The sequence below is a fragment of the Gorilla gorilla genome, chromosome 5 (genome assembly GCF_029281585.2).
Source record: "Gorilla gorilla gorilla isolate KB3781 chromosome 5, NHGRI_mGorGor1-v2.1_pri, whole genome shotgun sequence".
Taxonomy (NCBI): Eukaryota; Metazoa; Chordata; class Mammalia; order Primates; family Hominidae; genus Gorilla; species Gorilla gorilla.
Window position 1 is genome coordinate 3,185,720 of NC_073229.2, and position 144,179 is coordinate 3,329,898.

Sequence of the window (144,179 nt, forward strand, 5' to 3'; positions counted from 1 at the left end):
TGAACATGGAAATACATACACCGCTATCTGTATGAACATGGCAATATCTACACCGCTATCTGTATGAACATGGAAATATCTACACCGCTATCTGTATGAACATGGAAATATCTACACCGCCATCTGTATGAACATGGAAATATCTGCTCCGCCATCTGTATGAACATATAAATATCTACACCGCCATCCGTATTAAGATGGAGATATCTACACCGCTATCTGTATAAACATGGAAATAACTACACCGCAATCTCTATAAACATGTAAATATTTACAACGCTATCTGGGTAAACATGGAAATGTCTATAGTGCTATCTCTATAAACTTGGAAATATCTACACCACCGTCTGTAGAAACATGGAAATAGCTATACCGCTGTCAGTATAAACATGGAAATATCTACAACGCTATCTCTATATACATGGAAATATCTACAACGCCATCTGTACGAACAAGGAAATATCTACACCGCCAGCCGTATGAACTTGGAAATATCGACACCGCTATCTGTCTGAACATGGAAATATGTACAAAGCTATCTGTATATACATGGAAATATCTACACCGCTATCTTCAGGAACATGGAAATAACCACACCGCTATCTCTATAAATATGGAAATATCTACACCGCCATCCCTATGAACATGGAAAAACTACACCGCCATCTGTATGAACATGGAAATATCTACACCGCTATCTGTATGAACATGGAAATACATACACCGCTATCTGTATGAACTTGGAAATAACTACACCGCTATCTGTATGAACGTGGAAATATCTACACCGCTATCTGTATGAACATGGAAATATCTTCACCGCCATCTGTATGAACATGGATATATCTACAGAGCCATATGGATGAACATGGAAATATCTGCACCGCTATCTGTATGAACATGGAAATATCTACACCGCTATCTGTATGAACATGGATATATCTACAGAGCCATCTGGATGAACATGGAAATATCTGCACCGCCATCTGTATGAACATATAAATTTCTACACCGCCATCTGTATTAAGATGGAGATATCTACACGCTATCTGTATAAACATGGAAATATCTACACTGCTATGTGTATAAACATGGAAATATCAGCACCGCTATCTGTATGAACATGGAAATATCTACACCGCTTCTGTATGAACATGGAAAAATCTTCACCGCCATCTCTATGAACCTGGATATATCTACACAGCCATCTGTATGAACATGGAATTATCTTCACCGCCATCTGTATGAACATGGATATGTCTACACAGCCGTCTGGATGAACATGGAAATATCTACACCGCTATCTGTGTAAACAGGCATACATCTTCACCGCTATCTGTATAAACATGGAAATACCCACTCCGCTATCTGTTTGAACATGGAAATATCTACACCGCTATCTGCATGAAAATGGAAATATCTACACAGCTATCTGCATATACATGGAAATATCTACACAGCTATCTCTTTGCACATGGAAATAACTACACCGCTATCTCTATAAACATGGAAATATCTACACCATCATCTGTATGAACATGGAAATATCTGCACCACCATCTGAATGAACACATAAATATCTACACCGCCATCTGTATTAAGAAGGAGATATCTACACCGGTATCTGTATAAACATGGAAATAGCTACACCGCTATCTGTATGAACATGGAAATATCTACACCGCTACCTGTATAAACACGGAAATATGTACACCGCTACCTGTATAAACATGGAAGTATCAGCACCGCTATCGGTATGAACATGGCAATATCTACACGGCTATCTGTATGAACATGGAAATATCTACACCGCTATCTGTATGAACATGGAAATATCTACACCACTATCTGTATGAACATGGAAATAGCTAAACAGCCTTCTGGATGAACATGGAAGTATCTTCAGCGCTATCTGTATGAACATGGATATATCTACACAGCCATCTGGATGAACATGGAAATATCTACACCGCTATCTGTATGAACATGGAAATACATACACCGCTATCTGTATGAACATGGAAATATCTACACCGCTATCTGTATGAACATGGAAATATCTACACCGCTATCTGTATGAACATGGAAATATCTTCAGCGCCATCTGTATGAACATGCATATATCTACACAGCCATCTGGATGAACATGGAAATATCTGCACCGCTATCTGTATGAACATGGAAATATCTACACCGCTATCTGTATGAACATGGATATATCTACACAGCCATCTGGATGAACATGGAAATATCTACACCGCTATCTGTGTATACATGCATACATCTTCACCGCTATCTGTATAAACAAAGAAATATCTACACTGCTATCTTTATGAACATGGAAATATCTACACCGCTAACTGTTTGAACAGGGAAATATATACACCGCTATCTGCATGAAAATGGAAATGTCTACACAGCGATCTGCATGTACATGGAAATATCTACACAGCTATCTCTTTACACATGGAAATAACTACACCGCTATCTGTATGAACATGGAAATATCTACACCGCCATCTGTATAAACATGGAAATATCGACACCGCTACCTGTATAAACATGGAAATATCAGCACCGCTATCAGTATGAACTTGGAAGTATGTACACCGCAATCTGTATGAACATGGAAATATCTTCACCGCCATCTGTATGAACATGGAAATATCTGCACCGCCATCTGTATGAACATATAAATATCTACACCGCCATCTGTATTAAGATGGAGATATCTACACCGCTATGTGTATAAACATGGAAATATCTACACCGCTATCTGTATAAACATGGAAATATCTACAATGCTACCTGTATAAACATGGAAATATCAGCACCGCTATCTGTATGAACATGGAAAAACCTTCACCGCCATCTGCATGAACATGGATATATCTAGACAGCCATCTGTATGAACATGGAAATATCTTCAGCGCCATCTGTATGAACATGGATATGTCTACACAGCCGTCTGGATGAACATATAAATATCTACACGGCCATCTGTATTAAGAATGAGATATCTACACCGCTATCTGTATCAACATGGAAATATCTACACCGCTATCTGTATGAACATGGAAATATCTGCACCGCCATCTGTATGAACATATAAATATCTACACCGCCATCTGTATTAAGAAGGAGATATCTACACCGCTATCTGTATAAACATGGAAATATCTAGACCGCTATCTGTATGAACATGGAAATATCTACACCGCTACCTGTATAAACACGGAAATATGTACACCGCTACCTGTATAAACATGGAAGTATCAGCACCGCTATCGGTATGAACATGGCAATATCTACACGGCTATCTGTATGAACATAAAAATATCTACACCGCTATCTGTATGAAATGGAAATATCTACACCACTATCTGGATGAACATGGAAATAGCTACACAGCCATCTGGATGAACATGGAAATATCTACACCGCTATCTGTATGAACATGGATATATCTACACAGCCATCTGGATGAACATGGAAATATCTACACCGCTATCTGTATGAACATAGAAATACATACACCGCTATCTGTATGAACATGGCAACATCTACACCGCTATCTGTATGAACATGGAAATATCTACACCGCTATCTGTATGAACATGGAAATATCTACACCGCCATCTGTATGAACATGGAAATATCTGCACCGCCATCTGTATGAACATATAAATATCTACACCGCCATCCATATTAAGATGGAGATATCTACACCGCTATCTGTATAAACATGGAAATAACTACACCGCAATCTCTATAAACATGTAAATATTTACAACGCTATCTGGGTAAACATGGAAATGTCTATAGTGCTATCTCTATAAACTTGGAAATATCTACACCACCGTCTGTAGAAACATGGAAATAGCTATACCGCTGTCAGTATAAACATGGAAATATCTACAACGCTATCTCTATAAACATGGAAATATCTTCAACGCCATCTGTACGAACAAGGAAATATCTACACCGCCATCCGTATGAACTTGGAAATATCGACACCGCTATCTGTCTGAACATGGAAATATGTACAAAGCTATCTGTATATACATGGAAATATCTACACCGCTATCTTCAGGAACATGGAAATAACCACACCGCTATCTCTATAAATATGGAAATATCTACACCGCCATCCCTATGAACATGGAAAAACTACACCGCCATCTGTATGAACATGGAAATATCTACACCGCTATCTGTATGAACATGGAAATACATACACCGCTATCTGTATGAACTTGGAAATAACTACACCGCTATCTGTATGAACGTGGAAATATCTACACCGCTATCTGTATGAACATGGAAATATCTTCACCGCCATCTGTATGAACATGGATATATCTACACAGCCATCTGGATGAACATGGAAATATCTGCACCACTATCTGTATGAACATGGAAATATCTACACCGCTATCTGTATGAACATGGATATATCTACAGAGCCATCTGGATGAACATGGAAATATCTGCATCGCCATCTGTATGAACATATAAATTTCTACACCGCCATCTGTATTAAGATGGAGATATCTACACGCTATCTGTATACACATGGAAATATCTACACCGCTATGTGTATAAACATGGAAATATCTACACCGCTATCTGTATAAACATGGAAATATCTACACTGCTACCTGTATAAACATGGAAATATCAGCACCGCTATCTGTATGAACATGGAAATATCTACACCGCTTATGTATGAACATGGAAAAATCTTCACCGCCATCTCTATGAACCTGGATATATCTACACAGCCATCTGTATGAACATGGAAATATCCTCACCGCCATCTGTATGAACATGGATATGTCTACACAGCCGTCTGGATGAACATGGAAATATCTACACCGCTATCTGTATGAACATGGAAATATCTACACCGCTATCTGTGTAAACATGCATACATCTTCACCGCCATCTGTATAAACATGGAAATACCCACTCCGCTATCTGTTTGAACATGGAAATATCTACACCGCTATCTGCATGAAAATGGAAATATCTACACAGCTATCTGCATATACATGGAAATATCTACACAGCTATCTCTTTGCACATGGAAATAACTACACCGCTACCTCTATAAACATGGAAATATCTACACCACCATCTGTATGAACATGGAAATATCTGCACTGCCATCTGTATGAACATATAAATATCTACACCGCCATCTGTATTAAGAAGGAGATATCTACACCGCTATCTGTATAAACATGGAAATATCTACACAGCTATCTGTATGAACATGGAAATATCTACACCGCTACCTGTATAAACACAGAAATATGTACACCGCTAACTGTATAAACATGGAAGTATCAGCACCGCTATCGGTATGAACATGGCAATATCTACACGGCTATCTGTATGAACATGGAAATATCTACACTGCTATCTGTATAAACATGGAAATATCTACACCGCTACCTGTATAAACATGGAAATATCAGCACCGCTATCAGTATGAACATGGAAGTTTCTACACCGCCATCTGTATGAACATGGAAATATCTTCACTGCCATCCGTATGAACATGGAAATATCTGCACCGCCATCTGTATGAACATATAAATATCTACACCGCCATCTGTATTAAGATGGAGATATCTACACCGCTATCTGTACAAACATGGAAATATCTACACCGCTATGTGTATAATCATGGAAATATCTACACCGCTACCTGAATCAACATGGAAGTATCAGCACCGCTATTGGTATGAACATGTCAATATCTACACGGCTATCTCTATGAACATGGAAATATCTACACCGCTATCTGTATGAACATGGAAATGTCTTCACCGCCATCTGTATGAACATGGATATATCTACACAGCCATCTGGATGAACATGGAAATATCTACACCGCTATCTGTATGAACATGGAAATATCTACACCGCTATCTGTATGTACATGGAAATATCTACACAGCCATCTGGATGAACATGGAAATATCTACACCGCTATCTGTATGAACATGGAAATACATACACCGATATCTGTATGAACATGGAAATATCTACTCCGCTATCTGTATGAACATGGAAATATCTACACCGCTATCTGTATGAACATGGAAATATCTACACCGCTATCTGTATGAACATGGATATATCTACACAGCCATCTGGATGAACGTGGAAATATCTACACCGCTATCTGTGTAAACATGCATACAACTTCACCACTATCTGTATAAACATGGAATCTACACCGCTATCTTTATGAACATGGAAATATCTACACCGCTTACTGTTTGAACAGGGAAATATATACACCGCTATCTGCATGAAAATGGAAATATCTACACCGCTATTTGTATGAACATGGAAATACATACACCGCTATCTGTATGAACATGGAAATATCTACACCGCTATGTGTATAAACATGGAAATATCAGCCCCGCTATCTGTATGAACATGGAAATATCTACACCGCCATCTGCATGAACATGGAAATATCTTCACCGCTATCTGTAGGAACATGGATATATCTACACAGCCATCTGTATGAACATGGAAATACCTACACCGCTATCTGTATGAACATGGAAATAACTACACCGCTATCTGTATGAACATGGAAATATCTTCACCGCCATCTGTATGAACATGGATATGTCTACACAGCCATCTGTATGAACATTTAAATTTCTACACCGCCATCTGTATTAAGATGGAGATATCTACACAACTATCTGCATAAACATGGAAATATCTACACCGCTATCTGTATAAACATGGAAATATCTACACCGCTATGTGTATAAACATGGAAATATGTACACCGCTATCTGTATAAACATGGAAATATCTACACCGCTACCTGTATAAACATGGAAATATCAGCACCGCTATCAGTATGAACATGGAAGTTTCTACACCGCCATCTGTATGAACATGGAAATATCTTCACCGCCATGCGTATGAACATGGAAATATCTGCACCGCCATCTGTATGAACATATAAATATCTACACCGCCATCTGTATTAAGATGGAGATATCTACACCGCTATCTGTATAAACATGGAAATATCTACACAGCTATCTGTATAAACATGGATATTTCTACACCGCTATCTGTATAAACTTGGAAATATCTACACCACTACCTGTATAAACATGGAAATATCAGCACCGCTATCTGTATGAACATGAAAATATCTACACCGCCGTCTGTATGAACATGGAAATATCGTCACCGCCATCTGTATGAACATGGATATATCTACACAGCCATCTGTATGAACATGGAAATATCTTCACCGCCATCTGTATGAACATGGATATGTCTACACAGCCGTCTGGATGAACATGGAAATATCTACACCGCTATCTGTGTAAACATGCATACATCTTCACCGCTATCTGTATAAACATGGAAATATCCACACCGCTATCTGTTTGAATATGGAAATATCTACACCGCTATCTGTTTGAACATGGAAATATCTACACCGCTATCTGCATGAAAATGGAAATATCTACACAGCTATCTGCATATACATGGAAATATCTACACAGCTATCTCTTTGCACATGGATATAACTACACCGCTACCTCTATAAACATGGAAATATCTACACCACCATCTGTATGAACATGGAAATATCTGCACCGCCATCTGTATGAACATATAAATATCTACACCGCCATCTGTATTAAGAAGGAGATATCTACACCGCTATCTGTATAAACATGGAAATATCTACACCGCTATCTGTATGAACATGGAAATATCTACACCGCTATCTGTATAAACACGGAAATATGTACACCGCTACCAGTATAAACATGGAAGTATCAGCACCGCTATCGGTATGAACATGGCAATATCTACACGGCTATCTGTATGAACATGGAAATATCTACAACGCCATCTGTATGAACATGGAAATAACTTCACCGCCATCTGTATGAACATGGATATATCTACACAGCCATCTGGATGAACATGGAAATATCTACACCGCTATCTGTATGAACATGGAAATATCTACACCGCTATCTGTATGAACATGGAAATATCTACACAGCCATCAGGATGAACATGGAAATATCTACACCGCTATCTGTATGAACATGGAAATACATACACCGCTATCTGTATGAACATGGAAATATCTACACAGCTATTTGTATGAAAATGGAAATATCTACACCGCTATCTGTATGAACATGGAAATATCTTCACCGCCATCTGTATGAACATGGATATATCTACACAGCCATGTGGATGAACATGTTAATATCTACACCGCTATCTTTATGTACATGGAAATATCTACACCGCTAACTGTTTGAACAGGGAAATACATACACCACTATCTGCATGAAAACGGAAATATCTACACAGCTATCTGCTTATACATGGAAATATCTACACAGCTATCTCTTTACACATGGAAATAACTACACCACTATCTGTATGAACATGGAAATATCTACACCTCCATCTGTATGAACATGGAAATATCTGCACCGCCATCTGTATGAACATTTAAATATCTACACCGCCATCAGCATTATAATGGAGATATCTACACCACTATCTGCATGAACATGGAAATATCTACACCGCTATCTGTATAAACATGGATATATCTACACCGCTATGTGTATAAACATGGAAATATATACACTGCTATCTGTATAAACATGGAAATATCTACACCGCTACCTGTTTAAACATGGAAATATCAGCACCGCTATCAGTATGAACATGGAAGTTTCTACACCGCCATCTGTATGAACATGGAAATATCTTCACCGCCATCTGTATGAACATGGATATGCCTACACAGCCGTCTGGATGAACATATAAATATCTACACCGCCATCTGTATTAAGAATGAGATATCTACACCGCTATCTGTATAAAAATGGAAATATCTACACCGCTATCTGTATGAACATGGAAATATCTGCACCGCCATCTGTATGAACATATAAATATCTACACCGCCATCTGTATTAAGAATGAGGTATCTAAACCGCTATCTGTATAAACATGGAAATATCTACACCGCTATCTGTATGAACATGGAAATATCTACACCGCTACCTGTATAAACACGGAAATATGTACACCCCTACCTGTATAAACATGGAAGTATCAGCACCGCTATCGGTATGAACATGGCAATATCTACACGGCTATCTGCATGAACATGGAAATATCTACACCGCTATCTGTATGAACATGGAAATATCTACACCACTATCTGTATGAACATGGAAATAGCTACACAGCCATCTGGATGAACATGGAAATATCTACACCGCTATCTGTATGAACATGGATATATCTACACAGCCATCTGGATGAACATGGAAATATCTACACCGCTACCTGTATGAACATGGAAATACATACACCGCTATCTGTATGAACATGGAAATATCTACACCGCTATCTGTATGAACATGGAAATATCTACACCGCTATCTGTATGAACATGGATATATCTTCACCGCCATCTGTATGAACATGGATATATCTACACAGCCATGTGGATGAACATGGAAATATCTACACCGCTATCTGTGTAAACATGCATACATCTTCACCGCTTTCTGTATAAACATGGAAATATCTACACTGCTATCTTTATGACCTTGGAAATATCTACACCACTAACTGTTTGAACAGGGAAATATATACACTGCTATCTGCATGAAAATGGAAATGTCTACACAGCTATCTGCATATACATGGAAATATCTACACAGCTATCTCTCTACACATGGAAATAACTACACCGCTATCTGTATGAACATGGAAATATCTACACCGCCATCTGTATGAACATGGAAATATCTCCACCGCCATCTGAATGAACATATAAATATCTACACCGCCATCTGTATTAAGATGGAGATATCTACACCGCTATGTGTATAAACATGGAAATATCTACACCGCTATGTGTATAAACATGGAAATATATACAACGCTATCTGTATAAACATGGAAATATCTACACCGCTACCAGTATAAACATGGAAATATCAGCACCGCTATCAGTATGAACATGGAAGTTTCTACACCGCCATCTGTATGAACATGGAAATATCTTCACCGCCATCTGTATGAACATGGAAATATCTGCACCGCCATCTGTATGAACATATAAATATCTACACCGCCATTTGTATTAAAATGGAGATATCTAAACGCTATCTGTATAAACATGGAAATATCTACACCGCTATGTGTATAAACATGGAAATATCTACACTGCTATCTGTATAAACATGGAAATATCTACACTGCTACCTGTATAAACATGGAAATATCAGCACCGCTATCTGTATGAACATGGAAGTACCTACACCGCTATGTGTATAAACATGGAAATATCTACACCGCTATCTGTATAAACATGGAAATATCTACACTGCTACCTGTATAAACATGGATATATCAGCACCGCTATCTGTATGAACATGGAAATATCTACACCGCTTCTGTATGAACATGGAAAAATCTTCACCGCCATCTCTATGAACCTGGATATATCTACACTGCCATCTGTATGAACAAGGAAATATCTTCACCGCCATCTGTATGAACATGGATATATCTACACAGCCGTCTGGATGAACATGGAAATATCTACACCGCTATCTGTATGAACATGGAAATATCTACACTGCTATCTGTGTAAACATGCATACATCTTCACCGCTATCTGTATAAACATGGAAATATGCACAACGCTATCTGTATGAACATGGAAATATCTACACCGCTATCTGTTTGAACATGGAAATATCTACACCGCTATCTGCATGAAAATGGAAATATCTACTCAGCTATCTGCATATACATGGAAATATCTACACAGCTATCTCTTTGCACATGGAAATAACTACACCGCTATCTCTATAAACATGGAAATATCTACACCACCATCTGTATGAACATGGAAATATCTGCACCACGATCTGTATGAACATATAAATATCTACACCGCCATCTGTATTAAGAAGGAGATATCTACACCGCTATCTGTATAAACATGGAAATATCTACACCGCTATCTGTATGAACATGGAAATATCTACACCACTACCTGTATAAACACGGAAATATGTACACCGCTACCTGTATAAACATGGAAGTATCAGCACCGCTATCGCTATGAACATGGCAATATCTACACGGCTATCTGTATGAACATGGAAATATCTACACCGCTATCTGTATGAACATGAAATATTTAAACCACTATCTGTATGAACATGGAAATAGCTACACAGCCATCTGGATGAACATGGAAATATCTACACCGCAATCTGTATGAACATGGATATATCTAAACAGCCATCTGGATGAACATGGAAATATCAACACCGCTATCTGTATGAACATGGAAAAACATACACCGATATCTGTATGAACATGGAAATATCTACACCGCTATCTGTATGAACATGGAAATATCTACACCGCTATCTGTATGAACATGGAAATATCTTAACCGCCATCTGTATGAACATGGATATATCTACACAGCCATCTGGATGAACATGGAAATATCTGCACCGCAATCTGTATGAACATGGAAATATCTACACCGCTATCTGTATGAACATGTATATATCTACACAGCCACCTGGATGAACATGGAAATATCTACACCGCTATCTGTGTAAACATGCATACATCTTCACCGCTATCTGTATAAACATGGAAATATCTACACTGCTATCTTTATGAACATGGAAATATCTACACCGCTAACTGTTTGAACAGGGAAATATATACACCGCTATCTGCATGAAAATGGAAATGTCTACACGGCTATCTGCATATACATGGAAATATCTACACAGCTATCTCTTTACACATGGAAATAACTACACCGCTATCTGTATGAACATGGAAATATCTACACCGCCATCTGTATGAACATAGAAATATCTGCACCGCCATCTGAATGAACATATAAATATCTACACCGCCATCTGTATTAAGATGGAGATATCTACACCGCTATGTGTATAAACATGGAAATATCTACACTGCTATGTGTATAAACATGGAAATATCTACACCGCTATCTGTATAAACATGGAAATATCTACACCGCTACCTGTATAAACATGGAAATATCAGCACCGCTATCAGTATGAACATGGAAGTATCTACACCGCCATCTGTATGAACATGGAAATATCTTCACCGCCATCTGAATGAACATGGAAATATCTGCACCGCCATCTGTATGAACATATAAATATCTACACCGCCATTTGTATTAAGATGGAGATATCTACACGCTACCAGTATAAACATGGAAATATCTACACCGCTATGTGTATAAACATGGAAATATCTACACTGCTATCTGTATAAACATGGAAATATCTACACTGCTACCTGTATAAACATGGAAATATCAGCACCGCTATCGGTATGAACATGGAAATACCTGCACAGCTATGTGTATAAACATGCAAATATCTACACCGCTATCTGTATAAACATGGAAATATCTACACTGCTACCTGTATAAACATGGATATATCCGCACCGCTGTCTGTATGAACATGGAAATATCTACACCGCTTCTGTATGAACATGGAAAAAACTTCACCGCCATCTCTATGAACCTGGATATATCTACACAGCCATCTGTATGAACAAGGAAATATCTTCACCGCCATCTGTATGAACATGGATATGTCTACACAGCCGTCTGGATGAACATGGAAATATCTACACCGCTATCTGTATGAACATGGAAATATCTACACCGCTATCTGTGTAAACATGCATACATCTTCACCGCTATCTGTAAAAACATGGAAATATCCACACCGCTATCTGTATGAACATGGAAATATCTACACCGCTATCTGTTTGAACATGGAAATATCTACACCGCTTTCTGCATGAAAATGGAAATATCTACACAGCTATCTGCATATATATGGAAATATCTACACAGCTATCTCTTTGCACATGGAAATAACTACACCGCTATCTCTATAAACATGGAAATATCTACACCACCATCTGTATGAACATGGAAATATCTGCACCGCGATCTCTATGAACATATAAATATCTACACCGCCATCTGTATTAAGAAGGAGATATCTACACCGCTATCTGTATAAACATGGAAATATCTACACCGCTATCTGTATGAACATGGAAATATCTACACCGCTACCTGTATAAACACGGAAATATGTACACCGCTACCTGTATAAATATGGAAGTATCAGCACCGCTATCGGTATGGACATGGCAATATCTACACGGCTATCTGTATGAACATGGAAATATCTACACCGCTATCTGTATGAATATGGAAATATCTACACCACTATCTGTATGAACATGGAAATAGCTACAGAGCCATCTGGATGAACATGGAAATATCTGCACCGCCATCTGAATGAACATGGAAATATCTACACCGCTATCTGTATGAACATGTATATATCTACACAGCCATCTGGATGAACATGGAAATATCTGCAAAGCGATCTTTATGAACATGGAAATATCTACACCGCTATCTGTATGAACATGGATATATCTACACAGCCATCTGGATGAACATGGAAATATCTACACCGCTATCTGTGTAAACACGTATACATCTTCACCGCTATCTCTATAAACATGGAAATATCTACACTGCTATCTTTATAAACATGGAAATATCTACACCGCTAACTGTTTGAACAGGGAAATATATACACCGCTATCTGCATGAAAATGGAAATGTCTACACAGCTATCTGCATATACATGGAAATATCTACACAGCTATCTCTTTACACATGGAAATAACTACACCGCTATCTGTATGAACATGGAAATATCTACACCGCCATCTGTATGAACATGGAAATATCTGCACCGCCATCTGAAAAACATATAAATATCTACACCGCCATCTGTATTAAGATGGAGATATCTACACCGCTATGTGTATAAACATGGAAATATCTACACCGCTATGTGTATAAACATGGAAATATCTACACCGCTAACTGTTTGAACAGGGAAATATATACACCGCTATCTGCATGAAAATGGAAATGTCTACACAGCTATCTGCATATACATGGAAATATCTACACAGCTATCTCTTTACACATGGAAATAACTACACCGCCATCTGTATGAACATGGAAAAATCTTCACCGCCATCTGTATCAACATGGATATATCTACACAGCTTCTGTATAAGCATGGAAATATCTTCACCGCCATCTGTATGAACATGGATATGTCTACACAGCCGTCTGGATGAACATGGAAATATCTACACCGCTATCTGTGTAAACATGCATACATCTTCACCGCTATCTGTATAAACATTGAAATATCTACACCGCTATCTGTATGAACATGGAAATATCTACACCGCTATCTGTTTGAACATGGAAATATCTACACCGCTATCTGTATGAACATGGAAATATCTACACCGCTACCTGTATAAACACGGAAATATGTACACCGCTAACTGTATAAACATGGAAGTATCAGCACCGCTATCGGTATGAACATGGCAATATCTACACGGCTATCTGTATGAACATGGAAATATCTACAACGCCATCTGTATGAACATGGAAATATCTTCACCGCCATCTGTATGAACATGTATATATCTACACAGCCATCTGGATGAACATGGAAATATCTACACCGCTATCTGTAGGAACATGGAAATATCTACACAGCCATTAGGATGAACATGGAAATATCTACACCGCTATCTGTATGAACATGGAAATATCTACACCGCTATCTGTATGAACATGGAAATATCTACACCGCTATCTGTATGAACATGGAAATATTTGCACCTCTATCTGTATGAACATGGAAATATCTTCACCGCCATCTGTATGAACATGGATATATCTACACAGCCATGTGGATAAACATGGAAATATCTACACCGCTATCTGTATAAACATGCATACATCTTCACCGCTATCTGTATAAACATGGAAATATCTACACCGCTATCTTTATGTACATGGAAATATCTACACCGCTAACTGTTTGAACAGGCAAATACATACCCCGCTATCTGCATGAAAACGGAAATATCTACACAGCTATCTGCTTATACATGGAAATATCTACACTGCTATCTCTTTACACATGGAAATAACTACACCGCTATCTGTGTGAACATGGAAATATCTACACCTCTATCTGTGTAAACATGCATACATCTTCACCGCTATCTGTATAAACATGGAAATATCCACACCGCTATCTGTATGAATATGGAAATATCTACACCGCTATCTGTTAGAACATGGAAATATCTACACCGCTATCTGCATGAAAATGGAAATATCTACACCGCTATCTGCATATACGTGGAAATATCTACACAGCTATCTCTTTGCACATGGAAATAACTACACCGCTATCTCTATAAACATGGAAATATCTACAGCACCATCTGTATGAACATGGAAATATCTGCACCGCCGTTTGTATGAACTTATAAATATCTACACCGTCATCTGTATTAAGAAGGAGATATCTACACCACTATCTGTATAAACATGGAAATATCTACACCGCTATCTGTATGAACATGGAAATATCTACACCGTTACCTGTATAAACACGGAAATATGTACACCGCTACCTGTATAAACATGGAAGTATCAGCACCGATATCGGTATGAACATGGCAATATCTACACGGCTATCTGTATGAACATGGAAATATCTACAACGCCATCTGTATGAACATGGAAATATCTTCACCGCCATCTGTATGAACATGGATATATCTACACAGCCATCTGGATGAACATGGAAATATCTGCACCGCTATCTGTATGAACATGGAAATATCTACACCGCTATCTGTATGAACATGGATATATCTACACAGCCATCTGGATGAACATGGAAATATCTACACCGCTATTTGTGTAAACATGCATACATCTTCACCGCTATCTGTATAAACATGGAAATATCTACACTGCTATCTTTATGAACATGGAAATATCTACACCGCTAACTGTTTGAACAGGGAAATATATACACCGCTATCTGCATGAAAATGGAAATGTCTACACAGCTATCTGCATATACATGGAAATATCTACACAGCTATCTCTTTACACATGGAAATAACTACACCGCTATCCGTATGAACATTGAAATATCTACACCGCCATCTGTATGAACATGGAAATATCTGCACCACCATCTGAATGAACATATAAATATCTACACCGCCATATGTATTAAGATGGAGATATCTACACCGCTATGTGTATAAACATGGAAATATCTACACCGCTTTGTGTATAAACATGGAAATATCTACACCGCTATCTGTATAAACATGGAAATACCTACACCGCTACCTGTATAAACATGGAAATATCAGCACCGCTATCAGTATGAACATGGAAGTATCTACACCGCCATCTGTATGAACATGGAAATATCTTCACCGCCATCTGTATGAACATGGAAATATCTGCACCGCCATCTGTATGAACATATAAATTTCTACACCGCCATTTGTATTAAGATGGAGATATCTACACGCTACCAGTATAAACATGGAAATATCTACACCGCTATGTGTATAAACATGGAAATATCTACACTGCTATCTGTATAAACATGGAAATATCTACACTGCTGCCTGTATAAACATGGAAATATCAGCACCGCTATCGGTATGAACATGGAAATACCTACACAGCTATGTGTATAAACATGGAAATATCTACACCGCTATCTCTATAAACATGGAAATATCTACACTGCTACCTGTATAAACATGGATATATCCGCACCGCTGTCTGTATGAACATGGAAATATCTACACCGCTTCTGTATGAACATGGAAAAAACTTCACCGCCATCTCTATGAACCTGGATATATCTACACAGCCATCTGTATGAACAAGGAAATATCTTCACCGCCATCTGTATGAACATGGATATGTCTACACAGCCGTCTGGATGAACATGCAAATATCTACACCGCTATCTGTATGAACATGGAAATATCCACACCGCTATCTGTATGAACATGGAAATATCTACACCGCTATCTGTTTGAACATGGAAATATCTACACCGCTTTCTGCATGAAAATGGAAATATCTACACTGCTATCTGCATATACATGGAAATACCTACACAGCTATCTCTTTGCACATGGAAATAACTACACCGCTATCTCTATAAACATGGAAATATCTACACCACCATCTGTATGAACATGGAAATATCTGCACCGCGATCTGTATGAACATATAAATATCTACACCGCCATCTGTATTAAGAAGGAGATATCTACACCGCTATCTGTATAAACATGGAAATATCTACACCGCTATCTGTATGAACATGGAAATATCTACACCGCTACCTGTATAAACACGGAAATATGTACACCGCTACCTGTATAAACATGGAAGTATCAGCACCGCTATCGGTATGGACATGGCAATATCTACACGGCTATCTGTATGAACATGGAAATATCTACACCGCTATCTGTATGAACATGTAAATATCTACACCACTATCTGTATGAACATGGAAATAGCTACAGAGCCATCTGGATGAACATGGAAATATCTACACCGCTATCTGTATGAACATGGATATATCTACACAGCCATCTGGATGAACATGGAAATATCAACACCGCTATCCGTATGAACATGGAAATACATACACCGCTATCTGTATGAACATGGAAATATCTACACCGCTATCTGTATGAACATGGAAATATCTACACTGCTATCTGTATGAACATGGAAATATCTTCACCGCCATCTATATAAACATGGATATATCTACACAGCCATCTGGATGAACATGGAAATATCTGCACCGCGATCTGTATGAACATGGAAATATCTACACCGCTATCTGTATGAACATGGATATATCTATACAGCCATCTGGATGATCATGGAAATATCTACACCGCTATCTGTGTAAACATGTATACTTCTTCACCGCTATCTGTATAAACATGGAAATATCTACACTGCTATCTTTATGAACATGGAAATATCTACACCGCTAACTGTTTGAACAGGGAAATATATACACCGCTATCTGCATGAAAATGGAAATGTCTACACAGCTATCTGCATATACATGGAAATATCTACACAGCTATCTCTTTACACATGGAAATAACTACACCGCTATCTGTATGAACATGGAAATATCTACACCGCCATCTGTATGAATATGGAAATATCTGCACCGCCATCTGAAAAACATATAAATATCTACACCGCCATCTGTATTAAGATGGAGATATCTACACCGCTATGTGTATAAACATGGAAATATCTACACCGCTATGTGTATAAACATGGAAATATCTACACCGCTATCTGTATAAACATGGAAATATCTACACCACTACCTGTATAAACATGGAAATATCAGCACCGCTATCAGTATGAACATGGAGATATCTACACCGCCATCTGTATGAACATGGAAATATCTTCACCGCCATCTGTATGAACATGGAAATATCTGCATCGCCATCTGTATGAACATATAAATATCTACACCGCCATCTGTATTAAGATGGAGATATCTACACCGCTATCTGTATAAACATGGAAATATCTACACCGCTATGTGTATAAACATGGAAATATCTACACCACTATCTGTATAAACATGGAAATATCGACACTGCTACCTGTATAAACATGGAAATATCAGCACCGCTATCTGTATGAACATGGAAATATCTACACCGCCATCTGTATGAACATGGAAAAATCTTCACCGCCATCTGTATCAACATGGATATATCTACACAGCTTCTGTATAAGCATGGAAATATCTTCACCGCCATCTGTATGAACATGGATATGTCTACACAGCCGTCTGGATGAACATGGAAATATCTACACCGCTATCTGTGTAAACATGCATACATCTTCACCGCTATCCGTATAAACATGGAAATATCTACACCGCTATCTGTATGAACATGGAAATATCTACACCGCTATCTGTTTGAACATGGAAATGTCTACACCGCTATCTGTATGAACATGGAAATATCTACACCGCTACCTGTATAAACACGGAAATATGTACACCGCTAACTGTATAAACATGGAAGTATCAGCACCGCTATCGGTATGAACATGGCAATATCTACACGGCTATCTGTATGAACATGGAAATATCTACAACGCCATGTGTATGAACATGGAAAAATCTTCACCGCCATCTGTATCAACATGGATATATCTACACAGCTTCTGTATAAGCATGGAAATATCTTCACCGCCATCTGTATGAACATGGATATGTCTACACAGCCGTCTGGATGAACATGGAAATATCTACACCGCTATCTGTGTAAACATGCATACATCTTCACCGCTATCTGTATAATCATGGAAATATCTACACCGCTATCTGTATGAACATGGAAATATCTACACCGCTATCTGTTTGAACATGGAAATATCTACACCGCTATCTGTATGAACATGGAAATATCTACACCGCTACCTGTATAAACACGGAAATATGTACACCGCTAACTGTATAAACATGGAAGTATCAGCACCGCTATCGGTATGAACATGGCAATATCTACACGGCTATCTGTATGAACATGGAAATATCTACAACGCCATCTGTATGAACATGGAAATATCTTCACCGCCATCTGTATGAACATGTATATATCTACACAGCCATGTGGATGAACATGGAAATATCTACACCGCTATCTGTATGAACATGGAAATATCTACACCGCTATCTGTATGAACATGGAAATATCTACACCGCTATCTGTATGAACATGGAAATATTTGCACCTCTATCTGTATGAACATGGAAATATCTTCACCGCCATCTGTATGAACATGGATATATGTACACAGCCATGTGGATAAACATGGAAATATCTACACCGCTATCTGTATAAACATGCATACATCTTCACCGCTATCTGTATAAACATGGAAATATCTACACCGCTATCTTTATGTACATGGAAATATCTACACCGCTAACTGTTTGAACAGGCAGATACATACCCCGCTATCTGCATGAAAACGGAAATATCTACACAGCTATCTGCTTATACATGGAAATATCTACACTGCTATCTCTTTACGCATGGAAATAACTACACCGCTATCTGTATGAACATGGAAATATCTTCACCGCCATCTGTATGAACATGGATATATGTACACAGCCATGTGGATAAACATGGAAATATCTACACCGCTATCTGTATAAACATGCATACATCTTCACCGCTATCTGTATAAACATGGAAATATCCACACCGCTATCTGTATGAATATGGAAATATCTACACCGCTATCTGTTTGAACATGGAAATATCTACACCGCTATCTGCATGAAAATGGAAATATCTACACCGCTATCTGCATATACGTGGAAATATCTACACAGCTATCTCTTTGCACATGGAAATAACTACACCGCTATCTCTATAAACATGGAAATATCTACAGCACCATCTGTATGAACATGGAAATATCTGCACCGCCGTTTGAACATATAAATATCTACACCGCCATCTGTATTAAGAAGGAGATATCTACACCACTATCTGTATAAACATGGAAATATCTACACCGCTATCTGTATGAACATGGAAATATCTACACCACTACCTGTATAAACACGGAAAAATGTACACCGCTACCTGTATAAACATGGAAGTATCAGCACCGATATCGGTATGAACATGGCAATATCTACACGGCTATCTGTATGAACATGGAAATATCTACAACGCCATCTGTATGAACATGGAAATATCTTCACCGCCATCTGTATGAACATGGAAATATCAACACAGCCATCAGGATGAACATGGAAATATCTACACCGCTATCTGTATGAACATGGAAATACATACACCGCTATCTGTATGAACATGGAAATATCTACACCGCTATCTGTATGAACATGGAAATATCTAAACCGCTATCTGTATGAACATGGAAATATCTACACCGCTATCTGTATGAACATGGAAATATCTTCACTGCCATCTGTATGAACATGGACATATCTACACAGCCATCTGGATGAACATGGAAATATCTGCACCGCAATCTGTATGAACATGGAAATATCTACACCGCTATCTGTATGAACATGGATATATCTACACAGCCATCTGGATGAACATGGAAATATCTACACCGCTATTTGTGTAAACATGCATACATCTTCACCACTATCTGTATAAACATGGAAATATCTACACTGCTATCTTTATGAACATGGAAATATCTACACCGCTAACTGTTTGAACAGGGAAATATATACACCGCTATCTGCATGAAAATGGAAATGTCTACACAGCTATCTGCATATACATGGAAATATCTACACAGCTATCTCTTTACACATGGAAATAACTACACCGCTATCTGTATGAACATTGAAATATCTACACCGCCATCTGTATGAACATGGAAATATCTGCACCACCATCTGAATGAACATATAAATATCTACACCGCCATCTGTATTAAGATGGAGATATCTACACCGCTATGTGTATAAACATGGAAATATCTACACCGCTTTGTGTATAAACATGGAAATATCTACACCGCTATCTGTATGAACATGGAAATATCCACACCGCTATCTGTATGAACATGGAAATATCTACACCGCTATCTGTTTGAACATGGAAATATCTACACCGCTTTCTGCATGAAAATGGAAATATCTACACTGCTATCTGCATATACATGGAAATACCTACACAGCTATCTCTTTGCACATGGAAATAACTACACCGCTATCTCTATAAACATGGAAATATCTACACCACCATCTGTATGAACATGGAAATATCTTCACCGCGATCTGTATGAACATATAAATATCTACACCGCCATCTGTATTAAGAAGGAGATATCTACACCGCTATCTGTATAAACATGGAAATATCTACACCGCTATCTGTATGAACATGGAAATATCTACACCGCTACCTGTATAAACACGGAAATATGTACACCGCTACCTGTATAAACATGGAAGTATCAGCACCGCTATCGGTATGGACATGGCAATATCTACACGGCTATCTGTATGAACATGGAAATATCTACACCGCTATCTGTATGAACATGGAAATATCTACACCACTATCTGTATGAACATGGAAATAGCTACAGAGCCATCTGGATGAACATGGAAATATCTACACCGCTATCTGTATGAACATGGATATATCTACACAGCCATCTGGATGAACATGGAAATATCAACACCGCTATCCGTATGAACATGGAAATACATACACCGCTATCTGTATGAACATGGAAATATCTACACCGCTATCTGTATGAACATGGAAATATCTACACTGCTATCTGTATGAACATGGAAATATCTTCACCGCCATCTATATAAACATGGATATATCTACACAGCCATCTGGATGAACATGGAAATATCTGCACCGCGATCTGTATGAACATGGAAATATCTACACCGCTATCTGTATGAACATGGATATATCTATACAGCCATCTGGATGATCATGGAAATATCTACACCGCTATCTGTGTAAACATGTATACTTCTTCACCGCTATCTGTATAAACATGGAAATATCTACACTGCTATCTTTATGAACATGGAAATATCTACACCGCTAACTGTTTGAACAGGGAAATATATACACCGCTATCTGAATGAAAATGGAAATGTCTACACAGCTATCTGCATATACATGGAAATATCTACACAGCTATCTCTTTACACATGGAAATAACTACACCGCTATCTGTATCAACATGGAAATATCTACACCGCCATCTGTATGAATATGGAAATATCTGCACCGCCATCTGAAAAACATATAAATATCTACACCGCCATCTGTATTAAGATGGAGATATCTACACCGCTATGTGTATAAACATGGAAATATCTACACCGCTATGTGTATAAACATGGAAATATCTACACCGCTATCTGTATAAACATGGAAATATCTACACCACTACCTGTATAAACATGGAAATATCAGCACCGCTATCAGTATGAACATGGAGATATCTACACCGCCATCTGTATGAACATGGAAATATCTTCACCGCCATCTGTATGAACATGGAAATATCTGCATCGCCATCTGTATGAACATATAAATATCTACACCGCCATCTGTATTAAGATGGAGATATCTACACCGCTATCTGTATAAACATGGAAATATCTACACCGCTATGTGTATAAACATGGAAATATCTACACCACTATCTGTATAAACATGGAAATATCGACACTGCTACCTGTATAAACATGGAAATATCAGCACCGCTATCTGTATGAACATGGAAATATCTACACCGCCATCTGTATGAACATGGAAAAATCTTCACCGCCATCTGTATCAACATGGATATATCTACACAGCTTCTGTATAAGCATGGAAATATCTTCACCGCCATCTGTATGAACATGGATATGTCTACACAGCCGTCTGGATGAACATGGAAATATCTACACCGCTATCTGTGTAAACATGCATACATCTTCACCGCTATCCGTATAAACATGGAAATATCTACACCGCTATCTGTATGAACATGGAAATATCTACACCGCTATCTGTTTGAACATGGAAATGTCTACACCGCTATCTGTATGAACATGGAAATATCTACACCGCTACCTGTATAAACACGGAAATATGTACACCGCTAACTGTATAAACATGGAAGTATCAGCACCGCTATCGGTATGAACATGGCAATATCTACACGGCTATCTGTATGAACATGGAAATATCTACAACGCCATGTGTATGAACATGGAAAAATCTTCACCGCCATCTGTATCAACATGGATATATCTACACAGCTTCTGTATAAGCATGGAAATATCTTCACCGCCATCTGTATGAACATGGATATGTCTACACAGCCGTCTGGATGAACATGGAAATATCTACACCGCTATCTGTGTAAACATGCATACATCTTCACCGCTATCTGTATAATCATGGAAATATCTACACCGCTATCTGTATGAACATGGAAATATCTACACCGCTATCTGTTTGAACATGGAAATATCTACACCGCTATCTGTATGAACATGGAAATATCTACACCGCTACCTGTATAAACACGGAAATATGTACACCGCTAACTGTATAAACATGGAAGTATCAGCACCGCTATCGGTATGAACATGGCAATATCTACACGGCTATCTGTATGAACATGGAAATATCTACAACGCCATCTGTATGAACATGGAAATATCTTCACCGCCATCTGTATGAACATATATATATCTACACAGCCATGTGGATGAACATGGAAATATCTACACCGCTATCTGTATGAACATGGAAATATCTACACCGCTATCTGTATGAACATGGAAATATCTACACCGCTATCTGTATGAACATGGAAATATTTGCACCTCTATCTGTATGAACATGGAAATATCTTCACCGCCATCTGTATGAACATGGATATATGTACACAGCCATGTGGATAAACATGGAAATATCTACACCGCTATCTGTATAAACATGCATACATCTTCACCGCTATCTGTATAAACATGGAAATATCTACACCGCTATCTTTATGTACATGGAAATATCTACACCGCTAATTGTTTGAACAGGCAGATACATAACCCGCTATCTGCATGAAAACGGAAATATCTACACAGCTATCTGCTTATACATGGAAATATCTACACTGCTATCTCTTTACGCATGGAAATAACTACACCGCTATCTGTATGAACATGGAAATATCTACACCTCTATCTGTGTAAACATGCATACATCTTCACCGCTATCTGTATAAACATGGAAATATCCACACCGCTATCTGTATGAATATGGAAATATCTACACCGCTATCTGTTTGAACATGGAAATATCTACACCGCTATCTGCATGAAAATGGAAATATCTACACCGCTATCTGCATATACGTGGAAATATCTACACAGCTATCTCTTTGCACATGGAAATAACTACACCGCTATCTCTATAAACATGGAAATATCTACAGCACCATCTGTATGAACATGGAAATATCTGCACCGCCGTTTGTATGAACATATAAATATCTACACCGCCATCTGTATTAAGAAGGAGATATCTACACCACTATCTGTATAAACATGGAAATATCTACACCGCTATCTGTATGAACATGGAAATATCTACACCACTACCTGTATAAACACGGAAATATGTACACCGCTACCTGTATAAACATGGAAGTATCAGCACCGATATCGGTATGAACATGGCAATATCTACACGGCTATCTGTATGAACATGGAAATATCTACAACGCCATCTGTATGAACATGGAAATATCTTCACCGCCATCTGTATGAACATGGATATATCTACACAGCCATCTGGATGAACATGGAAATATCTACACCGCTATCTGTATGAACATGGAAATATTTACACCGCTATCTGTATGAACATGGAAATATCAACACAGCCATCAGGATGAACATGGAAATATCTACACCGCTATCTGTATGAACATGGAAATACATACACCGCTATCTGTATGAACATGGAAATATCTACACCGCTATCTGTATGAACATGGAAATATCTAAACCGCTATCTGTATGAACATGGAAATATCTACACCGCTATCTGTATGAACATGGAAATATCTTCACTGCCATCTGTATGAACATGGACATATCTACACAGCCATCTGGATGAACATGGAAATATCTGCACCGCAATCTGTATGAACATGGAAATATCTACACCGCTATCTGTATGAACATGGATATATCTACACAGCCATCTGGATGAACATGGAAATATCTACACCGCTATTTGTGTAAACATGCATACATCTTCACCGCTATCTGTATAAACATGGAAATATCTACACTGCTATCTTTATGAACATGGAAATATCTACACCGCTAACTGTTTGAACAGGGAAATATATACACCGCTATCTGCATGAAAATGGAAATGTCTACACAGCTATCTGCATATACATGGAAATATCTACACAGCTATCTCTTTACACATGGAAATAACTACACCGCTATCTGTATGAACATTGAAATATCTACACCGCCATCTGTATGAACATGGAAATATCTGCACCACCATCTGAATGAACATATAAATATCTACACCGCCATCTGTATTAAGATGGAGATATCTACACCGCTATGTGTATAAACATGGAAATATCTACACCGCTTTGTGTATAAACATGGAAATATCTACACCGCTATCTGTATAAACATGGAAATATCTACACCGCTACCTGTATAAACATGGAAATATCAGCACCGCTATCAGTATGAACATGGAAGTATCTACACCGCCATCTGTATGAACATGGAAATATCTTCACCGCCATCTGTATGAACATGGAAATATCTGCACAGCCATCTGTATGAACATATAAATTTCTACACCGCCATTTGTATTAAGATGGAGATATCTACACGCTACCAGTATAAACATGGAAATATCTACACCGCTATGTGTATAAACATGGAAATATCTACACTGCTATCTGTATAAACATGGAAATATCTACACTGCTACCTGTATAAACATGGAAATATCAGCACCGCTATCGGTATGAAGATGGAAATACCTACACAGCTATGTGTATAAACATGGAAATATCTACACCGCTATCTCTATAAACATGGAAATATCTACACTGCTACCTGTATAAACATGGATATATCCGCACCGCTGTCTGTATGAACATGGAAATATCTACACCGCTTCTGTATGAACATGGAAAAAACTTCACCGCCATCTCTATGAACCTGGATATATCTACACAGCCATCTGTATGAACAAGGAAATATCTTCACCGCCATCTGTATGAACATGGATATGTCTACACAGCCGTCTGGATGAACATGCAAATATCTACACCGCTATCTGTATGAACATGGAAATATCCACACCGCTATCTGTATGAACATGGAAATATCTACACCGCTATCTGTTTGAACATGGAAATATCTACACCGCTTTCTGCATGAAAATGGAAATATCTACACTGCTATCTGCATATACATGGAAATATCTACACAGCTATCTCTTTGCACATGGAAATAACTACACCGCTATCTCTATGAACATGGAAATATCTACACCACCATCTGTATGAACATGGAAATATCTGCACCGCGATCTGTATAAACATATAAATATCTACACCGCCATCTGTATTAAGAAGGAGATATCTACACCGCTATCTGTATAAACATGGAAATATCTACACCGCTATCTGTATGAACATGGAAATATCTACACCGCTACCTGTATAAACACGGAAATATGTACACCGCTACCTGTATAAACATGGAAGTATCAGCACCGCTATCGGTATGGACATGGCAATATCTACACGGCTATCTGTATGAACATGGAAATATCTACACCGCTATCTGTATGAACATGGAAATATCTACACCACTATCTGTATGAACATGGAAATAGCTACAGAGCCATCTGGATGAACATGGAAATATCTACACCGCTATCTGTATGAACATGGATATATCTACACAGCCATCTGGATGAACATGGAAATATCAACACCGCTATCCGTATGAACATGGAAATACATACACCGCTATCTGTATGAACATGGAAATATCTACACCGCTATCTGTATGAACATGGAAATATCTACACTGCTATCTGTATGAACATGGAAATATCTTCACCGCCATCTGTATAAACATGGATATATCTACACAGCCATCTGGATGAACATGGAAATATCTGCACCGCTATCTGTATGAACATGGAAATATCTACACCGCTATCTGTATGAACATGGATATATCTATACAGCCATCTGGATGATCATGGAAATATCTACACCGCTATCTGTGTAAACATGTATACATCTTCACCGCTATCTGTATAAACATGGAAATATCTACACTGCTATCTTTATGAACATGGAAATATCTACACCGCTAACTGTTTGAACAGGGAAATATATACACCGCTATCTGCATGAAAATGGAAATGTCTACACAGCTATCTGCATATACATGGAAATATCTACACAGCTATCTCTTTACACATGGAAATAACTACACCGCTATCTGTATGAACATGGAAATATCTACACCGCCATCTGTATGAACATGGAAATATCTGCACCGCCATCTGAAAAACATATAAATACCTACACCGCCATCTGTATTAAGATGGAGATATCTACACCGCTATGTGTATAAACATGGAAATATCTACACCGCTATGTGTATAAACATGGAAATATCTACACCGCTATCTGTATAAACATGGAAATATCTACACCACTACCTGTATAAACATGGAAATATCAGCACCGCTATCAGTATGAACATGGAGATATCTACACCGCCATCTGTATGAACATGGAAATATCTTCACCGCCATCCGTATGAACATAGAAATATCTCCATCGCCATCTGTATGAACATATAAATATCTACACCGCCATCTGTATTAAGATGGAGATATCTACACCGCTATCTGTATAAACATGGAAATATCTACACCGCTATGTGTATAAACATGGAAATATCTACACCACTATCTGTATAAACATGGAAATATCGACACTGCTACCTGTATAAACATGGAAATATCAGCACCGCTATCTGTATGAACATGGAAATATCTACACCGCCATCTGTATGAACATGGAAAAATCTTCACCGCCATCTGTATCAACATGGATATATCTACACAGCTTCTGTATAAGTATGGAAATATCTTCACCGCCATCTGTATGAACATGGATATGTCTACACAGCCGTCTGGATGAACATGGAAATATCTACACCGCTATCTGTGTAAACATGCATACATCTTCACCGCTATCCGTATAAACATGGAAATATCTACACCGCTATCTGTATGAACATGGAAATATCTACACCGCTATCTGTTTGAACATGGAAATATCTACACCGCTATCTGTATGAACATGGAAATATCTACACCGCTACCTGTATAAACACGGAAATATGTACACCGCTAACTGTATAAACATGGAAGTATCAGCACCGCTATCGGTATGAACATGGCAATATCTACACGGCTATCTGTATGAACATGGAAATATCTACAACGCCATGTGTATGAACATGGAAATATCTTCACCGCCATCTGTATGAACATGTATATATCTACACAGCCATCTGGATGAACATGGAAATATCTACACCGCTATCTGTATGAACATGGAAATATCTACACCGCTATCTGTATGAACATGGAAATATGTACACAGCCATCAGGATGAACATGGAAATATCTACACCGCTATCTGTATGAACATGGAAATACATACACCGCTATCTGTATGAACATGGAAATATCTACACCGCTATCTGTATGAACATGGAAATATTTGCACCTCTATCTGTATGAACATGGAAATATCTTCATTGCCATCTGTATGAACATGGATATATCTACACAGCCATGTGGATAAACATGGAAATATCTGCACCGCTATCTGTATGAAAATGGAAATATCTACACCTCTATCTGTATGAACATGGATATATCTACACAGCCATCTGGATGAACATGGAAATATCTACACCGCTATCTGTGTAAACATGCATAAATCTTCACTGCTATCTGTATAAACATGGAAATATCTACACCGCTATCTTTATGAACATGGAAATATCTACACCACTAACTGTTTGAACAGGGAAATATATACACCGCTATCTGCATGAAAACGGATATATCTACACAGCTATCTGCTTATACATGGAAATATCTACACAGCTATCTCTTTACACATGGAAATAACTACACCGCTATCTGTACGAACATGGAAATATCTACACCGCCATCTGTATGAACATGGAAATACCTGCAGCGCCATCTGTATGAACATATAAATATCTACACCGCCATCTGTATTAAGATGGAGATATCTACACCACTATCTGCATAAACATGGAAATATCTACACCGCTCTCTGTATAGACATGGAAATATCTACACCGCTATGTGTATAAACATGGAAATATCTACACTGCTATCTGTATAAAAATGGAAATATCTACACCGCTACCTGTATAAACATGGAAATATCAGCACCGCTATCAGTATGAACATGGAAGTTTCTACACCGCCATCTGTATGAACATGGAAATATCTTCACCGCCATCCGTATGAACATGGAAATATCTGCACCGCCATCTGTATGAACATATAAATATCTACACCGCCATCTGTATTAAGATGGAGATATCTACACCGCTATCTGTATGAACATGGAAATATCTTCACCGCCATCTGTGTGAACATGGATATGTCTACACAGCCGTCTGGATGAACATGGAAATATCTACACCGCTATCTGTATGAACATGGAAATATCTACACCGCTATCTGTGTAAACATGCATACATCTTCACCGCTATCTGTATAAACATGGAAATATCTACACCGCTATCTGTATGAACATGGAAATATCTACACCGCTATCTGTTTGAACATGGAAATATCTACACAGCTATCTGCATGAAAATGGAAATATCTACACAACTATCTGCATATAAATGGAAATATCTACATAGCTATCTCTTTGCACATGGAAATAACTACACCGCTATCTCTATAAACATGGAAATATCTACACCGCCATCTGTATGAAAATGGAAATATCTACACGGCCATCTGTATTAAGAAGGAGATATCTACACCGCTATCTGTATAAACATGGAAATATCTACACCGCTATCTGTATGAACATGGAAATATCTACACCGCTATCTGTATGAACATGGAAATATCTACACCGCTATCTGTATGAACATGGAAATAACTTCACCGCCATCTGTATGAACATGGATATATCTACACAGCCATCTGGATGAACGTGGAAATACCTACACCGCTATCTGTGTAAACATGCATACAACTTCACCGCTATCTGTATAAACATGGAAATATCTACACCGCTATCTTTATGAACATGGAAATATCTACACCGCTAACTGTATGAACAGGGAAATATATACACCGCTATCTGCTTAAAAATGGAAATATCTACACCGCTATCTGTATGAACATGGAAATACTTACACCGCTATCTGTATGAACATGGAAATATCTACACTGCTATCTGTATGAACATGGAAATACCTTCACCGCCATCTGTATGAACATGGATATATCTACACAGCCACCTGGATGAACATGGAAATATCTGCACTGCTATCTGTATGAACATGGAAATATCTACACCGCTATCTGCATGAACATGGATATATCTACACAGCCGTCTGGATGAACATGGAAATATCTACACCGCTATCTGTGTAAACATGCATACATCTTCACCGCTATCTGTATAAACATGGAAATATCTACACCGCTATCTTTATGAACATAGAAATATCTACACCGCTAACTGTTTGAACAGGGAAGTATATACACCGCTATCTGCATGAAAACGGAAATATCTACACAGCTATCTGCTTATACATGGAAATATCTACACAGCTATCTCTTTACACATGGAAAAAAATACACCGCTATCTGTATGAACTTGGAAATATCTACACCGTCATCTGTATGAACATGGAAATACCTGCACCGCCATCTGTATGAACACATAAATATCTACACCGCCATCTGTATTAAGTTGGAGATATCTACACCACTATCTGCAAAAACATGGAAATATCTGCCCCCCTATCTGTATAAACATGGAAATATCTAAACCGCTATGTGTATAAACATGGAAATATCTACACCGCTATCTGTAATAACATGGAAATATCTACACCGCTACATGTCTAAACATGGAAATATCAGCACCGCTATCTGTATGAACATGGAAATATCTACACCGCCATCTGTATGAACATGGAAATATCTTCACCGCCATCTGTAGGAACATGGATATATCTACACAGCCATCTGTATGAACGTGGAAATATCTACACCGCTATCTGTATGAACATGGAAATATCTTCACCGCTATCTGTAGGAACATGGAAATATCTTCACCGCCATCTGGATGAACATGGATATATCTACACAGCCATCTGGATAAACATGGAAATATCTACACAGCTATCTGTATGAACATGGAAACATCTACACCGCTATCTGTGTAAACATGCATACATCTTCACCGCTATCTGTATTAACATGGAAATATCTACACCGCTATCTGTACGAACATGGAAATATCTACACCGCTACCTGTTTGAACATGGAAGTATCTACACCGCTATCTGCATGAAAATGGAAATATCTACCCAGCTATCTGCATATACATGGAAATATCTACACAGCTATCTCTTTACACATGGAAATAACTACACCGCTATCTCTATAAACATGGAAATATCTACACCACCATCTGTATGAACATGGAAATATCTGCACCGCTATCTGTATGAACATATAAATATCTACACCGCCATCTGTATGAAGAAGGAGATATCTACACCGCTATCTGTATAAACATGGAAATATCTACACCGCTATCTGTATAAACATGGAAATATCTACACCGCTATCTGTATCAACATGGAAATATCTACACCGCTATCTGTATAAACACGGAAATATGTACTCCGCTATCTGTATGAACATGGCAATATCTACACGGCTATCTGCATGAACATTGAAATATCTTCACCGCCATCTGTATGAACATGGATATATCTACACAGCCATCTGGATGAACATGGAAATATCTACACCGCTATCTGTATAAATATGGAAATATCTACACCGCTATCTGTATCAACATGGAAATATCTACACCGCTATCTGTATAAACACGGAAATATGTACACCGCTATCGGTATGAACATGGCAATATCTACACGGCTATCTGTACAAACATGGAAATATCTACACCGCCATCTGTATGAACATGGAAATATCTTCACCGCCATCTGTATGAACATGGATATATCTTCACAGCCATCTGGATGAACATGGAAATATCTACACCGCTATCTGTATGAACATGGAAATATCTACACCGCTATCTGCATGAACATGGAAATATCTACTCAGCCATCTGGATGAACATGGAAATATCTAAACCGCTAACTCTTTGTACAGGGAAATATATACACCGCTATCTGCATTAAAATGGAAATATCTACACCGCTATATGTATGAACATGGAAATACGTACTCCGCTATCTGTATGAACATGGAAATATCTACACCGCTATCTGTATGAACATGGAAATATCTACACCGCTATCTGTATGAACATGGAAATATCTTCACCGCCATCTGTATGAACATTTATATATCTACACAGCCATCTGGATGAACATGGAAATATCTACACCGCTATCTGTGTAAACATGCATACATCTTCACCGCTATCTGTATAAACATGGAAATATCTACACCGCTATCTTTATGAACATGGAAATTTCTAAACTGCTAACTGTTTGAACACGGAAATATATACACCGCTATCTGCATGAAAATGGAAATATCTACACCGCTATCTGTATGAACATGGAAATACATACACCGCTATCTGTATGAACATGGAAATATCTACACCGCTATCTGTATAAACACGGAAATATATACACCGCTATCTGTATAAACATGGAAATATCTACACCGCAACCTGTATAAACATGGAAATATCAGCACCGCTATCGGTATGAACATGGAAATATCTACACCGCCATCTGTATGAACATGGAAATATCTTCACCGCTATCTGTATGAACTTGGATGTATCTACACAGCCATCTGTATGAACATGGAAATATCTACACCGCTATCTGTATGAACATGGAAATATCTAAACCGCTAACTGTTTGAACAGGGAATTATATACACCGCTATCTGAATGAAAATGGAAATATCTTCACCGCTATGTGTATAAACATGGAAATATCTACTCCGCTATCTGTATAAACATGGAAATATCTACACCGCTACATGCATAAACATGGAAATATCAGCCCCGCTATCTGTATGAACATGGAAATATCTACAACGCCATCTGTATGAACATGGAAATATTTTCACCGCCATCGGTAGGAACATGGATATATCTACACAGCCATCTGTATGAACATGGAAATACCTACACCGCTATCAGTGTGAACATGGAAATATCTAGACCGCTATCTGTATGAACATGGAAATATCTTCACCGCCATCTGTAGGAACATGGATATATCTACACAGCCATCTGTATGAACACGGAAATATCTACACCGCTATCTGTATGAACATGGAAATATCTACACCGCTATGTGTATAAACATGGAAATATCTACACCGCTATCTGTTTGAACATGGAAATATCTAGACCGCTATCTGCATGAAAATGGAAATATCTACACAGCTATCTGCATATACATGGATATATCTACACAGCTATCTCTTTACACATGGAAATAACTACACCGGTATCTCTATAAACATGGAAATATCTACACCGCCATCTGTATGAACATGGAAATATCCGCACCGCCATCTGAATGAACATATAAATATCTACACCGCCAACTGTATGAAGAAGGATATATCTACACCGCTATCTGTATAAACATGGAAATATCTACACCGCTATCTGTATAAACATGGAAATATGTACACCGCTACCTGTATAAACATGGAAGTATCAGCACCACTATCGGTATAAACATGGCAATATCTACACAGCTATCTGCATATACATGGAAATATCTACACAGCTATCTCTTTACACATGGAAATAACTACACTGCTATCTCTATAAACATGGAAATATCTACACCGCCATCTGTATGAACATGGAAATATCTGCACCGACATCTGTATGAACATATAAATATCTACACCGCCATCTGTATTAAGATGGAGATATCTACACCGCTATCTGTATAAACTTGGAAATATCTACACCGCTATCTGTAAAAGCATGGAAATATCTCCGCCGCTTTCTGTATAAACAAGGAAATATCTACACTGCTACCTGTATAAACATGGAAATATCAGCACCGCTATCTGTATGATCATGTAAATAGCAACACAGCCATCTGGATGAACATGGAAATATCTACACCGCTTTCTGTATGAACATGGAAATAGCTACACCGCTATCTGTATGAACATGGAAATATCTACACCACTATCTGTATGAACATGGAAATATCTACACCGCTATCTGTATGAACATGGAAATATCTTCACCGCCATCTGTATGAACATTTATATATCTACACAGCCATCTGGATGAACATGGAAATATCTACACCGCTATCTGTTTGAACAAGGAAATATCTAGACCGCTATCTGCATGAAAATGGAAATATCTACACAGCTATCTGCATATACATGGATATATCTACACAGCTATCTCTTTACACATGGAAATAACTACACCGGTATCTCTATAAACATGGAAATATCTACACCGCCATCTGTATGAACATGGAAATATCCGCACCGCCATCTGAATGAACATATAAATATCTACACCGCCAACTGTATGAAGAAGGATATATCTACACCGCTATCTGTATAAACATGGAAATATCTACACCACTATCTGTATAAACATGGAAATATGTACACCGCTACGTGTATAAACATGGAAGTATCAGCACCGCTATCGGTATAAACATGGCAATATCTACACAGCTATCTGCATATGCATTGAAATATCTACAAAGCTATCTCTATGAACATGGAAGTATCCACACCGCTATCTGTATGAACATGGAAATAGCTACACCACTATCTGTATGAACATGGAAATATCTACACCACTATCTGTATGAACATGGAAATATCTACACCGGTATCTGTTTGAACAGGGAAGTATATACACCGCTATCTGCTTGAAAATGGAAATATCTACACAGCTATCTGCATATACATGGGAAAATCTACACAGCTATCTCTTTACACGTGGAAATAACTACACCGCTATCTGTATGAACATGGAAATATATACACTGCCATCTGTATGAACATGGAAATATCTGCACCGCCATCTGTATGAACATATAAATATCTACACCGCCATCTGTATTAAGATGGAGATATCTACACCGCTATCTGTATAAACTTGGAAATATCTACACCGCTATCTGTATAAACATGGAAATATCTACACCACTATCTGTATAAACATGGAAATGTCTACACCGCTACCTGTATAAACATGGAAATATCAGCACCGCTATCTGTATGAACATGTAAATATCTACACCGCTATCGCTATGAACATGGAATTACCTACACCGCTATCTGTATGAACATGGAAATATCTACACCGCTATCTGTATAAACATGGAAATATCTACACCACTATCTGTATAAACATGGAAATGTCTACACCGCTACCTGTATAAACATGGAAATATCAGCACCGCTATCTCTATGAACATGTAAATATCTACACCGCTATCTCTATGAACATGGAATTATCTACACCGCTATCTGTATGAACATGGAAATATCTACACCGCTATGTGTATAAACATGGAAATATGTACACCGCTACCTGTATAAACATGGAAGTATCCGCACCGCTATCGGTATAAACATGGCAATATCTACACGGCTCTCTGTATGAACATGGAAATATCTGCACCGCTATCTGTATGAACATGGAAATATCTTCACCGCCATCTGTATGAACATGGATATATCTACACAGCCATCTGGATGAACATGTAAATATCTACACCGCTATCTGTATGAACATGGAAATATCTACACCGCTATCTGTATGAACATGGAAATACCTACACCGCTATCTGTAGGAACATGGAAATATCTACACCGCTATATGTATGAACATGGAAATATCTTCTCCGCCATCTGTAAGAACATAGATATATCTACACAGCCATCTGTATGAACATGGAAATATCTACACAGCCATCTGGATGAACATGGAAATATCTACACCGCTATCTGTGTAAACATGTATACATCTTCACCGCTATCTGTATAAACATGGAAATATCTACACCGCTATCTTTATGAACATGGAAATTTCTAAACCGCTAACTGTTTGAACACGGAAATATATACACCGCTATCTGTATGAACATGGAAATACATACACCGCTATCTGTATGAACATGGAAATATCTACACCGCTATCTGTATAAACACGGAAATATATACACCGCTATCTGTATAAACATGGAAATATCTACACCGCTATGTGTATAAACATGGAAATATCCACACCGCTATCTGTATAAACATGGAAATATCTACACCGCAACCTGTATAAACATGGAAATATCAGCACCGCTATCGGTATGAACATGGAAATATCTACACCGCCATCTGCATGAACATGGAAATATCTTCACCGCTATCTGTATGAACTTGGATGTATCTACACAGCCATCTGTATGAACATGGAAATATCTACACCGCTATCTGTATGAACATGGAAATATCTAAACCGCTAACTGTTTGAACAGGGAAATATATACACCGCTATCTGAATGAAAATGGAAATATCTACACCGCTATCTGTATGAACATGGAAATACATAAACCGCTATCTGTATGAACATGGATATATCTACACCGCTATCTGTATAAACACGGAAATATCTACACCGCTATCTGTATAAACATGGAAATATCTACACCGCTATGTGTATAAACATGGAAATATCTACACCGCTATCTGTTTGAACATGGAAATATCTAGACCGCTATCTGCATGAAAATGGAAATATCTACACAGCTATCTGCATATACATGGATATATCTACACAGCTATCTCTTTACACATGGAAATAACTACACCGGTATCTCTATAAACATGGAAATATCTACACCGCCATCTGTATGAACATGGAAATATCCGCACCGCCATCTGAATGAACATATAAATATCTACACCGCCAACTGTATGAAGAAGGATATATCTACACCGCTATCTGTATAAACATGGAAATATCTACACCGCTATCTGTATAAACATGGAAATATGTACACCGCTACCTGTATAAACATGGAAGTATCAGCACCACTATCGGTATAAACATGGCAATATCTACACAGCTATCTGCATATACATGGAAATATCTACAAAGCTATCTCTTTACACATGGAAATAACTACACTGCTATCTCTATAAACATGGAAATATCTACACCGCCATCTGTATGAACATGGAAATATCTGCACCGACATCTGTATGAACATATAAATATCTACACCGCCATCTGTATTAAGATGGAGATATCTACACCGCTATCTGTATAAACTTGGAAATATCTACACCGCTATCTGTAAAAGCATGGAAATATCTACGCCGCTTTCTGTATAAACAAGGAAATATCTACACTGCTACCTGTATAAACATGGAAATATCAGCACCGCTATCTGTACGATCATGTAAATAGCAACACAGCCATCTGGATGAACATGGAAATATCTACACCGCTATCTGTATGAACATGGAAATAGCTACACCGCTATCTGTATGAACATGGAAATATCTACACCACTATCTGTATGAACATGGAAATATCTACACCGCTATCTGTATGAACATGGAAATATCTTCACCGCCATCTGTATGAACATTTATATATCTACACAGCCATCTGGATGAACATGGAAATATCTACACCGATATCTGTGTAAACATGCATACATCTTCACCGCTATCTGTATAAACATGGAAATATCTACACCGCTATCTTTATGAACATGGAAATTTCTAAACCGCTAACTGTTTGAACACGGAAATATATACACCGCTATCTGCATGAAAATGGAAATATCTACACCGCTATCTGTATGAACATGGAAATACATACACCGCTATCTGTATGAACATGGAAATATCTACACCGCTATCTGTATAAACACGGAAATATCTACACCGCTATCTGAATAAACATGGAAATATCTACACCGCTATGTGTATAAACATGGAAATATCCACACCGCTATCTGTATAAACATGGAAATATCTACACCGCTACCTGTATAAACATGGAAATATCAGCACCGCTATCGGTATGAACATGGAAATATCTACTCCGCCATCTGTATGAACATGGAAATATCTTCACCGCTGTCTGTATGAACTTGGATGTATCTACACAGCCATCTGTATGAACATGGAAATATCTACACCGCTATCTGTATGAACATGGAAATATCTAAACCGCTAACTGTTTGAACAGGGAATTATATACACCGCTATCTGCAGGAAAATGGAAATATCTACACCGCTATCTGTATGAACATGGAAATGCATACACCGCTATCTGTATGAACATGGAAATATCTACACCGCTATCTGTATAAACACGGAAATATCTACACCGCTATCTGTATAAACATGGAAATATCTACACCGCTATGTGTATAAACATGGAAATATCTACACCGCTATCTGTTTGAACATGGAAATATCTAGACCGCTATCTGCATGAAAATGGAAATATCTACACAGCTATCTACATATACATGGATATATCTACACAGCTATCTCTTTACACATGGAAATAACTACACCGGTATCTCTATAAACATGGAAATATCTACACCGCCATCTCTATGAACATGGAAATATCCGCACCGCCATCTGAATGAACATATAAATATCTACACCTCCAACTGTATGAAGAAGGATATATCTACACCACTATCTGTATAAACATGGAAATATCTACACCACTATCTGTATAAACATGGAAATATGTACACCGCTACGTGTATAAACATGGAAGTATCAGCACCGCTATCGGTATAAACATGGCAATATCTACACAGCTATCTGCATAAACATGGAAATATCTACAAAGCTATCTCTATGAACATGGAAGTATCCACACCGCTATCTGTATGAACATGGAAATAGCTACACCGCTATCTGTATGAACATGGAAATATCTACACCACTATCTGTATGAACATGGAAATATCTACACCGGTATCTGTTTGAACAGGGAAGTATATACACCGCTATCTGCTTGAAAATGGAAATATCTACACAGCTATCTGCATATACATGGGAAAATCTACACAGCTATCTCTTTACACGTGGAAATAACTACACCGCTATCTGTATTAACATGGAAATATATACACTGCCATCTGTATGAACATGGAAATATCTGCACCGCCATCTGTATGAACATATAAATATCTACACCGCCATCTGTATTAAGATGGAGATATCTACACCACTATCTGTATAAACTTGGAAATATCTACACCGCTATCTGTATAAACATGGAAATATGTACACCACTATCTGTATAAACATGGAAATGTCTACACCGCTGCCTGTATAAACATGGAAATATCAGCACCGCTATCTGTATGAACATGTAAATATCTACACCGCTATCTCTATGAACATGGAATTATCTACACCGCTATCTGTATGAACATGGAAATATCTACACCGCTATCTGTATAAACATGGAAATATCTACACCACTATCTGTATAAACATGGAAATTTCTACACCGCTACCTGTATAAACATGGAAATATCAGCACCACTATCTGTATGAACATGTAAATATCTACACCGCTATCTCTATGAACATGGAATTATCTACACCGCTATCTGTATGAACATGGAAATATCTACACCGCTATCTGTATAAACATGGAAATATGTACACCGCTACCTGTATAAACATGGAAGTATCCGCACCGCTATCGGTATAAACATGGCAATATCTACACGGCTCTCCGTATGAACATGGAAATATCTGCACCGCTATCTGTATGAACATGGAAATATCTTCACCGCCATCTGTATGAACATGGATATATCTACACAGCCATCTGGATGAACATGGAAATATCTACACCGCTATCTGAATGAACATGGAAATATCTACACCGCTATCTGTATGAACATGGAAATACCTACACCGCTATCTGTAGGAACATGGAAATATCTACACCGCTATCTGTATGAACATGGAAATATCTTCTCCGCCATCTGTAAGAACATAGATATATCTACACAGCCATCTGTATGAACATGGAAATATCTACACCGCTATCTGTATGAACATGGAAATATCTACACCGCTATCTGTGTAAACATGTATACATCTTCACCGCTATCTGCATGAAAATGGAAATATCTACACAGCTATCTGCATATATATGGAAATATCTACAAAGCTATCTCTTTACACATGGAAATAACTACACTGCTATCTCTATAAACATGGAAATATCTACACCACCATCTGTATGAACATGGAAATATCTGCACCGACATCTGTATGAACATATAAATATCTACACCGCCATCTGTATTAAGATGGAGATATCTACACCGCTATCTGTATAAACTTGGAAATAACTACACCACTATCTGTATAAACATGGAAATATCTATGCCGCTTTCTGTATAAACAAGGAAATATCTACACTGCTACCTGTATAAACATGGAAATATCAGCACCGCTATCTGTATGAACATGTAAATAGCTACACAGCCATCTGGATGAACATGGAAATATCTACACCGCTATCTGTATAAACATGGAAATATCTACACCGCTACATGTATAAACATGGAAATATCAGCCCAGCTATCTGTATGAACATGGAAATATCTACACCGCCATCTGTATGAACATGGAAATATCTTCACCGCCATCTGTAGGAACATGGATATATCTACACAGCCATCTGTATGAACATGGAAATAACTACACCGCTATCTGTATGAACATGGAAATATCTACACCGCTATCTGTATGAACATGGAAATATCTTCACCGCCATCTGTATGAATATGGATATGTCTACACAGCCATCTGTATGAACATTTAAATATCTACACCGCCATCTGTATTAAGATGGAGATATCTACACAACTATCTGCATAAACATGGAAATATCTACACCGCTATCTGTATAAACATGGAAATATCTACACCGCTATGTGTATAAACATGGAAATATCTACTCCGCTATCTGTATAAACATGGAAATATCTACACCGCTACATGCATAAACATGGAAATATCAGCCCCGCTATCTGTATGAACATGGAAATATCTACAACGCCATCTGAATGAACATGGAAATATTTTCACCGCCATCTGTAGGAACATGGATATATCTACACAGCCATCTGTATGAACATGGAAATACCTACACCGCTATCAGTGTGAACATGGAAATATCTAGACCGCTATCTGTATGAACATGGAAATATCTTCACCGCCATCTGTAGGAACATGGATATATCTACACAGCCATCTGTATGAACATGGAAATATCTACACCGCTATCTGTATGAACATGGAAATATCTACACCGCTATCTGTATGAACATGGAAATATCTACACCGCTATCTGTATGAACATGGAAATATCTACACCGCTATCTGTATGAAAATGGATATATCTACACAGCCATCTGGATGAACGTGGAAATATCTACACCGCTATCTGTGTAAACATACATACAACTTCACCGCTATCTGTATAAACATGGAATCTATACCGCTATCTTTATGAACATGGAAATATCTACACCGCTTACTGTTTGAACAGGGAAATATATACACCGCTATCTGCATGAAAATGGAAATATCTACACCGCTATCTGTATGAAAATGGAAATACATACACCGCTATCTGTATGAACATGGAAATATCTACACCGCTATGTGTATAAACATGGAAATATCTACACCGCTATCTGTATAAACATGGAAATATCTACACCGCTACATGTATAAACATGGAAATATCAGCCCCGCTATCTGTATGAACATGGAAATATCTACACCGCCATCTGTATGAACATGGAAATATCTTCACCGCCATCTGTAGGAACATGGATATATCTACACAGCCATCTGTATGAACATGGAAATAACTACACCGCTATCTGTATGAACATGGAAATATCTACACCGCTATCTGTATGAACATGGAAATACCTTCACCGCCATCTGTATGAATATGGATATGTCTACACAGCCATCTGTATGAACATTTAAATATCTACACCGCCATCTGTATTAAGATGGAGATATCTACACAACTATCTGCATAAACATGGAAATATCTACACCGCTATCTGTATAAACATGGAAATATCTACACAGCTATGTGTAGAAACATGGAAATATCTACTCCGCTATCTGTATAAACATGGAAATATCTACACCGCTACATGTATAAACATGGAAATATCAGCCCCGCTATCTGTATGAACATGGAAATATCTACACCGCCATCTGTATGAACATGGAAATATCTTCACCGCCACCTGTAGGAACATGGATATATCTACACAGCCATCTGTATGAACATGGAAATATCTACACCGCTATCTGTATGAACATGGAAATATCTACACCGCTATCTGTATGAACATGGAAATATCTTCACCGCCATCTGTATGAAGATGGATATGTCTACACAGCCATCTGTATGAACATTTAAATATCTACACCGCCATCAGTATTAAGATGGAGATATCTACACAACTATCTGCATAAACATGGAAATATCTACACCGCTATCTGTATAAACATGGAAATATCTACACCGCTATGTGCATAAACATGGAAATATCTACTCCGCTATCAGTATAAACATGGAAATATCTACACCGCTACATGTATAAACATGGAAATATCAGCCCCGCTATCTGTATGAACATGGAAATATCTACACCGCCATCTGTATGAACATGGAAATATCTTCACCGCCATCTGTAGGAACATGGATATATCTACACAGCCATCTGTATGAACATGGAAATATCTACACCGCTATCTGTATGAACATGGAAATATCTACACCGCTATCTGTATAAACACGGAAATATGTACACCGCTACCTGTATAAACATGGAAGTTTCAGCACCGCTATCGGTATGAACATGGCAATATCTACACGGATATCTGTATTAACATGGAAATATCTACACCTCTATCTGTATAAACATGGAAATATCTACACCGCTATCTTTATGAATATGGAAATATCTACACCGCTAACTGTTTGAACAGGGAAATATATACACCGCTATCTGCATGAAAACGGAAATGTCTACAGAGCTATCTGCTTATACATGGAAATATCTACACAGCTATCTCTTTGCACATGGAAATAACTACACCGCTATCTCTATAAACATGGAAATATCTACACCACCATCTGTATGAACATGGAAATATCTGCACCGCGATCTGTATGAACATATAAATATCTACACCGCCATCTGTATTAAGAAGGAGATATCTACACCGCTATCTGTATAAACATGGAAATATCTACACCGCTATCTGTATGAACATGGAAATATCTACACCGCTACCTGTATAAACACGGAAATATGTACACCGCTACCTGTATAATCATGGAAGTATCAGCACCGCTATCGGTATGAACATGGCAATATCTAAACGGCTATCTGTATAAACATGGAAATATCTACACTGCTAACTGTTTGAACAGGGAAATATATACACCGCTATCTGCATGAAAATGGAAATGTCTACACAGCTATCTGCATATACATGGAAATATCTACACAGCTATCTCTTTACACATGGAAATAACTACACCGCCATCTGTATGAACATGGAAAAATCTTCACCGCCATCTGTATCAACATGGATATATCTACGCAGCTTCTGTATAAGCATGGAAATATCTTCACCGCCATCTGTATGAACATGGATATGTCTACACAGCCGTCTGGATGAACATGGAAATATCTACACCGCTATCTGTGTAAACATGCATACATCTTCACCGCTATCTCTATAAACATGGAAATATCTACACCGCTATCTGTATGAACATGGAAATATCTACACCGCTATCTGTTTGAACATGGAAATATCTACACCGCTATCTGTATGAACATGGAAATATCTACACCGCTACCTGTATAAACACGGAAATATGTACACCGCTAACTGTATAAACATGGGACTATCAGCACCGCTATCGGTATGAACATGGCAATATCTACACGGCTATCTGTATGAACATGGAAATATCTACAACGCCATCTGTATGAACATGGAAATATCTTCACCGCCATCTGTATGAACATGTATATATCTACACAGCCATCTGGATGAACATGGAAATATCTACACCGCTATCTGTAGGAACATGGAAATATCTACACAGCCATTAGGATGAACATGGAAATATCTACACCGCTATCTGTATGAACATGGAAATATCTACACCGCTATCTGTATGAACATGGAAATATTTGCACCTCTATCTGTATGAACATGGAAATATCTTCACCGCCATCTGTATGAACATGGATATATCTACACAGCCATGTGGATAAACATGGAAATATCTACACCGCTATCTGTATAAACATGCATACATCTTCACCGCTATCTGTATAAACATGGAAATATCTACACCGCTATCTTTATGTACATGGAAATATCTACACCGCTAACTGTTTGAACAGGCAAATACATACCCCGCTATCTGCATGAAAACGGAAATATCTACACAGCTATCTGCTTATACATGGAAATATCTACACTGCTATATCTTTACACATGGAAATAACCACACCGCTATCTGTAAGAACATGGAAATGTCTACACCTCTATCTGTGTAAACATGCATACATCTTCACTGCTATCTGTATAAACATGGAAATATCCACACCGCTATCTGTATGAATATGGAAATATCTACACCGCTATCTGTTTGAACATGGAAATATCTACACCGCTATCTGCATGAAAATGGAAATATCTACACCGCTATCTGCATATACGTGGAAATATCTACACAGCTATCTCTTTGCACATGGAAATAACTACACCGCTATCTCTATAAACATGGAAATATCTACAGCACCATCTGTATGAACATGGAAATATCTGCACCGCCGTTTGTATGAACATATAAATATCTACACCGCCATCTGTATTAAGAAGGAGATATCTACACCACTATCTGTATATACATGGAAATATCTACACTGCTATCTGTATGAACATGGAAATATCTACACCGTTACCTGTATAAACACGGAAATATGTACACCGCTACCTGTATAAACATGGAAGTATCAGCACCGATATCGGTATGAACATGGCAATATCTACGCGGCTATCTGTATGAACATGGAAATACCTACAAAGCCATCTGTATGAACATGGAAATATCTTCACCGCCATCTGTATGAACATGGATATATCTACACAGCCATCTGGATGAACATGGAAATATCTACACCGCTATCTGTATGAACATGGAAATATTTACACCGCTATCTGTATGAACATGGAAATATCTACACAGCCATCAGGATGAACATGGAAATATCTACACCGCTATCTGTATAAACATGGAAATACCTACACCGCTATCTGTATGAAGATGGAAATATCTACACCGCTATCTGTATGAACATGGAAATATCTACACCGCTATCTGTATGAACATGGAAATATCTACACCGCTATCTGTATGAACATGGAAATATCTTCACCGCCATCTGTATGAACATGGATATATCTACACAGCCATCTGGATGAACATGGAAATATCTGCACCGCAATCTGTATGAACATGGAAATATCTACACCGCTATCTGTATGAACATGGATATATCTACACAGCCATCCGGATGAACATGGAAATATCTACACCGCTATCTGTGTAAACATGCATACATCTTCACCGCTATCTGTATAAACATGGAAATATCTACACAGCTATCTTTATGAACATGGAAATATCTACACCGCTAACTGTTTGAACAGGGAAATATATACACCGCTATCTGCATGAAAATGGAAATGTCTACACAGCTATCTGCATATACATGGAAATATCTACACAGCTATCTCTTTACACATGGAAATAACTACACCGCTATCTGTATGAACATGGAAATATCTACACCGCCATCTGTATGAACATGGAAATATCTGCACCACCATCTGAATGAACATATAAATATCTACACCGCCATCTGTATTAAGATGGAGATATCTACACCGCTATGTGTATAAACATGGAAATATCTACACCGCTATCTGTATAAACATGGAAATATCTACACCGCTACCTGTATAAACATGGAAATATCAGCACCGCTATCAGTATGAACATGGAAGTATCTACACCGCCATCTGTATGAACATGGAAATATCTTCACCGCCATCTGTATGAACATGGAAATATCTGCACCGCCATCTGTATGAACATATAAATATCTACACCACCATTTGTATTAAGATGGAGATATCTACACGCTACCAGTATAAACATGGAAATATCTACACCGCTATGTGTATAAACATGGAAATATCTACACTGCTATCTGTATAAACATGGAAATATCTACACTGCTACCTGTATAAACATGGAAATATCAGCACCGCTATCGGTATGAACATGGAAATACCTACACAGCTATGTGTATAAACATGGAAATATCTACACCGCTATCTCTATAAACATGGAAATATCTACACAGCTACCTGTATAAACATGGATATATCCGCACCGCTGTCTGTATGAACATGGAAATATCTACACCGCTTCTGTATGAACATGGAAAAAACTTCACCGCAATCTCTATGAACCTGGATATATCTACACAGCCATCTGTATGAACAAGGAAATATCTTCACCGCCATCTGTATGAACATGGATATGTCTACACAGCCGTCTGGATGAACATGCAAATATCTACACCGCTATCTGTATGAACATGGAAATATCCACACCGCTATCTGTATGAACATGGAAATATCTACACCGCTTTCTGCATGAAAATGGAAATATCTACACTGCTATCTGCATATACATGGAAATATCTACACAGCTATCTCTTTGCACATGGAAATAACTACACCGCTATCTCTATAAACATGGAAATATCTACACCACCATCTGTATGAACATGGAAATATCTGCACCGCGATCTGTATGAACATATAAATATCTACACCGCCATCTGTATTAAGAAGGAGATATCTACACCGCTATCTGTATAAACATGGAAATATCTACACCGCTATCTGTATGAACATGGAAATATCTACACCGCTACCTGTATAAACACGGAAATATGTACACCGCTACCTGTATAAACATGGAAGTATCAGCACCGCTATCGGTATGGACATGGCAATATCTACACGGCTATCTGTATGAACATGGAAATATCTACACCGCTATCTGTATGAACATGGAAATATCTACACCACTATCTGTATGAACATGGAAATAGCTACAGAGCCATCTGGATGAACATGGAAATATCTACACCGCTATCTGTATGAACATGGATATATCTACACAGCCATCTGGATGAACATGGAAATATCAACACCGCTATCTGTGTAAACATGTATACATCTTCACCGCTATCTGTATAAACATGGAAATATCTACACTGCTATCTTTATGAACATGGAAATATCTACACCACTAACTGTTTGAACAGGGAAATATATACACCGCTATCTGCATGAAAATGGAAATGTCTACACAGCTATCTGCATATACATGGAAATATCTACACAGCTATCTCTTTACACATGGAAATAACTACACCGCTATCTGTATGAACATGGAAATATCTACACCGCCCTCTGTATGAACATGGAAATATCTGCACAGCCATCTGAAAAACATATAAATATCTACACCGCCATCTGTATTAAGATGGAGATATCTACACCGCTATGTGTATAAACATGGAAATATCTACACCGCTATGTGTATAAACATGGAAATATCTACACCGCTATCTGTATAAACATGGAAATATCTACACCACTACCTGTATAAACATGGAAATATCAGCACCGCTATCAGTATGAACATGGAGATATCTACACCGCCATCTGTATGAACATGGAAATATCTTCACCGCCATCTGTATGAACATGGAAATATCTGCATCGCCATCTGTATGAACATATAAATATCTACACCGCCATCTGTATTAAGATGGAGATATCTACACCGCTATCTGTATAAACATGGAAATATCTACACCGCTATGTGTATAAACATGGAAATATCTACACCACTATCTGTATAAACATGGAAATATCGACACTGCTACCTGTATAAACATGGAAATATCAGCACCGCTATCTGTATGAACATGGAAATATCTACACCGCCATCTGTATGAACATGGAAAAATCTTCACCGCCATCTGTATCAACATGGATATATCTACACAGCTTCTGTATAAGCATGGAAATATCTTCACCGCCATCTGTATGAACATGGATATGTCTACACAGCCGTCTGGATGAACATCGAAATATCTACACCGCTATCTGTGTAAACATGCATACATCTTCACCGCTATCCGTATAAACATGGAAATATCTACACCGCTATCTGTATGAACATGGAAATATCTACACCGCTATCTGTTTGAACATGGAAATATCTACACCGCTATCTGTATGAACATGGAAATATCTACACCGCTACCTGTATAAACACGGAAATATGTACACCGCTAACTGTATAAACATGGAAGTATCAGCACCGCTATCGGTATGAACATGGCAATATCTACACGGCTATCTGTATGAACATGGAAATATCTACAACGCCATGTGTATGAACATGGAAATATCTTCACCGCCATCTGTATGAACATGTATATATCTACACAGCCATCTGGATGAACATGGAAATATCTACACCGCTATCTGTATGAACATGGAAATATCTACACCGCTATCTGTATGAACATGGAAATATGTACACAGCCATCAGGATGAACATGGATATATCTACACCGCTATCTGTATGAACATGGAAATACATACACCGCTATCTGTATGAACATGGAAATATCTACACCGCTATCTGTATGAACATGGAAATATTTGCACCGCTATCTGTATGAACATGGAAATATCTTCACTGCCATCTGTATGAACATGGATATATCTACACAGCCATGTGGATAAACATGGAAATATCTACACCGCTATCTGTATAAACATGCATACACCTTCACCGCTATCTGTATAAACATGGAAATATCTACACCGCTATCTTTATGTACATGGAAATATCTACACCGCTAACTGTTTGAACAGGCAAATACATACCCCGCTATCTGCATGAAAACGGAAATATCTACACAGCTATCTGCTTATACATGCAAATATCTACACTGCTATCTCTTTACACATGGAAATAACTACACCGCTACCTGTATGAACATGGAAATATCTACACCGCTATCTGTATAAACATGGAAATATCTACACCGCTATGTGTATAAACATGGAAATATCTACACTGCTATCTGTATAAACATGGAAATATCTACACCGCTACCTGTAAAAACATGGAAATATCAGCACCGCTATCAGTATGAACATGGAAGTTACTACACCGCCATCTGTATGAACATGGAAATATCTTCACCGCCATCCGTATGAACATGGAAATATCTGCACCGCCATCTGTATGAACATATAAATATCTACACCGCCATCTGTATTAAGATGGAGATATCTACACCGCTATCTGTACAAACATGGAAATATCTACACCGCTATGTGTATAAACATGGAAATATCTACACCGCTACCTGTATCAACATGGAAGTATCAGCACCGCTATCGGTATGAACATGGCAATATCTACACGGCTATCTCTATGAACATGGAAATATCTACACCGCTATCTGTATGAACATGGAAATGTCTTCACCCCCATCTGTATGAACATGGATATATCTACACAGCCATCTGGATGAACATGGAAATATCTACACCGCTATCTGTATGAACATGGAAATATCTACACCGCTATCTGTATGAACATGGAAATATCTACACTGCCATCTGGATGAACATGGAAATATCTACACCGCTATCTGTATGAACATGGAAATACATACACCTATATCTGTATGAACATGGAAATATCTACACCGCTACATGTATAAACATGGAAATATCAGCCCCGCTATCTGTATGAACATGGATATATCTACACAGCCATCTGGATGAACGTGGAAATATCTACACCGCTATCTGTGTAAACATGCATACAACTTCACCGCTGTCTGTATAAACATGGAATCTACACCACTATTTTATGAACATGGAAATATCTACACCGCTTAATGTTTGAACAGGGAAATATATACACCGCTATCTGCATGAAAATGGAAATATCTACACCGCTATCTGTAGGAAAATGGAAATACATACACCGCTATCTGTATGAACATGGAAATATCTACACCGCTATGTGTATAAACATGGAAATATCTACACCGCTATCTGTATAAACATGGAAATATCTACACCGCTACATGTATAAACATGGAAATATCAGCCCCGCTATCTGTATGAACATGGAAATATCTACACCACCATCTGTATGAACATGGAAATATCTTCACCGCCATCTGTAGGAACATGGATATATCTACACAGCCATCTGTATGAACATGGAAATATCTACACCGCTATCTGTATGAACATGGAAATATCTACACCGTTATCTGTATGAACATGGAAATATCTTCACCGCCATCTGTATGAACATGGATATGTCTACACAGCCATCTGTATGAACATTTAAATATCTACACCGCCATCTGTATTAAGATGGAGATATCTACACAACTATCTGCATAAACATGGAAATATCTACACCGCTATCTGTATAAACATGGAAATATCTACACCGCTATGTGTATAAACATGGAAATATGTACACCGCTATCTGTATAATCATGGAAATGTCAGCACAGCTATCTGTATGAACATGGAAATATCTACACCGCCGTCTGTATGAACATGGAAATATCGTCACCGCCATCTGTATGAACATGGATATATCTACACAGCCATCTGTATGAACATGGAAATATCTTCACCGCCATCTGTATGAACATGGATATGTCTAAACAGCCGTCTGGATGAACATGGAAATATCTACACCGCTATCTGTGTAAACATGCATACATCTTCACCGCTATCTGTATAAACATGGAAATATCTACACCGCTATCTGTATGAACAAGGAAATATCTACACCGCTATCTGTTTGAACATGGAAATATCTACACCGCTATCTGCATGAAAATGGAAATATCTACACAACTATCTGCATATAAATGGAAATATCTACACAGCTATCTCTTTGCACATGGAAATAACTACACCGCTCTCTCTATAAACATGGAAATATCTACACCGCCATCTGTATGAACATGGAAATATCTACACCGCCATCAGAATTAAGAAGGAGATATCTACACCGCTATCTGTATAAACATGGAAATATCTACACCGCTATCTGTATGAACATGGAAATATCTACACCGCTATCTGTATAAACACGGAAATATGTACACCACTACCTGTATAAACATGGAAGTATCAGCAACGCTATCGGTATGAACATGGCAATATCTACACGGATATCTGTATTAACATGGAAATATCTACACCACTATCTGTATAAACATGGAAATATCTACACCGCTATCTTTATGAACATGGAAATATCTACACCGCTAACAGTTTGAACAGGGAAATATACACACCGCTATCTGCATGAAAACGGAAATATCTACAGAGATATCTGCTTATACATAGAAATACCTACACAGCTATCTCTTTACAAATGGAAATAACTACACCGCTATCTGTATGAACATGGATATATCTACACCGCCATCTGTACGAACATGGAAATATCTGCACCGCCATCTGTATGAACATTTAAATATCTGCACCGCCATCTGTATTAAGATGGAGATATCTACACCACTATCTGCATAAACATGGAAATATCTACACCGCTATCTGTATAAACATGAAAATATCTACACCGCTATGTGTATAAACATGGAAATATCTACACTGCTATCTGTATAAACATGGAAATATCTACACCGCTACCTGTATAAACATGGAAATATCAGCACCGCTATCAGTATGAACATGGAAGTTTCTACACCGCCATCTGTATGAACATGGAAATATCTTCACCGCCATCCGTATGAACATGGAAATATCTGCACCGCCATCTGTATGAACATATAAATATCTAAACCGCCATCTGTATTAAGATGGAGATATCTACACCGCTATCTGTATAAACATGGAAATATCTACACCGCTATGTGTATAAACATGGAAATATCTACACCGCTACCTGTATAAACATGGAAGTATCAGCACCGCTATCGGTAGGAACATGGCCATATCTACACGGTTATCTGTATGAACATGGAAATATCTACACCGCTATCTGTATTAATATGGAAATGTCTTCACCGCCATCTGTATGAACATGGATATATCTACACAGCCATCTGGATGAACATGGAAATATCTACACCGCTATCTGTATAAATATGGAAATATCTACACCGCTACCTGTATAAACACGGAAATATGTACACCACTACCTGTATAAACATGGAAGTATCAGCACCGCTATCGGTAGGAACATGGCCATATCTACACGGTTATCTGTATGAACATGGAAATATCTACACCGCAATCTGTATTAACATGGAAATGTCTTCACCGCCATCTGTATGAACATGGATATATCTACACAGACATCTGGATGAACATGGAAATATCTACACCGCTATCTGTATAAATATGGAAATATCTACACCGCTACCTGTATAAACATGGAAATATCAGCACCGCTATCTGTATGAACATGGAAATATCTACACCGCCGTCTGTATGAACATGGAAATATCATCACCGCCATCTGTATGAACATGGATATATCTACACAGCCATCTGTATGAACATGGAAATATGTTCACCGCCATCTGTGTGAACATGGATATGTCTACACAGCCGTCTGTATGAACATGGAAATATCTACACCGCTATCTGTTTAAACATGCATACATCTTCACCGCTATATGTATAAACATGGAAATATCTACACCGCTATCTGTATGAACATGGAAATATCTACACCGCTATCTGTTTGAACATGGAAATATCTACACAGCTATCTGCATGAAAATGGAAATATCTACACAACTATCTGCATATAAATGGAAATATCTACCCAGCTATCTCTTTGCACATGGAAATAACTACACCGCTATCTCTATAAACATGGAAATATCTACACCGCCATCTGTATGAACATGGAAATATCTACACCGCCATCTTTATTAAGAAGGAGATATCTACACCGCTATCTCTATAAACATGGAAATATCTACACCGCTATCTGTATGAACATGGAAATATCTAAACCGCTATCTGTATAAACATGGAAATATCTACACCTCTATCTGTATGAACACGGAAATATCTTCACCGCCATCTGTATGAACAGGGATATATCTACACAGCCATCTGGATGAACATGGAAATATCTACACCGCTATCTGTGTAAACATGCATACATTTTCACCGCTATCTGTATAAACATGGAAATATCTACACCGCTATCTTTATGAACATGGAAATATCTACACCGCTATCTGTTTGAACATGGAAATATATACAGCGCTATCTGCTTGAAAATGGAAATATCTACACTGCTATCTGTATGAACATGGAAATACATACACCGCTATCTGTATGAACAAGGAAATACCTACACCACTTTCTGCATGAACATGGAAATATCTACACCGCTATCTGTATGAACATGGAAATATCTTCACTGCCATCTGTATGAACATGGATATATCTACACAGCCATCTGGATGAACATGGAAATATCTGCACCGCTATCTGTATGAAGATGGAAATATCTACACCGCTATCTGTATGAACATGGATATATCTACACAGCCATCTGGATGAACATGGAAATATCTACACCGCTCTCTGTGTAAACATGCATACATCTTCACCGCTATCTTTATAAACATGGAAATATCTACACCGCTATCTTTCTGAACATGGAAATACCTACACCGCTAACTGTTTGAACAGGGAAATATATACACCGCTATCTACATGAAAATGGAAATATCTACACAGCTATCTGCATATACATGGAAATATCTACACAGCTATCTCTTTACACATGGAAATAACTGCACCACTATCTGTATGAACATGGAAATATCTACACCGCCGTGTGTATGAACATGGAAATATCTGCACCGCCATCTGTATGAACCTATAAATATCTACACCGCCATCTGTATTAAGATGGAGATATCTACACCGCTATCTGTACAAACATGGAAATATCTACACCACTATCTGTATGAACATGGAAATATCTACACCGCTATCTGTGTAAACATGCATACATCTTCACCGCTATCTGTATAAACATGGAAATATCTACACCGCTATCTGAATAAACATGGAAATATCTACACCGCTATGTGTATAAACATGGAAATATCTACAGCGCTATCTGCATAAACATGGAAATATCTACACAGCTACCTGTATAAACATGGAAATATCAGCACCGCTATCTGTATGAACATGGAAATATCTACAGCGCCATCTGTATGAACATGGAAAAATCTTCACCGTCATCTGTATGAACATGGATATATCTACACAGCCATCTGTATGAACATGGAAATATCTTCACCGCTATCTGTATGAACATGGATATGTCTACACAGCCGTCTGGATGAACATGGAAATATCTACACCGCTATCTGTATGAACATGGAAATATCTACACCACTATCTGTGTAAACATGCATACATCTTCACCGCTATCTGTATAAACATGGAAAAATCCACACCGCTATCTGTATGAACATGGAAATATCTACACCGCTATCTGTTTGAACATGGAAATATCTACACCGCTATCTTCATGAAAATGGAAATATCTACACCGCTATCTGCATATACGTGGAAATATCTACACAGCTATCTCTTTGCACATGGAAATAACTACACCGCTATCTCTATAAACATGGAAATATCTACAGCACCATCTGTATGAACATGGAAATATCTGCACCGCCGTTTGTATGAACATATAAATATCTACACCGCCATCTGTATTAAGAAGGAGATATCTACACCACTATCTGTATAAACATGGAAATATCTACACCGCTATCTGTATGAACATGGAAATATCTACACCGTTACCTGTATAAACACGGAAATATGTACACCGCTACCTGTATAAACATGGAAGTATCAGCACCGATATCGGTATGAACATGGCAATATCTACACGGCTATCTGTATGAACATGCAAATATCTACAACGCCATCTGTATGAACACGGAAATATCTTCACCGCCATCTGTATGAACATGGGTATATCTACACAGCCATCTGGGTGAACATGGAAATATCTACCCCGCTATCTGTATGTACATGGAAATATTTACACCGCTATCTGTATGAACATGGAAATATCTACACAGCCATCAGGATGAACATGGAAATATCTACACCGCTATCTGTATGAACATGGAAATACATACACCACTATCTGTATGAACATGGAAATATCTACACCGCTATCTGTATGAACATGGAAATATCTACACCGCTATCTGTATGAACATGGAAATATCTTCACCGCCATCTGTATGAACATGGATATATCTACACAACCATGTGGATGAACATGGAAATATCTACACCGATATCTGTGAAAACATGCATACATCTTCACCGCTATCTGTATAAACATGGAAATATCTACACCGCTATCTTTATGAACATGGAAATATCTACACCGCTAACTGTTTGAACAGGGAAATATATACACCGCTATCTGCATGAAAATGGAAATATCTACACCACTATCTGTATGAACATGGAAATACATACACCCCTATCTGTATGAACATGGAAATATCTACACCGCTATCTGTATGAACATGGAAATATCTACACCGCTATCTGTATGAACATGGAAATATCTTCACCGCCATCAGTATGTACATGGATATATCTACACAGCCATCTGGATGAACATGGAAATATCTGCACCGCTATCTGTATGAAAATGGAAATATCTACACCTCTATCTGTATGAACATGGATATATCTACACAGCCATCTGGATGAACATGGAAATATCTACACCGCTATCTGTGTAAACATGCATAAATCTTCACTGCTATCTGTATAAACATGGAAATATCTACACCGCTATCTTTATGAACATGGAAATATCTACACCACTAACTGTTTGAACAGGGAAATATATACACCGCTATCTGCATGAAAACGGAAATATCTACACAGCTATCTGCTTATACATGGAAATATCTAAACAGCTATCTCTTTACACATGGAAATAACTACACCGCTATCTGTACGAACATGGAAATATCTACACCGCCATCTGTATGAACATGGAAATACCTGCAGGGCCATCTGTATGAACATTTAAATATCTACACCGCCATCTGTATTAAGATGGAGATATCTACACCACTATCTGCATAAACATGGAAATATCTACACCGCTCTCTGTATAGACATGGAAATATCTACACCGCTATGTGTATAAACATGGAAATATCTACACTGCTATCTGTATAAAAATGGAAATATCTACACCGCTACCTGTATAAACATGGAAATATCAGCACCGCTATCAGTATGAACATGGAAGTTTCTACACCGCCATCTGTATGAACATGGAAATATCTTCACCGCCATCCGTATGAACATGGAAATATCTGCACCGCCATCTGTATGAACATATAAATATCTACACCGCCATCTGTATTAAGATGGAGATATCTACACCGCTATCTGTATGAACATGGAAATATCTTCACCGCCATCTGTATGAACATGGATATGTCTACACAGCCGTCTGGATGAACATGGAAATATCTACACCGCTATCTGTAGGAACATGGAAATATCTACACCGCTATCTGTGTAAACATGCATACATCTTCACCGCTATCTGTATAAACATGGAAATATCTACACCGCTATCTGTATGAACATGGAAATATCTACACCGCTATCTGTTTGAACATGGAAATATCTACACAGCTATCTGCATGAAAATGGAAATATCTACACAACTATCTGCATATAAATGGAAATATCTACACAGCTATCTCTTTGCACATGGAAATAACTACACCGCTATCTCTATAAACATGGAAATATCTACACCGCCATCTGTATGAACATGGAAATATCTACACGGCCATCTGTATTAAGAAGGAGATATCCACACCGCTATCTGTATAAACATGGAAATATCTACACCGCTATCTGTATTAACATGTAAATATCTACACCGCTATCTGTATGAACATGGAAATATCTACACCGCTATCTGTATGAACATGGAAATAACTTCACCGCCATCTGTATGAACATGGATATATCTACACAGCCATCTGGATGAACGTGGAAATACCTACACCGCTATCTGTGTAAACATGCATACAACTTCACCGCTATCTGTATAAACATGGAAATATCTACACCGCTATCTTTATGAACATGGAAATATCTACACCGCTAACTGTATGAACAGGGAAATATATACACCGCTATCTGCTTAAAAATGGAAATATCTACACCGCTATCTGTATGAACATGGAAATACTTACACCGCTATCTGTATGAACATGGAAATATCTACACCGCTATCTGTATGAACATGGAAATATCTACACTGCTATCTGTATGAACATGGAAATACCTTCACCGCCATCTGTATGAACTTGGATATATCTACACAGCCACCTGGATGAACATGGAAATATCTGCACTGCTATCTGTATGAACATGGAAATATCTACACCGCTATCTGCATGAACATGGATATATCTACACAGCCGTCTGGATGAACATGGAAATATCTACACCGCTATCTGTGTAAACATGGAAATATCTACACCGCTATCTTTATGAACATAGAAATATCTACACCGCTAACTGTTTGAACAGGGAAGTATATACACCGCTATCTGCATGAAAATGGAAATATCTACACAGCTATCTGCTTATACATGGAAATATCTACACAGCTATCTCTTTACACATGGAAAAAAATACACCGCTATCTGTTTGAACATGGAAATATCTACACCGTCATCTGTATGAACATGGAAATACCTGCACCGCCATCTGTATGAACCCATAAATATCTACACCGCCATCTGTATTAAGTTGGAGATATCTACACCACTATCTGCATAAACATGGAAATATCTGCACCGCTATCTGTATAAACATGGAAATATCTAAACCGCTATGTGTATAAACATGGAAATATCTACACCGCTATCTGTAAAAACATGGAAATATCTACACCGCTACAAGTCTAAACATGGAAATATCAGCACCGCTATCTGTATGAACATGGAAATATCTACACCGCCATCTGTATGAACATGGAAATATCTTCACCGCCATCTGTAGGAACATGGATATATCTACACAGCCATCTGTATGAACATGGAAATATCTACACCGCTATCTGTATGAATATGGAAATATCATCACCGCTATCTGTAGGAACATGGAAATATCTTCACCGCCATCTGGATGAATATGGATATATCTACACAGCCATCTGGATAAACATGGAAATATCTACACAGCTATCTGTATGAACATGGAAACATCTACACCGCTATCTGTGTAAACATGCATACATCTTCACCGCTATCTGTATTAACATGGAAATATCTACACCGCTATCTGTACGAACATGGAAATATCTACACCGCTATCTGTTTGAACATGGAAGTATCTACACCGCTATCTGCATGAAAATGGAAATATCTACCCAGCTATCTGCATATACATGGAAATATCTACACAGCTATCTCTTTACACATGGAAATAACTACACCGCTATCTCTATAAACATGGAAATATCTACACCACCATCTGTATGAACATGGAAATATCTGCACCGCCATCTGTATGAACATATAAATATCTACACCGCCATCTGTATGAAGAAGGAGATATCTACACTGCTATCTGTATAAACATGGAAATATCTACACCGCTATCTGTATAAACATGGAAATATCTACACCGCTATCTGTATCAACATGGAAATATCTACACCGCTATCTGTATAAACATGGAAATATCTACACCGCTATCGGTATGAACATGGCAATATCTACACGGCTATCTGTACGAACATGGAAATATCTACACCGCTATCTGTATGAACATGGAAATATCTGCACCGCCATCTGTATGAACATGGATATATCTACACAGCCATCTGGATGAACATGGAAATATCTACACCGCTATCTGTATGAACATGGAAATATCTACACCGCTATCTGCATGAACATGGAAATATCTACTCAGCCATCTGGATGAACATGGAAATATCTATACCGCTAACTCTTTGTACAGGGAAATATATACACCGCTATCTGCATTAAAATGGAAATATCTACACCGCTTTATGTATGAACATGGAAATACGTACTCCGCTATCTGTATGAACATGGAAATATCTACACCGCTATCTGTATGAACATGGAAATATCTACACCGCTATCTGTATGAACATGGAAATATCTTCACCGCCATCTGTATGAACATTTATATATCTACACAGCCATCTGGATGAACATGGAAATATCTACACCGCTATCTGTGTAAACATGCATACATCTTCACCGCTATCTGTATAAACATGGAAATATCTACACCGCTATCTTTATGAACATGGAAATTTCTAAACTGCTAACTGTTTGAACACGGAAATATATACACCGCTATCTGCATGAAAATGGAAATATCTACACCGCTATCTGTATGAACATGGAAATACATACACCGCTATCTGTATGAACATGGAAATATCTACACCGCTATCTGTATAAACACGGAAATATATACACCGCTATCTATATAAACATGGAAATATCTACACCGCAACCTGTATAAACATGGAAATATCAGCACCGCTATCGGTATGAACATGGAAATATCTACACCGCCATCTGTATGAACATGGAAATATCTTCACCGCTATCTGTATGAACTTGGATGTATCTACACAGCCATCTGTATGAACATGGAAATATCTACACCGCTATCTGTATGAACATGGAAATATCTAAACCGCTAACTGTTTGAACAGGGAAATATATACACCGCTATCTGAATGAAAATGGAAATATCTACACCGCTATCTGTATGAACATGGAAATACATAAACCGCTATCTGTATGAACATGGAAATATCTACACCGCTATCTGTATAAACACGGAAATACCTACACCGCTATCTGTATAAACATGGAAATGTCTACACCGCTATGTGTATAAACATGGAAATATCTATACCGCTATCTGTTTGAACATGGAAATATCTAGACCGCTATCTGCATGAAAATGGAAATATCTACACAGCTATCTGCATATACATGGATATATCTACACAGCTATCTCTTTACACATGGAAATAACTACACCGGTATCTCTATAAACATGGAAATATCTACACCGCCATCTGTATGAACATGGAAATATCCGCACCGCCATCTGAATGAACATATAAATATCTACACCGCCAACTGTATGAAGAAGGATATATCTACACCGCTATCTGTATAAACATGGAAATATCTACACCGCTATCTGTATAAACATGGAAATATGTACACCGCTACCTGTATAAACATGGAAGTATCAGCACCACTATCGGTATAAACATGGCAATATCTACACAGCTATCTGCATATACATGTAAATATCTACACAGCTATCTCTTTACACATGGAAATAACTACACTGCTATCTCTATAAACATGGAAATATCTACACCGCCATCTGTATGAACATGGAAATATCTGCACCGACATCTGTATGAACATATAAATATCTACACCGCCATCTGTATTAAGATGGAGATATCTACACCGCTATCTGTATAAACTTGGAAATATCTACACCGCTATGTGTAAAAGCATGGAAATATCTACGCCGCTTTCTGTATAAACAAGGAAATATCTACACTGCTACCTGTATAAACATGGAAATATCAGCACCGCTATCTGTATGATCATGTAAATAGCAACACAGCCATCAGGATGAACATGGAAATATCTACACCGCTATCTGTATGAACATGGAAATAGCTACACCGCTATCTGTATGAACATGGAAATATCTACACCACTATCTGTATGAACATGGAAATATCTACACCTCTATCTGTATGAACATGGAAATATCCTCACCGCCATCTGTATGAACATTTATATATCTACACAGCCATCTGGATGAACATGGAAATATCTACACCGCTATCTGTGTAAACATGCATACATCTTCACCGCTATCTGTATAAACATGGAAATATCTACACCGCTATCTTTATGAACATGGAAATTTCTAAACCGCTAACTGTTTGAACACGGAAATATATACACCGCTATCTGCATGAAAATGGAAATATCTACACCGCTATCTGTATGAACATGGAAATACATACACCGCTATCGGTATGAACATGGAAATATCTACACCGCTATCTGTATAAACACGGAAATATCTACACCGCTATCTGTATAAACATGGAAATATCTACACCGCTATGTGTATAAACATGGAAATATCCACACCGCTATCTGTATAAACATGGAAATATCTACACCGCTACCTGTATAAACATGGAAATATCAGCACCGCTATCGGTATGAACATGGAAATATCTACTCCGCCATCTGTATGAACATGGAAATATCTACTCCGCCATCTGTATGAACATGGAAATATCTACACCGCTATCTGTATGAACATGGAAATATCTAAACCGCTAACTGTTTGAACAGGGAATTATATACACCACTATCTGCATGAAAATGGAAATATCTACACCGCTATCTGTATGAACATGGAAATGCATACACCGCTATCTGTAGGAACATGGAAATATCTACACCGCTATCTTTATAAACACGGAAATATCTACACCGCTATCTGTATAAACATGGAAATATCTACACCGCTATGTGTATAAACATGGAAATATCTACACCGCTATCTGTTTGAACATGGAAATATCTAGACCGCTATCTGCATGAAAATGGAAATATCTACACAGCTATCTGCATATACATGGATATATCTACACAGCTATCTCTTTACACATGGAAATAACTACACCGGTATCTCTATAAACATGGAAATATCTACACCGCCATCTGTATGAACATGGAAATATCCGCACCGCCATCTGAATGAACATATAAATATCTACACCGCCAACTGTATGAAGAAGGATATATCTACACCGCTATCTGTATAAACATGGAAATATCTACACCGCTATCTGTATAAACATGGAAATATGTACACCGCTACCTGTATAAACATGGAAGTATCAGCACCACTATCGGTATAAACATGGCAATATCTACACAGCTATCTGCATATACATGTAAATATCTACACAGCTATCTCTTTACACATGGAAATAACTACACTGCTATCTCTATAAACATGGAAATATCTACACCGCCATCTGTATGAACATGGAAATATCTGCACCGACATCTGTATGAACATATAAATATCTACACCGCCATCTGTATTAAGATGGAGATATCTACACCGCTATCTGTATAAACTTGGAAATATCTACACCGCTATGTGTAAAAGCATGGAAATATCTACGCCGCTTTCTGTATAAACAAGGAAATATCTACACTGCTACCTGTATAAACATGGAAATATCAGCACCGCTATCTGTATGATCATGTAAATAGCAACACAGCCATCAGGATGAACATGGAAATATCTACACCGCTATCTGTATGAACATGGAAATAGCTACACCGCTATCTGTATGAACATGGAAATATCTACACCACTATCTGTATGAACATGGAAATATCTACACCTCTATCTGTATGAACATGGAAATATCCTCACCGCCATCTGTATGAACATTTATATATCTACACAGCCATCTGGATGAACATGGAAATATCTACACCGCTATCTGTGTAAACATGCATACATCTTCACCGCTATCTGTATAAACATGGAAATATCTACACCGCTATCTTTATGAACATGGAAATTTCTAAACCGCTAACTGTTTGAACACGGAAATATATACACCGCTATCTGCATGAAAATGGAAATATCTACACCGCTATCTGTATGAACATGGAAATACATACACCGCTATCGGTATGAACATGGAAATATCTACACCGCTATCTGTATAAACACGGAAATATCTACACCGCTATCTGTATAAACATGGAAATATCTACACCGCTATGTGTATAAACATGGAAATATCCACACCGCTATCTGTATAAACATGGAAATATCTACACCGCTACCTGTATAAACATGGAAATATCAGCACCGCTATCGGTATGAACATGGAAATATCTACTCCGCCATCTGTATGAACATGGAAATATCTACTCCGCCATCTGTATGAACATGGAAATATCTACACCGCTATCTGTATGAACATGGAAATATCTAAACCGCTAACTGTTTGAACAGGGAATTATATACACCACTATCTGCATGAAAATGGAAATATCTACACCGCTATCTGTATGAACATGGAAATGCATACACCGCTATCTGTAGGAACATGGAAATATCTACACCGCTATCTTTATAAACACGGAAATATCTACACCGCTATCTGTATAAACATGGAAATATCTACACCGCTATGTGTATAAACATGGAAATATCTACACCGCTATCTGTTTGAACATGGAAATATCTAGACCGCTATCTGCATGAAAATGGAAATATCTACACAGCTATCTGCATATACATGGATATATCTACACAGCTATCTCTTTACACATGGAAATAACTACACCGGTATCTCTATAAACATGGAAATATCTACACCGCCATCTGTATGAACATGGAAATATCCGCACCGCCATCTGAATGAACATATAAATATCTACACCGCCAACTGTATGAAGAAGGATATATCTACACCGCTATCTGTATAAACATGGAAATATCTACACCACTATCTGTATAAACATGGAAATATGTACACCGCTACGTGTATAAACATGGAAGTATCAGCACCGCTATCGGTATAAACATGGCAATATCTACACAGCTATCTGCATATACATGGAAATATCTACAAAGCTATCTCTATGAACATGGAAGTATCCACACCGCTATCTGTATGAACATGGAAATAGCTACACCGCTATCTGTATGAACATGGAAATATCTACACCACTATCTGTATGAACATGGAAATATCTACACCGGTATCTGTTTGAACAGGGAAGTATATACACCGCTATCTGCTTGAAAATGGAAATATCTACACAGCTATCTGCATATACATGGGAAAATCTACACAGCTATCTCTTTACACGTGGAAATAACTACACCGCTATCTGTATGAACATGGAAATATATACACTGCCATCTGTATGAACATGGAAATATCTGCACCGCCATCTGTATGAACATATAAATATCTACACCGCCATCTGTATTAAGATGGAGATATCTACACCGCTATCTGTATAAACTTGGAAATATCTACACCGCTATCTGTATAAACATGGAAATATCTACACCACTATCTGTATAAACATGGAAATGTCTACACCGCTTCCTGTATAAACATGGAAATATCAGCACCGCTATCTGTATGAACATGTAAATATCTACACCGCTATCTCTATGAACATGGAATTATCTACACCGCTATCTGTATGAACATGGAAATATCTACACCGCTATCTGTATAAACATGGAAATATCTACACCACTATCTGTATAAACATGGAAATGTCTACACCGCTACCTGTATAAACATGGAAATATCAGCACCGCTATCTGTATGAACATGTAAATATCTACACCGCTATCTCTATGAACATGGAATTATCTACACCGCTATCTGTATGAACAAGGAAATATCTACACCGCTATCTGTATAAACATGGAAATATGTACACCGCTACCTGTATAAATATGGAAGTATCCGCACCGCTATCGGCATAAACATGGCAATATCTACACGGCTCTCTGTATGAACATGGAAATATCTGCACCGCTATCTGTATGAACATGGAAATATCTTCACCGCCATCTGTATGAACATGGATATATCTACACAGCCATCTGGATGAACATGGAAATATCTACACCGCTATCTGTATGAACATGGAAATATCTACACCGCTATCTGTATGAACATGGAAATACCTACACCGCTATCTGTAGGAACATGGAAATATCTACACCGCTATCTGTATGAACATGGAAATATCTTCTCCGCCATCTGTAAGAACATAGATATATCTACACAGCCATCTGGATTAACATGGAAATATCTACACCGCTATCTGTGTAAACATGTATACATCTTCACCGCTATCTGTATAAACATGGAAATATCTACACCGCTATCTTTATGAACATGGAAATTTCTAAACCGCTAACTGTTTGAACACGGAAATATATACACCGCTATCTGCATGAAAATGGAAATATCTACACCGCTATCTGTATGAACATGGAAATACATACACCGCTATCTGTATGAACATGGAAATATCTACACCGCTATCTGTATAAACACGGAAATATATACACCGCTATCTGTATAAACATGGAAATATCTACACCGCTATGTGTATAAACATGGAAATATCCACACCGCTATCTGTATAAACATGGAAATATCTACACCGCAACCTGTATAAACATGGAAATATCAGCACCGCTATCGGTATGAACATGGAAATATCTACACCGCCATCTGTATGAACATGGAAATATCTTCACCGCTATCTGTATGAACTTGGATGTATCTACACAGCCATCTGTATGAACATGGAAATATCTACACCGCTATCTGTATGAACATGGATATATCTAAACCGCTAACTGTTTGAACAGGGAAATATATACACCGCTATCTGAATGAAAATGGAAATATCTACACCGCTATCTGTATGAACATGGAAATACATAAACCGCTATCTGTAAGAACATGGAAATATCTACACCGCTATCTGTATAAACACGGAAATATCTACACCGCTATCTGTATAAACATGGAAATATCTACACCGCTATGTGTATAAACATGGAAATATCTACACCGCTATCTGTTTGAACATGGAAATATCTAGACCGCTATCTGCATGAAAATGGAATTATCTACACAGCTATCTGCATATACATGGATATATCTACACAGCTATCTCTTTACACATGGAAATAACTACACCGGTATCTCTATAAACATGGAAATATCTACACCGCCATCTGTATGAACATGGAAATATCCGCACCGCCATCTGAATGAACATATAAATATCTACACCGCCAACTGTATGAAGAAGGATATATCTACACCGCTATCTGTATAAACATGGAAATATCTACACTGCTATCTGTATAAACATGGAAATATGTACACCGCTACCAGTATAAACATGGAAGTATCAGCACCACTATCAGTATAAACATGGCAATATCTACACAGCTATCTGCATATACATGGAAATATCTACAAAGCTATCTCTTTACACATGGAAATAACTACACTGCTATCTCTATAAACATGGAAATATCTACACTGCCATCTGTATGAACATGGAAATATCTGCACCGACATCTGTATGAACATATAAATATCTACACCGCCATCTGTATTAATATGGAGATATCTACACCGCTATCTGTATAAACTTGGAAATATCTACACCGCTATCTGTAAAAGCATGGAAATATCTTCGCCGCTTTCTGTATAAACAAGGAAATATCTACACTGCTACCTGTATAAACATGGAAATATCAGCACCGCTATCTGTATGATCATGTAAATAGCAACACAGCCATCTGGATGAACATGGAAATATCTACACCGCTATCTGTATGAACATGGAAATATCTACACCACTATCTGTATAAACATGGAAATATGTACACCGCTACGTGTATAAACATGGAAGTATCAGCACCGCTATCGGTATAAACATGGCAATATCTACACAGCTATCTGCATATACATGGAAATATCTACAAAGCTATCTCTATGAACATGGAAGTATCCACACCGCTATCTGTATGAACATGGAAATAGCTACACCGCTATCTGTATGAACATGGAAATATCTACACCACTATCTGTATGAACATGGAAATATCTACACCGGTATCTGTTTGAACAGGGAAGTATATACACCGCTATCTGCTTGAAAATGGAAATATCTACACAGCTATCTGCATATACATGGGAAAATCTGCACAGCTATCTCTTTACACGTGGAAATAACTACACCGCTATCTGTATGAACATGGAAATATATACACTGCCATCTGTATGAACATGGAAATATCTGCACCGCCATCTGTATGAACATATAAATATCTACACCGCCATCTGTATTAAGATGGAGATATCTACACCGCTATCTGTATAAACTTGGAAATATCTACACCGCTATCTGTATAAACATGGAAATATCTACACCACTATCTGTATAAACATGGAAATGTCTACACCGCTTCCTGTATAAACATGGAAATATCAGCACCGCTATCTGTATGAACATGTAAATATCTACACCGCTATCTCTATGAACATGGAATTATCTACACCGCTATCTGTATGAACATGGAAATATCTACACCGCTATCTGTATAAACATGGAAATATCTACACCACTATCTGTATAAACATGGAAATGTCTACACCGCTACCTGTATAAACATGGAAATATCAGCACCGCTATCTGAATGAACATGTAAATATCTACACCGCTATCTCTATGAACATGGAATTATCTACACCGCTATCTGTATGAACATGGAAATATCTACACCGCTATCTGTATAAACATGGAAATATGTACACCGCTACCTGTATAAACATGGAAGTATCCGCACCACTATCGGTATAAACATGGCAATATCTACACGGCTCTCTGTATGAACATGGAAATATCTGCACCGCTATCTGTATGAACATGGAAATATCTTCACCGCCATCTGTATGAACATGGATATATCTACACAGCCATCTGGATGAACATGGAAATATCTACACCGCTATCTGTATGAACATGGAAATATCTACACCGCTATCTGTATGAACATGGAAATACCTACACCGCTATCTGTAGGAACATGGAAATATCTACACCGCTATCTGTATGAACATGGAAATATCTTCTCCGCCATCTGTAAGAACATAGATATATCTACACAGCCATCTGGATTAACATGGAAATATCTACACCGCTATCTGTGTAAACATGTATACATCTTCACCGCTATCTGTATAAACATGGAAATATCTACACCGCTATCTTTATGAACATGGAAATTTCTAAACCGCTAACTGTTTGAACACGGAAATATATACACCGCTATCTGCATGAAAATGGAAATATCTACACCGCTATCTGTATGAACATGGAAATACATACACCGCTATCTGTATGAACATGGAAATATCTACACCGCTATCTGTATAAACACGGAAATATATACACCGCTATCTGTATAAACATGGAAATATCTACACCGCTATGTGTATAAACATGGAAATATCCACACCGCTATCTGTATAAACATGGAAATATCTACACCGCAACCTGTATAAACATGGAAATATCAGCACCGCTATCGGTATGAACATGGAAATATCTACACCGCCATCTGTATGAACATGGAAATATCTTCACCGCTATCTGTATGAACTTGGATGTATCTACACAGCCATCTGTATGAACATGGAAATATCTACACCGCTATCTGTATGAACATGGATATATCTAAACCGCTAACTGTTTGAACAGGGAAATATATACACCGCTATCTGAATGAAAATGGAAATATCTACACCGCTATCTGTATGAACATGGAAATACATAAACCGCTATCTGTAAGAACATGGAAATATCTACACCGCTATCTGTATAAACACGGAAATATCTACACCGCTATCTGTATAAACATGGAAATATCTACACCGCTATGTGTATAAACATGGAAATATCTACACCGCTATCTGTTTGAACATGGAAATATCTAGACCGCTATCTGCATGAAAATGGAATTATCTACACAGCTATCTGCATATACATGGATATATCTACACAGCTATCTCTTTACACATGGAAATAACTACACCGGTATCTCTATAAACATGGAAATATCTACACCGCCATCTGTATGAACATGGAAATATCCGCACCGCCATCTGAATGAACATATAAATATCTACACCGCCAACTGTATGAAGAAGGATATATCTACACCGCTATCTGTATAAACATGGAAATATCTACACCGCTATCTGTATGAACATGGAAATATCTACACCGCTATCTGTATAAACACGGAAATATGTACACCGCTACCTGTATAAACATGGAAGTTTCAGCACCGCTATCGGTATGAACATGGCAATATCTACACGGATATCTGTATTAACATGGAAATATCTACACCTCTATCTGTATAAACATGGAAATATCTACACCGTTATCTTTATGAACATGGAAATATCTACACCGCTAACTGTTTGAACAGGGAAATATATACACCGCTATCTGCATGAAAACGGAAATGTCTACAGAGCTATCTGCTTATACATGGAAATACCTACACAGCTATCTCTTCACAAATGGAAATAACTACACCGCTATCTGTATGAACATGGAAATATCTACGCCGCCATCTGTATGAACATGGAAATATCTGCACCACCATCTGTATAAACATGGAAATATCAGTACCGCTATCAGTATGAACATGGAAGTTTCTACACCGCCATCTGTATGAACATGGAAATATCTTCACCGCCATCCGTATGAACATGGAAATATCTGCACCGCCATCTGTATGAACATATAAGTATCTACACCGCCATCTGTATTAAGATGGAGATATCTACACCGCTATCTGTATGAACATGGAAATATCTAAACCGCTAACTGTTTGAACAGGGAATTATATACACCACTATCTGCATGAAAATGGAAATATCTACACCGCTATCTGTATGAACATGGAAATGCATACACCGCTATCTGTAGGAACATGGAAATATCTACACCGCTATCTTTATAAACACGGAAATATCTACACCGCTATCTGTATAAACATGGAAATATCTACACCGCTATGTGTATAAACATGGAAATATCTACACCGCTATCTGTTTGAACATGGAAATATCTAGACCGCTATCTGCATGAAAATGGAAATATCTACACAGCTATCTGCATATACATGGATATATCTACACAGCTATCTCTTTACACATGGAAATAACTACACCGGTATCTCTATAAACATGGAAATATCTACACCGCCATCTGTATGAACATGGAAATATCCGCACCGCCATCTGAATGAACATATAAATATCTACACCGCCAACTGTATGAAGAAGGATATATCTACACCGCTATCTGTATAAACATGGAAATATCTACACCACTATCTGTATAAACATGGAAATATGTACACCGCTACGTGTATAAACATGGAAGTATCAGCACCGCTATCGGTATAAACATGGCAATATCTACACAGCTATCTGCATATACATGGAAATATCTACAAAGCTATCTCTATGAACATGGAAGTATCCACACCGCTATCTGTATGAACATGGAAATAGCTACACCGCTATCTGTATGAACATGGAAATATCTACACCACTATCTGTATGAACATGGAAATATCTACACCGGTATCTGTTTGAACAGGGAAGTATATACACCGCTATCTGCTTGAAAATGGAAATATCTACACAGCTATCTGCATATACATGGGAAAATCTACACAGCTATCTCTTTACACGTGGAAATAACTACACCGCTATCTGTATGAACATGGAAATATATACACTGCCATCTGTATGAACATGGAAATATCTGCACCGCCATCTGTATGAACATATAAATATCTACACCGCCATCTGTATTAAGATGGAGATATCTACACCGCTATCTGTATAAACTTGGAAATATCTACACCGCTATCTGTATAAACATGGAAATATCTACACCACTATCTGTATAAACATGGAAATGTCTACACCGCTTCCTGTATAAACATGGAAATATCAGCACCGCTATCTGTATGAACATGTAAATATCTACACCGCTATCTCTATGAACATGGAATTATCTACACCGCTATCTGTATGAACATGGAAATATCTACACCGCTATCTGTATAAACATGGAAATATCTACACCACTATCTGTATAAACATGGAAATGTCTACACCGCTACCTGTATAAACATGGAAATATCAGCACCGCTATCTGTATGAACATGTAAATATCTACACCGCTATCTCTATGAACATGGAATTATCTACACCGCTATCTGTATGAACATGGAAATATCTACACCGCTATCTGTATAAACATGGAAATATGTACACCGCTACCTGTATAAACATGGAAGTATCCGCACCGCTATCGGTATAAACATGGCAATATCTACACGGCTCTCTGTATGAACATGGAAATATCTGCACCGCTATCTGTATGAACATGGAAATATCTTCACCGCCATCTGTATGAACATGGATATATCTACACAGCCATCTGGATGAACATGGAAATATCTACACCGCTATCTGTATGAACATGGAAATATCTACACCGCTATCTGTATGAACATGGAAATACCTACACCGCTATCTGTAGGAACATGGAAATATCTACACCGCTATCTGTATGAACATGGAAATATCTTCTCCGCCATCTGTAAGAACATAGATATATCTACACAGCCATCTGGATTAACATGGAAATATCTACACCGCTATCTGTGTAAACATGTATACATCTTCACCGCTATCTGTATAAACATGGAAATATCTACACCGCTATCTTTATGAACATGGAAATTTCTAAACCGCTAACTGTTTGAACACGGAAATATATACACCGCTATCTGCATGAAAATGGAAATATCTACACCGCTATCTGTATGAAAATGGAAATACATACACCGCTATCTGTATGAACATGGAAATATCTACACCGCTATCTGTATAAACACGGAAATATATACACCGCTATCTGTATAAACATGGAAATATCTACACCGCTATGTGTATAAACATGGAAATATCCACACCGCTATCTGTATAAACATGGAAATATCTACACCGCAACCTGTATAAACATGGAAATATCAGCACCGCTATCGGTATGAACATGGAAATATCTACACCGCCATCTGTATGAACATGGAAATATCTTCACCGCTATCTGTATGAACTTGGATGTATCTACACAGCCATCTGTATGAACATGGAAATATCTACACCGCTATCTGTATGAACATGGATATATCTAAACCGCTAACTGTTTGAACAGGGAAATATATACACCGCTATCTGAATGAAAATGGAAATATCTACACCGCTATCTGTATGAACATGGAAATACATAAACCGCTATCTGTAAGAACATGGAAATATCTACACCGCTATCTGTATAAACACGGAAATATCTACACCGCTATCTGTATAAACATGGAAATATCTACACCGCTATGTGTATAAACATGGAAATATCTACACCGCTATCTGTTTGAACATGGAAATATCTAGACCGCTATCTGCATGAAAATGGAATTATCTACACAGCTATCTGCATATACATGGATATATCTACACAGCTATCTCTTTACACATGGAAATAACTACACCGGTATCTCTATAAACATGGAAATATCTACACCGCCATCTGTATGAACATGGAAATATCCGCACCGCCATCTGAATGAACATATAAATATCTACACCGCCAACTGTATGAAGAAGGATATATCTACACCGCTATCTGTATAAACATGGAAATATCTACACTGCTATCTGTATAAACATGGAAATATGTACACCGCTACCAGTATAAACATGGAAGTATCAGCACCACTATCGGTATAAACATGGCAATATCTACACAGCTATCTGCATATACATGGAAATATCTACAAAGCTATCTCTTTACACATGGAAATAACTACACTGCTATCTCTATAAACATGGAAATATCTACACCGCCATCTGTATGAACATGGAAATATCTGCACCGACATCTGTATGAACATATAAATATCTACACCGCCATCTGTATTAATATGGAGATATCTACACCGCTATCTCTATAAACTTGGAAATATCTACACCGCTATCTGTAAAAGCATGGAAATATCTACGCCGCTTTCTGTATAAACAAGGAAATATCTACACTGCTACCTGTATAAACATGGAAATATCAGCACCGCTATCTGTATGATCATGTAAATAGCAACACAGCCATCTGGATGAACATGGAAATACCTACACCGCTATCTGTATGAACATGGAAATATCTACACCACTATCTGTATAAACATGGAAATATGTACACCGCTACGTGTATAAACATGGAAGTATCAGCACCGCTATCGGTATAAACATGGCAATATCTACACAGCTATCTGCATATACATGGAAATATCTACAAAGCTATCTCTATGAACATGGAAGTATCCACACCGCTATCTGTATGAACATGGAAATAGCTACACCGCTATCTGTATGAACATGGAAATATCTACACCACTATCTGTATGAACATGGAAATATCTACACCGGTATCTGTTTGAACAGGGAAGTATATACACCGCTATCTGCTTGAAAATGGAAATATCTACACAGCTATCTGCATATACATGGGAAAATCTACACAGCTATCTCTTTACACGTGGAAATAACTACACCGCTATCTGTATGAACATGGAAATATATACACTGCCATCTGTATGAACATGGAAATATCTGCACCGCCATCTGTATGAACATATAAATATCTACACCGCCATCTGTATTAAGATGGAGATATCTACACCGCTATCTGTATAAACTTGGAAATATCTACACCGCTATCTGTATAAACATGGAAATATCTACACCACTATCTGTATAAACATGGAAATGTCTACACCGCTTCCTGTATAAACATGGAAATATCAGCACCGCTATCTGTATGAACATGTAAATATCTACACCGCTATCTCTATGAACATGGAATTATCTACACCGCTATCTGTATGAACATGGAAATATCTACACCGCTATCTGTATAAACATGGAAATATCTACACCACTATCTGTATAAACATGGAAATGTCTACACCGCTACCTGTATAAACATGGAAATATCAGCACCGCTATCTGAATGAACATGTAAATATCTACACCGCTATCTCTATGAACATGGAATTATCTACACCGCTATCTGTATGAACATGGAAATATCTACACCGCTATCTGTATAAACATGGAAATATGTACACCGCTACCTGTATAAACATGGAAGTATCCGCACCACTATCGGTATAAACATGGCAATATCTACACGGCTCTCTGTATGAACATGGAAATATCTGCACCGCTATCTGTATGAACATGGAAATATCTTCACCGCCATCTGTATGAACATGGATATATCTACACAGCCATCTGGATGAACATGGAAATATCTACACCGCTATCTGTATGAACATGGAAATATCTACACCGCTATCTTTATGAACATGGAAATACCTACACCGCTATCTGTAGGAACATGGAAATATCTACACCGCTATCTGTATGAACATGGAAATATCTTCTCCGCCATCTGTAAGAACATAGATATATCTACACAGCCATCTGGATTAACATGGAAATATCTACACCGCTATCTGTGTAAACATGTATACATCTTCACCGCTATCTGTATAAACATGGAAATATCTACACCGCTATCTTTATGAACATGGAAATTTCTAAACCGCTAACTGTTTGAACACGGAAATATATACACCGCTATCTGCATGAAAATGGAAATATCTACACCGCTATCTGTATGAACATGGAAATACATACACCGCTATCTGTATGAACATGGAAATATCTACACCGCTATCTGTATAAACACGGAAATATATACACCGCTATCTGTATAAACATGGAAATATCTACACCGCTATGTGTATAAACATGGAAATATCCACACCGCTATCTGTATAAACATGGAAATATCTACACCGCAACCTGTATAAACATGGAAATATCAGCACCGCTATCGGTATGAACATGGAAATATCTACACCGCCATCTGTATGAACATGGAAATATCTTCACCGCTATCTGTATGAACTTGGATGTATCTACACAGCCATCTGTATGAACATGGAAATATCTACACCGCTATCTGTATGAACATGGATATATCTAAACCGCTAACTGTTTGAACAGGGAAATATATACACCGCTATCTGAATGAAAATGGAAATATCTACACCGCTATCTGTATGAACATGGAAATACATAAACCGCTATCTGTAAGAACATGGAAATATCTACACCGCTATCTGTATAAACACGGAAATATCTACACCGCTATCTGTATAAACATGGAAATATCTACACCGCTATGTGTATAAACATGGAAATATCTACACCGCTATCTGTTTGAACATGGAAATATCTAGACCGCTATCTGCATGAAAATGGAATTATCTACACAGCTATCTGCATATACATGGATATATCTACACAGCTATCTCTTTACACATGGAAATAACTACACCGGTATCTCTATAAACATGGAAATATCTACACCGCCATCTGTATGAACATGGAAATATCCGCACCGCCATCTGAATGAACATATAAATATCTACACCGCCAACTGTATGAAGAAGGATATATCTACACCGCTATCTGTATAAACATGGAAATATCTACACCGCTATCTGTATGAACATGGAAATATCTACACCGCTATCTGTATAAACACGGAAATATGTACACCGCTACCTGTATAAACATGGAAGTTTCAGCACCGCTATCGGTATGAACATGGCAATATCTACACGGATATCTGTATTAACATGGAAATATCTACACCTCTATCTGTATAAACATGGAAATATCTACACCGCTATCTTTATGAACATGGAAATATCTACACCGCTAACTGTTTGAACAGGGAAATATATACACCGCTATCTGCATGAAAACGGAAATGTCTACAGAGCTATCTGCTTATACATGGAAATACCTACACAGCTATCTCTTCACAAATGGAAATAACTACACCGCTATCTGTATGAACATGGAAATATCTACGCCGCCATCTGTATGAACATGGAAATATCTGCACCACCATCTGTATAAACATGGAAATATCAGCACCGCTATCAGTATGAACATGGAAGTTTCTACACCGCCATCTGTATGAACATGGAAATATCTTCACCGCCATCCGTATGAACATGGAAATATCTGCACCGCCATCTGTATGAACATATAAGTATCTACACCGCCATCTGTATTAAGATGGAGATATCTACACCGCTATCTGTATGAACATGGAAATATCTAAACCGCTAACTGTTTGAACAGGGAATTATATACACCACTATCTGCATGAAAATGGAAATATCTACACCGCTATCTGTATGAACATGGAAATGCATACACCGCTATCTGTAGGAACATGGAAATATCTACACCGCTATCTTTATAAACACGGAAATATCTACACCGCTATCTGTATAAACATGGAAATATCTACACCGCTATGTGTATAAACATGGAAATATCTACACCGCTATCTGTTTGAACATGGAAATATCTAGACCGCTATCTGCATGAAAATGGAAATATCTACACAGCTATCTGCATATACATGGATATATCTACACAGCTATCTCTTTACACATGGAAATAACTACACCGGTATCTCTATAAACATGGAAATATCTACACCGCCATCTGTATGAACATGGAAATATCCGCACCGCCATCTGAATGAACATATAAATATCTACACCGCCAACTGTATGAAGAAGGATATATCTACACCGCTATCTGTATAAACATGGAAATATCTACACCACTATCTGTATAAACATGGAAATGTCTACACCGCTTCCTGTATAAACATGGAAATATCAGCACCGCTATCTGTATGAACATGTAAATATCTACACCGCTATCTCTATGAACATGGAATTATCTACACCGCTATCTGTATGAACATGGAAATATCTACACCGCTATCTGTATAAACATGGAAATATCTACACCACTATCTGTATAAACATGGAAATGTCTACACCGCTACCTGTATAAACATGGAAATATCAGCACCGCTATCTGTATGAACATGTAAATATCTACACCGCTATCTCTATGAACATGGAATTATCTACACCGCTATCTGTATGAACATGGAAATATCTACACCGCTATCTGTATAAACATGGAAATATGTACACCGCTACCTGTATAAACATGGAAGTATCCGCACCGCTATCGGTATAAACATGGCAATATCTACACGGCTCTCTGTATGAACATGGAAATATCTGCACCGCTATCTGTATGAACATGGAAATATCTTCACCGCCATCTGTATGAACATGGATATATCTACACAGCCATCTGGATGAACATGGAAATATCTACACCGCTATCTGTATGAACATGGAAATATCTACACCGCTATCTGTATGAACATGGAAATACCTACACCGCTATCTGTAGGAACATGGAAATATCTACACCGCTATCTGTATGAACATGGAAATATCTTCTCCGCCATCTGTAAGAACATAGATATATCTACACAGCCATCTGGATTAACATGGAAATATCTACACCGCTATCTGTGTAAACATGTATACATCTTCACCGCTATCTGTATAAACATGGAAATATCTACACCGCTATCTTTATGAACATGGAAATTTCTAAACCGCTAACTGTTTGAACACGGAAATATATACACCGCTATCTGCATGAAAATGGAAATATCTACACCGCTATCTGTATGAACATGGAAATACATACACCGCTATCTGTATGAACATGGAAATATCTACACCGCTATCTGTATAAACACGGAAATATATACACCGCTATCTGTATAAACATGGAAATATCTACACCGCTATGTGTATAAACATGGAAATATCCACACCGCTATCTGTATAAACATGGAAATATCTACACCGCAACCTGTATAAACATGGAAATATCAGCACCGCTATCGGTATGAACATGGAAATATCTACACCGCCATCTGTATGAACATGGAAATATCTTCACCGCTATCTGTATGAACTTGGATGTATCTACACAGCCATCTGTATGAACATGGAAATATCTACACCGCTATCTGTATGAACATGGATATATCTAAACCGCTAACTGTTTGAACAGGGAAATATATACACCGCTATCTGAATGAAAATGGAAATATCTACACCGCTATCTGTATGAACATGGAAATACATAAACCGCTATCTGTAAGAACATGGAAATATCTACACCGCTATCTGTATAAACACGGAAATATCTACACCGCTATCTGTATAAACATGGAAATATCTACACCGCTATGTGTATAAACATGGAAATATCTACACCGCTATCTGTTTGAACATGGAAATATCTAGACCGCTATCTGCATGAAAATGGAATTATCTACACAGCTATCTGCATATACATGGATATATCTACACAGCTATCTCTTTACACATGGAAATAACTACACCGGTATCTCTATAAACATGGAAATATCTACACCGCCATCTGTATGAACATGGAAATATCCGCACCGCCATCTGAATGAACATATAAATATCTACACCGCAAACTGTATGAAGAAGGATATATCTACACCGCTATCTGTATAAACATGGAAATATCTACACTGCTATCTGTATAAACATGGAAATATGTACACCGCTACCAGTATAAACATGGAAGTATCAGCACCACTATCAGTATAAACATGGCAATATCTACACAGCTATCTGCATATACATGGAAATATCTACAAAGCTATCTCTTTACACATGGAAATAACTACACTGCTATCTCTATAAACATGGAAATATCTACACCGCCATCTGTATGAACATGGAAATATCTGCACCGACATCTGTATGAACATATAAATATCTACACCGCCATCTGTATTAATATGGAGATATCTACACCGCTATCTGTATAAACTTGGAAATATCTACACCGCTATCTGTAAAAGCATGGAAATATCTACGCCGCTTTCTGTATAAACAAGGAAATATCTACACTGCTACCTGTATAAACATGGAAATATCAGCACCGCTATCTGTATGATCATGTAAATAGCAACACAGCCATCTGGATGAACATGGAAATATCTACACCGCTATCTGTATGAACATGGAAATATCTACACCACTATCTGTATAAACATGGAAATATGTACACCGCTACGTGTATAAACATGGAAGTATCAGCACCGCTATCGGTATAAACATGGCAATATCTACACAGCTATCTGCATATACATGGAAATATCTACAAAGCTATCTCTATGAACATGGAAGTATCCACACCGCTATCTGTATGAACATGGAAATAGCTACACCGCTATCTGTATGAACATGGAAATATCTACACCACTATCTGTATGAACATGGAAATATCTACACCGGTATCTGTTTGAACAGGGAAGTATATACACCGCTATCTGCTTGAAAATGGAAATATCTACACAGCTATCTGCATATACATGGGAAAATCTACACAGCTATCTCTTTACACGTGGAAATAACTACACCGCTATCTGTATGAACATGGAAATATATACACTGCCATCTGTATGAACATGGAAATATCTGCACCGCCATCTGTATGAACATATAAATATCTACACCGCCATCTGTATTAAGATGGAGATATCTACACCGCTATCTGTATAAACTTGGAAATATCTACACCGCTATCTGTATAAACATGGAAATATCTACACCACTATCTGTATAAACATGGAAATGTCTACACCGCTTCCTGTATAAACATGGAAATATCAGCACCGCTATCTGTATGAACATGTAAATATCTACACCGCTATCTCTATGAACATGGAATTGTCTACACAGCTATCTGTATGAACATGGAAATATCTACACCGCTATCTGTATAAACATGGAAATATCTACACCACTATCTGTATAAACATGGAAATGTCTACACCGCTACCTGTATAAACATGGAAATATCAGCACCGCTATCTGAATGAACATGTAAATATCTACACCGCTATCTCTATGAACATGGAATTATCTACACCGCTATCGGTATGAACATGGAAATATCTACACCGCTATCTGTATAAACATGGAAATATGTACACCGCTACCTGTATAAACATGGAAGTATCCGCACCACTATCGGTATAAACATGGCAATATCTACACGGCTCTCTGTATGAACATGGAAATATCTGCACCGCTATCTGTATGAACATGGAAATATCTTCACCGCCATCTGTATGAACATGGATATATCTACACAGCCATCTGGATGAACATGGAAATATCTACACCGCTATCTGTATGAACATGGAAATATCTACACCGCTATCTTTATGAACATGGAAATACCTACACCGCTATCTGTAGGAACATGGAAATATCTACACCGCTATCTGTATGAACATGGAAATATCTTCTCCGCCATCTGTAAGAACATAGATATATCTACACAGCCATCTGGATTAACATGGAAATATCTACACCGCTATCTGTGTAAACATGTATACATCTTCACCGCTATCTGTATGAACATGGAAATATCTACACCGCTATCTGTGTAAACATGTATACATCTTCACCGCTATCTGCATGAAAATGGAAATATCTACACAGGTATCTGCATATATATGGAAATATCTACAAAGCTATCTCTTTACACATGGAAATAACTACACTGCTATCTCTATAAACATGGAAATATCTACACCACCATCTGTATGAACATGGAAATATCTTCACCGCCATCTGTATGAATATGGATATGTCTACACAGCCATCTGTATGAACATTTAAATATCTACACCGCCATCTGTATTAAGATGGAGATATCTACACAACTATCTGCATAAACATGGAAATATCTACACCGCTATCTGTATAAACATGGAAATATCTATGCCGCTTTCTGTATAAACAAGGAAATATCTACACTGCTACCTGTATAAACATGGAAATATCAGCACTGCTATCTGTACGAACATGTAAATAGCTACACAGCCATCTGGATGAACATGGAAATATCTACACCGCTATCTGTATGAACATGGAAAGAGCTACACCGCTATCTGTATGAACATGGAAATATCTACACCACTATCTGTATGAACATGGAAATATCTACACCGCCATCTGTATGAACATGGATATATCTACACAGCCATCAGGATGAACATGGAAATATCTACACCGCTATCTGTATGAACATGGAAATAGCTACACTGCTATCCGTATGAACATGGAAATATCTACACCGCTATGTGTATAAACATGGAAATATCTACACCGCTATCTGTATAAACATGGAAATATCTACACCGCTACATGTATAAACATGGAAATATCAGCCCAGCTATCTGTATGAACATGGAAATATCTACACCGCCATCTGTATTAAGAAGGAGATATCTACACCGCTATCTGTATAAACATGGAAATATCTACACCGCTATCTGTATGAACATGGAAATATCTACACCGCTACCTGTATAAACACGGAAATATGTACACCGCTACCTGTATAAACATGGAAGTATCAGCACCGCTATCGGTATGAACATGGCAATATCTAAACGGCTATCTGTATGAGCATGGAAATATCTACACCGCTATGTGTATGAACATGAAATATCTAAACCACTATCTGTATGAACATGGAAATAGCTACACAGCCATCTGGATGAACATGGAAATATCAACACCGCTATCTGTATGAACATGGAAATACATACACCGCTATCTGTATGAACATGGAAATATCTACACCGCTATCTGTATGAACATGGAAATATCTACACCGCTATCTGTATGAACATGGAAATATCTTCACCGCCATCTGTATGAACATGGATATATCTCCACAGCCATCTGGATGAACATGGAAATATCTGCACCGCAATCTGTATGAACATGGAAATATCTACACCGCTATCTGTGTGAACATGGATATATCTAAACAGCCATCTGGATGAACATGGAAATATCTACACCGCTATCTGTGTAAACATGCATACATCTTCACCGCTATCTGTATAAACATGGAAATATCTACACTGCTATCTTTATGAACATGGAAATATCTACACTGCTAACTGTTTGAACAGGGAAATATATACACCGCTATCTGCATGAAAATGGAAATGTCTACACAGCTATCTGCATATACATGGAAATATCTACACAGCTATCTCTTTACACATGGAAATAACTACACTGCTATCTGTATGAACATGGAAATATCTACCCCGCCATCTGTATGAACATGGAAATATCTGCACCGCCATCTGAATGAACATATAAATATCTACACCGCCATCTGTATTAAGATGGAGATATCTACACCGCTATGTGTATAAACATGGAAATATCTACACCGCTATGTGTATAAACATGGAAATATCTACACCGCTATCTGTATAAACATGGAAATATCTACACCGCTACCTGTATAAACATGGAAATATCAGCACCGCTTCTGTATGAACATGGAACAAACTTCACCGCCATCTCTATGAACCTGGATATATCTACACAGCCATCTGTATGAACAAGGAAATATCTTCACCGCCATCTGTATGAACATGGATATGTCTACACAGCCGTCTGGATGAACATGGAAATATCTACACCGCTATCTGTATGAACATGGAAATATCTACACCGCTATCTGTGTAAACATGCATACATCTTCACCGCTATCTGTATAAACATGGAAATATCCACACCGCTATCTGTATGAACATGGAAATACCTACACCGCTATCTGTATGAACATGGAAATAGCTACAGAGCCATCTGGATGAACATGGAAATATCTACACCGCTATCTGTGTAAACATGCATACATCTTCACCGCTATCTGTATAAACATGGAAATATCTACACTGCTATCTTTATGAACATGGAAATATCTACACCGCTAACTGTTTGAACAGGGAAATATATACACCGCTATCTGCATGAAAATGGAAATGTCTACACAGCTATCTGGATATACACGGAAATATCTCCCCACTATCTCTTTACACATGGAAATAACTACTCCGCTATCTGTATGAACATGGAAATATCTACACCGCCATCTGTATGAACATGGAAATATCTGCACCGCCATCTGAAAAACATATAAGTATCTACACCGCCATCTGTATTAAGATGGAGATATCTACACCGCTATGTGTATAAACATGGAAATATCTACACCGCTATGTGTATAAACATGGAAATATCTACACCGCTATCTGTATAAACATGGAAATATCTACACCACTACCTGTATAAACATGGAAATATCAGCACCGCTATCAGTATGAACATGGAGATATCTACACCGCCATCTGTATGAACATGGAAATATCTCCTCCGCCATCTGTATGAACATGGAAATATCTGCATCGCCATCTGTACGAACATATAAATATCTACACCGCCATCTGTATTAAGATGGAGATATCTACACCGCTATCTGTATAAACATGGAAATATCTACACCGCTATGTGTATAAACATGGAAATATCTACACCACTATCTGTATAAACATGGAAATATCGACACTGCTACCTGTATAAACATGGAAATATCAGCACCGCTATCTGTATGAACATGGAAATATCTACACCGCCATCTGTATGAACATGGAAAAATCTTCACCGCCATCTGTATCAACATGGATATATCTACACAGCTTCTGTATAAGCATGGAAATATCTTCACCGCCATCTGTATGAACATGGATATGTCTACACAGCCGTCTGGATGAACATGGAAATATCTACACCGCTATCTGTGTAAACATGCATACATCTTCACCGCTATCTGTATAAACATGGAAATATCTACACCGCTATCTGTATGAACATGGAAATATCTACACCGCTATCTGTTTGAACATGGAAATATCTACACCGCTATCTGTATGAACATGGAAATATCTACACCGCTACCTGTATAAACACGGAAATATGTACACCGCTAACTGTATAAACATGGAAGTATCCGCACCGCTATCGGTATGAACATGGCAATATCTACACGGCTATCTGTATGAACATGGAAATATCTACAACGCCATCTGTATGAACATGGAAATATCTTCACCGCCATCTGTATGAACATGTATATATCTACACAGCCATCTGGATGAACATGGAAATATCTACACCGCTATCTGTATGAACATGGAAATATCTACACCGCTATCTGTATGAACATGGAAATACATACACCGCTATCTGTATGAACATGGAAATATCTACACCGCTATCTGTATGAACATGGAAATATTTGCACCTCTATCTGTATGAACATGGAAATATCTTCACCGCCATCTGTATGAACATGGATATATCTACACAGCCATGTGGATAAACATGGAAATATCTACACCGCTATCTGTATAAACATGCATACGTCTTCACCGCTATCTGTATAAACATGGAAATATCTACACCGCTATCTTTATGTACCTGGAAATATCTACACCGCTAACTGTTTGAACAGGCAAATACATACCCCGCTATCTGCATGAAAACGGAAATATCTACACAGCTATCTGCTTATACATGGAAATATCTACACTGCTATCTCTTTACACATGGAAATAACTACACCGCTATCTGTATGAACATGGAAATATCTACACCGCTATCTGTATAAACATGGAAATATCTACACCGCTATGTGTATAAACATGGAAATATCTACACTGCTATCTGTATAAACATGGAAATATCTACACCGCTACCTGTATAAACATGGAAATATCAGCACCGCTATCAGTATGAACATGGAAGTTACTACACCGCCATCTGTATGAACATGGAAATATCTTCACTGCCATCCGTATGAACATGGAAATATCTGCACCGCCATCTGTATGAACATATAAATATCTACACCGCCATCTGTATTAAGATAGAGATATCTACACCGCTATCTGTACAAACATGGAAATATCTACACCGCTATGTGTATAAACATGGAAATATCTACACCGCTACCTGTATCAACATGGAAGTATCAGCACCGCTATCGGTATGAACATGGCAATATCTACACGGCTATTTCTATGAACATGGATATATCTACACAGCCATCTGTATGAACATGGAAATATCTACACCGCTATCTGTATGAACACGGATATATCAACACAGCCATCTGGATGAACGTGGAAATATCTACACCGCTATCTGTGTAAACATGCATACAACTTCACCGCTGTCTGTATAAACATGGAATCTACACCGCTATTTTATGAACATGGAAATATCTACACCGCTTAATGTTTGAACAGGGAAATATATACACCGCTATCTGCATGAAAATGGAAATATCTACACCGCTATCTGTATGAAAATGGAAATACATACACCGCTATCTGTATGAACATGGAAATATCTACACCGCTATGTGTATAAACATGGAAATATCTACACCGCTATCTGTATAAACATGGAAATATCTACACCGCTACATGTATAAACATGGAAATATCATCCCCGCTATCTGTATGAACATGGAAATATCTACACCGCCATCTGTATGAACATGGAAATACCTTCACCGCCATCTGTAGGAACATGGATATATCTACAGAGCCATCTGTATGAACATGGAAATATCTACACCGCTATCTGTATGAACATGGAAATATCTACACCGCTATCTGTATGAACATGGAAATATCTTCACCGCCATCTGTATGAACATGGATATGTCTACACAGCCGTCTGGATGAACATGGAAATATCTACACCGCTATCTGTGTAAACATGCATACATCTTCACCGCTATCTGTATAAACATGGAAATATCTACACCGCTATCTGTATGAACATGGAAATATCTACACCGCTATCTGTTTGAACATGGAAATATCTACACCGCTATCTGCATGAAAATGGAAATATCTACTCAACTATCTGCATATAAATGGAAATATCTACACAGCTATCTCTTTGCACATGGAAATAACTACACCGCTATCTCTATAAACATGGAAATATCTACACCGCCATCTGTATGAACATGGAAATATCTACACCGCCATCAGAATTAAGAAGGAGATATCCACACCGCTATCTGTATAAACATGGAAATATCTACACCGCTATCTGTATGAACAGGGAAATATCTACACCGCTATCTGTATAAACACGGAAATATGTACACCGCTACCTGTATAAACACGGAAGTATCAGCACCGCTATCGGTATGAACATGGCAATATCTACACGGATATCTGTATTAACATGGAAATATCTACACCACTATCTGTTTAAACATGGAAATATCTACACCGCTATCTTTATCAACATGGAAATATCTACACCGCTAACTGTTTGAACAGGGAAATATATACACCGCTATCTGCATGAAAACGAATATATCTACAGAGCTATCTGCTTATACATAGAAATACCTACACAGCTATCTCTTTACAAATGGAAATAACTACACCGCTATCTGTACGAACATGGAAATATCTACACCGCCATCTGTATGAACATGGAAATATCTGCACCGCCATCTGTATGAACATTTAAATATCTACACCGCCATCTGTATTAAGATGGAGATATCTACACAACTATCTGCATAAACATGGAAATATCTACACCGCTATCTGTACTAACATGGAAATATCTACACTGCTACCTGTATAAACATGGAAATATCTACACTGCTATCTGTATAAACATGGAAATATCTACACCGCTACCTGTATAAACATGGAAATATCAGCACCGCTATCAATATGAACATGGAAGTTTCTACACCGCCATCTGTATGAACATGGAAATATCTTCACCGCCATCCGTATGAACATGGAAATATCTGCACCGCCATCTGTATGAACATATAAATATCTACACCGCCATCTGTATTAAGATGGAGATATCTACACCGCTATCTGTATAAACATGGAAATATCTACACCGCTATGTATATAAACAGGGAAATATCTACACCGCTACCTGTATAAACATGGAAGTATCAGCACCGCTATCGGTAGCAACATGGCCATATCTACACGGTTATCTGTATGAACATGGAAATATCTACACCGCTATCTGTATTAACATGGAAATGTCTTCACCGCCATCTGTATAAACACGGAAATATGTACACCGATACCTGTATAAACATGGAAGTATCAGCACCGCTATCGGTATGAACATGGCAATATCTACACGGCTATCTGTATGAACATGAAAATATCTACACCGCTATCTGTATGAACATGGAAATAACTTCAGAGCCATCTGTATGAACATGGATATATCTACACAGCCATCTGGATGAACATGGAAATATCTACACCGCTATCTGTATGAACATGGAAATATCTACACCGCTATCTGTATGAACCTGGAAATATCTACACAGACATCTGGATGAACACGGAAATATCTACTCCGCTATCTGTATGAACATGGAAATACATGCACCGCTATCTGTATGAACATGGAAATATCTAAACCGCTAGCTGTATAAACATGGAAATATCTACACCGCTATCTGTATGAACATGGAAATATCTTCACCGCCATCTGTATGAACATGGATATATCTACACAGCCATGTGGATAAACATGGAAATATCTACACCGCTATCTGTATAAACATGCATACATCTTCACCGCTATCTGTATAAACATGGAAATATCTACACCGCTATCTTTATGTACATGGAAATATCTACACCGCTAACTGTTTGAACAGGCAAATACATACCCCGCTATCTGCATGAAAACGGAAATATCTACACAGCTATCTGCTTATACATGGAAATATCTACACTGCTATCTCTTTACACATGGAAATAACTACACCGCTATCTGTATGAACATGGAAATATCTACACCGCTATCTGTATAAACATGGAAATATCTACACCGCTATGTGTATAAACATGGAAATATCTACACTGCTATCTGTATAAACATGGAAATATCTACACCGCTACCTGTATAAACATGGAAATATCAGCACCGCTATCAGTATGAACATGGAAGTTACTACACCGCCATCTGTATGAACATGGAAATATCTTCACTGCCATCCGTATGAACATGGAAATATCTGCCCCGCCATCTGTATGAACATATAAATATCTACACCGCCATCTGTATTAAGATGGAGATATCTACACCGCTATCTGTACAAACATGGAAATATCTACACCGCTATATGTATAAACATGGAAATATCTACACCGCTACCTGTATCAACATGGAACTATCAGCACCGCTATCGGTATGAACATGGCAATATCTACACGGCTATCTCTATGAACATGGATATATCTACACAGCCATCTGTATGAACATGGAAATATCTACACCGCTATCTGTATGAACATGGATATATCAACACAGCCATCTGGATGAACGTGGAAATGACTACACCGCTATCTGTGTAAACATGCATACATTTTCACCGCTATCTGTATAAACATGGAAATATCTACACCGCTATCTTTCTGAACATGGAAATACCTACACCGCAAACTGTTTGAACAGGGAAATATATACACCGCTATCTGCATGAAAATGGAAATATCTACACAGCTATCTGCATATACATGGAAATATCTACACAGCTATCTCTTTACACATGGAAATAACTGCACCACTATCTGTATGAACATGGAAATATCTACACCGCCGTGTGTATGAACATGGAAATATCTGCACCACCATCTGTATGAACCTATAATTATCTACACCGCCATCTGTATTAAGATGGAGATATCTACACGGCTACCTGTACAAACATGGAAATATCTACACCACTATCTGTATGAACATGGAAATATCTACACCACTATCTGTGTAAACATGCATACATCTTCACCCCTATCTGTATAAACATGGAAATATCTACACCGCCATCTGTATGAACATGGAAAAATCTTCACCGTCATCTGTAAGAACATGGATATATCTACACAGCCATCTGTATGAACATGGAAATATCTTCACCGCCATCTGTATGAACATGGATATGTCTACACAGCCGTCTGGATGAACATGGAAATATCTACACGGCTATCTGTATGAACATGGAAATATCTACACCTCTATCAGTGTAAACATGCATACATCTTCACCGCTATCTGTATAAACATGGAAATATGCACACCGCTATCTGTATGAACATGGAAATATCTACACCGCTATCTGTTTGAACATGGAAATATCTACACCGCTATCTGCATGAAAATGGAAATATCTACACTGCTATCTGCATATACGTGGAAATATCTACACAGCTATCTCTTTGAACATGGAAATAACTACACCGCTATCTCTATAAACATGGAAATATCTACACAACCATCTGTATGAACATGGAAATATCTACACCGTTACCTGTATAAACACGGAAATATGTACACCACTACCTGTATAAACATGGAAGTATCAGCACCGATATCGGTATGAACATGGCAATATCTACACGGCTATCTGTATGAACATGGAAATATCTACAACGCCATCTGTATGAACATGGAAATATCTTCACCGCCATCTGTATGAACATGGATATATCTACACAGCCATCTGGAAGAACATGGAAATATCTACACCGCTATCTGTATGAACTTGGAAATATTTACACCGCTATCTGTATGAACATGGAAATATCTACACAGCCATCAGGATGAACATGGAAATATCTACACCGCTATCTGTATGAACATGGAAATACATACACCGCTATCTGTATGAACATGGAAATATCTACACCGCTATCTGTATGAACATGGAAATATCTACACCGCTATCTGTATGAACATGGAAATATCTTCACCGCCATCTGTATGAACATGGATATATCTACACAGCCATGTGGATGAACATGGAAATATCTACACCGATATCTGTGAAAACATGCATACATCTTCCCCGCTATCTGTATAAACATGGAAATATCTACACCGCTATCTTTATGAACATGGAAATATCTACACCGCTAACTGTTTGAACAGGGAAATATATACACCGCTATCTGCATGAAAATGGAAATATCTACACCACTATCTGTATGAACATGGAAATACATACAACCCTATCTGTATGAACATGGAAATATCTACACCGCTATCTGTATGAACATGGAAATATCTACACCGCTATCTGTATGAACATGGAAATATCTTCACCGCCATCAGTATGTACATGGATATATCTACACAGCCATCTGGATAAACATGGAAATATCTGCACCGCTATCTGTATGAAAATGGAAATATCTACACCTCTATCTGTATGAACATGGATATATCTACACAGCCATCTGGATGAACATGGAAATATCTACACTGCTATCTCTGTAAACATGCATACATCTTCACTGCTATCTGTATAAACATGGAAATATCTACACCGCTATCTTTATGAACATGGAAATATCTACACCACTAACTGTTTGAACAGGGAAATATATACACCGCTATCTGCATGAAAACGGAAATATCTACACAGCTATCTGCTTATACATGGAAATATCTACACAGCTATCTCTTTACACATGGAAATAACTACACCGCTATCTGTACGAACATGGAAATATCTACACCGCCATCTGTATGAACATGGAAATATCTGCAGCGCCATCTGTATGAACATTTAAATATCTACACCGCCATCTTTATTAAGATGGAGATATCTACACCACTATCTGCATAAACATGGAAATATCTACACCGCTCTCTGTATAGACATGGAAATATCTACACCGCTATGTGTATAAACATGGAAATATCTACACTGCTATCTGTATAAAAATGGAAATATCTACACCGCTACCAGTATAAACATGGAAATATCAGCACCGCTATCAGTATGAACATGGAAGTTTCTACACCGCCATCTGTATGAACATGGAAATATCTTCACCGCCATCCGTATGAACATGGGAATATCTGCACCGCCATCTGTATGAACATATAAATATCTACACCGCCATCTGTATTAAGATGGAGATATCTACACCGCTATCTGTATGAACATGGAAATATCTTCACCGCCATCTGTATGAACATGGATATGTCTACACAGCCGTCTGGATGAACATGGAAATATCTACACCGCTATCTGTATGAACATGGAAATATCTACACCGCTATCTGGGTAAACATGCATACATCTTCACCGCTATCTGTATAAACATGGAAATATCTACACCGCTATCTGTATGAACATGGAAATATCTACACCGCTATCTGTTTGAACATGGAAATATCTACACCGCTATCTGCATGAAAATGGAAATATCTACACAACTATCTGCATATAAATGGAAATATCTACACAGCTATCTCTTTGCACATGGAAATAACTACACCGCTATCTCTATAAACATGGAAATATCTACACCGCCATCTGTATGAACATGGAAATATCTACACGGCCATCTGTATTAAGAAGGAGATATCTACACCGCTATCTGTATAAACATGGAAATATGTACACCGCTATCTGTATTAACATGTAAATATCTACACCGCTATCTGTATAAACACGGAAATATGTTCACCGCTACCTGTATAAACATGGAAGTATCAGCACCGCTATCGGTATGAACATGGCAATATCTACACGGCTATCTGTATGAACATGGAAATATCTACACCGCTATCTGTATGAACATGGAAATGTCTTCACCGCCATCTGTATGAACATTTATATATCTACACAGCCATCTTAATGAATATGGAAATATCTACACCACTATCTGTATGAACATGGAAATATCTACACCGCTATCTGTATGAACATGGAAATAACTTCACCGCCATCTGTATGAACATGGATATATCTACACAGCCATCTGGATGAACGTGGAAATACCTACACCGCTATCTGTGTAAACATGCATACAACTTCACCGCTATCTGTATAAACATGGAAATATCTACACCGTTATCTTTATGAACATGGAAATATCTACACCGCTAACTGTATGAACAGGGAAATATATACACCGCTATCTGCTTAAAAATGGAAATATCTACACCGCTATCTGTATGAACATGGAAATACTTACACCGCTATCTGTATGAACATGGAAATATCTACACCGCTATCTGTATGAACATGGAAATATCTACACCGCTATCTGTATGAACATGGCAATACCTTCACCGCCGTCTGTATGAACATGGATATATCTACACAGCCACCTGGATGAACATGGAAATATCTGCACTGCTATCTGTATGAACATGGAAATATCTACACCGAAATCTGCATGAACATGGATATATCTACACAGCCGTCTGGATGAACATGGAAATATCTAAACCGCTATTTGTGTAAACATGCATACATCTTCACCGCTATCTGTATAAACATGGAAATATCTACACCGCTATCTTTATGAACATAGAAATATCTACACCACTAACTGTTTGAACAGGGAAGTATATACACCGCTATCTGCATGAAAATGGAAATATCTACACAGCTATCTGCTTATACATGGAAATATCTACACAGCTATCTCTTTACACATGGAAAAAAATACACCGCTATCTGTATTAACATGGAAATATCTACACCGTCATCTGTATGAACATGGAAATACCTGCACCGCCATCTGTATGAACACATAAATATCTACACCGCCATCTGTATTAAGTTGGAGATATCTACACCACTATCTGCATAAACATGGAAATATCTGCACCGCTATCTGTATAAACATGGAAATATCTAAACCGCTATGTGTATAAACATGGAAATATCTACACCGCTATCTGTAAAAACATGGAAATATCTACACCGCTACATGTATAAACATGGAAATATCAGCACCGCTATCTGTATGAACATGGAAATATCTACACCGCCATCTGTATGAACATGGAAATATCTTCACCGCCATCTGTAGGAACATGGATATATCTACACAGCCATCAGTATGAACATGGAAATATCTACACCGCTATCTGTATGAACATGGAAATATCTTCACCGCTATCTGTAGGAACATGGAAATATCTTCACCGCCATCTGGATGAACATGGATATATCTACACAGCCATCTGGATAAACATGGAAATATCTACCCAGCTATCTGCATATACATGGAAATATCTACACAGCTATCTCTTTACACATGGAAATAACTACACCGCTATCTCTATAAACATGGAAATATCTACACCACAATCTGTATGAACATGGAAATATCTGCACCGCCATCTGTATGAACATATAAATATCTACACCGCCATCTGTATGAAGAAGGAGATATCTACACCGCTATCTGTATAAACATGGAAATATCTACACCGCTTTCTGTATAAACATGGAAATATCTACACCGCTATCTGTATCAACATGGAAATATCTACACCACTATCTGTATAAACAAGGAAATATGTACTCCGCTATCGGTATGAACATGGCAATATCTACACGGCTATCTGCATGAACATGGAAATATCTTCACCGCCATCTGTATGAACATGGATATATCTACACAGCCATCTGGCTGAACATGGAAATATCTACACCGCTATCTGTATGAACATGGAAATATCTACACCGCTATCTGCATGAACATGGAAATATCTACTCAGCCATCCGGATGAACATGGAAATATCTAAACCGCTAACTCTTTGAACAGGGAAATATATACACCGCTATCTGCATGAAAATGGAAATATATACACCGCTATATGTATGAACATGGAAATACGTACACCGCTATCTGTATGAACATGGAAATATCTACACCGCTATCTGTATGAACATGGAAATATCTACACCGCTATCTGTATGAACATGGAAATATCTTCACCGCCATCTGTATGAACATTTATATATCTAAACAGCCATCTGGATGAACATGGAAATATCTACACCGCTATCTGTGTAAACATGCATACATCTTCACCGCTATCTGTATAAACATGGAAATATCTACACCGCTATCTTTATGAACATGGAAATTTCTAAACTGCTAACTGTTTGAACACGGAAATATATACATCGCTATCTGCATGAAAATGGAAATACCTACACCGCTATCTGTATGAACATGGAAATACATACACCGCTATCTGTATGAACATGGAAATATCTACACCGCTATCTGTATAAACACGGAAATATCTACACCGCTATCTGTATAAACATGGAAATATCTACACCGCTATGTGTATGAACATGGAAATATCCACACCGCTATCTGTATAAACATGGAAATATCTACACCGCTACCTGTATAAACATGGAAATATCAGCACCGCTATCGGTATGAACATGGAAATATCTACACCGCCATCTGTATGAACATGGAAATATCTTCACCGCTATCTGTATGAACTTGGATGTATCTACACAGCCATCTGTATGAACATGGAAATATCTACACCGCTATCTGTATGAACATGGAAATATCTAAACCGCTAACTGTTTGAACAGGGAAATATATACACCGCTATCTGCATGAAAATGGAAATATCTACACCGCTATCTGTATGAACATGGAAATACATACACCGCTATCTGTATGAACATGGAAATATCTACACCGCTATCTGTATAAACACGGAAATATCTACACCGCTATCTGTATAAACATGGAAATATCCACACCGCTATGTGTATAAACATGGAAATATCTACACCGCTATCTGTTTGAACATGGAAATATCTAGACCGCTATCTGCATGAAAATGGAAATATCTACACAGCTCTCTGCATATACATGGATATATCTACACAGCTATCTCTTTACACATGGAAATAACTACACCGGTATCTCTATAAACATGGAAATATCTACACCGCCATCTGTATGAACATGGCACTATCCGCACCGCCATCTGAATGAACATATAAATATCTACACCTCCAACTGTATGAAGAAGGATATATCTACACCGCTATCTGTATAAACATGGAAATATGTACACCGCTACCTGTATAAACATGGAAGTATCAGCACCGCTATCGGTATAAACATGGCAATATCTACACAGCTATCTGCATATACATGGAAATACCTACAAAGCTATCTCTTTACACATGGAAATAACTACACTGCTATTTCTATAAACATGGAAATATCTACACCGCCATCTGTATGAACATGGAAATATCTGCACCGACATCTGTATGAACATATAAATATCTACACCGCCGTCTGTTTTAAGATGGAGATATCTACACCGCTATCTGTATAAACTTGGAAATATCTACACCGCTATCTGTAAAAACATGGAAATATCTACGCCGCTTTCTGTATAAACAAGGAAATATCTACACTGCTACCTGTATAAACATGGAAATATCAGCACCGCTATCTGTATGATCATGTAAATAGCTACACAGCCATCTGGATGAACATGGAAATATCTACACCGCTATCTGTATGAACATGGAAATAGCTACACCGCTATCTGTATGAACATGGAAATATCTACACCAATATCTGTATGAACATGGAAATATCTACACCGCTATCTGTATGAACATGGAAATATCTTCACCGCCATCTGTATGAACATTTATATATCTACACAGCCATCTGGATGAACATGGAAATATCTACACCGCTATCTGTGTAAACATGCATACATCTTCACCGCTATCTGTATAAACATGGAAATATCTACACCGCTATCTTTATGAACATGGAAATTTCTAAACCGCTAACTGTTTGAACACGGAAATATATACACCGCTATCTGCATGAAAATGGAAATATCTACACCGCTATCTGTATGAACATGGAAATACATTCACCGCTATCTGTATGAACATGGAAATATCTACACCGCTATCTGTATAAACATGGAAATATCTACACCGCTAGCTGTATAAACATGGAAATATCTACACCGCTATGTGTATAAACATGGAAATATCCACACCGCTATCTGTATAAACATGGAAATATCTACACCGCTACCTGTATAAACATGGAATTATCAGCACCGCTATCGGTATGAACATGGAAATATCTACACCGCCATCTGTATGAACATGGAAATATCTTCACCGCTATCTGTATGAACTTGGATGTATCTACACAGCCATCTGTATGAACATGGAAATATCTACACCGCTATCTGTATGAACATGGAAATATCTACACCGCTAACTGTTTGAACAGGGAAATATATACACCGCTATCTGCATGAAAATGGAAACACCTACACCGCTATCTGTATGAACATGGAAATACATACACCGCTATCTGTATGAACATGGAAATATCTACACCGCTATCTGTATAAACACGGAAATATCTACACCGCTATCTGTATAAACATGGAAATATCTACACCGCTATGTGTATAAACATGGAAATATCTACACCGCTATCTGTTTGAACATGGAAATATCTAGACGGCTATCTGCATGAAAATGGAAATATCTACACAGCTATCTGCATATACATGGATATATCTACACAGCTATCTCTTTACACATGGAAATAACTACACCGGTATCTCTATAAACATGGAAATATCTACACCGCCATCTGTATGAACATGGAAATATCCGCACCGCCATCTGAATGAATATATAAATATCTACACGGCCAACTGTATGAAGAAGGATATATCTACACCGCTATCTGTATAAACATGGAAATATCTACACCACTATCTGCATAAACAGGGAAATATGTACACCGCTACCTGTATAAACATGGAAGTATCAGCACCGCTATCGGTATAAACATGGCAATATCTACACAGCTATCTGCATATACATGGAAATATCTACAAAGCTATCTCTTTACACATGGAAATAACTACACTGCTATCTCTATAAACATGGAAATATCTACACCGCCATCTGTATGAACATGGAAATATCTGCACCGACATCTGTATGAACATAGAAATATCTACACCGCAATCTGTATTGAGATGGAGATATCTACACCGCTATCTGTATAAACTTGGAAATATCTACACTGCTATCTGTAAAAACATGGAAATATCTACGCCGCTTTCTGTATAAACAAGGAAATATCAGCACCGCTATCTGTATGATCATGTAAATAGCTACACAGCCATCTGGATGAACATGGAAATATCTACACCGCTATCTGTATGAACATGGAAATAGCTACACCGCTATCTGTATGAACATGGAAATATCTACACCACTATCTGTATGAACATGGAAATATCTACACCGCTATCTGTATGAACATGGAAATATCTTCACCGCCATCTGTATGAACATGGATATATCTACACAGCCATCTGGATGAACATGGAAATATCTACACCGCTATCTGTATGAACATGGAAATAGCTACACTGCTATCTGTATGAACATGGAAATATCTACACCGCTATCTGTATAAACATCGAAATATCTACACCGCTATCTGTATGAACATGGAAATATCTTCACCGCCATCTGTATGAACATGGATATATCTACACAGCCATCTGGATGAACATGGAAATATCTACACCGCTATCTGTATGAACATGGAAATATCTACACAGCCATCTGGATGAACATGAAAATATCTACTCCGCTATCTGGGTAAACATGCATACATCTTCACCGCTATCTGTATAAACATGGAAATATCTACACCGCTACCTGTATAAACATGGAAATATCTACACCGCTATCTCTATGAACATGGAAATATCCACACCGCTATCTCTATGAACATGGAAATAGCTACACCGCTATCTGTATGAACATGGAAATATCTACACCACTATCTGTATGAACATGGAAATATCTACACCGGTATCTGTTTGAACAGGGAAGTTTATACACCGCTATCTGCTTGAAAAAGGAAATATCTACACAGCTATCTGCATATACATGGGAAAATCTACACAGCTATGCCTTTACACATGGAAATAACTACACCGCTATCTGTATGAACATGGAAATATCTACACAGCCATCTGGATGAACATGGAAATATCTACACCGCTATCTGTATGAACATGGAAATACATACACCGATATCTGTATGAACATGGAAATATCTACACCGCTATCTGTATGAACATGGAAATATCTACACCGCTATCTGTATGAACATGGAAATATCTACACCGCTACATGTATGAACATGGATATATCTACACAGCCATCTGGATGAACGTGGAAATGTCTACACCGCTATCTGTGTAAACATGCATACAACTTCTCCGCTATCTGTATAAACATGGAATCTACACCGCTATCTTTATGAACATGGAAATATCTACACCGCTTACTGTTTGAACAGGGAAATATATACACCGCTATCTGCATGAAAATGGAAATATCTACACCGCCATCTGTATGAACATGGAAATATCTACACCGCCATCTGTATGAACATGGAAATATCTACACCGCTATCTGTATGAACATGGAAATATCTTCACTGCCATCTGTATGAACATGTATATATCTACACAGCCATCTGGATGAACATGGAAATATCTACACCGCTATCTGTATGAACATGGAAATATCTACACAGCCATCTGGATGAACATGAAAATATGTACACCGCTATATGTGTAAACACGCATACATCTTCACCGCTATCTCTATGAACATGGAAATATCCACACCGCTATCTGTATGAACATGGAAATAGCTACACCGCTATCTGTATGAACATGGAAATATCTACACCACTATCTGTATGAACATGGAAATATCTACACCGCTATCTGTATGAACATGGAAATATCTTCACTGCCATCTGTATGAACATGGATATATCTACAATGCCATCTGGATGAACATGGAAATATCTAGACCGCTATCTGCATGAACATGGAAACATCTACACTGCTATCCTTGTAAACATGCATACATCTTCACCGCTATCTGTATAAACATGGAAATATCTACACCGCTATCTGTATGAACATGGAAATATCTACACAGCCATCTGGATGAACATTGAAATGTCTACACCGCTATCTGCATGAAAATGGAAATATCTACACAGCTATCTGCATACAAATGGAAATATCTACAAAGCTATCTCTTTACACATGGAAATAACTACACCGCTATCTCTATAAACATGGAAATATCTACACCGCCATCTATATGAACATGGAAATATCTGCACCGCCATCTGTATGAACACATAAATATCTACACCGCCATCTGTATTAAGATGGAGATATCTACACCGCTATCTGTATAAACTTGGAAATATCTACACCGCTATCTGAATAAACATGGAAATATCTACATCAGTATCTATATAAACATGGAAATATGTACACAGCTACCTGTATAAACATGGAAATATCAGCACCGCTATCTGTATGAACATGTAAATATCTACATCGCTATCTCTATGAACATGGAAATATCTACAATGCTATCTGTATGAACATGGAAATTGCTACACCGCTATCTGTATGAACATGGAAATATCTACACCACTATCTGTATGAACATGGAAATATCCACACCTCTATCTGTATGAACATGGAAATATCTACACCGCTATCTGTTTGAACAGGAAATATAAACACCGCTATCTGCATGAAAATGGAAATATCTACACAGCTATCTGCATATACATGGAAATATCTACACAGCTATCTCTTTACACATGGAAATAACTACACCGCTATCTGTATGAACATGGAAATATCGACACCGCCATCTGTATGAACATGGAAATATCTGCACCGCCATGTGTATGAACATATAAATATCTACACCGCCATCTGTATTAAGAAGGAGATATCTACACCGCTATCTGTATAAACATGGAAATATCTACACTGGTATCTGTATAAACAAGGAAATATCTACACCGCTATCTGTATAAACATGGAAATATCTACACCGCTACATGCATAAACATGGAAATATCAGCACCGCTATCGGTATGAACACGGAAATGTCTACACCGCTATCTGTATGAACATAGAAATATCTACACCGCTATCTGTATGAACATGGAAATATGTTCACTGCCATTTGTATGAACATGGATATATCTACACAGCCATCTGGATGAACATGGAAATATCTACACCGCTACCTGTATGAACATGGAAATATCTACACTGCTATCCTTGTAAACATGCATACATCTTCACCGCTATCTGTATAAACATGGAAAAATCTACACCACTATCTGTATGAACATGGAAATATCTACACCGCTATCTGATTGAACTTGGAAATATCTACACCGCTATCCGCATGAAAATGGAAATATCTACACAGCTATCTGCATACACATGGAAATATCTACAAAGCTATCTCTTTACACATGGAAATAACTACACCGCTATCTCTATAAACATGGAAATATCTACACCGTTACCTGTATAAACATGGAAATATCAGCACCGCTATCGGTATGAACATGGAAATATCTACACCGCCATCTGTATGAACATGGAAATATCTTCACCGCTATCTGTATGAACTTGGATGTATCTACACAGCCATCTGTATGAACATGGAAATATCTACACCGCTATCTGTATGAACATGGAAATATCTAAACCGCTAACTGTTTGAACAGGGAAATATATACACCGCTATCTGCATGAAAATGGAAATATCTACACCGCTATCTGTATGAACATGGAAATATATACACCGCTATCTGTATGAACATGGAAATATCTACACCGCTATCTGTATAAACACGGAAATATCTACACCGCTATCTATATAAACATGGAAATATCTACACCGCTATGTGTATAAACATGGAAATATCTACACCGCTATCTGTTTGAACATGGAAATATCTACACCGCTATCTGCATGAAAATGGAAATATCTACACAGCTATCTGCAAATACATGGATATATCTACACAGCTATCTCTTTACACATGGAAATAACTACACCGGTATCTCTATAAACATGGAAATATCTACACTGCCATCTGTATTAAGAAGGAGATATCTACACCGCTATCTCTATAAACATGGACATATCTACACCGCTATCTGTATGAACATGGAAATATCTAAACCGCTCTCCGTATAAACACGGAAATATGTACACCGCTACCTGTATAAACATGGAAGTATCAGCACCGCTATCGGTATGAACATGGCAATATCTACACGGCTATCTGTATGAACATGGAAATATCTACACCGCTATCTGTATGAACATGGAAATATCTTCAGAGCCATCTGTATGAACATGGATATATCTACACAGCCATCTGGATGAACATGGAAATATCTACACCGCTATCTGTATGAACATGGAAATATCTACACCGCTATCTGTATGAACCTGGAAATATCTACACAGACATCTGGATGAGCACGGAAATATCTACTCCGCTATCTGTATGAACATGGAAATACATGCACCGCTATCTGTATGAACATGGAAATATATAAACCGCTATCTGTATAAACATGGAAATATCTACACCGCTATCTGTATGAACATGGAAATATCTTCACCGCCATCTGTATGAACATGGATATATCTACACAGCCATCTGGATGAATATGGAAATATCTACACCGCTATCTGTGTAAACATGCATACATTTTCACCGCTATCTGTATAAACATGGAAATATCTACACCGCTATCTGTATGAACATGGAAATATCTACACCGCTATCTGTCTGAACATGGAAATATATACAGCGCTATCTGCTTGAAAATGGAAATATCTACACTGCTATCTGTATGAACATGGAAATACATACACCGCTATCTGTATGAACAAGGAAATATCTACACCGCTTTCTGCATGAACATGGAAATATCTACACCGCTATCTGTATGAACATGGAAATATCTTCACCGCCACCTGTATGAACATGGATATATCTACACAGCCATCTGGATGAACGTGGAAATATCTGCACCGCTATCTGTATGAAGATGGAAATATCTACACCGCTATCTGTATGAACATGGATATATCTACACAGCCATCTGGATGAACATGGAAATATCTACACCGCTATCTGTGTAAACATGCATACATCTTCACCGCTATCTTTATAAACATGGAAATATCTACACCGCTATCTTTCTGAACATGGAAATACCTACACCGCTAACTGTTTGAACAGGGAAATATATACACCGCTATCTGCATGAAAATGGAAATATCTACACAGCTATCTGCATATACATGGAAATATCTACACAGCTATCTCTTTACACATGGAAATAACTGCACCACTATCTGTATGAACATGGAAATATCTACACCGCCGTGTGTATGAACATGGAAATATCTGCACCACCATCTGTATGAACCTATAAATATCTACACCGCCATCTGTATTAAGATGGAGATATCTACACCGCTATCTGTACAAAGATGGAAATATCTACACCACTATCTGTATGAACATGGAAATATCTACACCTCTATCTGTTTGAACAGGGAAGTATATACACCGCTATATGCTTGAAAATGGAAATATCTACACAGCTATCTGTATATACATGGGAATATCTACACAGCTATCTCTTTACACATGGAAATAACTACACCGCTATCTGTATAAACATGGAAATATCTACACCGCTACCTGTATAAACATGGAAATATCAGCACCGCTATCAGTATGAACATGGAAGTATCTACACCGCCATCTGTATGAACATGGAAATATCTTCAACGCCATCTGTATGAACATGGAAATATCTGCACCGCCATCCATATGAACATATAAATATCTACACCACCATCTGTATTAAGATGGAGATATCTACACCGCTATCTGTATGAACATGGAAATATCTACACTGCTATGTGTATAAACATGGAAATATCTACACCGCTATCTGTATAAACATGAAAATATCTACACTGCTACCTGTATAAACATGGAAATATCAGCACCGCTATCTGTATGAACATGGAAATATCTACACCGCCATCTGTATGAACATGGAAAAATCTTCACCGTCATCTGTATGAACATGGATATATCTACACAGCCATCTGTATGAACATGGAAATATTTTCACCGCCATCTGTATGAACATGGATATGTCTACACAGCCGTCTGGATGAACATGGAAATATCTACACAGCTATCTGTATGAACATGGAAATATCTACACCGCTATCTGTGTAAACATGCATATATCTTCACTGCTATCTGTATGAACATGGAAATATCCACACCGCTATCTGTATGAACATGGAAATATCTACACCGCTATCTGTTTGAACATGGAAATATCTACACCGCTATCTGCATGAAAATGGAAATATCTACACAGCTATCTGCATATACATGGAAATATCTACACAGCTATCTCTTTGCACATGGAAATAACTACACCGCTATCACTATAAACATGGAAATATCTACACCACCATCTGTATGAAAATGGAAATATCTGCACCGCCATCTGTATGAACATATAAATATCTACACTGCCGTCTGTATTAAGAAGGAGATATCAACGCCGCTATCTGTATAAACATGGAAATATCTACACCGCTATCTGTATGAACATGGAAATATCTACACCGCTACCTGTATAAACACAGAAATATGTACACCGCTACCTGTATAAACATGGAAGTATCAGCACCGCTATCGGTATGAACATGCCAATATCTACACGGCTATCTGTATGAACATGGAAATATCTGCAACGCCATCTGTATGAACATGGATATATGTACACAGCCATCTGGATGAACATGGAAATATCCTCACCGCCATGTGTATGAACATGGATATATGTACACAGCCATCTGGATGAACATGGAAATATCTACACCGCTATCTGTATGAACATGGAAATATCCACACCGCGATCTGTATGAACATGGAAATATGTACACAGCCATCAGGATGAACATGGAAATATCTACACCGCTATCTGTATGTGCATGGAAATACATACACCGCTCTCTGTATGAACATGGAAATATCTACACCGCTATCTCTATGAACATGGAAATATCTACACCGCTATCTGTATGAACATGGAAATATCTTCACCGCCATCTGTTTGAACATGGATATATCTACACAGCCATGTGGATGAACATGGAAATATCTACACCGCTATCTGTGTAAACATGCATACATCTTCACTGCTATCTGTATAAACATGGAAATATCTACACCGCTATCTTTATGAACATGGAAATATCTACACGGCTAACTGTTTGAACAGGGAAATATATACACCGCTATCTGCATGAAAATGGAAATATCTACACCACTATCTGTATGAACATGGAAATACATACACCACTATCTGTATGAACATGGAAATATCTACACCGCTATCTGTATGAACATGGAAATATCTGCACCGCTATCTGTATGAACATGGAAATATCTACACCGCTATCTGTATGAACATGGATATATCTACACCGCTATCTGTATGAATATGGAAATATCTTCACCGCCATCTGTATGAACATGGATATATCTACACAGCCATCTGGATGAACATGGAAATATCTACACCGCTATCTGTAGGAACATGGAAATAGCTACACTGCTATCTCTTTGAACATGGAAATACCTACACAGCTATCTGTATGAACATGGAAATAACTTCACCGCCATCTGTATGAACATGGATATATCTACACAGCCATCTGGATGAACATGGAAATATCTACACCGCTATCTGTATGAACATGGAAATATCCACACAGCCATCTGGATGAACATGAAAATATCTACACCGCTATCTGTGTAAAAATGCATACACCTTCACCGCTATCTGTATAAACATGGAAATATCTACACCGCTACCTGTATAAACATGGAAATATCTACACCGCTATCTCTATGAACATGGAAATATCCACACCGCTATCTGTATGAACATGGAAATAGGTACACCGCTATCTGTATGAACATGGAAATATCTACACCGCTCTCTGTATGAACATGGAAATATCTACACCGCCATCTGTATGAACATGGAAATATCTTCACCGCCATCTGTATGAACATGGAAATATCTGCACCGCCATCTGTATGAACATATAAATATCTACACCGCCATCTGTATTAAGATGGAGATATCTACACCGCTATCTGTATAAACATGGAAATATCTACACCGCTATGTGTATAAACATGGAAATATCTACAGCGCTATCTGCATAAACATGGAAATATCTACACCGCTACCTGTATAAACATGGAAATATCAGCACCGCTATCTGTATGAACATGGAAATATCTACACCGCCATCTGTATGAACATGGAAAAATCTTCACCGTCATCTGTATGAACATGGATATATCTACACAGCCATCTGTATGAACATGGAAATATCTTCACCGCCATCTGTATGAACATGGATATGTCTACACAGCCGTCTGGATGAACATGGAAATATCTACACCGCTATCTGTATGAACAGGGAAATATCTACACCTCTATCTGTGTAAACATGCATACATCTTCACCGCTATCTGTATAAACATGGAAATATCCACACCGCTATCTGTATGAACATGGAAATATCTACACCGCTATCTGTTTGAACATGGAAATATCTACACCGCTATCTGCATGAAAATGGAAATATCTACACCGCTATCTGCATATACGTGGAAATATCTACACAGCTATCTCTTTGCACATGGAAATAACTACACCGCTATCTCTATAAACATGGAAATATCTACACCACCATCTGTATGAACATGGAAATATCTGCACCGCCGTTTGTATGAACATATAAATATCTACACCGCTATCTGTATTAAGAAGGAGATATCTACACCACTATCTGTATAAACATGGAAATATCTACACCGCTGTCTGTATGAACATGGAAATATCTACACCGCCATCTGTATCAACATGGAAATATCTACACCGCTATCTGTATAAACACGGAAATATGTACTCCGCTATCGGTATGAACATGGCAATATCTACACGGCTATCTGCATGAACATGGAAATATCTTCACCGCCATCTGTATGAACATGGATATATCTACACAGCCATCTGGATGAACAGGAAAATATCTACACCGCTATCTGTGTAAAAATGCATACATCTTCACCGCTATCTGTATAAACATGGAAATATCTACACCGCTACCTGTATAAACATGGAAATATCTACACCGCTATCTCTATGAACATGGAAATATCCACACCGCTATCTGTATGAACATGGAAATAGGTACACCGCTATCTGTATGAACATGGAAATATCTACACCGCTCTCTGTATGAACATGGAAATATCTACACCGCCATCTGTATGAACATGGAAATATCTTCACCGCCATCTGTATGAACATGGAAATATCTGCACCGCCATCTGTATGAACATATAAATATCTACACCGCCATCTGTATTAAGATGGAGATATCTACACCGCTATCTGTATAAACATGGAAATATCTACACCGCTATGTGTATAAACATGGAAATATCTACAGCGCTATCTGCATAAACATGGAAATATCTACACTGCTACCTGTATAAACATGGAAATATCAGCACCGCTATCTGTATGAACATGGAAATATCTACACCGCCATCTGTATGAACATGGAAAAATCTTCACCGTCATCTGTATGAACATGGATATATCTACACAGCCATCTGTATGAACATGGAAATATCTTCACCGCCATCTGTATGAACATGGATATGTCTACACAGCCGTCTGGATGAACATGGAAATATCTACACAGCTATCTGTATGAACATGGAAATATCTACACCTCTATCTGTGAAAAAATGCATACATCTTCACCGCTATCTGTATAAACATGGAAATATCCACACCGCTATCTGTATGAACATGGAAATATCTACACCGCTATCTGTTTGAACATGGAAATATCTACACCGCTATCTGCATGAAAATGGAAATATCTACACCGCTATCTGCATATACGTGGAAATATCTACACAGCTATCTCTTTGCACATGGAAATAACTACACCGCTATCTCTATAAACATGGAAATATCTACACCACCATCTGTATGAACATGGAAATATCTGCACCGCCGTTTGTATGAACATATAAATATCTACACCGCTATCTGTATTAAGAAGGAGATATCTACACCACTATCTGTATAAACATGGAAATATCTACACCGCTGTCTGTATGAACATGGAAATATCTACACCGCCATCTGTATCAACATGGAAATATCTACACCGCTATCTGTATAAACACGGAAATATGTACTCCGCTATCGGTATGAACATGGCAATATCTACACGGCTATCTGCATGAACATGGAAATATCTTCACCGCCATCTGTATGAACATGGATATATCTACACAGCCATCTGGATGAACAGGAAAATATCTACACCGCTATCTGTGTAAAAATGCATACATCTTCACCGCTATCTGTATAAACATGGAAATATCTACACCGCTACCTGTATAAACATGGAAATATCTACACCGCTATCTCTATGAACATGGAAATATCCACACCGCTATCTGTATGAACATGGAAATAGGTACACCACTATCTGTATGAACATGGAAATATCTACACCGCTCTCTGTATGAACATGGAAATATCTACACCGCCATCTGTATGAACATGGAAATATCTTCACCGCCATCTGTATGAACATGGAAATATCTGCACCGCCATCTGTATGAACATATAAATATCTACACCGCCATCTGTATTAAGATGGAGATATCTACACCGCTATCTGTATAAACATGGAAATATCTACACCGCTATGTGTATAAACATGGAAATATCTACAGCGCTATCTGCATAAACATGGAAATATCTACACTGCTACCTGTATAAACATGGAAATATCAGCACCGCTATCTGTATGAACATGGAAATATCTACACCGCCATCTGTATGAACATGGAAAAATCTTCACCGTCATCTGTATGAACATGGATATATCTACACAGCCATCTGTATGAACATGGAAATATCTTCACCGCCATCTGTATGAACATGGATATGTCTACACAGCCGTCTGGATGAACATGGAAATATCTACACCGCTATCTGTATGAACATGGAAATATCTACACCTCTATCTGTGAAAAAATGCATACATCTTCACCGCTATCTGTATAAACATGGAAATATCCACACCGCTATCTGTATGAACATGGAAATATCTACACCGCTATCTGTTTGAACATGGAAATATCTACACCGCTATCTGCATGAAAATGGAAATATCTACACCGCTATCTGCATATACGTGGAAATATCTACACAGCTATCTCTTTGCACATGGAAATAACTACACCGCTATCTCTATAAACATGGAAATATCTACACCACCATCTATATGAACATGGAAATATCTGCACCGCCGTTTGTATGAACATATAAATATCTACACCGCTATCTGAATTAAGAAGGAGATATCTACACCACTATCTGTATAAACATGGAAATATCTACACCGCTGTCTGTATGAACATGGAAATATCTACACCGCTATCTGTATCAACATGGAAATATCTACACCGCTATCTGTATAAACACGGAAATATGTACTCCGCTATCGGTATGAACATGGCAATATCTACACGGCTATCTGCATGAACATGGAAATATCTTCACCGCCATCTGTATGAACATGGATATATCTACACAGCCATCTGGATGAACATGGAAATTTCTACACCGCTATCTGTATAAACATGGAAATATCTACACTGCTACCTGTATAAACATGGAAATATCAGCACCGCTATCTGTATGGTCATGTAAATAGCTACACAGCCATCTGGATAAACATGGAAATATCTACACCGCTATCTGTATGAACATGGAAATAGCTACACCGTTATCTGTATGAACATAGAAATATCTACACCACTATCTGTATGAACATGGAAATACCTACACCGCTACCTGTATGAACATGGAAATATCTTCACCGCCATCTGTATGAACATTTATATATCTACACAGCCATCTGGATGAACATGGAAATATCTACACTGCTATCTGTGTAAACATGCATACATCTTCACCGCTATCTGTATAAACATGGAAATATCTACACCGCTATCTTTATGAACATGGAAATTTCTAAACCGCTAACTGTTTGAACACGGAAATATATACACCGCTATCTGCATGAAAATGGAAATATCTACACCGCTATCTGTATGAACATGGAAATACATACACCGCTATCTGTATGAACATGGAAATATCTACACCGCTATCTGTATAAACACGGAAATATCTACACCGCTATCTTTATAAACATGGAAATATCCACACCGCTATGTGTATAAACATGGAAATATCCACACCGCTATCTGTATAAACATGGAAATATCTACACCACTACCTGTATAAACATGGAAATATCAGCACCGCTATCGGTATGAACATGGAAATATCTACACCGCCATCTGTATGAACATGGAAATATCTTCACCGCTATCTGTATGAACTTGGATGTATCTACACAGCCATCTGTATGAACATGGAAATATCTACACCGCTATCTGTATGAACATGGAAATATCTAAACTGCTAACTGTTTGAACAGGGAAATATATACACCGCTATCTGCATGAAAATGGAAATATCTACACCGCTATCTGTATGAACATGGAAATACATACACCGCTATCTGTATGAACATGGAAATATCTACGCCGCTATCTGTATAAACACTGAAATATCTACACCGCTATCTGTATAAACATGGAAATATCTACACCGCTATGTGTATAAACATGGAAATATCTACACCGCTATCTGTTTGAACATGGAAATATATACAGCGCTATCTGCTTGAAAATGGAAATATCTACACTGCTATCTGTATGAACATGGAAATACATACACCGCTATCTGTATGAACAAGGAAATATCTACACCGCTTTCTGCATGAACATGGAAATATCTACACCGCTATCTGTATGAACATGGAAATATCTTCACCGCCACCTGTATGAACATGGATATATCTACACAGCCATCTGGATGAACATGGAAATATCTGCACCGCTATCTGTATGAAGATGGAAATATCTACACCGCTATCTGTATGAACATGGATATATCTACACAGCCATCTGGATGAACATGGAAATATCTACACCGCTATCTGTGTAAACATGCATACATCTTCACCGCTATCTTTATAAACATGGAAATATCTACACCGCTATCTTTCTGAACATGGAAATACCTACACCGCTAACTGTTTGAACAGGGAAATATATACACCGCTATCTGCATGAAAATGGAAATATCTACACAGCTATCTGCATATACATGGAAATATCTACACAGCTATCTCTTTACACATGGAAATAACTGCACCACTATCTGTATGAACATGGAAATATCTACACCGCCGTGTGTATGAACATGGAAATATCTGCACCACCATCTGTATGAACCTATAAATATCTACACCGCCATCTGTATTAAGATGGAGATATCTACACCGCTATCTGTACAAACATGGAAATATCTACACCACTATCTGTATGAACATGGAAATATCTACACCTCTATCTGTTTGAACAGGGAAGTATATACACCGCTATATGCTTGAAAATGGAAATATCTACACAGCTATCTGCATATACATGGGAATATCTACACAGCTATCTCTTTACACATGGAAATAACTACACCGCTATCTGTATAAACATGGAAATATCTACACCGCTACCTGTATAAACATGGAAATATCAGCACCGCTATCAGTATGAACATGGAAGTATCTACACCGCCATCTGTATGAACATGGAAATATCTTCAACGCCATCTGTATGAACATGGAAATATCTGCACCGCCATCCATATGAACATATAAATATCTACACCACCATCTGTATTAAGATGGAGATATCTACACCGCTATCTGTATGAACATGGAAATATCTACAGTGCTATGTGTATAAACATGGAAATATCTACACCGCTATCTGTATAAACATGAAAATATCTACACTGCTACCTGTATAAACATGGAAATATCAGCACCGCTATCTGTATGAACATGGAAATATCTACACCGCCATCTGTATGAACATGGAAAAATCTTCACCGTCATCTGTATGAACATGGATATATCTACACAGCCATCTGTATGAACATGGAAATATTTTCACCGCCATCTGTATGAACATGGATATGTCTACACAGCCGTCTGGATGAACATGGAAATATCTACACAGCTATCTGTATGAACATGGAAATATCTACACCGCTATCTGTGTAAACATGCATATATCTTCACCGCTATCTGTATGAACATGGAAATATCCACACCGCTATCTGTATGAACATGGAAATATCTACACCGCTATCTGTTTGAACATGGAAATATCTACACCGCTATCTGCATGAAAATGGAAATATCTACACAGCTATCTGCATATACATGGAAATATCTACACAGCTATCTCTTTGCACATGGAAATAACTACACCGCTATCACTATAAACATGGAAATATCTACACCACCATCTGTATGAAAATGGAAATATCTGCACCGCCATCTGTATGAACATATAAATATCTACACTGCCGTCTGTATTAAGAAGGAGATATCAACGCCGCTATCTGTATAAACATGGAAATATCTACACCGCTATCTGTATGAACATGGAAATATCTACACCGCTACCTGTATAAACACAGAAATATGTACACCGCTACCTGTATAAACATGGAAGTATCAGCACCGCTATCGGTATGAACATGCCAATATCTACACGGCTATCTGTATGAACATGGAAATATCTGCAACGCCATCTGTATGAACATGGATATATGTACACAGCCATCTGGATGAACATGGAAATATCCTCACCGCCATGTGTATGAACATGGATATATGTACACAGCCATCTGGATGAACATGGAAATATCTACACCGCTATCTGTATGAACATGGAAATATCCACACCGCGATCTGTATGAACATGGAAATATGTACACAGCCATCAGGATGAACATGGAAATATCTACACCGCTATCTGTATGTGCATGGAAATACATACACCGCTCTCTGTATGAACATGGAAATATCTACACCGCTATCTCTATGAACATGGAAATATCTACACCGCTATCTGTATGAACATGGAAATATCTTCACCGCCATCTGTTTGAACATGGATATATCTACACAGCCATGTGGATGAACATGGAAATATCTACACCGCTATCTGTGTAAACATGCATACATCTTCACTGCTATCTGTATAAACATGGAAATATCTACACCGCTATCTTTATGAACATGGAAATATCTACACGGCTAACTGTTTGAACAGGGAAATATATACACCGCTATCTGCATGAAAATGGAAATATCTACACCACTATCTGTATGAACATGGAAATACATACACCACTATCTGTATGAACATGGAAATATCTACACCGCTATCTGTATGAACATGGAAATATCTGCACCGCTATCTGTATGAACATGGAAATATCTACACCACTATCTGTATGAACATGGATATATCTACACCGCTATCTGTATGAATATGGAAATATCTTCACCGCCATCTGTATGAACATGGATATATCTACACAGCCATCTGGATGAACATGGAAATATCTACACCGCTATCTGTAGGAACATGGAAATAGCTACACTGCTATCTCTTTGAACATGGAAATACCTACACAGCTATCTGTATGAACATGGAAATAACTTCACCGCCATCTGTATGAACATGGATATATCTACACAGCCATCTGGATGAACATGGAAATATCTACACCGCTATCTGTATGAACATGGAAATATCCACACAGCCATCTGGATGAACATGAAAATATCTACACCGCTATCTGTGTAAAAATGCATACACCTTCACCGCTATCTGTATAAACATGGAAATATCTACACCGCTACCTGTATAAACATGGAAATATCTACACCGCTATCTCTATGAACATGGAAATATCCACACCGCTATCTGTATGAACATGGAAATAGGTACACCGCTATCTGTATGAACATGGAAATATCTACACCGCTCTCTGTATGAACATGGAAATATCTACACCGCCATCTGTATGAACATGGAAATATCTTCACCGCCATCTGTATGAACATGGAAATATCTGCACCGCCATCTGTATGAACATATAAATATCTACACTGCCGTCTGTATTAAGAAGGAGATATCAACGCCGCTATCTGTATAAACATGGAAATATCTACACCGCTATCTGTATGAACATGGAAATATCTACACCGCTACCTGTATAAACACAGAAATATGTACACCGCTACCTGTATAAACATGGAAGTATCAGCACCGCTATCGGTATGAACATGCCAATATCTACACGGCTATCTGTATGAACATGGAAATATCTGCAACGCCATCTGTATGAACATGGATATATGTACACAGCCATCTGGATGAACATGGAAATATCCTCACCGCCATGTGTATGAACATGGATATATGTACACAGCCATCTGGATGAACATGGAAATATCTACACCGCTATCTGTATGAACATGGAAATATCCACACCGCGATCTGTATGAACATGGAAATATGTACACAGCCATCAGGATGAACATGGAAATATCTACACCGCTATCTGTATGTGCATGGAAATACATTCACCGCTCTCTGTATGAACATGGAAATATCTACACCGCTATCTCTATGAACATGGAAATATCTACACCGCTATCTGTATGAACATGGAAATATCTTCACCGCCATCTGTTTGAACATGGATATATCTACACAGCCATGTGGATGAACATGGAAATATCTACACCGCTATCTGTGTAAACATGCATACATCTTCACTGCTATCTGTATAAACATGGAAATATCTACACCGCTATCTTTATGAACATGGAAATATCTACACGGCTAACTGTTTGAACAGGGAAATATATACACCGCTATCTGCATGAAAATGGAAATATCTACACCACTATCTGTATGAACATGGAAATACATACACCACTATCTGTATGAACATGGAAATATCTACACCGCTATCTGTATGAACATGGAAATATCTGCACCGCTATCTGTATGAACATGGAAATATCTACACCACTATCTGTATGAACATGGATATATCTACACCGCTATCTGTATGAATATGGAAATATCTTCACCGCCATCTGTATGAACATGGATATATCTACACAGCCATCTGGATGAACATGGAAATATCTACACCGCTATCTGTAGGAACATGGAAATAGCTACACTGCTATCTCTTTGAACATGGAAATACCTACACAGCTATCTGTATGAACATGGAAATAACTTCACCGCCATCTGTATGAACATGGATATATCTACACAGCCATCTGGATGAACATGGAAATATCTACACCGCTATCTGTATGAACATGGAAATATCCACACAGCCATCTGGATGAACATGAAAATATCTACACTGCTATCTGTGTAAAAATGCATACACCTTCACCGCTATCTGTATAAACATGGAAATATCTACACCGCTACCTGTATAAACATGGAAATATCTACACCGCTATCTCTATGAACATGGAAATATCCACACCGCTATCTGTATGAACATGGAAATAGGTACACCGCTATCTGTATGAACATGGAAATATCTACACCGCTCTCTGTATGAACATGGAAATATCTACACCGCCATCTGTATGAACATGGAAATATCTTCACCGCCATCTGTATGAACATGGAAATATCTGCACCGCCATCTGTATGAACATATAAATATCTACACCGCCATCTGTATTAAGATGGAGATATCTACACCGCTATCTGTATAAACATGGAAATATCTACACCGCTATGTGTATAAACATGGAAATATCTACAGCGCTATCTGCATAAACATGGAAATATCTACACCGCTACCTGTATAAACATGGAAATATCAGCACCGCTATCTGTATGAACATGGAAATATCTACACCGCCATCTGTATGAACATGGAAAAATCTTCACCGTCATCTGTATGAACATGGATATATCTACACAGCCATCTGTATGAACATGGAAATATCTTCACCGCCATCTGTATGAACATGGATATGTCTACACAGCCGTCTGGATGAACATGGAAATATCTACACCGCTATCTGTATGAACAGGGAAATATCTACACCTCTATCTGTGTAAACATGCATACATCTTCACCGCTATCTGTATAAACATGGAAATATCCACACCGCTATCTGTATGAACATGGAAATATCTACACCGCTATCTGTTTGAACATGGAAATATCTACACCGCTATCTGCATGAAAATGGAAATATCTACACCGCTATCTGCATATACGTGGAAATATCTACACAGCTATCTCTTTGCACATGGAAATAACTACACCGCTATCTCTATAAACATGGAAATATCTACACCACCATCTGTATGAACATGGAAATATCTGCACCGCCGTTTGTATGAACATATAAATATCTACACCGATATCTGTATTAAGAAGGAGATATCTACACCACTATCTGTATAAACATGGAAATATCTACACCGCTGTCTGTATGAACATGGAAATATCTACACCGCCATCTGTATCAACATGGAAATATCTACACCGCTATCTGTATAAACACGGAAATATGTACTCCGCTATCGGTATGAACATGGCAATATCTACACGGCTATCTGCATGAACATGGAAATATCTTCACCGCCATCTGTATGAACATGAATATATCTACACAGCCATCTGGATGAACAGGAAAATATCTACACCGCTATCTGTGTAAAAATGCATACATCTTCACCGCTATCTGTATAAACATGGAAATATCTACACCGCTACCTGTATAAACATGGAAATATCTACACCGCTATCTCTATGAGCATGGAAATATCCACACCGCTATCTGTATGAACATGGAAATAGGTACACCGCTATCTGTATGAACATGGAAATATCTACACCGCTCTCTGTATGAACATGGAAATATCTACACCGCCATCTGTATGAACATGGAAATATCTTCACCGCCATCTGTATGAACATGGAAATATCTGCACCGCCATCTGTATGAACATATAAATATCTACACCGCCATCTGTATTAAGATGGAGATATCTACACCGCTATCTGTATAAACATGGAAATATCTACACCGCTATGTGTATAAACATGGAAATATCTACAGCGCTATCTGCATAAACATGGAAATATCTACACTGCTAACTGTATAAACATGGAAATATCAGCACCGCTATCTGTATGAACATGGAAATATCTACACCGCCATCTGTATGAACATGGAAAAATCTTCACCGTCATCTGTATGAACATGGATATATCTACACAGCCATCTGTATGAACATGGAAATATCTTCACCGCCATCTGTATGAACATGGATATGTCTACACAGCCGTCTGGATGAACATGGAAATATCTACACCGCTATCTGTATGAACATGGATATATCTAAACCTCTATCTGTGAAAAAATGCATACATCTTCACCGCTATCTGTATAAACATGGAAATATCCACACCGCTATCTGTATGAACATGGAAATATCTACACCGCTATCTGTTTGAACATGGAAATATCTACACCGCTATCTGCATGAAAATGGAAATATCTACACCGCTATCTGCATATACGTGGAAATATCTACACAGCTATCTCTTTGCACATGGAAATAACTACACCGCTATCTCTATAAACATGGAAATATCTACACCACCATCTGTATGAACATGGAAATATCTGCACCGCCGTTTGTATGAACATATAAATATCTACACCGCTATCTGTATTAAGAAGGAGATATCTACACCACTATCTGTATAAACATGGAAATATCTACACCGCTGTCTGTATGAACATGGAAATATCTACACCGCCATCTGTATCAACATGGAAATATCTACACCGCTATCTGTATAAACACGGAAATATGTACTCCGCTATCGGTATGAACATGGCAATATCTACACGGCTATCTGCATGAACATGGAAATATCTTCACCGCCATCTGTATGAACATGGATATATCTACACAGCCATCTGGATGAACAGGAAAATATCTACACCGCTATCTGTGTAAAAATGCATACATCTTCACCGCTATCTGTATAAACATGGAAATATCTACACCGCTACCTGTATAAACATGGAAATATCTACACCGCTATCTCTATGAACATGGAAATATCCACACCGCTATCTGTATGAACATGGAAATAGGTACACCGCTATCTGTATGAACATGGAAATATCTACACCGCTCTCTGTATGAACATGGAAATATCTACACCGCCATCTGTATGAACATGGAAATATCTTCACCGCCATCTGTATGAACATGGAAATATCTGCACCGCCATCTGTATGAACATATAAATATCTACACCGCCATCTGTATTAAGATGGAGATATCTACACCGCTATCTGTATAAACATGGAAATATCTACACCGCTATGTGTATAAACATGGAAATATCTACAGCGCTATCTGCATAAACATGGAAATATCTACACTGCTACCTGTATAAACATGGAAATATCAGCACCGCTATCTGTATGAACATGGAAATATCTACACCGCCATCTGTATGAACATGGAAAAATCTTCACCGTCATCTGTATGAACATGGATATATCTACACAGCCATCTGTATGAACATGGAAATATCTTCACCGCCATCTGTATGAACATGGATATGTCTACACAGCCGTCTGGATGAACATGGAAATATCTACACCGCTATCTGTATGAACATGGAAATATCTACACCTCTATCTGTGAAAAAATGCATACATCTTCACCGCTATCTGTATAAACATGGAAATATCCACACCGCTATCTGTATGAACATGGAAATATCTACACCGCTATCTGTTTGAACATGGAAATATCTACACCGCTATCTGCATGAAAATGGAAATATCTACACCGCTATCTGCATATACGTGGAAATATCTACACAGCTATCTCTTTGCACATGGAAATAACTACACCGCTATCTCTATAAACATGGAAATATCTACACCACCATCTGTATGAACATGGAAATATCTGCACCGCCGTTTGTATGAACATATAAATATCTACACCGCTATCTGAATTAAGAAGGAGATATCTACACCACTATCTGTATAAACATGGAAATATCTACACCGCTGTCTGTATGAACATGGAAATATCTACAACGCTATCTGTATCAACATGGAAATATCTACACCGCTATCTGTATAAACACGGAAATATGTACTCCGCTATCGGTATGAACATGGCAATATCTACACGGCTATCTGCATGAACATGGAAATATCTTCACCGCCATCTGTATGAACATGGATATATCTACACAGCCATCTGGATGAACATGGAAATTTCTACACCGCTATCTGTATAAACATGGAAATATCTACACTGCTACCTGTATAAACATGGAAATATCAGCACCGCTATCTGTATGGTCATGTAAATAGCTACACAGCCATCTGGATAAACATGGAAATATCTACACCGCTATCTGTATGAACATGGAAATAGCTACACCGTTATCTGTATGAACATAGAAATATCTACACCACTATCTGTATGAACATGGAAATACCTACACCGCTACCTGTATGAACATGGAAATATCTTCACCGCCATCTGTATGAACATTTATATATCTACACAGCCATCTGGATGAACATGGAAATATCTACACCGCTATCTGTGTAAACATGCATACATCTTCACCGCTATCTGTATAAACATGGAAATATCTACACCGCTATCTTTATGAACATGGAAATTTCTAAACCGCTAACTGTTTGAACACGGAAATATATACACCGCTATCTGCATGAAAATGGAAATATCTACACCGCTATCTGTATGAACATGGAAATACATACACCGCTATCTGTATGAACATGGAAATATCTACACCGCTATCTGTATAAACACGGAAATATCTACACCGCTATCTTTATAAACATGGAAATATCCACACCGCTATGTGTATAAACATGGAAATATCCACACCGCTATCTGTATAAACATGGAAATATCTACACCACTACCTGTATAAACATGGAAATATCAGCACCGCTATCGGTATGAACATGGAAATATCTACACCGCCATCTGTATGAACATGGAAATATCTTCACCGCTATCTGTATGAACTTGGATGTATCTACACAGCCATCTGTATGAACATGGAAATATCTACACCGCTATCTGTATGAACATGGAAATATCTAAACCGCTAACTGTTTGAACAGGGAAATATATACACCGCTATCTGCATGAAAATGGAAATATCTACACCGCTATCTGTATGAACATGGAAATACATACACCGCTATCTGTATGAACATGGAAATATCTACACCGCTATCTGTATAAACACTGAAATATCTACACCGCTATCTGTATAAACATGGAAATATCTACACCGCTATGTGTATAAACATGGAAATATCTACACCGCTATCTGTTTGAACATGGAAATATCTAGACCGCTATCTGCATGAAAATGGAAATATCTACACAGCTATCTGCATATACATGGATATATCTACACAGCTATCTCTTTACACATGGAAATAACTACACCGGTATCTCTATAAACATGGAAATATCTACAACGCCATCTGTATGAACATGGAAATATCTGCACCGCCATCTGAATGAACATATAAATATCTACACCGCCAACTGTATGAAGAAGGATATATCTACACCACTATCTGTATAAACATGGAAATATCTACACCGCTATCTGTATAAACATGGAAATATGTACACCGCTACCTGTATAAACATGGAAGTATCAGCACCGCTATCGGTATAAACATGGCAATATCCACACAGCTATCTGCATATACATGGAAATATCTACAAAGCTATCTCTTTACACATGGAAATAACTACACTGCTATCTCTATAAACATGGAAATATCTACACCGCCATCAGTATGAACATGGAAATATCTGCACCGACATCTGTATGAACATATAAATATCTGCACCGCAATCTGTATTAAGATGGAGATATCTACACCGCTATCTGTATAAACTTGGAAATATCTACACCGCTATCTGTAAAAACATGGAAATATCTACGCCGCTTTCTGTATAAACAAGGAAATATCTACACTGCTACCTGTATAAACATGGAAATATCAGCACCGCTATCTGTATGATCATGTAAATAACTACACAGCCATCTGGATGAACATGGAAATATCTACACCGCTATCTGTATGAACATGGAAATAGCTACACCGCTATCTGTATGAACATGGAAATATCTACACCACTATCTGTATGAACATGGAAATATCTACACCGCTATCTGTATGAACATGGAAATATCTTCACCGCCATCTGTATGAACATGGATATATCTACACAGCCATCTGGATGAACATGGAAATATCTACACCGCTATCTGTAAGAACATGGAAATAGCTACACTGCTATCTGTATGAACATGGAAATATCTACACCGCTATCTGTATAAACATGGAAATATCTACACCGCTATCTGTATGAACATGGAAATATCTTCACCGCCATCTGTATGAACATGGATATATCTACACAGCCATCTGGATGAACATGGAAATATCTACACCGCTATCTGTATGAACATGGAAATATCTACACAGCCATCTGGATGAACATGAAAATATCTACACCGCTATCTGGGTAAACATGCATACATCTTCACCGCTATCTGTATAAACATGGAAATATCTACACCGCTACCTTTATAAACATGGAAATATCTACACCGCTATCTCTATGAACATGGAAATATCCACACCGCTATCTGTATGAACATGGAAATAGCTACACCGCTATCTGTATGAACATGGAAATATCTACACCACTATCTGTATGAAAATGGAAATATCTACACCGGTATCTGTTTGAACAGGAAAGTATATACACCGCTATCTGCTTGAAAATGGAAATATCTACACAGATATCTGCATATACATGGGAAAATCTACACAGATAACTCTTTACACATGGAAATAACTACACCGCTATCTGTATGAACATGGAAATATATACACTGCCATCTGTATGAACATGGAAATACCTGCACCGCCATCTGTATGAACATATAAATATCTACACCGCCATCTGTATTAAGATGGAGATATCTACACCGCTATCTGTATAAACTTGGAAATATCTACACCGCTATCTGTATAAACATGGAAATATCTACACCACTATCTGTATAAACATGGAAATGTCTACACCGCTACCTGTATAAACATGGAAATATCAGCACCGCTATCTGTATGAACATGTAAATAACTACACCGCTATCTCTATGAACATGGAATTATCTACACCGCTGTCTGTATGAACATGGAAATATCTACACCGCTATCTGTATAAACATGGAAATATGTACATCACTACCTGTATAAACATGGAAGTATGAGCACCGCTATTGGTATAAACATGGATATATCTACACAGCCATCTGGATGAACATGGAAATATCTACACCGCTATCTGTATGAACATGGAAATATCTACACCGCTATCTGTATGAACATGGAAATACATACACCGCTATCTGTAGGAACATGGAAATATCTACACCGCTATCTGTATGAACATGGAAATATCTTCTCCGCCATCTGTAAGAACATGAAAATATCTACACCGCTATCTGGGTAAACATGCATACATCTTCACCGCTATCTGTATAAACATGGAAATATCAGCACCGCTATCTGTATGAACATGGAAATATCTACACCGCTATCTCTATGAACATGGAAATATCCACACCGCTATCTGTATGAACATGGAAATAGCTACACCGCTATCTGTATGAACATGGAATTATCTACACCACTATCTGTATGAACATGGAAATATCTACACCGCTATCTGTATGAACATGGAAATATCTTCACTGCCATCTGTATGAACATGGATATATCTACAATGCCATCTGGATGAACATGGAAATATCTAGACCGCTATCTGCATGAACATGGAAACATCTACACTGCTATCCTTGTAAACATGCATACATCTTCACCGCTATCTGTATAAACATGGAAATATCTACACTGGTATCTGTATAAACAAGGAAATATCTACACCGCTATCTGTATGAACATGGAAATATCTACACCGCTATCTGTATGAACATGGAAATATGTTCACTGCCATTTGTATGAACATGGATATATCTACACAGCCATCTGGATGAACATGGAAATATCTACACCGCTACATGTATGAAAATGGAAATATCTACACTGCTATCCTTGTAAACATGCATACATCTTCTCCGCTATTTGTATAAACATGGAAAAATCTACACCACTATCTGTATGAACATGGAAATATCTACACCGCTATCTGTTTGAACTTGGAAATATCTACACCGCTATCCGCATGAAAATGGAAATATCTACACAGCTATCTGCATACACATGGAAATATCTACAAAGCTATCTCTTTACACATGGAAATAACTACACCGCTATCTCTATAAACATGGAAATATCTACACCGCCATCTATATGAACATGGAAATATCTGCACCTCCATCTGTATGAACATATAAATATCTACACCGCCATCTGTATTAAGATGGAGATATCTACACATCTATCTGAATAAACTTGGAAATATCTACACCGCTATCTGTATGAACATGGAAATATCTACACCGCTATCTGTATGAACATGGATATATCTACACAGCCATCTGGATGAACGTGGAAATATCTACACCGCTATCTGTGTAAACATGCATACAACTTCTCCGCTATCTGTATAAACATGGAATCTACACCGCTATCTTTATGAACATGGAAATATCTACACCGCTTACTGTTTGAACAGGGAAATATATACACCGCTATCTGCATGAAAATGGAAATATCTACACCGCTATCTGTATGAACATGGAAATATCTACACCGCCATCTGTATGAACATGGGAATATCTACACCGCTATCTGTATGAACATGGAAATACCTTCACTGCCATCTGTATGAACTTGGATATATCTACACAGTCATCTGGATGAACATGGAAATATCTACACCGCTATCTGTATGAACATGGAAATACCTACACAGCCATCTGGATGAACATGAAAATATGTACACCGCTATATGTGTAAACATGCATACATCTTCACCGCTATCTGTATAAACATGGAAATATCAGCACCGCTATCTGTATGAACATGGAAATATCTACACCGCTATCTCTATGAACATGGAAATATCCACACCGCTATCTGTATGAACATGGAAATAGCTACACCGCTATCTGTATGAACATGGAAATATCTACACCACTATCTGTATGAACATGGAAATATCTACAGCGCTATCTGTATGAACATGGAAATATCTTCACTGCCATCTCTATGAACATGGATATATCTACAATGCCATCTGGATGAACATGGAAATATCTAGACCGCTATCTGCATGAACATGGAAACATCTACACTACTATCCTTGTAAACATGCATACATCTTCACCGCTATCTGTATAAACATGGAAATATCTACACTGGTATCTGTATAAACAAGGAAATATCTACACCGCTATCTGTATGAACATGGAAATATCTACACCGCTATCTGTATGAACATGGAAATATGTTCACTGCCATTTGTATGAACATGGATATATCTACACAGCCATCTGGATGAACATGGAAATATCTACACCGCTACCTGTATGAAAATGGAAATATCTACACTGCTATCCTTGTAAACATGCATACATCTTCACCGCTATTTGTATAAACATGGAAAAATCTACACCACTATCTGTATGAACATGGAAATATCTACACCGCTATCTGTTTGAACTTGGAAATATCTACACCGCTATCTGCATGAAAATGGAAATATCTACACAGCTATCTGCATACACATGGAAATATCTACAAAGCTATCTCTTTACACATGGAAATAACTACACCGCTATCTCTATAAACATGGAAATATCTACACCGCCATCTATATGAACATGGAAATATCTGCACCTCCATCTGTATGAACATATAAATATCTACACCGCCATCTGTATTAAGATGGAGATATCTACACATCTATCTGTATAAACTTGGAAATATCTACACCGCTATCTGTATGAACATGGAAATATCTACACCACTATCTGTATAAACATGGAAATATCTACACCGCTACCTGTGTAAACATGGAAATATCAGCACAGCTATCTGTATAAACATGGAAATATCTACACCGCTATCTCTTTGAACATGGAAATATCTACACCGCTATCTGTATGAACATGGAAATATCTACACCACTATCTGTATGAACATGGAAATATCTACACCACTATCTGTATGAACATGAAAATATCTACACCACTATCTGTATGAACATGGAAATATCTACACCGCTATCTGTATGAACATGGACATATCTACACAGCCATCTGGATGAACATGGAAATATCTACACTGCTATCTGTGTAGACATGCATACATCTTCACCGCTATCTGTATAAACGTGGAAATATCTTCACCGCTATCTGTTTGAACATGAAAATATCTACACCGCCATCTGTATTAACATGGGAATATCTGCACCGCCATCTGTATGAACATATAAATATCTAAACCGCCATCTGTATTAAGATAGAGATATCTACACCGCTACCTGTATAAACATGGAAATATCTACACCGCTATCTCTATGAGCATGGAAATATCCACACCGCTATCTGTATGAACATGGAAATAGGTACACCGCTATCTGTATGAACATGGAAATATCTACACCGCTCTCTGTATGAACATGGAAATATCTACACCGCCATCTGTATGAACATGGAAATATCTTCACCGCCATCTGTATGAACATGGAAATATCTGCACCGCCATCTGTATGAACATATAAATATCTACACCGCCATCTGTATTAAGATGGAGATATCTACACCGCTATCTGTATAAACATGGAAATATCTACACCGCTATGTGTATAAACATGGAAATATCTACAGCGCTATCTGCATAAACATGGAAATATCTACACTGCTAACTGTATAAACATGGAAATATCAGCACCGCTATCTGTATGAACATGGAAATATCTACACCGCCATCTGTATGAACATGGAAAAATCTTCACCGTCATCTGTATGAACATGGATATATCTACACAGCCATCTGTATGAACATGGAAATATCTTCACCGCCATCTGTATGAACATGGATATGTCTACACAGCCGTCTGGATGAACATGGAAATATCTACACCGCTATCTGTATGAACATGGAAATATCTACACCTCTATCTGTGAAAAAATGCATACATCTTCACCGCTATCTGTATAAACATGGAAATATCCACACCGCTATCTGTATGAACATGGAAATATCTACACCGCTATCTGTTTGAACATGGAAATATCTACACCGCTATCTGCATGAAAATGGAAATATCTACACCGCTATCTGCATATACGTGGAAATATCTACACAGCTATCTCTTTGCACATGGAAATAACTACACCGCTATCTCTATAAACATGGAAATATCTACACCACCATCTGTATGAACATGGAAATATCTGCACCGCCGTTTGTATGAACATATAAATATCTACACCGCTATCTGTATTAAGAAGGAGATATCTACACCACTATCTGTATAAACATGGAAATATCTACACCGCTGTCTGTATGAACATGGAAATATCTACACCGCCATCTGTATCAACATGGAAATATCTACACCGCTATCTGTATAAACACGGAAATATGTACTCCGCTATCGGTATGAACATGGCAATATCTACACGGCTATCTGCATGAACATGGAAATATCTTCACCGCCATCTGTATGAACATGGATATATCTACACAGCCATCTGGATGAACAGGAAAATATCTACACCGCTATCTGTGTAAAAATGCATACATCTTCACCGCTATCTGTATAAACATGGAAATATCTACACCGCTACCTGTATAAACATGGAAATATCTACACCGCTATCTCTATGAACATGGAAATATCCACACCGCTATCTGTATGAACATGGAAATAGGTACACCGCTATCTGTATGAACATGGAAATATCTACACCGCTCTCTGTATGAACATGGAAATATCTACACCGCCATCTGTATGAACATGGAAATATCTTCACCGCCATCTGTATGAACATGGAAATATCTGCACCGCCATCTGTATGAACATATAAATATCTACACCGCCATCTGTATTAAGATGGAGATATCTACACCGCTATCTGTATAAACATGGAAATATCTACACCGCTATGTGTATAAACATGGAAATATCTACAGCGCTATCTGCATGAACATGGAAATATCTTCACCGCCATCTGTATGAACATGGATATATCTACACAGCCATCTGGATGAACATGGAAATTTCTACACCGCTATCTGTATAAACATGGAAATATCTACACTGCTACCTGTATAAACATGGAAATATCAGCACCGCTATCTGTATGGTCATGTAAATAGCTACACAGCCATCTGGATAAACATGGAAATATCTACACCGCTATCTGTATGAACATGGAAATAGCTACACCGTTATCTGTATGAACATAGAAATATCTACACCACTATCTGTATGAACATGGAAATACCTACACCGCTACCTGTATGAACATGGAAATATCTTCACCGCCATCTGTATGAACATTTATATATCTACACAGCCATCTGGATGAACATGGAAATATCTACACCGCTATCTGTGTAAACATGCATACATCTTCACCGCTATCTGTATAAACATGGAAATATCTACACCGCTATCTTTATGAACATGGAAATTTCTAAACCGCTAACTGTTTGAACACGGAAATATATACACCGCTATCTGCATGAAAATGGAAATATCTACACCGCTATCTGTATGAACATGGAAATACATACACCGCTATCTGTATGAACATGGAAATATCTACACCGCTATCTGTATAAACACGGAAATATCTACACCGCTATCTTTATAAACATGGAAATATCCACACCGCTATGTGTATAAACATGGAAATATCCACACCGCTATCTGTATAAACATGGAAATATCTACACCACTACCTGTATAAACATGGAAATATCAGCACCGCTATCGGTATGAACATGGAAATATCTACACCGCCATCTGTATGAACATGGAAATATCTTCACCGCTATCTGTATGAACTTGGATGTATCTACACAGCCATCTGTATGAACATGGAAATATCTACACCGCTATCTGTATGAACATGGAAATATCTAAACCGCTAACTGTTTGAACAGGGAAATATATACACCGCTATCTGCATGAAAATGGAAATATCTACACCGCTATCTGTATGAACATGGAAATACATACACCGCTATCTGTATGAACATGGAAATATCTACACCGCTATCTGTATAAACACTGAAATATCTACACCGCTATCTGTATAAACATGGAAATATCTACACCGCTATGTGTATAAACATGGAAATATCTACACCGCTATCTGTTTGAACATGGAAATATCTAGACCGCTATCTGCATGAAAATGGAAATATCTACACAGCTATCTGCATATACATGGATATATCTACACAGCTATCTCTTTACACATGGAAATAACTACACCGGTATCTCTATAAACATGGAAATATCTACAACGCCATCTGTATGAACATGGAAATATCTGCACCGCCATCTGAATGAACATATAAATATCTACACCGCCAACTGTATGAAGAAGGATATATCTACACCACTATCTGTATAAACATGGAAATATCTACACCGCTATCTGTATAAACATGGAAATATGTACACCGCTACCTGTATAAACATGGAAGTATCAGCACCGCTATCGGTATAAACATGGCAATATCCACACAGCTATCTGCATATACATGGAAATATCTACAAAGCTATCTCTTTACACATGGAAATAACTACACTGCTATCTCTATAAACATGGAAATATCTACACCGCCATCAGTATGAACATGGAAATATCTGCACCGACATCTGTATGAACATATAAATATCTGCACCGCAATCTGTATTAAGATGGAGATATCTACACCGCTATCTGTATAAACTTGGAAATATCTACACCGCTATCTGTAAAAACATGGAAATATCTACGCCGCTTTCTGTATAAACAAGGAAATATCTACACTGCTACCTGTATAAACATGGAAATATCAGCACCGCTATCTGTATGATCATGTAAATAACTACACAGCCATCTGGATGAACATGGAAATATCTACACCGCTATCTGTATGAACATGGAAATAGCTACACCGCTATCTGTATGAACATGGAAATATCTACACCACTATCTGTATGAACATGGAAATATCTACACCGCTATCTGTATGAACATGGAAATATCTTCACCGCCATCTGTATGAACATGGATATATCTACACAGCCATCTGGATGAACATGGAAATATCTACACCGCTATCTGTAAGAACATGGAAATAGCTACACTGCTATCTGTATGAACATGGAAATATCTACACCGCTATCTGTATAAACATGGAAATATCTACACCGCTATCTGTATGAACATGGAAATATCTTCACCGCCATCTGTATGAACATGGATATATCTACACAGCCATCTGGATGAACATGGAAATATCTACACCGCTATCTGTATGAACATGGAAATATCTACACAGCCATCTGGATGAACATGAAAATATCTACACCGCTATCTGGGTAAACATGCATACATCTTCACCGCTATCTGTATAAACATGGAAATATCTACACCGCTACCTTTATAAACATGGAAATATCTACACCGCTATCTCTATGAACATGGAAATATCCACACCGCTATCTGTATGAACATGGAAATAGCTACACCGCTATCTGTATGAACATGGAAATATCTACACCACTATCTGTATGAAAATGGAAATATCTACACCGGTATCTGTTTGAACAGGAAAGTATATACACCGCTATCTGCTTGAAAATGGAAATATCTACACAGATATCTGCATATACATGGGAAAATCTACACAGATAACTCTTTACACATGGAAATAACTACACCGCTATCTGTATGAACATGGAAATATATACACTGCCATCTGTATGAACATGGAAATACCTGCACCGCCATCTGTATGAACATATAAATATCTACACCGCCATCTGTATTAAGATGGAGATATCTACACCGCTATCTGTATAAACTTGGAAATATCTACACCGCTATCTGTATAAACATGGAAATATCTACACCGCTATCTGTATAAACATGGAAATATCTACACCACTATCTGTATGAACATGGAAATATCTTCACCGCCATCTGTATGAACATGGATATATCTACACAGCCATCTGTATGAACATGGAAATATCTAACCAGCTATCTCTATGAACATGGAAATATCTACACCGCTATCTGTATGAACATGGAAATATCTTCAATGCCATCTGTATGAAAATGGATATGTCTACACAGTCATCTGGATGAACATGGAAATATCTACACCGCTATCTGTATGAACATGGAAATATCTACACCGCTATCTGTGTAAACATGCATATATCTTCACCGCTATCTGTATAAACATGGAAATATCTACACCGCTATCTGTATGAACATGGCAATATCTACACTGCTATCTATTTGTACATGGAAATATCTACACCGCTATATGCATGAAAATGGAAATATCTACACTGATATCTGCATATACATGGAAATATCTACACAGCTATCTCTTTACACAAGGAAATATCTACACCGCTATCTCTATAAACATGGAAATATCTACACCGCCATCTGTACAAACATGGAAATACATACACCGCTATCTGTATGAACATGGAAATATCTACACCGCTATCTGCATGAACATGGAAACATCTACACTGCTATCCTTGTAAACATGCATACATCTTCACCGCTATCTGTACAAACATGGAAATATCTACACCGCTATCTGTATGAACATGGAAATAGCTACACCGCTATCTGTATGAACCTGGAAATATCTACACCACTATCTGTATGACCATGGAAATATCTACACCGCAATCTGTATGAACATGGATATATCTACACAGCCATCTGGATGAACATGGAAATATCTACACCGCTATCTGTATGAACATGGAAATATCTACACCACTATCTGTATGAACATGGAAATATCTACACCGCTATCTGTTTGAACAGGGAAATATATACACTGCTATCTGCATGAAAATGGAAATATCTACACAGCTATCTGCATATACATGGAAATATCTATACAGCTATCTCTTTACACATAGAAATAACTACACCGCAATCTGTATGAACATGGAAATATCTACACCGCCATCTGTATGAACGTGGAAATATCTGCACCGCCATCTCTATGGACATATAAATATCTACACTGCCATCTGTATTAAGAAAGAGATATCTACACCGCTATCTGTATGAACATGGAAATATCTACACCGCTATCTGTTTGAACAGGGAAATATATACACTGCTATCTGCATGAAAATGGAAATATCTACACAGCTATCTGCATATACATGGAAATATCTACACAGCTATCTGTATGAACATGGAAATATCCACACCGCCATCTGTATGAACATGGAAATATCTGCACCGCCATCTGTATGAACATATAAACACCTACACCGCCGTCTGTATTAAGAAGGAGAAATCTACACCGCTATCTGTATATACAAGGAAATATCTACACTGCTGTCTGTATAAACATGGAAATATCTACACCGCTGTCTGTATGAACATGGAAATATCTACACCGCTACCTGTATAAACATGGAAATAACAGCACCGCTATCGGTATGAACATGGAAATATCTACACCGCTATGTGTAGGAACAGGGAAATAACTACACCGCCATCTGTATGAACATGGAAATATCTTCACCGCCATCTGTATGAACATGGATATATCTACACAGCCATCTGTATGAACATGGAAATATCTAACCAGCTATCTCTATGAACATGGAAATATCTACACCGCTATCTGTATGAACATGGAAATATCTTCAATGCCATCTGTATGAAAATGGATATGTCTACACAGTCATCTGGATGAACATGGAAATATCTACACCGCTATCTGTATGAACATGGAAATATCTACACCGCTATCTGTGTAAACATGCATATATCTTCACCGCTATCTGTATAAACATGGAAATATCTACACCGCTATCTGTATGAACATGGCAATATCTACAATGCTATCTATTTGTACATGGAAATATCTACTCCGCTATATGCATGAAAATGGAAATATCTACACAGATATCTGCATATACATGGAAATATCTACACAGCTATCTCTTTACACAAGGAAATATCTACACCGCTATCTCTATAAACATGGAAATATCTACACCGCCATCTGTACGAACATGGAAATACATACACCGCTATCTGTATGAACATGGAAATATCTACACCGCTATCTGCATGAACATGGAAACATCTACACTGCTATCCTTGTAAACATGCATACATCTTCACCGCTATCTGTACAAACATGGAAATATCTACACCGCTATCTGTATGAACATGGAAATAGCTACACCGCTATCTGTATGAACCTGGAAATATCTACACCACTATCTGTATGACCATGGAAATATCTACACCGCAATCTGTATGAACATGGATATATCTACACAGCCACCTGGATGAACATGGAAATATCTACACCGCTATCTGTATGAACATGGAAATATCTACACCACTATCTGTATGAACATGGAAATATCTACACCGCTATCTGTTTGAACAGGGAAATATATACACTGCTATCTGCATGAAAATGGAAATATCTACACAGCTATCTGCATATACATGGAAATATCTATACAGCTATCTCTTTACACATAGAAATAACTACACCGCAATCTGTATGAACATGGAAATATCTACACCGCCATCTGTATGAACGTGGAAATATCTGCACCGCCATCTCTATGGACATATAAATATCTACACTGCCATCTGTATTAAGAAAGAGATATCTACACCGCTATCTGTATAAACATGGAAATATCTACACTGATATCTGTATAAACATGGAAATATCTACACGGCTATCTGTATAAACATGGAAATATCTACACCGATACCTGTATAAACATGGAAATATCAGCACCGCTATCGGTATGAACACGGAAATATCTACACCGCTATCTGTATGAACATGGAAATATCTACACCGCTATCTGTATGAACATGGAAATATCTTCACTGCCATCTGTATGAACATGGATATATCTACACAGCCATCTGGATGAACATGGAAATATCTACACCGCTATCTGTATGAACATGGAAATATCTACACAGCAATCTGGATGAACATGAAAATATGTACACCGCTATCTATATGAACATGGAAATGTCTTCACCGCCATCTGTATGAACATGGATATATCTACACAGCCATCTGGATGAACATGGAAATATCTACACCGCTATCTATATGAACATGGAAATGTGTTCACCGCCATCTGTATGAACATGGATATATCTACACAGCCATCTGGATGAACATGGAAATATCTACACCGCTATCTGTATAAATATGGAAATATCTACACCGCTACCTGTATAAACATGGAAATATCTACACCGCTATCTGTATGAACATGGAAATATCTACACAGCCATCTGTATGTACATGGAAATATCGTCACCGCCATCTGTATGAACATGGATATATCTACACAGCCATCTGTATGAACATGGAAATATCTTCACCGCCATCTGTATGAAGATGGATATGTCTACACAGCCGTCTGTATGAACATGTAAATATCTACGCCGCTATCTGTGTAAACATGCATATCTCTTCACCGCTATCTGTATAAACATGGAAATATCTACACCGCTATCTGTATGAACATGGAAATATCTACACCGCTATCTGTTTGAACATGAAATATCTACACCGCTATCTGCATGAAAATGGAAATATCTACACAACTATCTGCATATAAATGGAAATATCTACACAGCTATCTCTTTGCAAATGGAAATAACTACACCGCTATCTCTATAAACATGGAAATATCTACACCGCCATCTGTATGAACATGGAAATATCTACACCGCCATCTGTATTAAGAAGGAGATATCTACACCGCTATCTGTATAAACATGGAAATATCTACACCGCTATCTGTATGAACATGGAAATATCTTCACCGCCATCTGTATGAACATGGATATATCTACACAGCCATCTGGATGAACATGGAAATATCTACACCGCTATCTGTGTAAACATGCATACATTTTCACCGCTATCTGTATAAACATGGAAATATCTACACCGCTATCTTTATGAACATGGAAATATCTACACCGCTATCTGTTTGAACATGGAAATGTATACAGCGCTATCTGCTTGAAAATGGAAATATCTACACTGCTATCTGTATGAACATGGAAATACATACACCGCTATCTGTATGAACAAGGAAATATCTACACCGCTTTCTGTATGAACATGGAAATATCTACACCGCTATCTGTATGAACATGGAAATATCTTCACCGCCATCTGTATGAACATGGATATATCTACACAGCCATCTGGATGAACATGGAAATATCTGCACCGCTATCTGTATGAAGATGGAAATATCTACACCGCTATCTGTATGAACATGGATATATCTACACAGCCATCTGGATGAACATGGATATATCTACACCGCTATCTGTGTAAACATGCATACATCTTCACCGCTATCTGTATAAACATGGAAATATCTACACCGCTATCTTTCTGAACATGGAAATATCTACACCGCTAACTGTTTGAACAGGGAAATATATACACCGCTATCTGCATGAAAATGGAAATATCTACACCACTATCTGTATGAACATGGAAATACATACACCACTATCTGTATGAACATGGAAATATCTACACCGCTATCTGTATGAACATGGAAATATCTGCACCGCCATCTGTATGAACATATAAATATCTACACCGCCATCTGTATTAAGATGGAGATATCTACACCGCTATCTGTACAAACATGGAAATATCTACACCACTACCTGTATGAACATGGAAATATCTACACCGCAATCTGCATGAAAATGGAAATATCTACAGAGCAATCTGCATATACATGGAAATATCTACACAGCTATCTCTTTACAAATGGAAATAACTACACCGCTATCTGTATGAACATGGAAATATCTACACCGCCATCTGTATGAACATGGAAATATCTGCACCGCCATCTGTATGAACATATAAATATCTTCACGGCCATCTGTATTAAGATGGAGATATCTACACCGCTATCAGTATAAACATGAAAATATCTACACCGCTATCTGTATAAACATGGAAATAACTACACCGCTATCTGTATAAACATGGAAATATCTACACCGCTACCTGTATAAACATGGAAATATCAGCAATGCTATCTGTATGAACATGGAAATATCAGCCCCTCTATCTGTATGAACATGGAAATACCTACACCGCTATATGTATGAACATGGAAATATCTACAACGCCATCTGTTTGAACATGGATATATCTACACAGCCATCTGGATGAACATGGAAATATCTACACCGCTATCTGTATGAACATGGAAATAGCTACACCGCTATCTGTATGAACATGGAAATATCTACACCACTATCTGTATGAACATGGAAATATCTACACCGCTATCTGTATGAACATGGAATTATCTTCACCGCCATCTGTATGAACATGGATATATCTGTACAGCCATCTGGATGAACATGGAAATATCTACACCACTATCTGTATGAACATGGAAATAGCTACACAGCTATCTGTATGAACATGGAAATATCTACACCGCTACCTGTATGAACATTGAAATAGCTACACCGCTATCTGTATGAACATGGAAATATCTACACCACTATCTGTATGAACATGGAAATATCTACACCGCTATCTGTATGAACATGGATATATCTACACAGCAATCTAGATGAACATGGAAATATCTACACCGCTATCTGTATGAACATGGAAATATCTACACCACTATGTGTGTAAACATGCATACATCTTCACCGCTATCTGTATAAACATGGAAATATCTACACCGCTATCTGTTTGAACATGGAAATATCTACACCGCTATCTGCATGAAAATGGAAATATCTACAGAGCTATCTGCATATACATGTAAATATCTACACAGCTATCTCTTTACACATGGAAATAACTACACCGCTATCTGTATGAACATGGAAATATCTACACCGCCATCTGTATGAACATGGAAATATCTGCACCGCCATCTTTATGAACATATAAATATCTACACGGCCATCTGTATTAAGGTGGAGATATCTACACCGCTATCAGTATAAACATGGAAATATCTACACCGCTATCTGTATAAACATGGAAATAACTACACCGCTATCTGTATAAACATGGAAATATCTACACCGATACCTGAATAAACATGGAAATATCAGCACAGCTATCTGTATGAACATGGAAATATCAGCCCCTCTATCTGTATGAACATGGAAATACCTACACCGCTATCTGTATGAACATGGAAATATCTACACCGCTATCCGTATGAACATGGAAATATCTACAACGCCATCTGTTTGAACATGGATATATCTACACAGCCATCTGGATGAACATGGAAATATCTACACCGCTATCTGTATGAACATGGAAATAGCTACACCGCTATCTGTATGAACATGGAAATATCTACACCACTATCTGTATGAACATGGAAATATCTACACCGCTATCTGTATGAACATGGAATTATATTCACCGCCATCTGTATGAACATGGATATATCTGTACAGCCATCTGGATGAACATGGAAATATCTACACCACTATCTGTATGAACATGGAAATAGCTACACAGCTATCTGTATGAACATGGAAATATCTACACCGCTACCTGTATAAACATGGAAATATCAGCACAGCTATCTGTATGAACATGGAAATATCTACACCGCTATGTGTACGAAGATGGAAATATCTACACCGCTATCTGTATCAACATGGAAATAGCTACACCACTATCTGTATGAACATGGAAATATCTACACCACTATCTGTATGAACATGGAAATAACTACACCGCTATCTGTATGAACGTGGATATATCTACACAGCCATCTGGATGAACATGGAAATATCTACTCCGCTATCTGTATGAACATGGAAATATCTACACCACTATGTGTGTAAACATGCGTACATCTTCACCACTATCTGTATAAACATGGAAATATCTACACCGCTATCTGTTTGAACATGGAAATATCTAAACCGCTATCTGCATGAAAATGGAAATATCTACACAGCTATCTGCATATACATGGAAATATCTACACAGCTATCTCTTTACACATGGAAATAACTACACCGCTATCTGTATGAACATGGAAATATCTGCACGACCATCTGTATGAACATATAAATATCTACACCGCCATCTGTATTAAGATGGAGATATCTACACCGCTATCTGTATAAACATGGAAATATCTACAGCGCTATCTGTATAAACATGAAAATATCTACACCGCTATCTGTATAAACATGGAAATATCTACACCGCTACCTGTATAAACATGGAAATATCTACACCGCTACCTGTATAAACATGGAAATAACAGCACCGCTAACTGTATAAAGATGGAAATATCAGCACCACTATCTGTATGAACATGGATATAACTACACCTCTATCTACATGAACATGGAAATATCTACACCGCTAGATGTATAAACATGGAATTATCTTCACTGCCATCTGTATGAACATGGATATGTCTACACAGCCATCTGGATGAACATGGAAATATCTACACCGCTATCTGTATGAACATGGAAATATCTACACCGCTATCTGTATGAACATGGAAATATCTACACAGCTATATGTATGAACATGGAAATATCTACACAGCTATCTGTTTGAACATGGAAATATCTACACCGCTGTCTGCATGAAAATGGAAATATCTACACAGCTATCTGCATATACATGGAAATATCTACACAGCTATATCTTTACACATGGATATAACCTCACCGCTATCTCTATAAACATGGAAATATCTACATCACTATCTGTATGAATATGGAAATATCTGCACCGCCATCTGTGTGAACATATAAATATCTACACCGCCATCTGTATTAAGATGGAGATATCTACACCGCTATCTGTATAAACATGGAAATATCTACACCGCTATCTCTATGAACATGGAAATATCTACACCGCCCTCTGTATGAACATGCATATATCTACACAGCCATCTGGATGAACATGGAAATATCTACACCGCTATCTGCATGAACATGGAAATATCTACACCGCTATCTGTATGAACATGGAAATACATAAACCGCTATCTGTATGAACATGGAAATAGCTACACCGCTATCTGTATGAACATGGAAATTCCTTCACCGCCATCTGTATGAACATTGATATATCTACACAGCCATCTGGATGAACATGGAAATATCTACACCGCTATCTGTATGAACATGGAAATATCTACACCGCTATCTGTTTGAACATGGAAGTATATACACCGCTATCTGCATGAAAATGGAAATATCTACACAGCTATCTGCATATACATGGAAATATCTACACAGCTATCTCTTTACACATGGAAATAACTACACCGCTATCTGTATGAACATGGAAATATCTACACCGCCATCTGTATGAACATGGAAATATCTGCACCGCCATCTGTATGAACATGTAAATATCTACACCGCCATCTGTATTAAGATGGAGATATCTACACCGCTATCTGAAACAACATGGAAATGTCTACACTACTATCTGCATAAACATGGAAATATCTACACCACTATCTGTATAAACATGGAAATATCTACACCGCTACCTGTATAAACTTGGAAATATCAGCACCGCTATCTGTATGAACATGGAAATATCTACACCGCTATCTGTATGAACATGGAAATATCTACACCGCTATCTGTATGAACATGGAAATATCTACAAAGATGTCTGAATCAACATGGAAATTTCTGCACCGCTATCTGTTTGAACATGTAAATATCTACACCGCTATCTGCATGAAAATGGAAATATCTACAAAGCTATCTGCATATACATGGAAATATCTACACAGCCATCTCTTTACACATGGAAATAACTACACCGCTATATCTATAAACATGGAAATATCTATACTGCCATCTGTATAAACATGGAAATATCCGCAATGCCATATGTATGAACATATAAATATCTACACCGCCATCTGAATTAAGATGGAGATATCTACACCGCTATCTGTATAAACATGGAAATATCTACACCGCTGCCTGTATAAACATGGAAATATCAGCACCGCTATCTGTATGAACATGGAAATATCTTCACCGCTACCTGTATGAACATGGAAATATCTACACCGCTATCTGTATGAACATGGAAATATCTACACCGCTATCCGTATGAACATGGATATATCTACACAGCCATCTGGATGAACATGGAAATATCTACTCCGCTATCTGTATGAACATGGAAATATCTACACAGCTATCGGTATGAACATGGATATATCTACACAGCCAACTGGATGAACATGGAAAGATCTACACCGCTATCTGTGTAAACATGCATAAATCTTCACCGCAGTCTGTATAAACATGGAAACATCTACACTGCTATCTGTATGAACATGGAGATATCTACACCGCTATCTGTATGAACATGGAAATATCTACACTGCTATCTGTTTGAACATGGAAATATCTACACAGCTATCTGCTTGAAAATGGAAATATCAACACTGCTATCTGCATATACATGGAAATATCTACACAGCTATCTCTTTACACATGGAAATAACTACACCGCTTTCTGTATGAACATGGAAATATCTACACCGCCATCTGTATGAACATGGAAATATCTGCAGCGCCATCTGTATGAACATATAAAAATCTACACCGCCATCTGTATTAAGATGGAGATATCTACACCGCTATCTGCATAAACATGGAAATATCTACACCGCTATCTGTATAAACATGGAAATATCTACACCGCTATCTGTATAAACATGGAAATATCTAAACAGCTATCTGCATGAAAATGGAAATATCTACACAGCTGTCTGCATATACATGTAAATATCTACACAGCTATCTCTTTGCACATGGAAATAACTACACCGCTATCTCTATAAACATGGAAATATCTACAGCGCCATCTGTATGAACATGGATATATCTACACAGCCCTCTGGATGAACATGGAAATCTCCACAACGCTATCTGTTGAAATATTCATACATCTTCACCGCTGTCTGTATAAACTTGGAAATATCTACACCGCTATCTGTATGAACATGGAAATATCTACACCGCTATCTCTATGAACATGGAAATATCTACACCGCTATCTGTATTAACATGGAAATATCTACTCCTCTATCTGAATGAACATGGAAATATCTACACCGCTATCGGTTTGAACATGGAAATATCTACACCGCTATCTGTATGAACATTGAAATACCTTCACCGCCATCTGTATGAACATGGATATGTCTACTCAGCCATCTAGATGAACATGGAAATATCTACACCGCGATCTGTATGAACATGGAAATATCTACACCGCTATCTGTTTAAACATGCATACATCATCACCGCTATCTGTATAAACATGGAAATATCTACACCGCTATCTGTATGAACATGGAAATATCTACACCGCTATCTGTTTGAACATGGAAATATCTAAACCGCTATCTACATGAAAATGGAAATATCTACAGAGCTATCTGCATATACATGGAAATACCTACGCATATATCTCTTTTCACATGGAAATAACTACACCGCTATCTGTATGAACATGGATATATCTACACAGCCATCTGTATGAACATGAAAATATCTTCACCGCCATCTGTAGGAACATGGATATGTCTACACAGCCGTCTGGATGAACATGGAAATATCTACACCGCTATCTGTATGAACATGGATATATCTAAACAGCCATCTGGATGAACATGGAAATATCCACACCGCTATCTGTATGAACAAGGAAATACATACACCGCTATCTGTATAAACATGGAAATATCTACACCGCTATCTGTATGAACATGGAAATATCTACACCGCTATCTGTATGAACATGGAAATATCTACAAAGATGTCTGAATCAACATGGAAATTTCTGCACCGCTATCTGTTTGAACATGTAAATATCTACACCGCTATCTGCATGAAAATGGAAATATCTACAAAGCTATCTGCATATACATGGAAATATCTACACAGCCATCTCTTTACACATGGAAATAACTACACCGCTATATCTATAAACATGGAAATATCTATACTGCCATCTGTATAAACATGGAAATATCCGCAATGCCATACGTATGAACATATAAATATCTACACCGCCATCTGAATTAAGATGGAGATATCTACACCGCTATCTGTATAAACATGGAAATATCTACACCGCTGCCTGTATAAACATGGAAATATCAGCACCGCTATCTGTATGAACATGGAAATATCTTCACCGCTACCTGTATGAACATGGAAATATCTACACCGCTATCTGTATGAACATGGAAATATCTACACCGCTATCTGTATGAACATGGATATATCTACACAGCCATCTGGATGAACATGGAAATATCTACTCCGCTATCTGTATGAACATGGAAATATCTACACAGCTATCGGTATGAACATGGACATATCTACACAGCCAACTGGATGAACATGGAAAGATCTACACCGCTATCTGTGTAAACATGCATACATCTTCACCGCAGTCTGTATAAACATGGAAACATCTACACCGCTATCTGTATGAACATGGAGATATCTACACCGCTATCTGTATGAACATGGATATATCTATACAGCCATCTGGATGATCATGGAAATATCTACACCGCTATCTGTGTAAACATGTATACATCTTCACCGCTATCTGTATAAACATGGAAATATCTACACTGCTATCTTTATGAACATGGAAATATCTACACCGCTAACTGTTTGAACAGGGAAATATATACACCGCTATCTGCATGAAAATGGAAATGTCTACACAGCTATCTGCATATACATGGAAATATCTACACAGCTATCTCTTTACACATGGAAATAACTACACCGCTATCTGTATGAACATGGAAATATCTACACCGCCATCTGTATGAACATGGAAATATCTGCACCGCCATCTGAAAAACATATAAATATCTACACCGCCATCTGTATTAAGATGGAGATATCTACACCGCTATGTGTATAAACATGGAAATATCTACACCGCTATGTGTATAAACATGGAAATATCTATACCGCTATCTGTATAAACATGGAAATATCTACAGCACTACCTGTATAAACATGGAAATATCAGCACCGCTATCAGTATGAACATGGAGATATCTACACCGCCATCTGTATGAACATGGAAATATCTTCACCGCCATCTGTATGAACATAGAAATATCTCCATCGCCATCTGTATGAACATATAAATATCTACACCGCCATCTGTATTAAGATGGAGATATCTACACCGCTATCTGTATAAACATGGAAATATCTACACCGCTATGTGTATAAACATGGAAATATCTACACCACTATCTGTATAAACATGGAAATATCGACACTGCTACCTGTATAAACATGGAAATATCAGCACCGCTATCTGTATGAACATGGAAATATCTACACCGCCATCTGTATGAACATGGAAAAATCTTCACCGCCATCTGTATCAACATGGATATATCTACACAGCTTCTGTATAAGTATGGAAATATCTTCACCGCCATCTGTATGAACATGGATATGTCTACACAGCCGTCTGGATGAACATGGAAATATCTACACCGCTATCTGTGTAAACATGCATACATCTTCACCGCTAGCCGTATAAACATGGAAATATCTACACCGCTATCTGTATGAACATGGAAATATCTACACCGCTATCTGTTTGAACATGGAAATATCTACACCGCTATCTGTATGAACATGGAAATATCTACACCGCTACCTGTATAAACACGGAAATATGTACACCGCTAACTGTATAAACATGGAAGTATCAGCACCGCTATCGGTATGAACATGGCAATATCTACACGGCTATCTGTATGAACATGGAAATATCTACAACGCCATGTGTATGAACATGGAAATATCTTCACCGCCATCTGTATGAACATGTATATATCTACACAGCCATCTGGATGAACATGGAAATATCTACACCGCTATCTGTATGAACATGGAAATATCTACACCGCTATCTGTATGAACATGGAAATATGTACACAGCCATCAGGATGAACATGGAAATATCTACACCGCTATCTGTATGAACATGGAAATACATACACCGCTATCTGTATGAACATGGAAATATCTACACCGCTATCTGTATGAACATGGAAATATTTGCACCTCTATCTGTATGAACATGGAAATATCTTCACTGCCATCTGTATGAACATGGATATATCTACACAGCCATGTGGATAAACATGGAAATATCTACACCGCTATCTTTATGTACATGGAAATATCTACACCGCTAACTGTTTGAACAGGCAAATACATACCCCGCTATCTGCATGAAAACGGAAATATCTACACAGCTATCTGCTTATACATGCAAATATCTACACTGCTATCTCTTTACACATGGAAATAACTACACCGCTATCTGTATGAACATGGAAATATCTACACCGCTATCTGTATAAACATGGAAATATCTACACCGCTATGTGTATAAACATGGAAATATCTACACTGCTATCTGTATAAACATGGAAATATCTACACCGCTACCTGTATAAACATGGAAATATCAGCACCGCTATCAGTATGAACATGGAAGTTACTACACCGCCATCTGTATGAACATGGAAATATCTTC